General features: G+C 41.3%; 4 protein-coding genes across 4 annotated transcripts in view; 3 read left to right on the top strand and 1 right to left on the bottom strand.

The window, feature by feature from the left end:
- Window positions 1-11,373: 11,373 nt before the first annotated feature.
- On the top strand, window positions 11,374-19,981 carry RALA (RAS like proto-oncogene A). The gene is made up of 4 exons (XM_009992603.2): window positions 11,374-11,513; window positions 12,350-12,558; window positions 16,272-16,446; window positions 19,158-19,981. Exons 1-4 carry the CDS (start codon window positions 11,400-11,402, stop codon window positions 19,278-19,280), a joined length of 621 nt encoding a protein of 206 aa, XP_009990905.1. The 5' UTR covers window positions 11,374-11,399; the 3' UTR covers window positions 19,281-19,981.
- Window positions 19,982-36,243: 16,262 nt separating this feature from the next.
- On the top strand, window positions 36,244-86,029 carry CDK13 (cyclin dependent kinase 13). The gene is made up of 14 exons (XM_086615028.1): window positions 36,244-37,469; window positions 47,906-48,511; window positions 52,136-52,303; window positions 52,580-52,719; window positions 54,743-54,913; window positions 64,479-64,668; window positions 67,174-67,230; window positions 69,969-70,070; window positions 70,190-70,267; window positions 72,433-72,549; window positions 73,503-73,634; window positions 75,940-76,145; window positions 79,243-79,800; window positions 80,888-86,029. Exons 1-14 carry the CDS (start codon window positions 36,244-36,246, stop codon window positions 81,742-81,744), a joined length of 4,608 nt encoding a protein of 1,535 aa, XP_086471154.1. The 3' UTR covers window positions 81,745-86,029.
- A 20,516-nt stretch (window positions 86,030-106,545) lies between these two features.
- On the bottom strand, window positions 106,546-112,443 carry MPLKIP (M-phase specific PLK1 interacting protein). Its single transcript, XM_086614467.1, has 2 exons — window positions 112,090-112,443; window positions 106,546-107,585 (listed from the first exon to the last, which is right to left on the bottom strand). The coding sequence occupies exons 1-2, from the start codon at window positions 112,441-112,443 to the stop codon at window positions 107,382-107,384; spliced, it is 558 nt and encodes a 185-aa protein (XP_086470593.1). The 3' UTR covers window positions 106,546-107,381.
- A 2,593-nt stretch (window positions 112,444-115,036) lies between these two features.
- Window positions 115,037-132,089, top strand: part of SUGCT (succinyl-CoA:glutarate-CoA transferase) — a 375,641-nt gene continuing 358,588 nt past the window's right edge. Inside the window, exons 1-6 of the mRNA XM_086614740.1 lie at window positions 115,037-115,214; window positions 118,440-118,491; window positions 118,586-118,659; window positions 121,522-121,607; window positions 122,385-122,435; window positions 127,041-127,161. Of these exons, the coding sequence (XP_086470866.1) occupies window positions 115,037-115,214; window positions 118,440-118,491; window positions 118,586-118,659; window positions 121,522-121,607; window positions 122,385-122,435; window positions 127,041-127,161 (562 nt within the window). The remainder of the gene's footprint in view (window positions 115,215-118,439; window positions 118,492-118,585; window positions 118,660-121,521; window positions 121,608-122,384; window positions 122,436-127,040; window positions 127,162-132,089) is intronic.

The raw sequence follows: 132,089 nt of genomic DNA, 5'->3' as shown, positions 1-132,089 counted from the left end.
TCCCCCTGTGCTGCTGTGGGGAGGAGGTAGAGCCAGGAAGAAGGGAGGGATTGCGGAAAGTGTTTTGACTTTGTTTCTCATTATCCTCTCTGAGGTGATTGGTAATGAATTAAATTGTTTTGTTCCCAAATCGAGTCTGTTTTGCCTGTGACCAAAAGTGGTAAGTCATTCCTCCCTGTCCTTGTCTTGATCCTCAAGCCTTTTGTTATATTTTCTTCTTTTCATCCCACTGGTGGTGGGGAGTAGGCGAGTGGCTGCGTGGTGCTTAGTTGCCAGCTTAGGGTAGACCATGGCAGGATTTTAGGAGGACCAATTTGCACTGCATAGAATGTAAACAGGAGAAGTTACTGGAACAAAATATGGCTACAAAAGTAACGCTCTTACAATAATACCACAAAAGAGTACTTACACATTTGTAATTGGATGGTAAAACAGATGGCAAAGTCATAAAATGAATGAAGTAGCTTTGCCAAGTCAGATTTCACTAATGAAATTTATTTGCTACAGCTGAATGATTCCTTTAAGGAATAAAAGGAATTCTTGAGATGCAAAATCCAACATGCTCCTTTTTTATTAGGTTCCACTTGGCTGGTGTATGGATGCAGTCTGCCTGTGGGGAGAGAGAACACTTGCTTGTATTTGTGAAGAGGAGACGGAGAATTTGGTGGTACCTGCTTCTTGATGTCTCTCGCTAATGAACGGTGTTCAGTCCTGTGTGCTTGCACCATTTGTGCTGTGGCCTTTGATATAAATGTGCTTGCACCTCCTGGAGCACTCGTTCCCTGCGTCCTTCATTGCAAGAAGTCAATTAATAAAATGTAAAGGATAATGTATTTTGGTATTCCTACTCTGTTTTTGTTGAAACTTCATCCAGCTAGGCACCGATGACATGGAAGAAGGCAATGCCTGCCTCAAACACTTTATTTGAAAGCTTAAACTTTTTCTATGTCAGGAATTTCATAGGAGTGTTGTTCAAACAAGGCTTCTGTGTTCGTTTTGTCTGTGCTAATACCTTGAAAGAATTTAAGGGTGTTCATGTGAGTTTTCACCATAATACTACATGACTGGCTAATGAGGCAAAATAAGTTTTGAGCAGGATAAACTCCCTGAGCTACCAACATCTGAACTTGTCTCACTGTGGAGCGAGATGTCAGCAACACAGGGCTGCTTTTTCCAACCAGGATACGTGGATGGCGTCTCTGCTATAGATTCCTTAAGTGTTGAGTGCAGCCTGCTGTGAGCCTAGTGGGAACTTGCTTTTGCTTTGCAGATACCATTTCTCTGCTGTTCTCTGGATTTCTCTGTCACAAGTTAACTTTCCTGCCTATAGAGCAGTGAAAGTATTTGGGTAGAGTTTTGGGTTTAGTGAGTGTGGATCTTAAGTCATCCTTTCTGGCTGTAAAAATGACCATATGGATATTTTCTTTTTCTAAAAAATGCACATCTGACATTCTGAACTTCTAACTTAGAGCAAGAGTATAGGGTTGTTAACAATTACTGAAATACTTCAGTTAGAGGACAACCTGATTTATGGACTTGTTCTGGCAAACCTGTATTTTTCAAGTACGTCTTTTGGAAGCATTCTTCAGACTTTGTTTAAAGAATTTACTTCATCAAGCCAAGTCAAAATGCTTACATTTAAATCTTCCTTAAATTTCTTTAGTGAATGTTGAAGCGTAAGTGTACAGGGGCAGAAAGGACACAGTGATGTGGTGGTCATTTCTCTTGAAGTATGGCTGATAAAGAAAAGCTGGTTTTATGATACTGAATGTCCTGTGAGCGGCTTCTTGAGTGCAGAGCTCTTGGAAGTGCTTTTAAAAGTGAACTGCTGAGGCTCATGCTGCAAACTTTGGCATAGTGCCTTCGAGGGAACTCAATTTTTGTTGCTTTCCAGAATAGCTGGAAGCAGCAGCTCTGTGCAAGTGTGAGTGATGCCTGACTTATCAGTCAAAAGTGAGCTTCCAAATGTGTTTCTTACACATGAAATGCAGGGTGAAAATGGCTGTAGTTAGTATGTCTTAGGTGACACCAGCTTAAATGTGCCCTTGAAGTGCTTCCCTCAGTCCTTAGTGGAATACCAGTAACTTAAGACCCTGAGTTGTTGATCCTGTGCTAACTAAAATTCATCCTTGTAAGCTGTGCCTTGCCCCTTACATTTTTTTAAAGGGAGAAAAAGATGTCTTGTATATCAAATGCTGAATAAAATTCAGTAGTAGCAGCTGCTTTACATTGCCATGAATGTAACGTGACTTTTGTCAGGAGACTTGATTATGGATATTTGGTATGGCAGCCTCTTCTGCAGATGTGTCCCTCTTCTCTTTCAGCCTTTTATTCCTCTTTAGTTTTGCTTATGCTAGAAAAGTGGCTGTAGTACCGTAGTACCTGTTTGTCTGTCTGCCCTCTGCATCCATGGAAGTCTGTAGTGTGGATAGCGTTGACAAGCTAGTGACATGCAATTGTTCATTCTTCAACCATGACTGCTGTTACTGTTGATTCTCTCCTCGTGGTACGCAATGTTAATTCAATACAAAATGAATGCCTTCTGTTAATATTCTAGATTAGACCTCCATGTTTAGAAATTTTATGTAAGAGAAGACATGACTCTTACACTTTGTGTTAAAGCAATATTTCAACGCTGTCAGCCTCAGAAAGCTAAGTTCCCTCAGTGATTAGAATAGACTGAGATAGGGCAGCAGCCACGTAGCAAACTTGAGGAAGCAGAAGCAGTGTTCTAGACTCTCATGTAAATGAGTATATTACCAAAGTTACTTCACAGAGTAACTTTAGTCAATTCAACTATGAAAACAAGCTTGCTGCTGGTGTTAACCTAGATGCTGTGCTTGAGTTTGCTTCTTTTCCCACTCATCTCTGGATCAGTTCGGATAAACCATTGCAGTTATCTAGAATTTTTCCAAATGTTCCGTTACAGCCATCACATAACTTATAAAAAGTGAGGAATCTTCAACAGCTGCTAAATTGCTGTTGAAGAACCTTACAACGCTTGCGTTGTTTTTCCGCAGTGTTTATGGGCTGGAGGTGCTGCAGTTCAGCTTTCCCCATGCTCAGCTATATGTTTTTCTGGTCTGTCTTTTGTGCCAGCAGGTTTGCTTAGGTAGCTAATCTGTCTGAAAACCAGTATGGATAGGTTAGTTTTTGTCTAGAGCGACTTCTGAACTGCTTTGCTGCCTGGTTGTTGCAAACACCGGTGCTATCAGAAGGAAGGATTTGGGAGGATCGGTCAGACTGTGACAGGTTCGGTTTATATCAGCCTTGCAGACACATGGTTGGGCTCGAGTGTTGTGCGTTTTGTCAGCTCTTTTTGTGGAAATACTGTAGCTGCTTCGTTTTCTTTTCAGTACACCGCAAGGTTTAAAATCTCAAGACTTTGATTTTGTTCCAGATTATTTTTTGCTGTTAAGTTTGTCAGGGTTTTCTTGTGCTGTTCCATATGGGTTTCAAGACATTTCTGTATGGAAGTGCCTCCCCAGAAATTGTCTTGCAGGATGTCAAAGAGGCTTTTTCATTAACAAAATGGTGAAACGGTGACTTAAAAAATATGGAATAGGTATCTATTCTCACTTCAGAGGCTGGTGTGTAGTTCATGGCTGTGCCCAGAAACTGGCACCGAGGCCCTGTGGAGCCTCGGGGAGACTGCTGGAAGGCTGTGAACCTGTTTACTCTTCTAAAGGGATCTCAATTCCCGTGGTGATGTCTTAAGAGCACAGAGCTGTGGGAACCACTGTTCTTTAGAGCAGCATGATGTAGTTTATAGGATGGATGGGTCCTCAGTTACTTGGTGAAGAGTTCACTGGTTGACTCTTCCAGTTTTGGTGCCTGGATATGGCTACAATTCAAAGTACCTGTCTCAAGAAGCTGGGAAATGTAGGTCTTTTGCATTAGTAGATTTGTCGCTGCTGAGATAGAACTTAAGTCAGTTTCCCATCCTTTACTACTGTTAGTAGGTGTGTAGTCACTTCAGTAAATGTTTTGTGGGTGTGGGAGAGAGAAGCACCTTTTATGGTGTGCTCTAGAAAGCTTTGGAAAGAAGAGTTCTTGCCAAACCTTGAATGTGGCTTAACTGCTTGTTAAAGTCATGGGAAGCTATGAATCCTAATTCCCAGTTAAACAGGTTTATGTCACAGGATTATTTTCAGGAGAAAGGAATGGACTTAACTGTGAAAGCCTTTCTAATTTGTTCTAGGTTGAGGTTCAGGTGGCCTGTTTAGTTGTCTAGTGAGACTAGTCATTTCTAAGATAGGTTTGAATATTTGAGTTCGGTTTCCTCTTTCTTTAGACTACTACTTAGAATTTATAGTGATTATTTATTATTTGAAATATTTGTTCTACCTTAATAAAATACTGATGTTACTTTGTGCAGAGCTTGACAGATGTTGCGTGCTTTAAGTGTAATAAAAACACCAGTCGAACTCGAGGCTTGGAATGACAGTTATTACAATAATGCTGATCTAACATGAAAAAAACCTTCCTTACTCTCCAGTTCTTAAAACAGCTGGCATTACGTATCCTGCCCTATGTCCTCATGTATTCTATCTATTTCTGGGTCATGGGGTGTTTCTGCTGATTTAGTTTGAATATTGTAATTGGAAGCAGCTGTTGGGAGGGTTATGCTCTGCTTGCCTGGAGTTGCCTCCCTCCATTTCCAGGAACATTTTCGTTGCAGGGATATCTGAGTCATTCCTGAGGTGTCTTCCAGATATTTTGCATCTAGTATGCTAGTTGTTATCAAACAATACATTCTCAAGCATGATTTTGCTGTTGTTAACCAAACTGAAACTACTGGACTCAATAAACAGTGAAGTAACTGGATGAAATTGTGGTCTTTTAATGACAGAAGCTTATATTACTTGATGGTCCTTGGGGACATGAAATATGTTGATGCTTCTTAAAATTTGTGATCCTGTACTTTTTCTCAGAAAGCTGAACTTGTAGGTCATGCGAGGCAACAGAGTTGTGAATCACTTTGTGAGAATTAAGAAACTTTGGATAATACCCAAACTTGCTTTAGAAGAAGGAGTTACTGTGAAATCATGTTTCTTGAGTTGATAGGTTATACTAAGTGTAAAGTACAGAGTAGTGCAGGTATTAGTTTCTTCAATTAAGAAAGTGATTGAGTGAGTTATTTAAAAGAACATGAGTCTCTGACCAAATTTTCTTTTCTTGTTCAGTAAGTGATTGATACAGTATTTTGCCTTTCTGAAAGTATTCTGGTCAAGCATTCTAGCTTTAGCTCTTAATAGTGTGCAGGTAGGTCACATATTTCTATTGAACTATTCCTGTTTTTTCAAATGTATCAAATTCTAACGCAGTTAAATAGAATAAAAGCAGGTGCTGTGATGTATGAGCTACGGGTTGTAATAGATGCTCATTACATAAAATAGTCTTCAGGGAAGAAAGTTACTCATCATAAAAGTGAGTGGGTAATGAGGTTAATATGACAGTCTTGCAAATCTTTATGTAATCTTCTCTTAAAGAGAAGGAAACGAACTGGAGTTCAGTTTTGATGTCATAGTTTTATGAAGGCTATAGAAGTAACAGTATAAGAAATTGTTTTGTAATTGAAGAAAGGCACCACTATCTGCTTATTAACTAGAATCTACTGTACGAACTATACCAACTATCTTTAAATACAAAGCGATGTTTAACTAGTCCCCTTCAAACAAATGCCTGCAGCAAATCCAAGTCCTCCTGTGGAGGACAACTGCATTTTCACAAAGCCTGCATTCAGCTCTATGTACAGCACTGAGAAGCTGCCAGCTGAATTTGTGCCTGTAATGATGCAGCTTCAGTGTAATGTTTCTCCTTCCCTGCTCCGCTCTCATCAGCATTGCATTTACGAGACTCCATGGGATCCAAATGGACAGAGTAACTTCTTGACCTCTTCTTAGTCGCATTCTCTAGGAAAATGACTGATCGTACGTTCTGTTCTTCCTTATTTTTGGCCTACTGGACAGTTTTGGGTATGTTTTGACAGAGGTTTTAGGTGTCTTTGGTATGATTGTTCCTGTAAGTTTCCTGAATATGTGCTACTCGCTATAGAGGCTCCTGGTGAAGGAAAAGGAGCACTCTGAGCTGGATGTCTCTTGCCCTGTACGGACTGGTACGCAGCCACTCTTGTCGGCCACTTTTTTGCTCCTTTTTAGTGTGTGAACGTTGGGATTATTGTGTTGAGGAGGGATGTAGAGAACATGGCACAGATATATAAGGAAGCATGCTTTGATTAATTGCTTTGGAGCAAATTATTCTGTAAGAAAAAGTCATTTGAGAAATAGAACAGTTTACGAGGAGTCTTCTGAATTTGATCAGATAAGCAATATGAGTGAGGGGATAAAAAAGATACAAAGTTTTTTCATCCAAAAACATGTTTTTAGGTCTCAGTTTATTGGGCTGAAGAAGCAGATGGGAGGACAAAATGAAGACTAGTGTAGTAGGGAGACCAATGATATGTATTTGGGTGGGGTTATTATTTGTTTATTTTTCTTCCTACCTACTGTGCATTTGCAAAGGTATCTTCCCTGAAAACGCTGTCTCTGGACATGAAAACTTTTTTTTGCTGGCACCTGATCGTCTTACCTACTTTTGTGAATGTGGATAACCACTCTGTGCTCCAAAACTTGATGCAGAAGTTGTTGTGATGATTACCTTGTCCAAGTCCTGTTAGAGGAACACTCCCTTCCTCGCTCGTCTGCTGGGTGAAGCTGAATGTTGTGTTTGAATCCATTGGGGACTAGAGATAACACTGTATTTCTTGTGAAGACCTGCTATATAAGGTGTGACACTCTGGAGAAGTTAGTATTGATACAGGTAGAAGCCAGTGACTCAAGACATTCAATAGTTTTACAACTCCAGCTATGAGTTCCTGTTGCTACATGATCATAATCATGTAGGATGATCTTAAAAGTTAGTTAGCTACATACTCTTTTTTTCCATTGACCAGATTTCAGGACTGTTGGGTGAGATACCATTGCTGATGCTAACATAAACAATCATTCCTTTTCCTGCATTTTTTTCTGATTTCATCTAATCACTCCCTAACCTGGATTTACAGAAGTTGATCCTGGCTCCAACTGGAAGCCTGGCATAAAATGGAGCACAGAATTGTGGGGGTGGTTATCTGCAAGCAGGCAATGAACAGCTGTAGGAGCTTTGAGAACTGCTTACTTTGGCCGAGCGGCTACTGAGATTCATTTGCTTCTGCCCTTATCTGCTCGTGCGTGTTGGAAAAGGGCAGTTCCCCAGGAGTTTATCTGCAGCAGAGGTGAGGAGTGATCCATAGCATGGTGGTTAGACAATGCTCTCGCCCTTCTGAGTAAAGGTATGGCAGTATGTTGTTGAGCCAGTTAAGCTTTCACTTCCCTTCCAACCTGTTTAAACTTTCATATATGTCATCAGCTCTATTGCTGCCATGCGGATTACCAGTGGGTGTGGTGAAAAGCTGACCTGTACAAATGGATAATACAACTGTTGACAGCACCCTGCTTGGCTCTGTGTGAACCTCTGTGCTGTAGGATGACATAGGATTCTACTGCAGGAGAAGCCTGTGTTTATCTTCTGAGCCCCAAACAATTTTGCTCTGTGAAGATTGAAAAAATAATAATAAATAATAAAATAATACACATAATATGAAAATATAATTTTTTGAGCTTCATAGCACAGGGTTCTTGCCACAGTCTGTCAGTTTTATCATAATTATAAATTAGGACAATTCAGAAACTAGATAAGACCCAAATTAATGCTACTTACGAAAATAAGTCAGGCTACATAAATAAAGGGTGGAAAAACTTACTTTGTGTGAAACTTCATCTCAGGTGCTTTACTGTTAAAATTGGAATCTATGTTCCTCTTTGCTTTTGAAACAGGTAGAAGTATGCGGTAGTAGCTTAAAACTTATCACTTGCAAGGTCTTTCTCCTCTCTGGTGGAATACTTGCCCAGAAGCAGTCTGGATGGAGTGTCGTTTGCGCAGTATCTGACGGTACTTGCTTTTGCTCCTGACTTCTCTTTTCACATCATCTGTCATTCAGCAGGCCTGAATTTTGTCAGCATTACCTCTTTAGTGGATTGTGAAGAACTTGAGAGCAAACTGACCCTCCTCAGCCTCATCCCACTACAAAATGTGGCAGAGTATTTATGACAAGCTTATCTTTAAGATTTGAAGCCTGTGGTAGCATGAAGTTTGCCGTTTTCAGTATCTTACTGGAATGTTGTTTGCTGACAGTTATTGATGACTCGATGACTCAGGATACTGCTTTGACTGGTTGGGTCAGGTTTTTTTAATTCCAAGTTTCTTTCTTTGACTCGATCTCGTATGCTTTTTTGAAAAGGATGTTTTCATGGTGTCTGAGATAAAATGGCTGCCATAAAATCTTTCTGGTTAAAGAATTTCCAGTGAAAAGGAGCATAATCACTAACTCAATTATTCATAAGGATCTTGGTTAGACATTGTTGTTTCGACTTTTCAAGTATGTGTCAACTGTTGCACAAAGTACAAAAAGTGGCAGCTTTTCTTTGTCACACTGGGATGCTGCTTGTTGAATTGCAACTTCTAGCAAAATACGAATTTTCACATTGCTCAATCTACTTAAAGACTGAAGGTTAATTTACGACAAATATTACAGTGAGACATTACTATCATGTATTTGAATTTTTTCAGATTGTAGTATTGATTTTGCACAAACTCACCTGTCAGAGGTCCTGCTGAATTCACGTGGACTTGTTCCAGTATCGAAGTGCTTCTAGAAGAATAGTCTGGTTTGTTGCTTAGTAAGGTTAGTATAGGCCATATGTAGGTATACTAGTGCTTCAGTTTCTGTGCTTCTGAGAGTATGTATCATAATGTAAACTTGTCAAACGGAGCTGTTGTCAGTTGATACTGGAATTCAGAGGAATCTTCTTTATATTATTTGTCTGAAATACACACTAAAACCAAGCATGACTTTCAGGGTACGTTTTTTAAGAGAAAAGTGTAAAGACAAAACAATGTGAAGCAGTTCAAAATGCAGTGTAGCAGGTTGAAGATGTACACATAGCTTGGAGCTATTTTCACGTTCTTCTGCTCCCTCTTGAGTGAAAACAAAGCAATGGTTCTTTTTAAGCCGTGGTGGCCAAAATGAAAATTTTTTTGTTGTTGTTCTCATCCACTTCCTTTTTAAAAGAACTTTAACATAATGTTAGTTATATTTCTCTGCTGTATGTCTATAATATATGAGTAATACTCATGCTTGTTTCAGTTAGATAACCCTTCTGGGGAAAACAATTTAAGCTACTTAATTTTCAATTGCATTTTCAGAATTCTTTGATAGTGGAGTGTGTACTGTTACTGATGTGATGCAGAGAGTTTTGCACATAGGTTGTGTTGTGGGTTAACCTTGGTAGGCAGCTAAGCAGCACACAGCTGCTTGCTCGCTTTGTTTCTGCCAGTGAGATGGGGGAGAGAATTAGGAGGGTAAAAGTGGCAAAACTTGTGGGTTGAGATAATAACAATTTATAAGTTTAAAAACCAAACAAACCCCAAGTAAAACAAGTGATGAAAATAAAATAATTTTTCGCCACTAGCTGACCAATGTCCAGCTGGTCCCCTGAGCAAAACCAGCCCTGGCAAACTTCCCTGCCAGTTTTTATTGCTAAGCTATGGCACGGGATATCCCTTTGGTCAACTGTCCCAGCCGTGTCCTTCCCAACTACTTGCCCACCCACAGCCTACTCGCTGGCAGGGCAGCGTGAGAGCCAGCAAAGGCCTTGACACTCCGTAAGCACTGTTCAGTACTCGCTGAAACATCTGTGCGTTATCATCACCATGTTCACCACAAATCCAAAACATGGCACTAGACGAGCTGTTCTGAAGAAAATTAACTCTATCCCAGCCTAAACCAGTACACTTTTTTATTTTGTAATTGCAGGAAGGATTGGCTTGATCTCTAATGAAGCTTCACTCAGCACCCTTTTACACTGAACTGCCTCACTGCTAACAAAGCCTTAGTGCGTGTCCTCAACTAGAGGTTTTGACACAAGTTTTAAGGAAATTGTCATGCTTCACATTCTGATTGTTTCAGCTGCGCACGAGCGTGATTCATTACGCAGGAGGATGTAATTGTAGTGTGAGATTGTCAGATGATCACGATGGGTAAAGGTGGTGAGGTAATGGTGTGGTGGTACTACACTGTGTTATTATCTGGCAGTTCTATGTGTAACTAAGCTGTGCTGCCACCTGAATGTGCTCTTCTTGAGCTTTCCAAGTAACTAAATCTAAGTTATGTTTGGTTCTTAGTTTCTCCTATAGATGTCTCTTGTGTTTACATCTTCTGTAATGTAGACATGGTTGTGCCTTTGGACATCAGAGCTTGTTTTGGCCTTAAATCCCTGGAGGAGGGTACATTCTGTCACTGCGCAGTGACTTTCCCATGCCTTAGAACTGTGCAAGCAGACAAAATATTCTGCCTTCATATAACACAAATACTATTGTATTACCCTTGGGGTGAGGTAAGGAGTGAAACGAAAATGTGGGAAGATAGTAGTTGGAGATCTGCTAAAACTATAATGTGACTTTACAGAAAAGCTAATGAGATTGTTGCTGTTTTTACGTGTGCACGTGCACATTAGATTGTATGTGACTGAACTGTCATGGAGCCCTTTTGTATTGGTAAGGTCCAGAGATGTGTGTTTGAGCAAGCAGTTGTGAGACTGAGACAACTATTCCAGACATACAGAATAATGGCATTTGTAGCCTGGGAAGGCAAGTTGAATCTTTCCACTCGGTGTAAACTAGATTATTCTTTCAGTTCCTGATTGACTTACTGAAACTGGATATTTTTAGGTTTTAAGTGGCACATTTGCTTGCTTTTCTCTGAAAAAGTACGCTAGCTAATCCTTGGTGAGGCTGTTGTGCCTCAGTGCTTGCTATTTAAGCTGGAAATTCCTTCAAATGTCTGTGTTCTTTCCCCTGCAGCTGTCATATTTCATGTTTTCTTGTATGGTGTTGACTCACTGTGGCTTCCTTTTTTAATTCTTGCTTAGTAAACTAACAAGAATTCTTGACAAATACTGTGTCTCTAAAAGAAAACACTAGATACCTAATGTAAATCTTCCTTTAATTGTTCTTGGATGCTGTTAACTCATTAGTGCCCTTTCCAGATGTTGAAGGCTTTCTTTGCTCATGTTACAAAAAAGATGAGCTCTGTATAATTCCTGGAGTGGCTTCCAGTGAAAAAGCAGATTGCTTTCACTGAAGATAGCAGAACTGAAATTAAGTCCTTAAGTATGTAGGGATTTAAAACAAATCCACTTCAAACAGTGCATGCGGGAGAAGGAAAAGAAAACTAATGAAGCAATATTTTTCTTCTAGATTTTTTCACTTCATACCTGTGAATTTTCTTCAATCCAAAGATGGCAACAAATAAGCCTAAAGGACAGAATTCGTTGGCTTTACACAAAGTCATCATGGTGGGAAGCGGTGGTGTGGGAAAATCTGCTTTAACACTACAGTTTATGTATGATGAGGTAAGAATCTGCACTAGAAATTATCTCAGGAGATGTCTGCTACGTAGTGTTATTTAAGCATTCTTTAGTACAGTTATTTCTGAAAGGGTCTAAATGTATATGAGGTATTGTGAAAGTCAGCGATGAAATTGAACAAAAATGTTTCTTTTTTTTAGTTTAGTGATTTGCCCTCTAGAAATACTTGTAGAGGTATAATTCGGCATTTTTCAGACTTCTAAGCAATTGGATGTTCTGTCATGTTATTCAGTATTTTTTTTCGTTCTTCACTAGACCCTTTAGAACTTATTTAGATGTTATAGCTCAAAGCTTCTTCACTTAAGTGAGTTGTATGATGCCTGAAATGATGACCAATTTTTTCCTGTTTTTTTATGCTGCTGTTGAAGAGAGGAAAGAAATCTGTTTCTTGTTTCCTTACTTTTTTCCAGTGAAAGTAATTCTTTTTGATTAAAAGGCAGAAGTTACAGCTTCAATGTTCTTTAAAAGTGGATACTAAATATATTCCAAGTCAGGACTGCCTGATAGCATAATGGAACGCAGCCAGATGTTACGCTTGACCAGAAGCAGAGGTTTGGGTAGTGCACAGGCACTGATGTTTTGTGGTTACCTCTAAAATTTCTGTGCAATGGCTGAAGAAAGCAAAAACCTATAAACTATTTGGGCTGGTGGAGAGCCTGCTTTAACTGTGAATCTTTTGAGTACTTCACATAGCCTAAATACATATGTTTACTTATTAGTTACTGTAACCATACATGATTTTCGTTTCCTCTGTATATGCAAATAGAAACGTTTGCCTTGTACAGGCGTGATTTTATACCATGAAGTTTTTTTTTTTCTAGTTTGTTGAAGATTATGAGCCTACTAAAGCAGACAGCTATAGGAAAAAGGTGGTTCTGGATGGGGAAGAAGTCCAAATTGATATATTGGACACAGCAGGGCAGGAGGACTATGCTGCAATTAGAGACAACTACTTCCGAAGTGGAGAAGGCTTTCTTTGCGTCTTCTCTATTACAGAGCTGGAATCCTTTGCAGCGACTGCAGACTTCAGGTAAGTTACAAGGCAAGATAATTATTCTAATTACAGTAAGGTAATTACAAGTGAATTTTTTTGTTTGTTTGTTTTCTAATATCCTTATGATAGTCCAGATTGCATGACGGCTCTTACTGTAGTCACATAATGTTTTGAACAGATGCCCAGCCATGCCTTTATCTGTACCACTTCAGATAACTTCACTGCAGTGTTGCTGAATACCAAAAAGGCTATTGCCACGGAGTAGACACATAGCAATGTTCAGAAGGCTTCTGCCCTTTGTAAATCCATGTTGCTTGGCACTTGTGCTAAGAAGCAGTATCTGTGAGTAGGCATACTGCTATCCAAAGTAAGGAATCTGAGAAAAATTGCTTACAGACTGTATGGTTGCATGTAGTGTATGCAAAGTACTGCATACTCCCTAGAGTAGTCTTTTTTTAGTTCTTGCTTCATATAGAGGATTTTGTTGTGTTTCTCTTAACCTGTGAAGCACCGCCTGGACCAAAAGGGCAGCTGTAGCATGTCCAGCTGTTTTATGCCAGAATACTTCAAGGTTACAAAGATGATGTGACCAGATTCCAGTTGAAAACTGCACAGAAGAACCATGTCTGGTGATGTCTGTCTGCAAAGTCTTAGGTGATGTGAAGTATGTGTGTTGTATTCTGGGAGAGTGAAATGCATAGTATCAACACAAATCCTTTTTACGATGATTTTATGAACAACAGTGAGAAGAAGTATCTTTGACTATTCCATAGTAGCCATGCATTTTGTGTAAAGGCCTGCTGTAAATCTGTCCCTTCAGTTTTGCTTGGATGGAATTTTTCTCTGTGAAATATAATGATGTACATTTTTGAATTTACAAGACAAAACTTATGCATAGAGTTCTTAATAACCTAAGAATAAAATTCTTAACAATTTAAAAGATTTTAAAAAGATTTAACAATCTTAAATAACATTCACCCTTCCCATCAAAATCAGTATTTTACTTAATAGGGAGCAGTGTGGTAGAAACAAAATTTGGAACTGAATCTTTCTGGTTTAATAGAGATTTAACAGGAGATTTTTTTTTTAAGATGCTTTTTAGGCATGCAGCATATTAAAACTCTTATAATGGTAAAAGACTATTAAACAGGCAGCAGTATGTTACAGGAGTTTAATTTTGGCTGAGAGAGAAAGCCTGTTTAAAATACTCATCACTATATTAGAAAAAGGACAAAAGATACCGAAGTTCTTTTCTTATCATTATTTAGCAGTTCAAAGTGTAGTGAGATAGGAGAGGAGATAACCTTTGAGATAAAAGTAAGGAAACAAATATAAAAATAAAATATCTGCCTCCTGCAGAAATAAGGCTTCTCAGAGCTGTTGTCAACAGTTCAACTTAATTAGCACTAAGTATCAGAATATGTTTAGTCTCATCTCTAAGGGAGGAGGAAGACATCTGGAGAGGGGAGAAGGTGAGTTTTTCCTCTTCTGGTGTTTTTTTTTGTGTATGTCTCTATATGCATGTGTTCATAAATTTTGAGAGAGAGTGAGGGAGAAGCAGGCCTTGAGTGGTTTGCAGGTTTTTGCTAGGTATTGTTAATCCTGGAGACGATTTAGTGTAGTTGAGCTTCTTTAGGGTGCAAAATGACCTATTCAGATCTGTTTAAAATCCTGTTAATGCTTCGAAGAACATGATCTTCTGTGGCTCTAGAAAAAGTCCTACTTTTCCAGCAAGGTGAGTGTTGACAATATACACACTGGAACAGCAAAACTGGAAGGAAAAAAAAAACTTCAATGAAGATATCAGAACTCTCCCCAGCCCGAATCTGAAAGTGCCTTTCAAGTTACTATTGAAACTGTAGAAGCTTAAATGCTAAAATGCGACTTTAGCATTAAAAATTACATTCTTTCTGCTCTGTAAAAGTAACCTGCATCTCTTGAAGGTGCAGTTAAAATACCTTTGGCATTGCTGAGCAGCCTGAGGCAATGCTACTTAAGAGACAGATATGAAAGGAAGTGATGAGAAGAATTTGGATATTTGATTGTTTCCATGGAATTTTGCTCTGCCAGAATGGCAGACCTCCAACAGGGGAGCTGTTTACTGCTATTCAGCGTCTTCAGCGAGGCTCCTGGTGTGCTCTGAAATGCCATTGCTGCAAGTAATTTTTTTCAACAGAAAGCAGACATGCCATGACTAGAGTTTTACATATTTGAAAGGCAGTTTGATAAAATGTGGAATAGATAGAGTGGAATTAGTCTGTCTCTAATGATTTTTTTTTTTATGTTCTAGATTTCAAGCTGACATATCATTAATTAGATATTTTTTGTTTAGGAGATATCAGTCTTCAGAGAGGGCTCAAAGGAGAATATTGTCATCCGGATTGCTGTTAGATTAACTCTTTACAGGGTGAAATTGCTTGACATTGTGTGAACAGTTAGGGTTGCAAGCTGCTAGTTTGTAACAGAAGTCTTATTTGCACAGGTACCGAAGTGACGTCGTGAGTTTCCTTCTGGCCACTCTTCCTAATCCACTGACTGTTCAAACTACTTTTGCAGAGCTGCAGACCCGGTTAAAACACTTGCACTGACATTGGTGGAGGAGAGGAGGAATGCTGCTTTAGTTACATATCAGAGATGAATGTGGTGTTACAAGCTGCTTCAAATATGTACTTGTTTTTTAAAAAGATTATGGGCTGAGTGCAATTGAAGCCCTGTGGGTAAGACTTCCTCAACAAGACTACATGGTATCCAGAGCTTTCTGTAACAGCAGGATGATACTGCCCTACACCAAATAAGGACCTTTTAGGATATCAGTTAATTAATTCTCCTCAGTTTCTCCCCATTCAACTTTAAACCTGGCAATGGATTTCACCTCAACCAGCAAAAGGAATTTGTTTCTGTGTGCTTTTTGTCGATCTTTCAGAAATTGCTTCATGATAAACGGCTGCATTTCACTACTAACTAACTTCATACTCTTTTTCAAGACAAAATAGAGATATCTGTCTTCTGGGAAAACTGTTCTTCCTGGTACTTCTAATGCATTTCTAATTAGAAAATAATTTTCTTTTTTTTTTCAGTGTTGGAGACTTATGTACCATACCATTTGTAGTACTGAGTTTTATTTACAACTCTAAACCCTTTGTCCTCGCAGTTCGAACAGTAGAAGGGTCTGTCTTTAAAAATCTGATGCATGTGCAACTAAGATCTGTACGCTGGCTTATAACTGAATTAGATCTCTGCAGAGATTGAGTATAGTTGGCTACAGAAAGATTCCTGAAACGAAGAGATTTTTCTTTTGGTATATATAGACTATTTTATCAGCTTTAAAAATAGCACATGCGTTTTATTAGGAAAAAATCGAGCATGAAACTGAAGTTTGAGTAGCTTAAAAATGGCAATCACAAATAGTGAGATAAAGACAATGGTAAATGCTCTCAAGTGACACCTTTAGTAAAAAGAACGACTGATTAATATAAATTCTCATCTAAATCAATCCTGTTGTACTCTGTTTCGTGCTGACTCGCCTCCCTCCTTCCTGGAGGGGACTAGTTGTCTGTCTTTGTCTTCATTCTGTATAATGTCATAATGAGGTTTAAGATTTTACTGTTACGTAAGCTTCATAAAAGGAATAAGTGGGTTTTCACTGGGACATGGAAGACTATTTAGTCTGAGTTCTTTTTGTGTTCTAAGAATAGTACTCCATGCAAAGCTCAATTTTCTTTTCCTTTTTTTTTTTCCCCTCTCTCCAGGGAGCAGATATTAAGAGTAAAAGAAGATGAGAATGTTCCTTTTTTGCTAGTTGGTAACAAATCAGATTTGGAAGATAAAAGGCAAGTTTCCGTAGAGGAAGCGAAAACCAGAGCTGATCAGTGGAATGTTAACTATGTGGAAACTTCTGCAAAAACACGAGCTAATGTTGACAAGGTAATAATGGGCCTCTTTGCACAAAGAATCTCTCCATCAGTTTTTACTTTATACTTCTCTTCTGTCGATCATACTCTATATGTTCATTATTTTAGCAGTTATTTTTGCCAAATTTGGATCAAGCACTTTTCTCCCGTAGCTTGCGAGGAGTGCACGACTAGGCGACTTCATGTAGAACAGCGAAAACGTTAGGCATAACAAGTTTATCCCATCCTAAACTGTAAGGAGTCATACAAGACATTATACAAGACTTTATTTCATTAAACATATCTTGAGGCAGCGATTTTGGCCTAGGCTTCTTGCTGCATTTTCTATAACTAGAAGACAATCTGCTTCTGAACACTGAGGAATGCTGGCTGATCCTCAGCCAGAATAAAACTTCTTACAAAAGTAGGCAAGGGAGGGGATTGGAGCCCTTTCTACCCTCATCTAACCAGATGCTTGGTGGTATGTTGCTTCGATGAAGAATGGATGAACCATTTTAAGCTTTGAACAGCCTAGAAGTGCCTCATGAGTTTTCAGGGATAAAACCTGGTTCAGAAGGTCGTGAGATAAGAGACAGAATCTTTGTCTCCAAGGAGATAAATTATTGATTAGTTTTAAGTATTTCAGCTATAACTCTAAAAGACAGGATTTCTTGGAGTACAGAATTCAGAATAACTCTCAGCCTTGTAGACTGCAAGAGTAACACGTGTGGCAAAAGAAATAAGTAGTTTAGTTCAATGTGCCAACCTTTCAGAGCGATGGACAAACTTGATCACATGTTGAAAAATTCTCTAATGTAAAACCTTACTTAGGAGCTGTAAATTACAGCACAGCAGCTGTAATGCGAGTTCTCATTTGCAATAGCTTAAACCTGACTGTTGTCTTCCTGAAGAAACTGATTGTTCTGTGCTACAGTAAGAACTTCATGCTGTGCTGTAGAGAAAATAAAGTCAAATGCAGCAGAACTCATTGATGCAGCTGATTGTTGTTATCGTTATAAAAAATAGTACCTCTTTTAGTTTTAGTGCATGATTGCAGTTTAGCATGTCTATTAGTCATGTAGAAATTCCCAGCTCTTCAAAATCCACTTCTCTGTCATTTAGCAGTTTGGAAAAAGTGTGTGTGTATATATATGGGGTTTTTTTTAATAGCTCTCTAATCATTAGCTTCTGCACACACACATGGTAGGCTACTACAGAGCTCCAGGTTTCTTTTTGCAGCTGGTGGCATTATGGATCTAGATTAGCATGTATCAAACAGAATTAAAGTTTGACAGGCCATAAATGATGCTTTTTTGGCACTGGTAAGTACCAGGTATTCTCAGTTACTTGGAGCATTTGAAGTTAGAGGGTTTGTTATGCAGACTGAAGTTACTATTCTGTAAGAAATCTGGCTTTGCTGAACTCCAGAATAGTGGGTTTACTCAGGTGGGGAAAACAGTCGGCCTCCACTCACTTTGGTAAAGGTGACCCACTAAGCATCTTCTCAGCAGGGTACGTATCCCAGGCAGCTAAATACTATAGTACAGTATCAATGCTCAAGCGAGTTGACAGTTGCATCTTACTATTAGCACAGATTCAAGTACAAGCAGGTAACTTAGTGCACATTTAGAAATCTAAGGGCAATTTCATTTCTTGATGGAAATGTTTAGTTACATTGATTTTCTTTGGATCTCATGTAATGAAGGATGATACTCTTGCTGCAGTCAATATGAAATTAGTGTCATTGCAAATAAAAACATACTGAGCTCTGTAGAGGAGCTTTTCAGCCCTTGCGCTGTCCATGATTCCCAGAAATGGATCAAGTCCCCTGATCCAGGGATCTAGTGAACATCTCCCAAGAGAGAAAAGTCTTAGAATTGCTCAACTGATTTTCTACAACAAAATTACAAAGATTAAATTATTATTTGCTGTAGCCTTCTGCGAGTTGAGCCAAGATTTGCTTTTCTGATGAATAAAGTAGCTTTAAGCAGTCCAATCATAAAGCCTTAATTGACAGTATGTTCTCTTAAACAAGTCATTGGTGTTATCCCTGACTTTGTCATTCTTATTTCCTACTAAACCACTTGATGAAAATGAAGTTCATATGTACTTTGAGATTCTAATATGGCAGTTGAGATTACCTGATTGTTTATGTATGTTTGTCAGTCATACTTGTATGATTGATAACTTTGCTTTAAAGGAAGTGCTGATGTACATTTTTCTCCCCCAGTTACTTTGCATTTAGACTTGCATCATGGGACTTACTGACCATGAAACGCTCAGTGTATGCTACTGCTCCATTAATATGCTTCTAGAATTGAATGTTGCACTCTTTCAGCCTTTTCAGCTCATCGCTGAAAATAATGTAAACTGATGTTTACATTTTAAAATGTAAATTGATTTTCTCAAGTCTCCTCAGTAAGATGTGGCTAATATGTTTAAAAAATCTTGGCTGGTGATGAGACTCTTCTTTGAATGCTTGTGGAAAATTGTCTGACAAGAATTATAAGCAGGTATCAGAAGACAGGGGAACATTATGGTACCATGAAAGGGGGAGGATTGCATCATATCAACTTGACCTTCAAAACCAGTGAAAGATTTGTTGGATTAATATTTGTTTGCTTCAACTGGTTGCATGTAATTGACTTTATTCTATACAGCTGAAATGGGTATAGTCAGTGATAGCTTAATTTGACTCGTATGTCTGTGATTGTTTTTGCATTTATGTTCTTACGTCTTTTTTAGGTGTTTTTTGATTTAATGAGAGAAATTAGAGCCAGAAAAATGGAAGACAGCAAAGAAAAGAATGGGAAGAAGAAAAGAAAAAGCCTAGCTAAGAGGATCAGAGAAAGATGTTGCATTTTATAATCAAACCCCTGAATTCCTTTCCTACCCTGACCATACTAATAAAAACCATAATTTATAAGCATGCCATTGAAGGCTCAAGTGACTGAAATTACTCTAACATGTTGGAAATTGTAATGTACCACTAAAAGCATGAATTGGAGCTGCACTGAAAGTCAAATTCACTGAAAAAAAATGATGTGGCTTCAAGAGAAGCAAAGTTCAGTCCATTTCATAATTGCCTACCTTCTCACATTTCTTCTGAATGTAGTGTTTCATAAGCAGTCTTTTCTTTTATAGTGAACAGAAAGGGGAAGTATTGTGGGTTCTTGTAAAGCATACTTTTTTTTATCACTGGTAACTGTCAATTCATCTTGTCTTTTGTTGCCTTGAAAATTACAATTGTGAACGTGATACCTAACAAAGCGGTATGCAGTTGTTTTGCCATGGAGTTATGCAAATTAGAAAAGAATAATGTATCTGCGAACAGTTACGTTGGGGAAAATTATATGTGGTTCTGCATTACCTGATTAACCTAGAAGTGATGTAATCTTTCACATGGAAACATTTGACTATGCCTTAATTTTAAAACCTAAACATAGCAGGTTGCTTAATCAAGGGTGTATTTTCAACTTTGTTGCATGGAGACTGCCCTCTCTGTGGAGTGCAGTTACGTGAATGATTTTGCTAACTAGCTGTCTGCTAGCAGTGTCTGTTCTTCAAATGTGTGCCATACTCTGGTATTGGGAATAATACAGAGCAGATTCTGTCATCTGTGACTCGGTAAACGACATGGTGTCTTCAAACTAAAAGGTCAGAATACATGTAAGACTGAAATCATAAGCCTGTGGCACATCTAAGCCTGGAATGGTTGTTTAAAACTCTATGTGCTGATACCTTGAAACTTCCCTTTCACAGGTAGATTTTTTTTTTTTTTTTGGTCTAGATGTTCCTTGGGTTTTAACTCCCTAGACTTGGGTGGAGTGGAGCTGATGCAGTAGTGCTAATGTGTTTTGAGTTAAGATGTTGTCTGGGAAATTCTGGTGTCATCAGTTAATTTCTTTTGTGTTCCTAATAGTCATTATGCTGAAGCTCTTTGCAGGTTTTGTACCGTTTAGTCTAGTTTATGTTGATTTTCAAATGGGGAACATTGTAGCTACTTTTTCTAGCTAATGTTGATATTAAACAATCAAACATGCTTTGCGATACAGAAGCATTTACCATGTGCATCCAACATCCCCAAGCAAAACATACTGCCTCAGTTGCTTCAGAACAGCAAGAATACTAGCACACGGTTAGTATGCTGCATCTTAACTAAAAATATACCAGAATGTCTGAGAGTCTTGGACTCCCCTGGGCTGGGACAGGCTAGATCAATTCCACAAACTGTTATACTTTTTATACATGTGTAAGCCTATAACTGACAGTTTAAAATGTGCTCAAGCAAACTAGGTAACAAATATTTAACTTTCCTGCTAACAGACATTTTAGGGACTCGAGTCTTAGAAGTTATATTTGTCATGTTAAATATTTATCAGTTTACCAATAGGAATTTTGTATGTGTGTTTAGTAGACTGCCAAGTGCAGAATTGAAGTTACTCACGTAACTGTGGCAATTAAGCCAGTGTTCATCTTACTGTGTACTCATTTGGGTCTATTTAGCCAGGGAGTCTAACCACTAACATTGTGACTTTGCTTTGGAACCTGTATACTGGGAACTGAGGTGTTATGAAGCCACCAGACACATGAAATTTGTCTTGGCTGATGCCTTATCCTGTCCTTTTATTTGCTATTTGAGCCATTGAAAGATGAATAAACTTCCATTTTTTTAAAATACTTGTGCGGTGTTAATTGATAATTGTATGATTGATAAACTTTGTTTTAGTTGATGTCAGTTGTCAAGCAGTTAAACCTGAATATTCCAGAGGCCTTTTTTTTGTGTGAAGAAAATTGTAGATTATACCTAATGGGTTTGATAAAAAGCCACTTTGTAAAAGCTGAGGCTATGCATGTGCTACCTTTTATCCAGAGTTAATTCGTCCCTACTTGCCGTAACAGGAAAAACAGGAAAACAAACTGCGGTAAGCTTGTTCCAGAAGTATTTTTCTGTAAGAATTAAAAGTGAGATGTAAAAAAAAAAAACCCCAAACCAACAAAAAAAAACACCAACCAAACAATCCCTACATACGTTTTCAATAAAATAAAAATGTATTCTAAGTCATTTCTTTGAACACACTTGGTGACAAGTGAAGTGTACTTCCTCAACCTGTAGGGAACATAGCTTGAGTTCTGTACATCTTGAGGATCTTGGTACATCTTGAGAGAGTCATCCAAATTGAGTGATACATTTGCATGAGAGGAGTGTTTGCCGTAGCCTGATTCTGTGTCTGAAACTCCTCGGTCTGTCTGCTCAGAGTGCCTCTGTGCCCTAGAGCCTTCCAAGAGGCTGCAGATACTTTCTTACGTTGGCAAGATCAAAGCCTTCTGTGATATTTCCCTCCAGGTTAGCCTAACGCTGGCAGTACTGTTGCTACCTTTTGTGAAATGCATTGTATTGTAAAACTGCAGACCAGAGGGAGACGCCTTAATTTGTAACAAGCTATAAAGTTCAGTCTTGCATTACAGAGAAGTTGTAGATGCCCCTTCCCTGGAAGTGTTCAAGGCCAGGTTGGATGAGGCTTTGGGCAACCTGGTGTAGCGGAGGGTTTTCCTGCCCATGGCAGGGGGGATGGAACTAGATGATCTTTGAGGTCCTTTCCAACCCAAACCATTCTATGATTCTATGTATCAAACTAATACTGAATTCTTATGCTAACTCCATTTGTTTTCCTGCAGCTTTTCCTAGCTTTATAAATTGACTTTCAAAAATGCTGGCTAAGAGATCTGTGGTCTATTTGGTAGTTTCTGTAGCCTCCTGATGAGCATACAATAGCTTCACAATAGTAGTGTCCAGCAGTTTTCTTTGACTGTTCTGAAACAGCATCGCGGTGTGCAGGAAGAGCTTTCCCTTTCATAGAGACCTCATTAACATCCGAGCAGCATACGGAACGACCCCTCTGGCAGTTCCAGTGGTGATCATAATGCAACAAAACACACTCCATAGCCAAGCCTTACGCTCACTATATTCATCTGCAGGAACCAAATATTGTATCTATTACGATGTGAAAATAGGCTTACTGAAAATCTCGGGTTCCTTTTTGGGACACCAAGCTTTGCAAGAGTTCTCCGGTTCCAGAGTCGGAGAGGGTAGGTGTTCTCTACATGATTACAGTCCTGCAAAATGCAGAGCAGCAGAGACACAGCTGGTATTGCATTGATGCATATCATACGTTTAGCTCTAGCAGAGCTGGATCAGAAGGTCAGACTTGAGCCTACAACACTTGAAAATTGAGTAAGGAGAGCTAATAGCGCTCCCTAATTTCTAAACTTTCTCCCATTACTGTCAGACATGTTGGCTCTTCAGCCACGTGGATGCATAGTCAGTCATGTGCGTAAACTATATTTTGTTCCAGACTTGCTCTTGCCAATTTTTGACTGTGATTTTTAACTTAAATAAATGACTGGGTATGTTTTTAAGAGATGACTCATGAAGGAAACCTCTCCTTGCATATTTTTGTGGGAGCTTCAGCTTGTAACTAAAATTGAATGGTAGGAAAGGTGCCAATGTTGGTGACACTGGAGTGTAAGCTAATCTTTGATCTAAATACATTGACCAGATTGGAATATTTTGGTTGAAGCCTCATTGCCAAAGAATGCTGAAATGCATACCACTTGAGATCTGCCCAGAATCAGACAGATGCCAAGAATCTTTGCATTTTCAGAGAGGTCCTGGCTGGATCTAACCTGCTGTCTAACTGGTAGAATCTGTTTTGGGAAAATATTCAGAAGATATAATTTGCTTTGTGTGTGCTGGAGTGTATTTTCCACCTTTTTTCTTCTGTGCAGAATGGAAAAAGACCAAAGTTCACCTTGTTGGAAAAGTTGATTAATATTGCACTCTAGTATTTACCCTGATGCCTCGTTCTGCCTCGCGCGAGGCAACTGCGGACGCTCTTCACCGATCCGGTAAGACCGCGTATGAAACTACATGTACCATAAAGCAGTCGAGATGGGAGTATCCAAAAACCTGAGTGATTAGGTTCCAGACCATGGCATCCGATGCCATTTTCAGCGTTCGCAAGGACATCGCCTGCCAACGGACTCTGTTGTCGAAGTGTTAAAAACTGAGGTCCTGTCTGCACCCCAATAGCGCGGAAACACATGGCTCTCAGAGTGCATAACTGTGTTACCCTGTATATGCAGACATAATTCCTGCATGTGAAACAAAGATGATTTCTGGAACGATTTACACTTGCGAGGGGTTGTGAAAGCTCCTGAGAGTTGAATAACATCATAACGAATCTGAGAAGAAGGAAAGAAGTGGTGTTGGTGGCATCTCAGACCCGCAACGGTGAACTATGGTTCTGCAGCACTAGTGCTTGTTTGGGTCTGTGCTCCACTTTGTTTTGGAGAATATTCTGGTGTTTGCCCATTTTCTGCTTTATTAATATGATATGGTGGTGTGTAGTAAGGAATGGGGGAAAGAATATTTTCCAGCCTAAAACTACGTGCTAAAGAGAGGCAGACTTCAGGATGCTCTTAAAAGTGTCTAAATACTGGGAAATATCAGTCTGTTGTTTCCTTTGCACTTAGCTAAACAGAGGTAAAGAGAAGGATACATGCTTAACAACGTTCCACTAAAGTTCTTTCTATAGGAACCACTTTGGTAATTTTCTTGGGAAAAGCCAAGTGTGTAGCAGATAGTCTGTTATGATGATAGTTTCGGTCATTTTTGTATGTCTCATGGTGGAAATGGTAGTTTCAGAAATCTCAGTTCTTAAGTGGTTTGGCGTTAATTGCAGATTTAATTTTCCTCAATCCTTGACATCTGAAAAACCCCTTTGGTGGTTTATCATACCTGACAATACAGCACTCATTTCACAGCATGCTCAGAGGATGGCCACCCATCTCAACGTCTGCAAATGGAGGTAAGTGAGCCAGGGCAACAGCAAGGGACTTGCCAGGTCTGGGGGAAAAAAAAAAAATAAAAATCTATCGCTTGCTAATAAAGCGAGGTGGTGAGGCCACCTCTGCATCATCAGGTCTGTTAGAAAGATGGATGCAGCTGCATCAGGGTAGGCAGAATTGCATCCATCTACTGAGACAGTCACAGATGGCATGCTGAGGTGTCTGTGTGGATATGTGACTTGGAGCAGCGTTTGGAGGTTAAGTACAGATTCTTTAGGAATCAATTTGTTACGTTGGAAATGGAGGAGAGGGGAAAAGACATGCTAGAATATGGATTTAGAAATACATGTCTGTTTGCTTATTGAGCTTGGTGGCAATTAAGCTGTTTCTCCTTGTCCATTTCTGTTTGGATTTGACTATGGCAAGAGAGCAAGGACATGATGGGGGAAGCTGATTTCTGCTGATCCCCAGCTTATGGGAAGCAGCCAGCAGCCATCACCCATGGGCAGCTGAGGAAGCACATGGTGGGCAAATGGAGAAATCAGGAAGTGGCCAGAACCCAGGCGAAAGCTCAGGGGGTCTTTGGGACACTTTGGGAGTTAAGACAAAGGGTGGGAACCAGAACTGCACACACCAGGGATGGGAACAAAGCACTGGCACGCTCCTGCCACCAAAAGCAAGGTGGGACAAAGAGCCAGCGAGGCTCCCTGGGCTGCTAACCAGATACACACCCTCTCTTTTTTTTTCCCTCTTCCTGGTGACATCAGTACTGATTTTCAGGTATTTCCTTACTAAGTAACAGGTGAGGTAGCACCTGCAGTAGTGTTGGACCCAACATTTTTTCCACTCTGCCTTCCTCTGGGCAGAGCTCCCTCTTGTTCCTCCCTGAAAGGGGGTGGGCAATAAATGATTACAGCCTGGGAGCCACTGATGTTGCTAATGTTGCCTGCTGTGCTTGTGCTGTGAGCATAGAGTAAGAAGGGTTGGAGGCAGGTTGGGAGAAGCCTCCTTTGCAGAACACGGCAGCTCGGAGAGAGGTCTGGCACTCTTTTTCTGCTGCAGCGCTGGAGGAGGATCTGGGATCTCAAGGTAGTGTACAGTTATTCTTCTCCCCATGCTTCTTGTGAGTGGAGAAGGCTGGAAGTTGGTTGTTTTTCATCTTCTTCTTGTTCTTGATTGATACTATGACAGCTTGTTGGTTGTCAGTATCCCGGGCACAAAGGAGGGGATCTCCTCGTAAGATAGAACTTGTGCCTCGTGGATGTTCTGGCTAAGACTGGAGACATGATGATAACCAGCAGTTTGAGTGTTATGTTTTACACACTGATTGCTGTCCTGAAAGTAATGAATCGGTGTTTGCCTTCAGCTGAGCTCAGCATGCCTGGTATGCTTCTGCTCTAGTTATTTTTGCTTTTCACTTCATTTGTGAAGAAAAAATTAGGAGATAGGGGTGGGTTTTTTTCAGTACTACGAAATAGGAGACCTGCTGGCTGAAATGCAGCCAGACTAACGTCTTAAATATTAGTAATCTCTAAAGAACGAGCCTGAAAGAGTAATCCTTCTGTTTTGTCTGATAACTGCCAAAAAAGCCTACTGAAATAGCTTGGGAAAGTGTCAAAAGGGCAGTTAAAAATAATGTGCTGTGCCTATGGATGGCAGCTTGCTGTGGGCGGTTTTAACTCCTGTGAGTATCAGGAGTGACTTGAGGAGGTAGGTGCTGGATGCCCTTAGCTGCTTGTGACAGACTTACCCTGGACCTAACGTGAAGGAAGCTTAGAGAATTTGGCTGGCCCTGTGCTCTTAGGTGAGAACTTTTGTTTTGGCCTTCGTGAGACACTGTAGATAACAATAAGAGCGTGCCACTGCTTCTGGTTTTGCAGTGTTATTTAGATCTGCAATGCAACACAGGTATTTTTCATTGACTTCCCAAAAAATTAGTCAATGATAAATATCTGTTTTCATAGATAAGGTGCCAGAGTATGGGTGATAATGAGCAAGCCCACATGGCCCTACATGAAGGGCAGCAGTCCAGAGAGACCACTTGAGAGCTGCTCTTCTGATACTGGTTCCCTTACTAGCCTCAAAAAGAGACTGGGGCATATTGGATCCTACTTCAAGAATGGCTGTGGTTGTCCTTAGGGCATACACAAGCCTAAATGGGACCATGCAGTTCCTCCATTAAATGCTTCTGTTTGCTGCAGTATCAGCAGGTAGAAGAAACCGTGGCTTAGAGTAAGCTCCTTGCTATAAGGTTTCTTTTATAATTTATGATGCTTTAATCACACGAGTACCCTGATGACTATGGAGTGCAGAAGAAAATGTTGGGAATATTTTTTGTTTACCTTATATTTCATTCTGATGTTAAGATCTTGATCTTTTTGCGTGGAAAGGGAAAAGAAAACCACAAGTATTTATACCTAGATTATCCCTGTTGCACTCAGAAATGCTTAAAATGGTGGGTCGTTATTATTTTTTGAGTAAAATCAGGAAAGAAGCAGCAAAATGAAATCAAAAGGTTAGCTGTTTCTGCCAATGACCTTTGCTTTTTATTTCCTTGACCATCTCAACAAATTTGCAAAAAGCAAATATGATACGGAAACGGGATGTGGGCAAACGCATTCTGGCACGTCAGGCGAGGAAGGCAAGCACTGTGCAAAGCCCTGGTGAGAGCTCACCTCTACCACTATGGCCATTTCTCATTCCTTGGGTTCCAGAAAGAGAAATTCCACCTGGGATGAAGGCAGACAGACTGAGCAGTTGATTAGGGGCACAGAGGGCCTACAGAAGAAGAGGATGACAACTGGCAGGAGCAAGACAAAGGCTGAGAGGGCTGCCATCACTTTCAAGACAGGTATTGAGGATGAAGGCCAAAGGAGGAGAAGAGCTCTTGAAGCGCAAGGGAAAACATGGTCAAGAACACAAAAGGATTTGTTTGGAAGAGTCATCGTTTGCCTGGCCGTGCTTTGGGCATGGATCCAAATGCTCAAGGGCTGAGAACAACCAACCTTTCCACCACACCCGTGTCGCCTCCGCTCCCTTGTTTGTCAAAGCCTGGGCTATTTCCATGGCGGCTTGTTGGCACCGTCCATGCCAGCCTCTGGCTGTGGTTACACTCGGGCTTTCCCGCGGGCTGCGGCTGCTGAAATCACCCCGTGTGCCCGGGAGAGGGCTCTGTGTCGGCCAGAGGGAATGCCCTGTGCCCTGCGGGGGGCGGGGCCTGTGCCCGGGGGGGGCGGGGCCTGTGCCCGGGGGGGGGCGGGGCCTGTGCCCGGGGGGGGCGGGGCCTGTGCCCGGGGGGGGCGGGGCCTGTGCCCGGGGGGGGCGGGGCCTGTGCCCGGGGGGGGGGCGGGCGGGGCCTGTGCCCGGGGGGGGGGCGGGGCCTGTGCCCGGGGGGGGGCGGGGCCTGTGCCCGGGGGGGGGGGCGGGGCCTGTGCCCGGGGGGGGGGCGGGGCCTGTGCCCGGGGGGGCGGGGCCTGTGCCCGGGGGGCGGGGCCTGCCCCCCCATGTCACAATGCCAGCACCCGGCAACGCCCACCCCCGGGCACTATAAAAGGGAGCGTCCCCTGTGCCCGCAGCCAGAGCTGGCCAGAGGGCAGAGAGGAAGGACGGGAGGAGCCGCTGGGATATTACTTGGCGGGGCCTGAGGGAGGAAGAGCAGAGGCTGGACGAGGCTGCTGGAGGTTCTCCGCTGCAAGGCCAGCTCCTGGCCAGGCCACCTGCAAAGCCCATCTGATGGATGGAAATCCCGCTTCAGCCTTGGGGAACAGATGCAAGTGCCTCAGGAGATGAGGAGAACCACCAAGCCCTGGAGGTGCCTGAGGCTATGAGGCCTTTTCAGCTGGGCAGCAGCGGCAAGACCAAGGGAATGGCTTCTTGAGGAGCACTGCAGAGCTCACCATCCTCATCCCCTGCAGAGCCAGGGGCAGCAGCCGTAAGAAATGGGATGCGGAGATGTTGCCAGAGGTCCCAGGGCTTTGGAGCAGCCACTGGTGCCCTGCCAGCCATGGGAAGGATTTTTGCCCCCAAGGTGGATCAGGCCAGGGGTCTTTGGACACTCTTGGAAGCCCCTGAGATGGCTCCAGGTTGAGGGAGAACAGGGCTTGGGCACCTCCTGGGAGGCGTGAGCAGGCTGTGGGAGGAGGAGGCAGGTCTTGCTGCCATGCTCAGGGAACAGCCGATCGCCAGTGTTGGGGTCAGGAAGGAATTTTCCCCCGGGGCAGATTGGCCCTGGTCCCCGGGGGTTTTTTGCCTTCCTCTGCAGCATCGAGCACGACCACTTGTCAGGGCTCCTCCGGTCCCTGTTGGCTGGGTCACCGCCTGCTGCTCACGCGCCACCAGGGTGGCCTCTCGTGCCCCACATCCGGGGGGAGGAAGGCTTTTTTTCCCCCACGCTGGGCCAACAAGTGTCCCCGGGGGTTTTTTGCCTTCCTCTGCAGCATTGAGCACGGCCCCTCGCCAGGGTTCCTTTGGCCAATTTTGGCCAGGGTCTGCTGCTCCTGCTCCACGGAGGTGGCCCTTGTGCCCTGCATCCAGGGGGAGGAAGCTTCTTAGACTCCCAGGGTAGGCCCAGGGTGGCCCGGGGGGCTATTTCTGGTCCTCTGTCGCATCAAGCACTGTTGTTGTCAGGCTCTTCTGTTTCAGCATGTTTTTCCAAAGGAAATCGATCAGGCATTTCTAAGAAGGAATACAAGGAGCCAAAAAAATTCCACTGGGAAATGAAGAAGTATTGCTCACCTCCAAAAGACTTGCAACTATCTAGTTGAGGAGCATGTCCTGCTTCAGACCGACGACTTGATCATTGAGCCTTGCTAGTTTCAGGGTTTTGCCCTCCTGTGGAAATCCAGCAAAACTGGATGAACACAGTAGACTTCCAAACGGCACTGCACGCTTGCTTTTTCGATCTGGTGCAGATGGTCCACTTCTCTGGAGATGATCCACAGCTCTGCCGCCTCATCACAAAGGACGTGCCTCCTTCCCACGATGTGACAGATCCACTGCTTCAGCTGGGATGTGGTTGTGGGTATTCAGTGCCTTCTGTTGGTGCAGGGCTGTGCAGAAATGTCATGAGAGGTTTCCTCAGCATGTGCTGTGTAGGGCAAGGAGGAGGTCAGAAGAGGAGGAAGAGGAGGAGAGGAGGAGGACGACAAGGAGGAGGAAGAGGACGACGAGGAGGAGGAGGACGACGAGGAGGAGGAGGAGGACAACGAGGAGGATGACAACGTCCTTCTTGTTGTCATCCTCCTTGTCGTCCTCATCGTCATCCTCCTCCTCCTTGTCATTGTCTTCCTCCTCATCGTCCTCATCCTCGTTGTCCTCCTGCTCCTCATCATCATCCTCCTCCTCCTTGTCATCCTTGTCCTCGGAGGATGAGGATGAGGACGAGGAGGAGGAGGAGAAGGAAGAAGAGAAGTGTTTGTTTTTTAAAAAACTTGCTTAGCTCATGTGAACAAGTCGGCTGTTACCACATTTAGTACTGGAAGAGCTGAGACGGAGCAGGGACAGCGCGTCGCACAGCACACAGGACGTCTGCTGCAAAACTGGAAATACTTTTAGGGCCCTCTGCACCTTCGGTTATAGAGGTAAATATTTGGCACCTCCAAAATGCGAACCCCATCCCTAAACTTGTGCAGAATTCTCCACTTCAGGTGTAGGATCATCCTTTCACCTTCCTGGGCAGGATCAAGCTGTTGAAAACATGAGCTTTCATCCCTGAGTTTGGCAGGGAACGGCACGAACGGTTGTGGTTCACTTTTGGAAGCAGGAGCTGTGGCAAGAGCTCCAACTCGGTGGCAATGCCTACAAGGGCACTTGGGGTAGCCACAGCTGTCCTAAGGGCAGCCTGAACACATCCCAGAGGAAGGCCTTGAGGAGCTCGTGGAATTACTTGGAGAGGTCTGTGAGAAGACCGGAAGCTGTACCACTTGTGGAATTACTTGGAGAGTTCTGACCATGGCCTGCTCATCTCATCTGCTTTAGACATTGATGGTTGGCCACTTAGGAGACAGGGAATTGGGCCACATGGATCTTCTCTCTGATGGAGCACTGTTGCTGTCAGGCTCTTCTGTTTCAGCATGTTTTTCCAAAGGAAATCGATCAGGCATTTCTAAGAAGGAATATAAGGAGCCAAAAAAATTCCACTGGGAAATGAAGAAGTATTGCTCACCTCCAAAAGACTTGCAACTATCTAGTTGAGGAGCATGTCCTGCTTCAGACTGACAACTTGATCATTGAGCCTTGCTAGTGTCAGGATTTTGCCCTCCTGTGGAAATCCAGCAAAACTGGACGAACAGAGCAGACTTCCAAACTGCACTGCACACTTGCTTTTTCGATCTGGTGCAGATGGTCCAGTTCTCTGGAGATGATCCACAGCTCTGCCACCTCATCACAAAGGACATGCCTCCTTCCCACGATGTGACAGATCCACTGCTTCAGCTGGGACGTGGCTGTGGGTATTCAGTGCCTTCTGTTAGTGCAGGGCTGTGCAGAAATGTCATGAGAGGTTTCCTCAGCATGTGCTGTGTAGGGCAAGGAGGAGGTCAGAAGAGGAGGAGGAGGATGATGAGGAGGATGACAAGGAGGAGGACGAGGAAGAGGAGGATGAGGAGGACGATGAGGAGGAGGACGAGGAGGAGGACGAGGAAGAGGAGGAGGAGGAGGAGGACGATGAGGAGGAGGACGAGGAGGAGGACGAGGAAGAGGAGGAGGACGACGACGACGACGATGAGGATGACAACGTCCTTCTTGTTGTCATCCTCCTTGTCGTCCTCGTCGTCATCCTCCTCCTCGTTGTCCTCCTGCTCCTCCTCATCATCCTCCTCCTCCTTGTCATCCTTGTCCTCGGAGGAGGATGAGGATGAGGACGAGGAGGAGAAGGAAGAAGGAAGAAGAGAAGGGTTTGGTTTTTTAAAAACATGCTTTGCTCATGTGAACAAGTCGGGTGTTACCACATTTAGTACTGGAAGAGCTGAGACGGAGCAGGGACAGCGCGTCGCACCGCACACAGGACGTCTGCTGCAAAACTGGAAATACTTTTAGGGCTCTCTGCACCTTCGGTTATAGAGGTAAATATTTGTCACCTCCAAAATGTGAACCCCATCCCTAAACTTGTGCAGAATTCTCCACTTCAGGTGTAGGATCATCCTTTCACCTTCCTGGGCAGGATCAAGCTGTTGAAAACATGAGCTTTCATCCCTGAGTTTGAGCAGGGAATGGCACGAACGGTTGTGGTTCACTTTTGGAAGCAGGAGCTCTGCCAAGAGCAGCAACTCGGTGGCAATGCCTACAATGGCACTTGGGGTAGCCAGAGCTGTCCTAAGGGCAGCCTAAAGACATCCGAGAGGAAGGCCTTGAGGAGCCGGTGGAATTACTTGGAGAGGTCTGTGAGAAGAAGACCAGAAGCTGCACAGGGCTGTTGGAGTACAGAAGCACCAACTACTCCTGGAGGTGCCTGAGGCTATCAGGCTTTTTCAGCTGGAAAGCAACAAAGACTGAGTGAATGCCTTCTTGAGGAGCACTGCAGAGCTCACCATCCTCTTTGCCTACAGAGCCACGGGCAAGAGCTGCAAGAAGGGGGATGTGGAGATGTTGCCATAGGTCCCAGGGCTTTGAAGCAGCCACTGGTGCCCTGCCAGCCATGGGAAGGATTTTTGCCTGCAAGGTTGATCAGGCCAGGGGCCTTTGGCCACTCTTGGAAGCCCCTGAGATGGTTCAAGGTTGAGGGAGAGGAGGTATTGGGCACCTCCTGGGAGGTGTGAGCAGGCTGTGGGAGGAGGAGGCAGGTCTTGCTCCCATGCTCAGGGAACAGCCGATCACCAGTGTTGGGGTCAGGAAGGAATTTTCCCCTGGGGCAGATTGGCCCTGGTCCCCGGGGGTTTTTTGCCTTCCTCTGCAGCATCGAGCAGAACCACTTGTCAGGGCTCCTCCGGTCCCTTTTGGCTGGGTCACTACCTGCTGCTCATGCACCACCAGGGTGGCCTCTCGTGCCCCACATCCGGGGGGAGGAAGGCTTTTTTTCCCCCACGCTGGGCCAGCAAGTGTCCCCGGGGGTTTTTTGCCTTCCTCTGCAGCACTGAGCACAGCCCCTTGCCGGGGCTCCTTTGGCCAATTTTGGCCAGGGTCTGCTGCTCCTGCTCCATGGAGGTGGCCCTTGTGCCCTGCATCCAGGGGGAGGAAGCTTCTTAGACTCCCAGGGTGGCCCCGGGGGCTGTTTCTTGTCCTCTGCAGCATCGAGCACGGCCCTGTGCTAGGGCTCCTCTAGGCCCTTTCAGCTGCTTCTTGCTGCTGCTGACGAGCTCTGACCATGGCCTGCTCATCTCATCTGCTTTAGACATTGATGGTTGGCCACTTAGGAGACAAGGGATTGGGCCAGATGGATCTTCTCTCTGATGGAGCACCGTTGTCATCAGGCTCTTTTGTTTCAGCCTGTTTTTCCGAAGGAAATCGATCAGGCATTTCTAAGAAGGAATACAAGGAGCCAAAAAAATTCCACTGGGAAATGAAGAGGTATTGCTCACCTTCAAAAGATTGGCAACTATCTAGTTGAGGAGCACGTCCTGCTACAGAAAGAGCGCTTGATCTTTGAGCCTTGCTAGTGTCAAGGTTTTGCTCTCCTGTGGAAACCCGGCAAAACTGGACGAACACAGCAGACTTCCAAACGGCACTGCACACTTGCTTTTTCGATCTGGTGCAGATGGTCCAGTTCTCTGGAGATGATCCACAGCTCTCCCCTCTCATCAGAAAGTACATGTCTCCTTCCCGTGAGGTGACAGAGCCACTACTTCAGCTGGGACGTGGCTGTGAGTATTCAGTGCCTTCTGTTAGTGCAGGGCTGTGCAGAAATGTCATGAGGGGTTTCCTCAGCATGTGCTGTGTAGGGCAAGGAGGAGGAAGGAACAGGAGGAGGAGGAGGAATAAGAGGAAGGAAGAGGAGGAGGAGGAGGAAGAATAGGAGGAGGAGAAGGATGAAGAAGAGGAGGAGGAAGAGGACGAGGAGAAGGAGGATGAGAAGGAGGAAGAGGAGAAGGAGGAGAGGAGGAGTTTATTGTTCAAAAACGTGCTTTGCTCATGTGCACAAGTCGGGTGTTACCACATTTAGTACTGGAAGAGCTGAGATGGAGCAGGGACAGCGCGTCGCACAGCACACAGGACGTCTGCTGCAAAACTGGAAATACTTTTAGGGCTCTCTGCACCTTCGGTTATAGAGGTAAATGTTTGGCACCTCCAAAATGTGAACCCCATCCCAAAACTTGTGCAGAATTCTCCGCTTCAGGTGTAGGATCATCCTTTCACCTTGCCGGGCAGGATCAAGCTGTTGAAAACAGGAGCTTTCATCCCTGAGTTTGAGCAGGGAATGACACAAATGGTTCTGGTTCACTTTTGGAAGCAGGAGCTGTGCCAAGAGCTCCAACTCGGTGGCAATGCCTACAGGGACACTTGGGGTAGGACTGAAGACTTCTTGCAGCAGAAATACTTGTGGGAATTCAGGCTCTGGTTTCGTGTTCTTTGCTGTGCTGACCTCTGGGGAAACTTGTCCAAGGAAAATCCCCACTTGCCAGAGCATCTGTATAGGGAGTTATTGCGGCTTCAGACCTGTCACTGCCCTTCTCATTTCGAGGACCAGGTGTTTGGTGTCAAATCCAAAGTCAGCCTTCCCCTGAAGCTGCAAGCTGTTTGCTGCTGCACCAGCTGGTTCCAGCATTCTGGAGTGAGTCAAGGTCTTGGTCCATCTGAGCAGGGCTCAGCCAGCAGAGGAAATGTATCCTGAGTTAAGAAATGGGGAGATTGTTCTGAATCTTTGTGACCTGGGAAGTTAAAAATTTGAAAAGGACTGAGTTTGTGGAGGACAGCATACACCTTTTCATCCATTGCTAAGGCTGCTTCAGCCCCTGGCATCCCACCAGGCATTCCTGCTGCCTCTGCAGCATCGAGCATGGCCCCGTGCCAGGGCTCCTCTGGGCCCTTTCGGCCGCTTCTCGCTGCTGCTCCAGCCCCTCTCTCCCAGGCGCTTTCGTGCCCGGGCTCTCTTGGCCTCTCTTGCCCATGGGAAGGTTGGAGCGGGAGCTCTGCTCTTCCCTGGGCTGCGTTTTTCTGGGGGGTTGGTGCCTGTGCAGAACAGCCCGTGCTGGGAAGGGCCCCAGGCTCGCTGCCCCATCTGGAGCTGCCGCTTCGCAGCTCTCCCAGCATGCCAGACAAGCGCAGGGCAGCACCAGAGCGCTTTTCCTGCAGCCCTGGCCAAAGAGCACAGCAGTGGACCAAGTTCTAGAAGGCCAAAATGGTGCTTGTCATCACTGTGTGTCCTACTTTGGAAAATACTGAAATACTGCAGGGTACCACACACCTCTTCTTTTGTGTGTGGTCAGTCCTGATCCTGCTTCTTCACGTTCTCCCTCTTCAGGAAACAGGGGCTGCTTGGCTCTGTTCCTGCTGCTCCTTTCCGTAGCTCTGTGCCTTGCCTTTGCCACACTCAAGCCATGTCTTTTCCAGCTCAGCAGGCATCAGCTTGCTCCTGGCTAACATGGGCATTGTGTTCATGCTTGTGAGCATCGGCTGTGAAACAGCCAGAAAAATCAAAATAAAAAGAATCGCCTGTTTCCACTTGTAACCTTCGAGTTGTGTGTCCGTGAAAGTGTTTTTGGAGCTGAACCCCCCCTGGAATTACAGGCAAATAAGAGTCTCACGGAGGGGAGGAATAGTTCAGCGTTTTTAATCAAAAGCCACTGGGAAAACACCAACACCCTTTGCACGGTGAAGCCAGACCGCGCTTTCTGCTGCACTGCTCCTGCACGGGGCAGGCGGGAGGTTACAGCCGTGCTTCCCGGCTGTATCCCGGTGGCTACACTTGTAAGGAGAAGTGAGATGGATACGGGTAACGACAAACAAAATCCACACGGCCGGAGCTTTACGAGGTTTTTACGGAGCTGTTCCGCGCCCCCGCCCCAGCAGCGCTCCCCGCCCCGGGGGAGCTGTGGCCGTCCCTCCGCCGCGATCCCCGGTCCCTCGGCGGAGAAAGGCCACCTCGCCCCCCGTCCCCTTTTCCCTTCCCCATCGCGTCCGGCCCCCGCCTCCGCCGGAAGCGATCCTTGACCGCGCGCCCGCACGCGGCCCCTCCCTCCGCCCGCGGAGCGAGCGCGCCGCCGCTCCCGCGAGAGCGGCGATCTCGCGAGAGCGCGCGGGACGGGGGCGGAGGGGGGGGCCGGTCTCGCGAGAGCGGGGCCGCGGTCCCGGCTCGGGGCGTGCGGGTGAGGGCGGCAGCGCCGCGCGCGATTGGCGGCGCGCGGCCCCCCCCGCTCCGCCGGCGGCCGTGCGCATGCGCTGCGCGCCGCCGGGCCGTGTCCCCGGTGCGTGTGTATGCGTGTGTCACCCGCGCCGAGCGCGGAGGCCGCGCCAGCCTTCCCGGCTGCCGGTGACTCGGGACGGGGCCCCTGCGACACGCCGGGCAGGGTAAGCGGTCTCGGGGCCAGCGCGGAGCCGCCTGCCGCCTCGGACAGCCCGCCCGGAGGCGGCCCGGCACGGCCTGACCCCGCCGCCCGGCCGGGGAGCGGGTGAGGGAGGAGGCGGCGGCCCCGCGGCTCGCGACTGGCGCCCGCACCCCCGCGCGGAGCCGCCCGGCGCCCTACTCGGCAGCCGCGGCCCGGGATGGAGTGAGGAGGCCGCCAGCGGCAGACACTTCCGCGTTGCGGGAGGCCGCGCCGGGCCCGCGGGAGGCTCCCGCCGCTGCACCGCGCCCGCCCCCCGCCTCAGCCCCGGCCCGAGCGCGGGCGGCGCGGCCCCATGTGAGGCGGCGCGGCCGGGCGGGCTGCGAGGCGGGCCGGGCCGCGGCGGCCGGCCGCGGAGCGAGCGAGGCCCCGGTGCCGGCCGGCCGGCGGGTGTCCCCGTGTGTCTGCGCGGCGCCGGGTCTCCATGGCGCCGGCAGCGCCCTGAGGGCGGCAGCGGCGGCGGATTCCCTAGGCCGCGTCCTTGTCCTCGGCCGTGAGTGAGCTCGATGCCGAGCACCTCGGACGCGGCGGCCGGCGGGAGCGGGGGAAGCCGGGGCTGGGGGAGCGGCGGCGGCGGCGGCAGCAGCTCAGCGGTGGAGGCGGCGGCCGACAAGAAGCGGCTGCATCACCGGAGACGGAAGCGCTTCGCGGCCCAGCCGCAGCCTCCCCCCCCGCCGCCGGCCCCTCACCCGCTGCTCTTCCCGCTCCTGCAGCCGCCCCTCCTGCAGCCCCCGCTCCTGCAGCCGCCGCTGCCGCCGCAGTCCCTGCTCTTCCTGGCGGCCACCGGCGCCTCCTCCTGCTGTGGGGACGGGGGGGAGCGGAAGCGGCCGCGGGGCAAGCGGCGCTCGGGCTCCCGGCACAAGCGGCGGCGGGGCCGCGGTGGCGGCGGTGGCGGCGGCGGGACCCAGGAGGCGGAGAAGCGGCGCGGTAGCGGGGGGCTGAGCACGCTGGTGGAGGAATACGACGACGTGAGCTCCCAGTCCGAAGGGCTGGTGGGCGGCGGCGCGGCCGGCGGCGGCGCGGGCAGCGGCGGGGGGAGCCCTGCCTCCTCCTCGGGCGGTGGCGGCGGGACCCAGCGTCAGAGGGGCGAGGCGGAGCGGAGCGGACGGTCCCGCCGGGAGCACCGCGGCAGCAGCGGCCGCTCCAAGGAGCGGCACCGGGAGCACCGCCGGCGTGGGGAGGAGAAGGCGCAGCAGGAGGGGGCGTCGACGGGCCGCGGGGGAGCCGAGGCCTCCTCGTCGTCCTCCAAGTCCCGCAGCCGCCATAATCACACCGGAGGCCAGGACCGGGAGGGACTCAAGAGCAGCAGCGGCGGCGGCAGCAGCGACGGCCGCAGGAAGGGCTCCCTCTCCTCGCCCGGCAGCGGCAGGAAAGAGCGGGAGAGCAAAGCGCACCGGAGCCGGACTAAAGCGGCCAAGGAGCCGCCGTCGGCTTACAAGGACCCGCCGAAGGCCTATCGAGACGACAAGCCCGAGCCCAAGGCTTACCGGCGGCAGCGCTCGTCCCCCAGCCCGGGCCGGGATGACAGCCCGCCGCTGCATCGCTCCTCGCAGAGCCAGCGGAGCCGCAAGTCGCTCAGCCCGGTGGGCGGCCGCTCCCCCCTCAGCCCCTACAGCCGCCGCCGCTCCCCCAGCTACAGCCGGCACAGCTCCTACGAGCGCGGCGGGGATGTGTCGCCCAGTCCCTACAGCAGTTGGCGTCGGTCGCGGAGCCCCTACAGTCCCGTTATCCGGTGAGTCCGGGCCCGGGGGGGAGGAGGGACGGGCGAGGGTCTCAGCATGCGGAGGAGGGGAGTCACGGCTGGGCTGGAGGGCAGGCTGGAGAGGCTTGCTTCTAGCAATAAAAGCCCTCCCTTCCTCTTGCTGTCAGAAAGCTGGGGTGGGGGGAAGGGGAGTAGGAAAATACAAAGATCTTCCTGTCTTGTCTCGTGGAGAAAGGGAGATGCGGGTGCCTGTAACACTGAGGCAGCTAGTGTTTCTCCGTGGGAGACCACCTAGCTGGAAAAAGGCTTTTTAAATATTAAAGGACATGAGAACGTGTTCAGCTGAGAGTGAGTGAATGAAAATGCTTCTCAGAGGACAGGTTTTCTGAAGGATCAATTTTGATTTTTAAATTTTTGCTTACAAAGTGTGGAGATTCTTAGGTACGTTTTAGTGTATTGTGTTCCTCGTATAAGAGGATGCGTGTTAAATATATTTGTGTTCCGTTTAATTCATGCTAACCTAAAGAGCAAACAAGCTGACAGCCAATTTGTGTTGCAAGTGTTTCTTGTTCTTTTTAGAAACTTAGACTGTGTTTTGGTAGGAAAAGGAGCCAATGTCAAGTTTTGTTAAATTGTCTTTTGTGCTTTTACATGACCTATGAAAACGTATGTAAGCTCTTTTCCCGGTAAGGTTGTATTTGATGTGTATATGGTTGATGTGTGCTTGCAAATAATTTTCTTACTGTTAGTAGGAACTCAGAATGTAAAGGTCAGTAGATTTTACGTGGGGAGGAAATGTGAGCTGTATCTCTCTAATCAGATAGAAACCGTGCTGCAGAATTAAAGCTCTTCAAAATATTTTAACTTGCAGCAAAACCACTGAGAATGTAAAGTATTTGCTTAGTATGTATTTATAACTGAAGATTTTTATTTCCCCTGTTGGAATCTTACCATTGCCTCGTTGTTCATAGGCTTGCTTAAATTCACACCTGGACTTCAGTTTTCGATGTATCAGGTGATTTGCCGTTCCACTAGCAAGAACTTTGTTTATAAGGAAGGCATTACCTACTGGTTGTCTGAGAACTGTTCCCTAGTGTTTCTAATGAGTGCTCTGCATCGGTTACCATGTGGTGTGTCCCGCAGTGTATCCACTGAGGATGCTGCAGCCATTCCGGTGTTTCTCTGGCTGTTGGTAGAGTCTGCTGTCCAGGCTGTGCATCGAATGCTGTTCAAAGAGCGCAGTAACAGAACTGTCTCCTACATTGTTCAGAAGGATAGAACAAAGGTGCCTGTGAGAAAAAAAAATAGTGATTGTTTTAAGGTGTGGTTGTATGGAACAATTTTGTAAACAATAGGGTGTTTCAAGCAGAAAACACCGTGAGTGCTCTGAAAAACAGCATGTCTGTTGTTCCCGTTGTTCTGTGAGATTCTGTTACAAGTGGTTAAGGATGTTCTTTCAAGATTATTTGAATAATAGAATAGCATGAGTATCATGTGCATAGTTTGGCCTAAACACTATAGGAATCAGGTTGTTTTCTGTAGGTGTGTATATCCTGCAATAAGAAAGCTAATAATGATGAGCAGAGTCACGTATGTTAGGTTTGCAGTTAAGAATAGCTGTATTAGTGAGATTGGTAGTCCAGTCAGTTTAGGATCCTGTCTTGTGCACTGGCTCATAGGACTGTAGTAGAAGGTAGAGGAAGTTCACAAGGGGACAGTTACAGAACAAAGTTTGCCAGAGCGTTTTGTTTCTTTTGTCTGTTGTTAGTGTGCCTGTTATTTGAAGCAAGAGAGTTTAAATCTCCTGATTTTTGTATTGTCTCTGTGGTAAGTGTGTGAATCTTCCTCGAGCTGCAGATCTGTTTCCAGGAGTTAGCTTTGCGACTTCATGCTTTCCTTCCTTCCTCCAGTTAAAATGTAATTTGCATCCCATCTTTAACTGCATACAAATGAATTACTTTGTTAACAAATGCAGATTGTCAGGTTTACTGGAGAGGGACTGGAATGGCCGAGTGAAAAGAAGAGGTTGCTATATGTAGAAAGCAAGGTCGGTCTGTCCTAATCTGACATTGCTTGTAAAAATGTCATTTTCACAGAACACAAAAGGAAACCAGAAGTGTGAAGATAAGCTCAGTTGTTCATAATGTTTGCACGGTGAAGCTCAGTTGTTTATAATGTTTGCCTGGTGTGGAGAAATGCAAGCTAGTGTTTCCTTGCTCCCGTACGGCTATTATGCATTACATGTGTTGTGGTAGGGAAATAAAGATGGGAGCTATTTATATGATTGTTTTAGCCATTCAATACCGTGTCTTAATTGTGTTTTTTGCTTGATTGTGTGGTACTGTGCCCAAAATGCTCAATTTTTTTTTTCTGTGCTGTTTAGATAATGGTATAGTGGCCTTAGACTTGATAGAATGTTACGGTTTTATGAAGGCAACAGCTTCTTACAGCACCTGTCTTCTTCATCTTGACGATTTAAAAGCTTAATTCTGGGCTTGTATCCAGCTGTAATGGTGTCAAGACAGTAAGAACTTTGTGTGTGACTGAGCGTTCCAGGCTGCAAGTCTTTTTGCTCTTTTCATTATCTCATATATGTGTCTTCTGTTATGTTGCATACATTATCTACTTATTTTGTTATGTAGAAAATGAGAATGAAGTGGTTCTAGCACGCGTGGAAAACTCATGATTTTGTCATCTACATCTCTGAGCTGCTTTGGGGGAAACTTGTAGTAAACAGTTGCAGAGAACAACTGAAGTCAGCTTCGCGCGTTTGAATGCCTGGATTTCTCAAGCGGCAGCAACAGTGCAGTTGCTGTGAGTATGAATTGCAGCAGTGACTCCGACTGGTGTCTTTTGGTGATGCTGCCTAGACGTGGGTTCTGAAGAGAAGCAAAGACACTAGATATGCGTTCCATGCTGGGAAAATTCTCTTTGAATGGTAGACTAGTTGCCTTTTCCATTATAATAGCAGTAAACGTCTGTGTTTTGGGCAAACTGATTGTTTGAGCTCTTCCTGCTGGTTGGACAAAGCTTTACTTGCTGCTGGCAGATTGGTATTACTGTATTTTCTTGTGGCTAGTAACACAGCTGTTCTAAAGTAGCACATGCACATTTTCAAAATGGAAATTCTTCCATAATACCAAAAGTATGAGGTATTTATTTCTCTACTAATAAACTGACTGGATTTAAAAAAAAAATCACAAGAAAAAAGGAGAAGGAGTTGGAAAGAAGAAAACCCGTGGTTGACAAAATAAGCAGACACAGTCTCTCTTTGGAAGCTAGTTTAGGATGAAATTGTGGGAAGAGAAGAACTATTTTTCGTAACATCGGTCAGGTCATATGCTATGTGATCACACATTTAATTCAGTTAGCTGTATAGATGAGTAATCACATTTTTCCGAATTTGGATACACCTACCCATCTGCCTAGATAAAAGTAAGTGGGTGGGGCACTACTAGCCTAGTACTACTGTGTGTGTGGATGTTGCTTGCAGGAAAAGTACAAGATTTCTTTTATTGGTACTCTAGAGCCATCTCATTCTCTAGCTGTAGCTAGGCTGTGCAAAATATGGATCATTTATGTGCAAAACAAGCATAGGGAAAATGGTAAAATACATATTCAGCTAGTAAATGCCTATTTCATGGAGAACACATGGTTTCATACATTGATATAAAAATAACTTTGAATCCAGTAATTCTGCTACTTTTGGACTTAAAGGAGTAGGTGAGATTTTCAGATGTTTTTTCCTTGTGTTGGTGAATTTTTTTTTTTTTTTTTACATAACGCTCTCTAATCTTGTCTAGTAAAACTTGCATAATATAAAATGCGAATTTGTAGGTGTTTACTGTTTGGAATAGCTGATTTTTCTAGTACGTATTGAGGCTCTCACTCTAGTGCATATTCTGAGTTTATTAAGATATATTTTGTTACTTGACAGTCGATTTTGCATTTGCCCAACCACGTTGAGGTGCCTTTCCTTTTCCTCATTGTGCTGCTTCTTTCCTTATTGTGGGAAGAGACTTTATTTGAAAAAATTGACTGCGTTTAGAACATAGCGTTTGAATTGACATGACTTTTTGCTGGTTGATTTCTTTGTAGGTAGAGCTCTCATCTGAGAACATAGGGTTATAAAACAGATTTAAGAAAGAAATAAAATTCACGTTCAGAATTTTTCAGTGTTCCTGTGCTCTATGTATTGGAGACTCTTAAAGATTTACGGTTTGAATCGGTAAGGCAAGTTATGTAGTCGTCATGCACAAAGCAGCTGAGTAGGTGCTTGGCTGCAGAGCTGCTTAGAATATAACCTTGAACTAGGAGCTAGAGAAAATAAAATTAATTAAAAAGGCATCAAGTGAGAGAGCACTATTACTGTTACAGCTTAAAGAAATGAATTACACATCTGCCTGCTAGTGCAACATGGCAAAGCTGTACTGTGAACTAGAATGTTTTGTCAGGGTCGTTCATGTTGCTAAGTGATTATAAATGTCTTGGAAGATCTGGGGTGAAGCCAGTTGATGAATTTTAGGTATCCCTTTTCAAATACGCTATGACCTGACCATGCAGGGGGAGACCACAGTGCTTAGTCAGTAGTGCGGCAGTCACTGGTAGTTAACGGAAGAGCTGGGCTACAGGGAGTATTTTAACCTCCTTTGGTCTGTTCAGTTTCTTGTTTTTCCGCTGTTATTCTCATGAATCCCTTTGTTTTATGTCTTCTCAAAAAGTCCCTAACAGAATCAGCTCCCTTGTTCAGTTCTGTAGGTCCTCATGTATTCTGAGTATAATATTGTTTGCACTTAGGTAACATGCGTAGCTGGCTACTAACATGTTGGATTTGGCTTGCTCTTAAAGCGGTTAAGAAGAAAAGAGGTTTTCAAGTTTACAAACATGAGAAGATAACACATGACTGTTCTGATTTGTCAATAAAATGTAAGCTTTTTTTTGTATTAAAATAAAGGGATGATTAGAACGGGAAAGAAAGAAGCACCTAGAAAAGTAGCACGGCAAGAAAAACATGTAAGCTGAGGGAGACCTGTGTTCCTGGATATCTGACATGTGTAATGCTTATTTTTCTTTCCTCTCTGCTTTCAAAAGTCAAGACAGTAAAATATAGCACTTTAAGTTTTACATTACTATTTGAAATTCTTTCATTCCGTGCTTGAGAATATAAGTGATACAACATCAGTAGACTGGTTTTGTTAAATTCATTAATAAATCTGCTGTTTGGTAATTGGTAAGTTAACCAGTGAAGTATAATAGAATGTTGCCTTGCAAGAAGGAGGAGCGTTTTAACAATTTTGAAACCTGTATGTAACACTTTGATATCTTAAGTAGGTTTGTACATTGTATTAATTAAGCAGAGAAAAAATGAATACTGGTTAGTTTTATGAAATACAGGGTGGTAGGAAAAAAAAAAAAAGAAAAAATGTGATACCTAAACCAACTTTATTTATTTATTTGTTTCTTGAGGGGGAAGAAATCAGCATTCCTTTTGTTCTGAAAAATGAAGGAAAGCAGTGCTGAGTTTTGGTTTCGGGGTGACTTCCTTACTAATGCTTTCTTCCCCTCTCAGTTTCTTTAAATATGCCTCTTCGCATATGTGTTTTGTAGATAATGTCTTGAAATTTTTTATCTGATTTCATTTTATAGCTAGACATAATATTATGTAATTACTTCAATTTCCCTTTGCAGCTAATCTAGTTGTGCTCCTAGTCTCTTTTGTTCCTGTCTCTGGGGAAGGAAAAAAGCAGCTTTATGTAAAGAACCTCTTAGTTCTGATACAGGCTAGTGCTTCTGATACTTATGGGTTTTAGGCAAATCAATTTTTTGTTCCCCACCCCCCAGATGAAAACCTACTGAAATCTATGTATGGTTCAGAAGTGATTTTATGAACGTCATGAAGTCTGGCAGTTTTGCTTTCTGTAGGGGTATAGACCTGTATGAAATGAATTCGAGGTGCTCGTAGAAGACCACTAATGGCCAAGCGTGGCAAAGGTACTAAATGAGACAGAACTTCTGGGTGCAAATATGAAGAACCATTGGAAGAATCTTACCTGAAACAGAGACTTCTTAGTAGTGTCTCCCCATGTGTGTTATGAGCAGGTGCTGGTGCTTTTGGTTTGGGAGGTTTGGATGTGGTCCTTGGGTTTAATACGCTTTCTGATGTCCCTCGGCTTGGGGAAAAAAGGTCTGGATTGTTTTGTTGGATTTGTGTGCTGTTTGCAATGCAGTTCTGTGCAGTTGTAGCCACTGTTCTTTTTTCCTGTTTACCATGTTAAAAACAAACTCCTAACAAAAGACAAAACAGTTGGTGGCAAACGAATGTCAGATAAAGCATCTGTTGGAAAATATAGAGAGTACTGCCTATTTCAGATGTATCTCTTGGTGTTTTTTCAGGGTCCCAGTAAAGTGTTGGTGTCCTGTTAAATGGCAGACACTGGCTATTGTGTGAGCCCATTTCTGTGCTACTGTGACTTCATCTTTTATGTCAAACAAGTGTTAGCTCTGAAGAGAGTGAGTTGGCTGGTTTTATTGTGTATAAGGCAATATTTCTCCTCTCTGAGCTCTGCGTACGCTTCTTGAGGAAGGCTTGTAAATGTCTATAGCTTTGATTTTATGCCATTTTTATAGATGGAAACTTGCACATAAGTTTTGTCTAGCTTGGAAGATTCTCTTGGGACTTTTGAACTAATGCTGATGAAAGAAAGTGCTAGTTGAGTATTTGAAAAGATCATAAAGCTGATGAAAACACCAGATTTTATCATTGTTACTTCAATAACTAGGACTTTGACAAAGCTGCCTTTTACTTAAGATTCACCACTTGTTTAGTTGAAAGTGTTAATGTTTTTGTGTAACTCTCTTGGGTCTGGCCTATTAGACCAGGTACAGTAAGGGATTCTTGCAAAGGTCTTTGGGATGCCAAAGGAAGTTTTAGTTTATTATTAGCATAGACATGCGTTATGTAATGCAACATTTTTTTTTTTTCTGACATAAAATGAAATAATGAAAAACTCTTGGAAAAACTAAACCAATGCAGAGATTATACTTAGTCAATATCATAGTCAATATACTTAGTCAATTTCATAAATAGACTACTATCATTTTGATCTGCCCTTAAGGGCTGTAGTGTGTACTGGAACTGAAACTTGAATATTTGTGTGCATATGTATTTACTGTCTCCTACATGGATGCAATTCTGACAAGAGAAGGTTATGCTATTGTCATTTGGGGTGTGAAACCTGGGATTGGAGAATAGTGGTTTTTTGCTGAGCTTGCATAAATCCGTGTTCACATCCCAGACTCTCTTGACTAACATTGGTAAAATACGTACATCAAACCACTGTCGACGTTTGGCTTCCTTACATGTTTGTTTGCGAAGAAGGTATAAAGATTTAGGTTATTTTTGCCCCAGCTTTTCAAAACTGCCCCTACCTCACCAAGTTCTGGTAGCTGCTCAGGTGAGCATTTGCAGTCCCTAATTTGAACAGATTTTCTCATTTCATCTTTGGTAGTGATTTAAATGAACCTGTTCTATTTTGAACCAAAGTGGAACTGAAACAAGCTTACCATCAGGCATGGTGTCTCAGCAGCTGTAGTGTTCTAAGCTGCTACTGCTCTTGGCTAGTGCATGTGGAATTACGTCCATGTTTCTTTTTGTGAATTAGATCACTTTATCGGCACCTTTCAAAAAAAAGGCACCAAAAAACCAGAAATTGTAGTTACGAAAGAAATATAATTGATTTTGAGGCCCTCAGGGCATGTTTTAAGTTCAAAAAAAACGAAAACAGGTAAGGCAGGTTGCAGTGAGGTTGTTGGGATGGAGGCTGTGTTCTACAGGTGCTTGGAGCGAGTGTCAGTTTAAAATGGCAGATTTGGGAACAAGATGTGCGAGCAAATGTGTTCCAAGACGGGTCAGTGGCATCCTTGCAAACACGTCATTTATAGTATTCAGTTTAGGACTAATGGGGCTTGTTAGCTTGTGCTTGATGCTGGAGAAATGCAATTATACTGATTCTGCAGCACTGTACCTCTGCCGGAGATAATAATTCCTCCCAGAAAGTGAGATAACAGTGTGAAGAGAGCTCTGGCCTAGAATTTGAAATGGACGTATTGTTTGGATAGTCTCAGCCTCCTCTCTCTTCCTGCTACCCCATCGTAACTCTGTATTATGGAACTTTGTAATTTTTTGCTTTTACTGCAGTTTGGCCAAGCCTCTGAAAATTTTCTGTGGGATTTAGTACTTAGATTTCCGAAGTAATAGTGAGAAAGGTAACTTGCTGCTTCTCCATTATGAAACTTGTTGCTAAAGTTTTCAAGGGAATTTCTCTGACCAATATTTTGTTTTTATTTGATTTTTAGTAGACGTTAATATCTTTTTAGCAAAGTGAACTAAAACCTTGGATTTTGGTTGAAAATTCAGAGAACAGAATTGTGCAGCTTTTTTAAAATTAAAGTGTAGAAACCATTATTACCATTATTATTTTATTTATTTATTTATATGTCTTTGTTGTCTTGCTGTGCCAGAAAATTCTAAAAAATCCGCTTCCTGGCATAGAATTGAACTGTGTTAGTTTCCAGGACTTCTCCTCATTTAGGGTTTGATTTTTTTTTTCGTTTGATTCTTTTTTTCTTTAGAAGCTGTCTATCCATTTGGATCAATTTCACTTCTACCTACAGAATTTTGAAGCTTATGCTATAGTGTACAGTGTGCGCACTTACATGTTGTTTTGAGTCACTCCTAGATAATCTTGATTTATCTCAATCTCGTGTTGCTTTAGAAATAAGACTTTTTTTAATGCAGGAAAGCAGTGTAAATTTGGAAATCAGTCAATATTGCACACAAAATAGAAACATTGTACTATATTAAATATTTGTTCAGTAGAAGCATTGAAATGTAATTTCTTGTGTTGATAATTAAAACTGAATTAATTTAATTATTACTAAAATTAAATTTAGACATAGAGGTAGGTAGTCCTAACCATAATGATTGTAGCTGGCTACTTTTTTCTTTTTGTTCTTTAAAGTTTTGGCAGCCTCCATACACTACTGCTATCTTTTGAACTCTGAAGTTCTTGTATCTCCAAGAAGTCGTATTTTTGCTGTTGCTTTAAACTTGTCCAGTTGATGAATGAATTTTTTTTTCATCCTCATTGTACTTTTTCTTCCCCTTCAAGTGATATACTCAAGGAAAATAGGTTTCCATCAAACTTTAATCGAGAGAATACTTGTAAATCTGGTGAATACCCTTGCTATTCTTAGTAAGGTAAAATGAATTCAAACTCCCACACATTTATTTCATGTTTCTTTATGGTAGCAGTGGATTAGGCTACTTTACTTGTTCTCATGCCCTTCACTTCAATTACATTTTTTTCCCCTTTGTGGTTTTTTTTTTTCAGTGAAGAACTGAATCAAAACTACTAGGCAAATTAACATATCCCTTTGAAAAATTGAATGAAAAATAATTCATATTAAAAAGTTTGCTTTTCTAACTGTTAAGATTTCCCTCCTGCCCTTGTTCTAGGTTGTTTTCCTGCTGTTGTTTTGTAGATGGCTTACTTTCCCCCCCCCCTTTCTGTTAGTCTCTTTATTCTGATGCAGGCATAGCATAGGCCTACTTGTGGATTATGTTTGCTTATCAGTAGCTACAAGAAATATTGTGTACTTTTGAGGTTTTTTTTTTTGTGGAAAAAGTATACAGTTACATTTCAAAAAAGGAAAGCTAAAAGTTTATTACTCTTTCAGTTGGTTACATTGCAGCCTTTAGCATTCAGTATTTTTTTCAACTAGCTTGTTGTAATGACTATTGTGAAAGTGAAACTTAAGTTGCTACAGTTACTGTCTCAGTGTTGTGTTTAGATTTTTTTTTTTTACGTTGTAACATTAAGTTCATTCTGTTGAGTTCTGGTTATGTAGCCAGTTGAATTTTTCTCGAATACTGCATATACTGAAGATGTTTGCATGGGTTGCGTAGAATCAGATTTTCTTTAAAGGAGAAAAATATCTCTGATAAGTAGCAAGGAGAAAGGAACATGTCTGTTCTGCACATTGCCCAGAGAGGTTGTGGAGTCATCTTCTCTGGAGATGTTCAAAACCTGCCTGGACGTGTTCTTGTGTGATCTGATCTGGGTGGTCCCGCTCCGGCAGGGGGATTGGACTAGATGATCCTTTGAGGTCCCTTCCAATCCCCAACATTCTGTGATTTGTATTTTGCATTTCTTTAATGGAAGAAACTAATTCTAAGAAAGTTCTCACATTTTCTAATGACCTGTTTAGGTGCAGAATCTTGATTTATTAACTCTGTAGATTTTTTTTTTGATGCACGATCTTTCCTATTTCATAGACTTTTGTTTATTCTATAAGCATGGTGATAATGGTTGGTTTAAAAAAAGTAGTTTGTCAAATAAGCAGATACACTGAGAAAGCAGCTAGACTAAATTTTAACTGGGTAAACCTTCACTTTTTTGAAACAGGAGATCAGCAAAATCTCGAAGCAGAAGTCCGTATTCATCAAGGCACTCGAGGTCTCGTAGCAGGCACAGATTGTCTAGATCTAGAAGTCGTCATTCAAGTATTTCTCCTAGTACATTGACTCTGAAGAGTAGCCTGGCTGCCGAGCTGAACAAAAACAAGAAAGCAAGAGCTGCTGAAGCAGCCAAAGCCAGTGCGAAAGCTTCCAATACTTCAACACCTACTAAGGGAAACACTGACGCTGCTGTAAGCGTGCCTCAAGTGAACAATGTAAAGGACCTGAAGAAAGTAAAAACTGAGCACACGCCTTCTCCTACAAGCAGCGCAAATTTGAAAAATGACAAGGCAAAAGCAAAAGTCCCGCTTCCTGAAGCAAAAGGGGAAAACAATTTAATTGCAGACAAAATTACTAAACAGAAACCTGCAGCAGTAAAAGAGAATAAAGCAACTGTTGTAAAACAGCCACCGGTCACTGTAAAAGAGAAAAGCAAACCGAGTACACCAAGTGTAGTAACCAAGGAGAAGGATCGAATCGTTGCACTACCAACCTCCACACTGCCACCCTTGCCTTTGCCTCCCACGCTGCCTGAAGATAAAGAAACTGATAGGTGAGTCGTGACATGCGTTGGCTTTTTGAGGTTGTCTATTCCTTGTTGTTGTTCTTTTTTCTTTATTGTTAGTATTTCCTTTGGAAAAGAAATATAATCCTGTTTGCTAGATCAGGCTGATGCATAAGATAGTTTGTTCTTGCTCTTCACTTGTTTAACATGGCTGATTATTAGTGAACTGAAAGCATTTGATCTTAAAAAAAAAAGTTATTTAGCTGGTTCTTGAGAAGGATTTAGTCTAGGAGCAATCTTTCAATAAGAAGTACACTAAAGAGATGATTTAAAATTGCTGGTACATAATAGCTTTGGGACTGATGCAAGGATGCATTCAAGGATTCAAGATTTCAAGTTCAGTGAGAACATGTACATACTTCTGGGGAGAAGTTGAATTCAGTAGCAATATGTGAAAATTATTTAATTAGCTGGAGCTTGTGGTAAAGATTCTCTTCCCTTTGGAAGGCAATTGTTTCTATAGCTGTGAATTTTTTTTTAGTGTAATTTATCTCGGAGATCAGTATTATTTTGACTATCTATAACGGAAGGGAAGTTTGTGGCTTGTCATTTGTGTTAACTTTTGAAGCATAAAAATTGGTCTGTAGTGAAGAGATTAATGTCTGTATTTCAAGCATCATCTGAATTTAGACTACATTAAGTCTGCTCACAGTCCAAACAGAGAATATATGCTGTGCTTTGTATTGGAAAATTATGCTGTTGAGCTATAATTGACTATATATGTTTTGATTTGGTGATGGAAGTTGAGAAAAGTTACTTTTGTTTTTACTTATGTTATTACATGCCTCTCATGTATATGAGAAATCAGCTTCTCACAATAAGTAAAACAAAATTTCTTAGCATTGAAGTAATAGCTAATTTAGATGTGATATATCTTTGTAAAAAATCAAACTGTAAAAGAAAAACTCAAAACCTTATGAAATACTTTATTTGTATTCCATATCTGCGAAACTAGCCTGTTGTCTCTTGTTCTTTGAGAAGTGCATAGTGTTTGTTTGAGTAGTAAAAGTAGTTGTAACTAGAGGTGTAAATGTTTCTCTTGTGTTTGCTAGTAATTTAATGCTATGTTAAACATTAGGATGCACAGGAAGTCTTGGCAAATAAATACAACCTAACAAGGTATTAGACAGATTTTTTTTTTTTCGGTTTTTAGTAGTGAAAGAGTAATCTTGTTTCCTGCCCCTCAGCACTCTAGCAAATGTATTTCCAGTTGTTGAGAGTGACATCTGTGTGGCGAATGTATAGTTGCATTTAAGTTTATGACAAAGGTGTCTTCTCTAGGTAAATGGGGTTTCTGACACTGTTACTTGAGAGCAAGATTTACTATTTTAACTAAAAACTAGGCTAACTAGTTTAACTAAAATATATGACTGGCTTTGCAGTGTTAATTGCAGTAATAGGAAATGAGATTTCATCTTGAAGCTGGCTGATTGCGTCTCATTATTAATATTTTTTAATGTAAAGCCTGTTTCAAGTATAACTAAACTGCACAGAGGAGTTAATCTGCAATCAAATGGTTCTGTCAGCACTGGGCTTGTGCTCCTTTTGAAACAAGAAAGACACCTAATGCTTGCAAACAGCTGCATTAGAAAGATTAATGACAAGTGATAAAATGTCATTTTATGCTCTGCTTAGTTTTGCCTGTAGGATGTTATAAACTTCAGATCAGAATGGTTGTGATTACAAGTCATGATAAAGCGTAAGCTATCAAAGAGAAACAATCTATGTTTTTTAGAGGGAAGGAGGGCAGAGGTATTTACCTTGGTCTCAGAGTTGCTGTGGGGAAATTGTGCCAATAAAGCAAGCTTGATGCTTTGCAGAACTGGCTGGTTCCTAATGTCGTGTCAGTTGTGAAGTTCAGTAAGAATCTGATAAACCCACAAATTATTTAAAGGAACAGCAGTGTTGCAGAATCACTGTGTAGGGTAGCTGAATGTGAAACTGTTCTGGTGGTCAGTGATGTGTGATTTAACAGACCTGAGAAGAAGGCTGCTCTTGGCTGCCTCAGTTTTCATGTACCCTTTTAAAAATCTGTTTCAGAACCTCTTATATATTGTACTTTCATTAATATTTAGGGGCAAAATTGTGAGAGAACTACAAATGTATGAACTTCAAAATTAAGAATATTTCTTGACTGTGACAATTACATATGCTCTCCCAAGATGCTTTATTCTTTATCGCATGCCAACCACTGTATTTGTGATGAGGGCAGAATATAATTTCTTGAGGTGGTGCTTTAAATTCAGGCAGTGGCAGCTTGAGAAGTAGCAGAACACATTCAAGTGTTCTGTTTTCCTGGGGAAGCATAGACGTATTCGAAACACGGGAATGCTTTATTTAAGTATATAAAGATTGCTAATTGCAATTAGCATAAGAAAGAATATGTGCATTCTCCCATGATGGAAGATAGCAAGATCTTCCCATTTACAGAAGTTCCTGCTTTACCTATGACACTAAGTAGGTAAGAAGTTGTAGAAAAACCTCCAGAAAAAGGTTCTCAGAGAAGGATGCTGACAGTAGAATAATGCGATTTGGAAAACGTCCCCTCAAAGCAGGTTTTCTTGATGCAAAGACAAAGTTTGAAATTTAAAGAGAGAATGCTGTATGAGAGTCCTGTGGGGGAGAAACAGGTAATCATCTAAAGTTTAGAGATGGTTGTGGGTTTAAAACTGCTGGATATGCAGTAGCCACACAAATCTAGCTAAACTAAAGGAAATTCTAGTAAAATGGAATCATGTGTTGAGAAGAAAAATCCTGCAGCAAGTATGGTGTTTTCAGAGTTTCCCCATTAGAATGGGAAGAGCATCTCTAGAATTATTGTGTATGGTAATTATTAAAGGAATGCATTGCTATGTGTGTGTTTAGGGGATTTTTCTCAAGACAGATTGCCTGTTGATATCTGTAACCTAATTATGGTTGATGATTAAAAAATAGTCAGATATCAGTAACCCGTGGCAGAAAAACATTTAGTCATTTTTCCATCCTTTTTTTTTTTTTCCCCTTGATTTGCATCCTGATCACTAGAAACATGTTTAATCTGGAGTGTTTCAGCAAACATAGGAGATGGGAATCTGTATACGAGGTGGTGTGGACTGCCTCGTAATGCCCTGCAGTGTTACTGTAACTACGAAGCTCATTATCTCTGGAGACCAACTTTATAGAGAACTGGATTAAGATAATCATCTCTTTTATATGAGAAGTCAGTCAGAGTACAGATTTTACCAGTACACTTCTTGATGTCTGACAGCACCTGAACTCTAAATATTCCTAATAGTCTAGGCCATAAGCTTCAGAAGAAGCTTGTATGACAGAAGAAGTCTGGCCTGTAACGCCTGCTGTGTCATCTAACCTTGGCTTTCACCAGAAAGACGTGATTTCACAGTTTCTGTAGAATTTTGGTAGTTAGCTGTGCATCTTCGAGAGCTATTTGTGGGTCATTTGTAAAGCATAAATCAAAGCCCTGCAACTTCTAAGAGCAAATACTTCAAATGTTGATGCATTGGCAGCCTAGAATGTATTTTAAAAAAATAATTCCAATAGGTTTTCCTTTATGTATGGCAATATCATTGTACTTTGTTCAACTTATTAGCAAAATGGTGTCTTTTTTAATAGTTTGCGAGAGAATCTTTCAGTGAAGTCAGTTAAAGAAGCAGAGAAGAAACTCCGGCATCTGCTTGCAGACTTGCCGCTTCCACCTGAGTTGCCTGGAGGAGCTGACTTATCCAAAAGTCCTGAAGAAAAGAAACCAGCAGTTCAGTTACACAGCAAGAGAAGACCAAAGTATGTTCTTTAGCCTTTTTTATAAAGCCTATCAAGCAAGTAGAAGTTACAATAGTTTCTTTAAAATACATTATTTTCAGAAGAATTCTACTTTTTCAATTACTGTTTTTAATATTAATGAAGCTTGAATCAAACTGTGTGGTTTATTGCCGCTTAACGGTAGTAAGCCGGTTATCTAATAATGCTCATAAATATTTAGTGTTGAGGGTTTTTTTCAAAGTTAGACAATCCTTAGATAGATTAGCTGTGTTCTTAGAAATGTTTGTTTTTTTCTAGAATATGTGGACCACGACACGGTGAAACGAAAGAAAAAGAAATAGACTGGGGAAAGCGCTGTGTGGATAAATTTGATATCATTGGTATTATTGGTGAAGGCACTTATGGGCAGGTTTACAAAGCCAGAGATAAAGACACAGGTAAGTTCAAAAAAAGTAATTGTAATCTTGTAATTCTAAAGTGAACAGGATATTTTGACTTTTTTTTTTTCATATGGAATAAAGTTTGTGGTATTCTGCCCTCTAATGTTGGGAAAGTTTTTAGTTGTTGGTTTGTTTAGTTTTAAATCTAGCATTTCTCTTAATCAGAAATTATCTTTTGCTGCCTTGGAAGAATCATTTATCTGTGAAATTGTGGCCAAAAGCAAGCTGAGTAGTCTTAATTTCTAATTCTTATTTCTTGAATTTTGATGCTCTGTACACAATTGAGCTATGGAAGAAGAGGGTAGATACTCTGGGGAAACAAAATGGCAGCCTAGACAGTTTGACAAAGGATAACGAAGTTTCTGAAGGGATGTAAGAGTGAATGAAGCTATGCATGAGATTTAGCCATTTTTCTTCTTTGCGTTCCGATAGTCGCTAGCTGATATTAGGAAGAGGTTCTGCCTCTGTGCAACACAGCCCTGAGGTGTTGCGTGTTGACTATTTTTCTTGCAGTATAACTGACTTTACAACAGTGACATAATTTTTAAATTTCATGTTAAACTGTTGCTCAAATGAGCAAGCAGTCACCACTATGGTAAGTAAGAATGTTGTAATGTAGCTTCTAAATAGATAACGCATTGACATTGATCCTTCGTACGTGCTGTATGTTGCTTGACAGTTTGGTGTTCAATTAGTAGTTCTTTCTGTGACTGCTTGCCCTTCTGGCTTACTTGTGCATGCTTTGAATGCTGGATATTTTTCTGCCTCAACAGTAACTGAATCCCATAGGATCATATACCAGCCTCAGTTCCTTCTTTCTGATCTTCAGAAGAATCAGCAGTGTAATTAAAATTCCTTCTTCATTCTTCACCTGTGCTTGCCTCAGTGTGCAAACTTCAGTTCTGAAGTTGAACTGTCACAGATTTTATTTTTTACCTCTACCATTGCCAAGCATTGTTAGGTGCTTCTTCCTGGTCTCCTGGGATTCTGTTCTTCACACATTTAACTTTATAATCCTGTCATAACTGTATCGCCTCTTTGACAAGCTTCAGGTTATTTGTGTGTGACAGTCGTAACCTCCAGTAGAAGTTGCTGTTCTCTGTATTGAATGGGTCCGTACAGTTACAGCAAACCTTCCGTTAGCTTTGGATCCAAATCTTGTGCGAAGAATGGCATTGTGGCCTTTGAGATACCTTATAACTAGCTGTACAGTGGGCTTTCAAAGCAAGTGGGTGTTGTGTCCTATTGGAATGTGATCTATTGTGTATGTATTGTATGCACTGGCATAGGGTAAGGCCTTTTTAGAGCTAACAAAGCTATCTGTGCTGTCAATAAACTTCCCAGATACAGCAATAAACTTCCAAGAACAAAATGGTTGAGCTGGCGTACAGTCTTTGTAATATTTTCCATCAGGAGTAGATCCTGATCCTGCCATTTTGCAGAATCCAGCTTCATCCAGCCCAGCCTGTAGTAAAATAATAAGGAAAATTTCTCCTCACTGTAAACATGACGGTGACACTTCTGCTTGTAGAAAGCATACTGATGAATTTGAGAACTCTTTAGTCATCTGCCTCATCTTGAGTTATGTAGTATTTCTGGCTAAATATATGCATTCTGACCTGTGGTGATATAATAATAAGAAATCTAGAGCAGACACAGGCCTCTGTCTCTAGAGCTGCCCTCGATAATCACTCTTATATGGGGGCTTATTGATAGACCTGGTGGTATATCAGGGCACGGGTGAGTGAGGTATGCAGGAGGAAGAAGACAAGCCTTACAGGGGGTAGCTGAAGATTCTCAGTTGTAGTTTGGATTCTCCATGTTGTAGTTTCTCAATAATAGTTAATTCTGTTTCCATTCAGTATCATGTTTGATGTAAGCATCAAAATGTAACTCTTTAGGCTGTTCAGAAATAATAACAAATGGGAAGAGTTTTAAAAACGAGTGAACAGACTCGGCGAACTAAATGGCATGGTTTGGTTGCTAATCTTAATGGTTTTTTATTTAAATTTTCTCTTAGGGGAAATGGTGGCACTAAAGAAAGTACGCTTGGATAATGAAAAGGAAGGGTTTCCAATTACAGCTATTCGGGAGATTAAGATTCTTCGACAGCTTAATCACCAAAGCATTATCAACATGAAAGAAATAGTGACAGATAAGGAAGATGCTTTGGACTTCAAGAAGGACAAAGGTATGTATGCTAACACAGGGCTAGCTCTTTCTGGTCCTGTGCTTATTATGGTACTCTGCTATGCTGGATTTGAAATTAAGCTTTATTGAAAAATAGGTTTGCAAATAGTGATGCTTGACAAGGGATTTTAATTTTGATTTAATTTTATTTAACTTGGCTGTGCCTTTTGTTCTTAGAAACATTTTTGAAAATATTTTGTGGGATAGAAAAATGTGTTGCTTGATTCCAGTTTTGCTAGAGAGGAACAGCTGTTTGACTCCTTGATACTCAACAAATTACAGAGGCCAGCAACAATAGGAGGCTTTTAATTGTGAGCTTCTTTAGCCTTTTATTTTCCTCGAAGTATTTTCTCATATAATTTAGAGTATTGCAGACTCAGTGCTGAAGAGATGTTTTTCATTGTAGGCCTTGGTTTTATTTGAATTGCGCTTCAGTTAGTTTTTTCATAATTGGACGTGTGTGTCTTGAAGCCTAGGAGAAGGATAAACGAGAAGAATGAAAAGCAAGACTTGTGTGGTGGTAGTAGTAGTGTTTTTCCCCAAATAGAAGGCATGCAGACTTTTAGTCTTTTGGTTCCTTCAGTGTTAAGTCTGGCTTGTTTGTGTTACTGCAACCTCCTTAGCCTAGAGAATGAAGTAAACAGAGTTGAAATCTTCCTGTGTTGGTGCTTGGTACTTTTGATATTGGAGTGGCCAATTTGTATTTGGAGGCCAAGTCTTAACAAACTTGTCATTTTGGGGTATTTTGGTGTCCTGTGGGCAATTTGATACATGGTTTAACTGGGGACGGTGTTTGGATCGTGGTACCTTGTGCTTCTTCCCTACTCTCTCAGGATCCCTGAGTTTCTGTACAGCATGCCCAGCACCAGTGCGGGTAGAAAATGCCATGTGTGCTTCAAGGCCAGCAGACACACCAGATGACATTGTGATGAGTCAGAAGATGGCTGTCAAAATTAAGCAGGAATTAGTTTGGCTTTTTTTCCTAGCATCTTCAGAAAGTATAATACCTTGAAGGGTATACAACACTGACATGTGACATGTTTTTGTGGCTAAAAGCAGGAAGCATCTAGGAAAAGAGTTTCTCTAGATGTGTGCGGGTTCAGTGGTCAGCACACAATCTGAATCCTGAGAGCCTGCAACAGCCAGTTCAGGCTTCTCATGTGAATCTTGTACTGAGTTTTAATTAGGTCTAACCTCCTTGGCTAATGAGACCACACTGAGCATTGACTTAGTACTCAATGACTTATTAATTAATTTTCTCCTTTTCTATTTGGTGCCATGTTTAGGATTGAATTGTACATTTTTTTGATGTGCTTCAAACTGTGTGTCTCATTAATTTCAAATGTTATTTTTTTGTCCAACTCTGTATTTGTGCTTTTGATACTGTTTTCAATTTAATTTCTCATTCTTATTTAACAGCTTATTAAAACAATTGCATTTTCAGAAAATTTGCAAGCAAAGAGGCTTCTCTGGAGGTGCTAGAATAAAATTAGTTTCTGATAGTCTCTTGAAACATTAGCACGATAATGCGATTGTGCTGTTACAATTTGTCTGTGAAAAGATGGAAGGTTTGTTTTTTTGGGGGGCACTGTATTCTGTATTTCTCTAATAAATAGTTCATTGTGAGGTGAGGATTTATAGCTGAGACATGGCCAAATTGTGTAGTCTGTTCAGGGAACAAATGCAAGTGGGAGGAAGTTTGGTCATTGTCACACAAACCATTGCAAACACAAAAGTAGGGCGCTTGGCTTTAGAAGGAACCATTATGAAAGTGGTAGTAATGTTCTTACTCAGGCAGACCTTACAGTAGAATCAAAGTGTTTTGCCCTCTGGTGAACATGCTTAAATGTGTTACATGCTTAGCTGTAGAATATAACTCTTGCAAAACCCTGCTGATAACCCATTTGTAAAAGCAGGCAATGAGAACATTTCTGCCAACACGTGTTCCTCTAGCTAGTATGAGTCATGTTAATTTTGTGTCTAAGACTGACTGTCATATCCTGGTCTATTACTTGTCTGCTTATTCACTTAAGGTGGTGGTGTTTGTTTGAATTTGGTTGGATCTCAGTAGTTTAAAATGCAGCAAATTTAGTTTTCTGACTCTAACATAAATGTTGGGCGTACTTTTTACAGTACTTATTTTAAGGATGCTTTTTAAGATGGTAACATTGGCCTGCAAACCAGCAATGGCTTGGCTTGTACAACCTCATCCTGATACTTTGAGCTGTTATATGTTTTTAAGTGACATAATCCCGTGTCTTCCAAGTTTTTGAGTATCTGACTTGTCTCAATATTTTTGACAGCATTTTACTTATAAAGAAAATGGAAGAAAAGTATATCTGTGTTTCATCCTGGCCAGCCTGAGGTCTAAGTTTAACGATAGGAGCAACTTTAATAGATAGAATTGGTTTTATTCTTTCTAAATGAACCATTAGAAAAAGAAATGTGACACATTGGAACAGTGTGTTACAAGTGTTTTAAGTGTATATCCATCAGTGGGAATACAGCATATCAGACAGCACATTTGTTTGTATAGGTTGGACGCATACAGAGCTGAGTGGATGATACATGAGGCTGCTGTACTGAAGATCTCAAGTCTTTAACTTTGCAGTCTTCAGTATGGATGAGATATGCTTGATAATAAAGGGGGAGAATAGCATTGCTGATTACTAATTGGTAATGTAACATCTTGATTCTGAGGCAGGATCCTGCCAGGTAAAGTGTATGTGTATCCATTTTGTGTGTTTCTCATGTAGGCTTTTCTCCTCTACTTACTGTTCAGAGGGAGACAGGTGAACACACAAGCTTAGGGGTGGGAACACATAGTTTCTATTCTGTCATGTGTTTATATCTGCGTAACAGCTGACTTAACAGCATGTTCAGCCTATTTTTATTTTTTTTTTAAACCTCCTCTGCTTCTCTCAGGGCATAAAGCTTTATTTGGCTTGATAACACCGATGAGCTATAGTTTCCGTTCAATATTTCCCTAAAATCTCAGAGCTCTGGTTATTTTTGTTGAAAACATTTTCTTCTAGTGAGCTAGTGCAGGAGAAATTGTGTCAGTCTTTGACAGTAGTAGAAGCAGCCTGACACTGTTGGTGCTTATAACCAAGTCTTCTGGCAACTAAACTTTCCTTTGCTTTTCTTTTTGTTTGCTTGATGGTGGTTCAAATTAATTGGAGTTCACTGTAATGAACTTCATGTCCTTTTGGAGCAGAGCTTGGAGCAGGAGGATTGTACTTTGCAGAATCTCTTCTGTCAGTGTTTTTTTAATTGAGAAAGTTTGTGTGACATTCCCTGTGCAACAGTAATTGAAGAAAACAGGATTTAAAACAGAAGTTGAAAACAAAGAGCTATTTCCTAGGTATTTTTGAAATCTATACACCTCATAAGCTAAGTTAGTTGAGCCACTTCATCAGTCGCGAAGTGAATCATTGGAAAAAGGACCTTTCTTGGAGCTTTCGTCAGCTCTGGTTTGTTTTCTCAGTCTGTCATTTATATGATTCAGGTGTGTCTCTCTTTGGGCACCTGAGATGGTCCTTCAGTTCTCAGTTGCCTCTTCGTCAGCTAGAAGCTGTTTGCCAGTGCTCAGCACTCTAGCTGTGGGACTGCCGTGTTCTCTTTTTACCAAACACGTGGAAAGTGCCTGACTTAGCTTTTGTTGAGGTGAATGTAAAACCAGTAGGTGTACTGACTGACATCTCTTCCTCCTTTTGACTAGAAGAAGCATTTTGAGTTGCTAACCTGAGGGAGGATGTAAAACTTTGCATGGGAGACTAATAAAAAAAGATCTGGCTAACATCGCGGCTTGGGTTTTTTTGTATGTATGGATTATCTGTTTGGATCGTGTGCATGTTTTTCTATAATTAATTTTAAGATCTAAGCTTCCTTTAGGTTACATTTTGAATTGATTTGCAGTACAAATTAACAAACCTTTTTAGGCACGAAGTTGGTATTTATCTCAAGAGTAGAGTAGTGCGTGTGTCAAAAAGACGCTGACTCTGCGGTACGTTGTCGTATGACCAGCAGATTACTTTCTCACAGCCTTCAAGGAGTACTTTATCTGAAAGCTTGTGGCTTGGAAGGAGTCTGTGACAGCAGTCATGCAGTCATCAGAGAGTACTTCATTACAGAGTTCTTTCTCTACTTGTATTATAGCTAGCTTTATGTGGATTTCCTGGGAAGTTGACTAAAACCAAACCAATCTGATTTTCAGAAACCTCTAATGATCTACAGCTTGCCATGCTGCTCCTGAAATAGCTGATAGAAACTTCTTGCTCAGATAGTTTTCATGCTACAGCTAAGTTGTTGGGAGTAGCGTGACTGCTTGAGTGGTGCTTCCCATTCGTGTGTGCTGTACTGGACTCTGGTCTGGAATGAGTGCAGACTGAATTGTGTGGCTTTTCAACTTGATCCATGTTGTGGCAAAATGAGAAAAATCCCTGATTATTAGTTAAAGACTTCCAATATGTTTGGTTTGCTTTTCCTCCACTTTAAGATTTTAGTTCAGTTTCTTATTTCCCTGTAGTATGTGATGAAAGAAGGATGGTCTTCATGCCCAGGGCTTCAGTATGCCCTTGGCTCATACATGAATTTCAGAACATGTTTCCATGTACGTGCAGTTTGGGTTGGATTTGTTTCAAGAGGAGACTGCAATTGAATTTGCAATGGGAGAATAACACTGTCATCAAGTAAAAACTTAATATTAGGTGAAAATGAAAAAAAAAAAGGAAAAGTTCTGGTTTTCTTAGACTAAATTTGTCTTAAACAGAAAGTTTTGTGATGTCTAAATGGGAAAATGAGTACAGCAGTGATCCTTTCTTTAATCTTTAAGGTGTTTAATTCAGTGGCTATGCCTTTATTTGGTGTTTCTCAAATTAGAAAATAGATTTGTAAAATATGAGCAGAAAGAAAAGGTGAGTGTTTGTTTAAGGGACTTTAAATGTAAGGAACTTTAAGGAAGTTTTATCTTTTAGTTTTCAAGCTCTGTTTGATAGAACTATGTTTAAAATTATCTTGGAATACAGTGTATCGTGAGTACCAGAAGAGAAATGTTAAGGAAACGAAAGAGTAAATATAATCCAATTATCTCTAATCAATCAAGGGGAAAAAAATAATCTATGTATTGCATAGAAGACGCTGAGGAATCTTATTAGCAAAATTAAAATCTGATGGAGTCTCATTCTGAACAGTGAGTACAGAACAAAATTTTGAAAACCTGTTCAACAACTCGGCATTGTACGTACCATGAACTGAATGAGGCAGGGATCCTGTTTTTTTAAGCCTTTTTATATTTCAAGATACTATTGTAATGCAGATACACAAGAATTGAATTAAAATTTGCATATAATAAGGATCCTCTGGTCTCCCAGTTCCTCTGATCTGGATCTAATCAGATATTTTGAGAAACTCTGAACACTTTCCTTATGAAATTACATTTGAAAAATATTTGCTTAAAAGCTGTCATCTACATAGGCCCTTAGATCATTCTCCCATCCCACTCTGCCCGACCCACTTGTATCTTACTTTGGGAGCAAATGCATAACTGGATGTCCTGCTTTGTTGGATCTGTGCGATTTGGTGACAGTCCAAAAAAGTCCAGAGCCTGCCCGTGTCACAGAAATGCAAAGTATGTTTTGTCGTTTTTTTTGGCCCCTCAGAGCATCCTTTGCAGGTTACAGATCATCAGTGCCATGTTCTGTTGACTTAGCCGTTTTGTCTGCATAGCTTTACAGCATTATACCCCAGCTCGTTTTGTGTTTGAATTAAGAAAACTGCTACTGTTAGAGCTCCATGATTTGAAATATATGAAGAGGAGGAGATGTATTAATCCTTTCATAATTCTAAATTGATATCTCCCTTTCTGACTCTTTCCAATACTAACTGAGAAAATGGTCAAAAACATGATTTTTTTTTCCTAAGTGCAAACAAAAGGAGTAGGGTGAGGACTGTTTCAGTCTGTGTGAGTCTCTCTTATTTACTGTGTACCTCCCTAGTAGATCCATGTTATCTTTTCCTCATAATCAGAAGTAGGCAATTTTACTACTGTTGAGCTGTTCCAGCTGCTGCTCCGTCAACATGCAGTAACATTAAGGTTTCTTGTTACCTCAGTAGATGAGGGAATGGAGATGAGCTGTGTGATATTACTAAAGGAAATGGGGCACCCAAAACATAAACCCCCTGTTAGTGCTCTGTCTTAGCATGTGGAAATGGACTGTAGGCTGCTTCCCACCCCACAGGTACTTACTTGTTGGGAAGTGCAGGTCTCTAACCTAACAGCGGTAAGGTGAGTAACACTTCAGTCAAATAAGTAATTCTGGGTTTGTTTGAATTGGGTGCACTTTACAGTAACAGAGCTTTAGGTGTTTTTATGACACTGCTTCCAGAAATGTGGATATTGGACAAAGCTAGCATGAAACAAGGAGTCGTTTTAAAACATAACCTGACCTCATAAAGGAAAGAATGATTATTTTGTCTGTTATGTTTTCCTTTTTGAGAAATGGATATTCGTATGGCATTGGTTTCGATTAAACTAACAGATGCTATAAGCTCGAACTCAGACTATGCTGTAATAAGCAGACTTCTACCTATGCATAGTTCGCTTGTGAATTCTTCCATGACTTTTTTCTTCTTCCTGGATATCTATAGCTTCTTTGCCTGTTATTATCCCCTGATCCGATGAAAACCAATGGAGATTTGAAATGACTGAGTGGAGTAATGTTAATTGTTTTGTTGACAAACTGTAGACCTCTATCAGAAAAGAGCACCGTGTTTGTCTAGAAATAAACTAACAGAAGTTTCACTTCAGTTTGCTTGATACCTTTTTTGCAGCTACAGTCACTTCCAAATATAGCTTGCGTGGTACCGAAAATGGGGTTGTAACGGTTAGACCGCTGAGGCTAGTAGACTAGTTTTAGTAGTTTCCTGTAACCAATGAATAAGATTCAGCTTTGACAGTTTTTGTTTTTAAAACAAATTCTAACATTGTATAATATGTAGTAGTACACGAAGTGAAATGGATCCGTACATTCTCTTGTTCTGATTTGGAAGGAACATGTGGTGTTTATACTGTTCTAGTGTATCAAGCTCATCTCCATTTAACTGACATTGGAGTTACCAGGGTAAATCTAGTAATGGTGTTTGCCCAGTATTTATGTACTGCTTAAATTGACTTCTGATTAAAGCAGAGGAAAAAATGCTTCTCGTGGGATAAACTCTGTCTCTTAATGAGAGTTGTAGAGAATAAAAATAATTGGGTGTCATCTCCTAGGTACTATTGTGTTTTATTTATGAATTGTCTCCATTGTTGTCAGCTTTCCTTCTTGCATGAGGGTACCGGTTTTGATTGCTGGTTATAAATAATGGTGAAAAATCCCAGGAGCTAGTAGGCAGAGCAGGAAATTGCTCAAGGCATGGAGCCTACTTTGCGTATGAACAAGAAGACTAGGTTCAGCTGTTCTCACTAAACAGGTCTGCAGTCCCGCTGACCCTTCGAGTCTTTCTCCTTATCAACGTACAGACAAAAGTTAACTTTCCTTGGTATTCCAGAGCAAGAAGATACCAAGATCTTTAGTGTTCAGTTTTGTTGAGCTGACATCCTCTGCAGGTCGTATGTAGATTATTCTGGCACTGCAGCATTAATATCAGGTGTTTTGTTTCAAGGTATTTTAAAATATGTGGTGGTTCATACTTCAGCAGTTGTCAGTGCAGCAGACTTAACACCAGGTTGCCAGCTGTCTTGTTTTAAAAGATCAAAATTAGGAGCCTCTGTGCTTTTACCATGCTGAAGCGGTGAACTGCATTGGTGAACTCAGCTATGCAAATATTAACACAGCAGACTTTTGTTTCTTTATGGCTCTTAACTTTTTCCTTCTTTCCTTTTGAAGCGGTAGGATCTGGTTGTACCTGCTTGATTTACCTCCTGCCCTGCCTCCTCTGGGCACACCAACAGAGGTGTTTTACGATCAGTATTTTGCTTCTGCCATACAACAACAGCAGGACAAAAGGACCTAAATTAAAAACGATGAACCCCGAGTGTCTTATGCAATGGCCTGTGGTTTCCCTGCTCTGCGCTGATCTTTGTCCCGAGTTTAACACTTACCGTATGAGTAATCTGTTTTCTGTTTGTTAAATAGCAGATGGATTTAGCACTCTTTCTTCCCTTTTCAGCTACTGTGCAAGAAAACAAGTCAGTTCTTTAGAATTTGGCTGCCTGTGTGTACGTTCTGGCAAGCTGACTTCTTGTTTATTGCTCCAAGACTTTCACTAGCTTCTGAATTGCAATTTCTTTTTTAGGAACTAGAGCCTGTAATGAGTTCTTGTTGGGCAGAAGCTATTTGTACTTTTTGTGTTGGCTTTGAAATCTCTTTGGGGGAGGCTTTTGGAAATGGAAGGTAGACAGACTCACGTGAATGTGGTTTCTGTGTTGCCATCAGTGCTCCGCAGGGACCGCCCTGCCTTCTCTGCCCCAAAGTTGAGTACAAAAAAGTGGATCGTTCTGGGGATGGTCGTGCTGGAGATTGATATAAATAAGTATTCTTGAAAAGTGTCGAGTGCTTCAGAATCAGCAATAGCCAAAGATCCTTGGCTTTAATAACTTTATGTGTGGAATTACACAGGCTAAAGTGAGATAAGACCAGATTCTCTTATGCTTAATGTATATATGTAGCAACTTGGCATATGAACTTTGTCTTTGCGGAGCTGCTGTTGCAAGTACGTTAGTTCTGTTTTCTTGTTTTGTCTTGTCTTACAGGTACTTTTAGTCTGAGAAGGGCAGACTTATTTCTGACTCAATTCCACACATGAAAGCTTAAAAAAAATCAGTCACCGAATCATGACAGAGGAAGTAATGCTGTACATATTTTGTTTCTAGACAGCCTACAGGAAAGCTGGAGAGGGACTTTTTACAAGGGTGTGTAGTGATAGGACAAGGGGCAATGGATTTAAACTGAAAGAGGGCAGATTTAGGTTAGATATAAGAAAGAAATTTTTCACTCAGAGTGGTGAGGCAGTGGAACAGGTTGCCCAGAGAAGTTGTGGATGCCCCATCCCTCGAAGTGTTCAAGGTCAGGTTGGACGAGGCTTTGGGCAACCTGGTGTAGTGGAGGATTTCCCTGCCCGTGGCAGGGGGGTTGGAACTAGATGATCTTTGAGGTCCCTTCCAACCCTAACCATTCTATGATTCTATGATTTTTTCCAAACTTTACATAGGGAGTACTAATGCAGTTAATTTTTCTATAAACAAAATGAATGGAGATCGAGAGCCACAGGGAGAGTACATGGCCATCTAGATGAAAGCCTGGTGTGGTAGAATTATGTTTTTCACAAACATTTGACTAGTATACTTATTTGCATGGAAAATAGATTTTATGAAAACATTTTACTGCACTGTATTTTGTTGCTGTTATTGGACATGGGGTACGCTTATAAATATCACAGAAAATGTAAACAGTTGTGTGAAAAATACTTCCAACTGTCCAAAGCAAGGAACAGCAATGCTTTGGACTGCTGTTGAATCAATTTCTCTCTCTCTCTGTTTTTCCTACCCTTTCCCTTTCTTTTCCTAGGTGCATTTTACCTGGTATTTGAGTATATGGACCATGACTTGATGGGACTGCTGGAATCTGGTTTGGTTCATTTTAATGAAAATCATATTAAATCATTTATGAGACAGCTGATGGAGGGCTTGGCCTATTGCCATAAGAAGAACTTTTTGCACAGAGATATCAAATGTTCAAATATTCTGCTAAATAATAGGTATGGATATTACTTCAAGTATGTAAAAAAAATTTGTATGTTAATGACATCTTTAAATCTTTCTTTTAATCTTCACAGTTCACCTGCTTTGTTAGCAAAACTTTTTTTTAGATTGCCTAGTTTCTTTAAAATCAATTGTGAAATAATAGTCTGGTAGTGTTACTGCTTAACACTGGGCCCTGCAATCGTTTGTTAACCTTACCTGTGTTAAAACAACAGGATTAAAACTTGAATCTTTTAGGTCAGAGTATGGGGGAAAAATACCTGAGTTCAAACATTATTAAAACAAAATTTTAGGAAATAAGTGTTTGACGTGTATTCCTTTTGTAATCTCATTGCAAAACTAAGTGTGGCTAGGCTGGATCTTCATGACATAATTTGGACATCCTTGTTTTCATCAGTCAGGGATAATGCTTTAAAAAGAATATTCCATCAGGCATGTTCAAACATGCTTTGACTTGCATTTATAGCTATAATCAAATGGGGAGAAGAATTTTTCTTACTTTAAGTGTTTGTAATTACAAGTCAAATTAGTGAACATGCTTTTGTTCAGTGTGCAACAGCAGCAGGTAAAAAGCCTACGTGAAGGTAGTGGATACCTTCAGCACAGAACTGTTGTTCGTGAAATCCAGCAGTACTAAAACCAGGGAGCAACTGTAAGAGCAAGGCTTATAACAGCAAAAAGGAGTGTCTTTACAGAGCAGGTAGTCAGCTGGGATTTGTTGTCACAGGAGGTTTTCAGGGTAGTGTCAGGAGATTCAAAAAGGGATGAGACACATTAATGGATGGAATCATTAAAACCCGCTGAAGGAAGTACACAGGAATCCCTGTTTGAGCATCCTTAACAAAATGATTGTGGGTGGTGGTTAAGTACAAGAAAGATGAGCCCCAAAGTGAGCAGGTTCACACGTTCTCCCTGAAAATCTACTTAGCTGCTGTTGGAGACAAAACACTGGGCAAAATGGTTCAAGGGTCTCTTTTGGTAGGAGTCTAGTTTTGTCCCAGCTTTCTCCAAATTAAATTTTCATTTTTTTCCTCCTTTTTTTTTTTTAATAATGAGCTAACATTAGATTATTTTGAGCTCTGAATCCCACCACAGTCTTGCCAGATTATGATAAAGACTCTTAAACAGATGTACACACATGCCTCCACATCACTCACTGTGCCTGCTCACCTAATGTTGCTTGCCTGCTCATCTCCGGTGGTGCTGTGCACCTTTGGGAACTCAGAAGCTGAGGTGTAACCCAACAGTGGAGAAGAGTGCATTATGGTGGAGGTGGACCTTTCTGTTATACTGCATTCTCTCCTATCCAGGTTACAGAGGTTTTTTTTCCCCTAGGATATGTTTTTGAGCGTCCTTAGATGTTTCCACTGGGATAAAAAAAAGTTCATAGTTGATCTGAATAATTTTAAGCCAATGTTTCTAAAATCCCATTACCAGTTACAGCCTGAAGCCAAACACATGGATTATATGTCTTTTGGATACACAACTTAAATATCTTTACTCAAAAATTCATTGATCTTCCACAAATACACTCTCTGAGGGATAACGATGTAAATTTGAGTGGAACGTTTCTTTGTTTATGGGAGTTCTCCAAGTGTTACAGCAATTCTAGGCACATATCGGAGGGGGGAAATGGAATGAAAACTGTAACCTGTGTATTTTATTGTCACAAAATGGTCATTCTTACGCACATCAGCAAGCCTTGCCCTAATTTGCTAAAACAAAGTTTATTTGAAAGTAACACTCACATGTATTTGAAAGTGGCGAGAGTTTTGAAAGCTCGTAAGTACAGAAGAAGAAAACCCCATGTAACATTCCAACATTCATTTCATGTATTAGAGAAGCTTGCAGATAGCTTTCTGTTCAAATCGTCCAGCCTTTACAGATGATGGGGGCTTCTGGTCACTGCGCAGTGCCTTTCAACTGTGGAAACTGCCAGGCAGAAAGCTCTGTATCTTCGACGCCTCCCCTTGTCTATGGGGAAACTCAAGAAGGGGTTAGGGGTTGTGGCATTCAGCAGGTTGGCTGCTGACAAAAATAGAAGGCTTTATCTGGTCAGTCACTCGGATTTCGAAGCTGTATTTAAACTGCACAAGAGCAGAAGAGTGCTTTGACGGCTTCCGAGAAGGAAGTGTGACTGCTGATAGCTGGTTGTTGTACAATGCTTATGCTAGCAGTAATGCATGAGAAACAGCAGTTTCCTCCCTAGTTTTTTCCTGCAGTTACTGATTTGAATACTTTACACCTGAATTTTGACTAACAGCTGGTGATGTAATGCCATTTGATGAACACACCTCATTTTGCTTACTTGTCTTTGCTATTCAGTAAGTTTTGGTATTTATTGACTGAAGAGATATGTGGATCGTAAGCCATTGCTGCCTTGTTAATGTGGGTTGGTGAAGTTCACCTGCAGCTGTCTCAATAGGTCAAACTTCACCTGATTTTGGGGGAGGAAATCTAACAGGATTAACCACTAAATAATTCTTTGTTTTTTCCACCAGAGGGCAGATAAAGCTTGCAGATTTTGGGCTTGCTCGGCTGTACAACTCAGAAGAAAGGTAAGATATAATTATACTATGAAAAAGCATTCAGAAGTTTAATCTTTTTGCATAACTCTCAGTATTAGAGGGCCAGAAGACTATTTTGTTTAGAGGAGATGCTATTGTACTGTGATACAAGTAATTGCTTAGGAAATGGAAAGAAGTGCATGCTGTCTTACCCTGCATAGAAACATAGTGCTCTCTCTGTGCAAGTGCATTGCTTTTCCAAGTGTTCTGGATAAATAACTGTAGAGAGCGGCCATATATATTGATTGAAAATATAGAGTTGCAATCCTAAGTAGGTTGCATCAATATGTAGGTTTTTACTAATGTTAGTTTCTGGTCCTGTGAACCTAATGCATACTCTTTCTGTTGGTATACCTCGGAAAAGTTTATTTAAGGAAAGCAAATTTTTTTTTCTCACACAAATTAGTACACAGTTTCTTTTCAAAAAGCATTACTGTTGTGTAAGATTTCACCTTACTTTTGAAGAGGGTCACTGTATTCTTTAGGCAGTCAGTGCTGTTCAATCTACTGGAAACAGAGATACAAGTTTTATTTTAAATAAAAGTTTTTCTGAAACTTCTTTCGACTTGTGCTTCTGTTGTTCTTGGCTTTGTTATGCTTGTACTCCAGGAAACAGGTGCACAGTTTTTATGATTAAGAACTTCAATATTTATATTGTCATGTCATGTGTTTGTCATGTGGAACTGGATTTTCAAAATCCAGGCTGAATGTCGTTACACTAGTATATACGTTGGATACAGAGAACATTAGCTACCTGAGCTCCGTTGACTTCTGCATGCCTAATTTGGGAAATAATATCCGTAATGTCAGCTTTATGAGTTTATTATTTTCTCTCAGAGCTCTGAGCTTGTTGTTGAACCTGATAGCATTAGTTTCACTGTCTTCTGAGCTGTTATTTCAGGAACACATGCTTCAATACAGTTATGAAAACTGTTGAGTATAGTAGCATGGTAAAATAATCTTAAACAGCTGCTGGGTAATGAATTTTTGTTTTGAATGTACTTACAATAAAAGGGATTGATGCTGTCCTACCGTGCACCAAACTGACCTAATTTTTTCTTCGCTGGTTTACCATGGTGGTTTTTTTTTAATACCTGTTTTCAAATTAATTTAAACTTTGCTTGTAAAACTAACTGTTCAGTAAGAATTAAACAATTGAAAGTTCAGTGTCTTTATAGTGCAAATAACAGATTTTACTGTACATCAAACAGCAACATTCTTATGCCATTATACATAAATGAAACCAAGATGATGTAATTATGCTAGCTAGTAGAATTACCAGTTGAACTTGGGAGGATAGTTAGAATCTCTTTAGTACGTTTTTGACAATTCTTTTGTCATTCATTTTCCTTCTGAGTAGCTTCTGACCTGCAGTTACAGGCATAATTAATGTATACTAACAAGTGTATAATAGCTGCTGCTTTAAATTCATGTATTTTACATTTGTTTTACTGTTGTTTAGAATTCTGTACTTTTCCAAAGGCTACAGAATTTAGTAGGAGCATAATGGGGAGGCAATAAAAAATTAATTTAAGTGAATTCCCATCGGTTGTTGTAGTTGTGCTCCTTTAAATGTTATTCTGGTGGTTTTAATATGTTTGGAGTAGGAGATATGACAGATTTGTCTAAGAAAACATCTGTTCAAATAAAAGCACCGTATACTAATATATATGATATGAGTGGTGTATTTGTAGAGAAAGTCCATACCATGTAAACATTTCATAGAGGAATGCGTGCTTCAGAGATAAGTATGATAAATGATGGGATTGTTTCCAAAAACATACTATATTTTTAAAATGAATTGGAGAGTTTCTTAATGAAAGAAAGACTTGAGCGATTGTGCAGAAATGATACCTGTACCACTGAGCATGTCGTAAGAGTTTGTTAGACTTTGTACTACGTTTGTTCAAACTGTGCTTAATGTTACTCTGCTTTCTATTTGGAGTTACTTAGTGCTGGTAAGAGTGAATTATTAAAACAAATAATTTTGGGATCACTTTTAAGACACCCTGGTTGAAACAGAACCAAAACCTAACATCTGTTTTCTGCCTTCCATTCTGAACTGTTGATGCTGTATCTTGGCCTGTCCACAAAAAAAAATGTGTGTCTAAGATAGTGGAAATCCTTGCCTTAGCGTGAGGGTGGAAAGGATTATTCGCAGTGACCCAAATTTCTGCTTAGAACTGTAGAGAATTAAAGATGTTGTGAAATATAGGAAGATACTGGAAGCGTTCCAGGCTTTGGAATCAGAATTGTTGAGGGATGTAGTTCAAGAAGAAGAGTTTGTCTCATTTGCTCCTACTTAGAGAGGAGAAAGTGACTTTTTTTCTTCTTTTCACAGTGCTTGTAGAGATCCTATATTCAGTATTCTAACAGTCAATAGTTGCCCAGAAGTTACTGGTTTTATCCAAGCAGGTCTGTCACCTGAAATGACTAGCAATGTAATAAATGTACAGTATTGCTATCTGAATCATAATTGATACAGGATTCCCAGAGCATCAAAATGGCTATGTGATTATATCTTCAGTCTGTCCTTTGATAGCTTTGGTCAGATGGTTGCCTTTGCTTTTGTGCAAGTTGCAGCTTTGCAGGACTAAAATTGGGAAATGGAAGTGGAAGATTGTGCTGGTCTTAAACAGCACCAGAGAAGTCAAGTCTTCAAACTATCACTTTTGCAGAAATGAGATCGTAGTAAAATGATAGTCCTCTCTTTTTCCTCCCCCCAACAGCCGACCATATACCAACAAAGTTATTACGTTATGGTATCGGCCTCCTGAACTTCTGCTTGGAGAAGAAAGATACACACCAGCTATCGATGTCTGGAGCTGTGGGTAAGAGCTTGGTGCAGAAGCGTAGCGAGCATAGAAACAAGCTGAAAATAAATCTCAAATGTTTCTATCAATCTCTGTTGAAAGCCGTAATGATGGAATTGTGCAAAACTGTTTTACAGCTGCATTCTGGGTGAACTTTTTACAAAAAAGCCAATATTTCAAGCAAATCAAGAACTTGCTCAGCTGGAACTTATAAGGTAACTTGCAAGCACTACCACATAGTAGGCACCTCATAAACTGTCAGGTTTCTTGTGTTTAACGTTAAAATCGGAGATAACGCACTGTGAACGTTTACAAGTACTGGGTTATCGCCCTCGGTGAGAGGTTAGTGGTTTTGAGGGGTGTGTAAAGCAAGTGACTTTTCTTGGACATGCAGAAGGGTTTTTTTTGTGAGGGCCCTAGCAATGTACAGTTGAATTATAAGAGAGTTTTTTGGAGAGCAGTTGGAGTTGCCTGTTACTGAAGTTGTAAAGGGAGAGTAGTCAAAATGCCTGTTATTTTTAAGATTACGTTACAACTTCCTTTCAGCAAATCAAAACGAAAATATGGACAATAATAAGGACAAGTGGCGTTTGGGAGGAGTAGATACTTTGCATGCTACTCGCCTCAAGTTCTTGTTTCAAGCCTTCCCCATACACAGCTGGGCTTTATTATTTTTGTGGGAATATTTCTGTTCCCTTACAAACTGCCAGGCACTTTATGGAGGTAAAATTCTGTTTCTGTCCATGTCAATATATCACAGAACGATATATATGTAAGTGAGTAGAACCAGAGCATCTTTTTTTTTTCTCCTTTTTTCAGCAAGCAAAAATTACTCTTGATTCTGATACGATAATTGACCTCGTAAGTGAGAAGTCCGCTCCCTAGATACAAGGGGAAAAGAGAGTGAGTCCTACAGAACTTGCAGAACCTGGGTCAACATAATTTAAAAAATTAAATTAATAAAAATACAAAGTTCTATATTTAGATGTTTTTCAAAACAGATTAAACAGTAGCATGTGTCTGTGTAATGTGTTACTAGCTGGCCTGGAAATATGAAGTTTTTAGGAGGTGTAAATCGTATCGTTGGTCATTCTCAGTGTAAGAATTAAAACTCATGAGGTGGAAAATTTTTGCTTTTGAGCACTAGATGGCATTGAAGCACATCACAGTGCAGTCATTTGAAGTTTTCTCTCTTTGCATTTATACCTCTGGTATGGCAAACTAAAATTTTGCAATTTCCTTCTGCTGGAAGGAGGCTGGCAGCTAGCCCTTTGTAGCTCGTTTTTCCTCTTCACTGATACTATGTATTTTTGGCTGTTTAAACGTAATATACCGATTCTTTCAGCATCTCTACCACCATTATGTTACAGTCAACAATTCTACATTTATCCTTTCTAACTTTAATGTTAAAAGATAAAGCTGAAGTAAATTCCGATAGGAAAAGATAGAATTTTTCTGTTTTCCTTTTTTTTTTTCTTGTCTCACTGAAAGTTACATTTCCCAACCAACTTAGTCAGATTGGTTTGCATAGCATTGAGGGCATAACTCATAGACTATTAGGTCGCTTACACTAACCATTAAAATCAAATAAATGGGAGGAGTTAACTAGGGAAATGTATTTGCGAGACGTCCTTTTATGACTGCGTGCATCAGAGTTGTAAACCTTGCACGTATGGTGAATTGCCTCTGCAGTTCTGCTCAGGAGTGTGGTGGTGGTCGACCTGTGCTTAGCCATCCTTAGTTGAACAAAATGGTTAGGATGGAGAGGGAGGAATGAGACTGTGCACGGCTCCATTTGTGGAGATAGATTAGGCTTCAGATATAAAACTCATAACGAAAGTAAAAAATCTACAGGTGGTCCTAGTGGTCAGATCTTCTGCCCTTAGGCTTTACTGAGATTTCCTCTCCTTGTCTTCTGTGTCAACTCAATTCTCTTCAGTCTTAAATTTGTCGGTGAAAAGTGCTTTTTCAGCCATTTGGTGTATCTTTCTTCACTGGCATTGGAAGCTAAGGGCATAAAAGTTAATCGGCACTCTAAACCTGACGTGTCCAGTTCTTCAGTCAAATACTTGGAGTACTGTGCAGACTAGGTTACTACGTTTTTCAGAACATTTGTGTGGAGGGTGCCTAGGGTGGGATGAGGCATAAACAGTGGATTTCTTTAAGGTTAGTCTGTGGAGGGTGATTACCTTTCATAAGCAATTCACCATTATTTAATGGTGTTGGGCATTGGACAGTAGAGAAATTTTAGCTAAAACAACGTGAATGTTAAAGTTAAAAATTACTTTTGTATTCAGTGTACATGCAAGAATAAAATGACAGCTGTGCTCACTTGTAGTTTTGGATCTCATTCCCTTTTTTTCCCTTCTTTTTGGTACAGCCGAATTTGTGGGAGTCCTTGTCCAGCAGTGTGGCCTGATGTTATAAAATTAGCTTATTTCAACACAATGAAACCAAAGAAGCAGTATCGTCGAAAACTGAGAGAAGAGTTTGCTTTGTAAGGATGAAGAATTAGTTTAGTCAACTGTAATAGCATTACGTTTTCCTGGAGACTTTATGAACTTCACGATTTTCTGGAGAATGAACATAGATTAAGTGTAAAGAAAAATGACCTTGGGTTCTTACCCTTCCCATGATACCCACAGAGCTTGTATTAACCCTTCTTTAATAGAAGCTTCAAGAAGGAAGCCACCTTCACCTTAAAATTTCAGCCACCTGTCAGCTTTCACCTAAGGAAACATTTGCTTTCCATGATTGGTACACCTGCTTGTTGTCCCTGTCCAAAAACCAGCTCAGAGTACTTAATTGTTTTTTATTAGGACAACTGGGTACAGCTAAATACGCAGTCTGGTTAACATTGCAGCCTTTTGGGTCGTAAATTCATTCAACACAGAGGAGTTATCTGAGCCGTGTATTCTAAAGTACTGCCATTGGACTAGTTTTGTGCAAATATCACATGTGAAAGTTATGGAAAACAGCTGTAAGCTTATTTTAAAGGGTTCATTCCCCTCCTTCAGTCACTCTGGGGTTTAGGAGAAATGTGTCATCCTGTTCATACTAATGAGACTTGTATCTTTAAAGCAATAGAATTATTGTCCATGGACCAATCAAAACTGCAACTCCCTGGATGCTAAATTCCAAAGTGTAAAGTAACAATATAGTCTTGGATTTAAAAGGTGGGGAGATTTTTTTGTAGGGACAATGTTTCAAGCAATTAAACCACACAAAGCAAAGAAAACTTGGGTTATATGCTTGTACAGGTAATAAAAGGTGAAGTTTATCTCTGCCTCTTACTACCAAGCTCAAGTTGTGCGTGGATTTTGTTAGGATGTAAGTTACCTGAGGACTTAGTGACCAGTTACTTTGGAAGGGATGTGTTTATTAAAATTTTGCACAGAAATGTGTGATTCAAAATAAATGATGCTTTTCTCCATTTTGCTCTTTTTGTAGCATCCCGCCGGCTGCATTGGATTTATTCGATTATATGCTTGCTCTGGATCCCAGCAAGCGCTGCACAGCTGAACAAGCTCTTCAGTGCGAGTTTCTGCGAGATGTGGAACCATCTAAAATGCCTCCTCCAGAGTAAGTAATTTGGTAGTGGTCCTTACCTCTACGAAATGTGTAGATGCATTGATTTCATTGAGCTTATTGTGTTTCATTTGAAGTAGGTGGTGGCAGAACAAAAATGTCGAAACACGCAGCTGTTTAATGGTGACTGCGCTAAAGCAGTTGTGCAGCTGAGTGACTCTTACAGCATGATAGCAGTGGTTGTGAGGGCTGTTTAATTTGTTATTCCTAGAACTAGTTAGTGAGTTAGTACCTTAAAAAAAAAAAACTTTTATATTAATGTTTCTAATATTGAAAAAAACATCATTTCCCTTTTATCTCTGTTTATCAGTGTCTACTTTTTCCAAGGGTTTAGAGGTCCTCCCTGAATCTGAATTGCCTTCTTTGATGGTAGAATGACACTGGGTATAGAATTCTGCAAAGGTACCTGAGAGTTAAAGTGAAATACTGTCAATCGTTTCCTGTGCCAGATGAGATGCTTGATTTTACAGGCAGGAGAGGTGAAATACTTTGTGCAGGGTTTTTCCTGTCAGTTTCTCTGAGAGGAAATGTATTGCCATGTCCTGTAGGGTTTTTGCAGTGACTTAATTGTCATTTTAATCAGTACAAATTCTATTGGAGCAGGCCCTGAGGACAACAATGAAAAGGTATTACAGAATCTGCAGGTTTCATTCTTCCCTCAAGACAGCTGTCAGAATATAAGACATTTAATATTGCTTGAGTAAATGGTACCTTCAAGGCAGGCTGTACTCACTTCTTCTTAATTAGTCACCAACTGGGAAAAATGTTTGAGTTTTATCTAAGATCTTTATTAAAAATCTTTCAAGACTTACCTGTTAGATACGCACGGTTGTTACTGATGCTCCTCATACATGAGGCTAAGAGATTTCATTGCCTGACTATGACTATATATATATGTGTGTGTGTATATGTATCACTGTCTGAACATCAGTAATCAGCAGTCTTAGGCTATTCACTAAAATATCATTACTGCTTGTACAGCATGTTGCTCATTTGCGTTTTAAAGTAAATGAATGAGAAGAAATCTGGATTTTTTCAGGAGCTTGGTAGTGCATCCATTCTAGAAGCTGACATATGGAAATTCAAAACAAAGTAGTTGCTGTCCTTTTAAAAACGAAGAGGAGCTACACTCACTTCTGACAGTGTGCACAGGAAAGCATTGACTGTTCTCTTGAAAGACTAAAGTTCTGCTTTGGGAAGAAACAGCTGTTGACTTGAAGAAAGTAACAGTGCTGTTTGCAAGGACTGTAGGATACTTCTCACAATGAGTTCTTGCTTGCTTGCTTCCAGTTGTTTTTGACTAAATACCTGGCAGGTCTTTGGCCTCATATGTAGAGGGAGAGAATAATGGAAGCAGTTGTCATAATTGCCTTTCCAGTGGCTCTTGTCATCTGTCACCTAATTTTTCCATGTTCCTGGGTGAGCGAACTGCTTAGACAGTTATTAACATGTCATAGGAAAACAGAAGGCACTATTTTTACTGCCTATCTCGTTATTTCCATTGAGTCTCTGTGTTCCTCAGGAAATCAGAATTGGGATGCCTGCAGGGAACAGTAATGGAAGGACCAAACTGGTGGCATATGACTTCTGTAGGAGACTTGCCTGTGCTTTTATCTGTCTTAAAGGACTGGGATATCTCAGTTTCCTAACTTTGCTAGTGTCAAGTGCTATTTATTGCTGCAACTTATTCTTGCAACTTCTTTTTCTCTTCTACATCCCCCTCCACACACATACTTTCTTGATTGACTGTGCTGTACAACTATAAATACTAGATGGCCATGTCTGTCACTGTGAACAAATATTTAAACTCCTGAGGCAGTAATACTTTTTGCAAGCAGACAAAAGGAATTGGTCACCTGGGCCCTGAAAAAACCCACTTTTATATTGTTAACTCTGTTACCTGTTACTCTGCAAATTCTGTTTTATAGCAAGTGTGCAGCATTGATTTTGAAGTCTTGAATTACACAAATAATTAGGCTTTTCAGAAGTATGAATGCAAGAAAGTAAAATTGATTCTCATTTTAAGATAGACGCTCCCCTTTTCTGCCAGAGGGACCTGTGCTTCTGAAATAGGCTATCAGTGAAGAGATTTCAGCCAGAAAAAGCAGATGTGCGGTTTTGCTGGCTTTGGGTGGTTTCTGATGTATTTCTGAGTTCCAGTAGGTTCATCTTTCCAAAGTTACGTTATGTATAAGTTGAGCATTTATTTTACCAACATGGTTAAAAAAAAAAGTGTGTTTTTTTTTAAATAACAACAAATTCTGGGATAAAACTGATTATCTCTAATCATTCTTTGCAGCCTTCCTTTGTGGCAGGATTGCCATGAGCTGTGGAGTAAGAAACGCAGAAGACAGAAGCAGATGGGCATGACTGATGACTCGACAGCAACTAAAGTCCCTAGGAAGGATCTATCTCTAGGCATGGATGAGAGCAGAACCAGCACCCCACAAGGCATGCAAACTTCTTCCCAACTCAAAACTCAGGGCAACTCTAGTGTAGCACTTGGTCAGTAATATTTTTGGTTCTTATAATTACCTCCTACTTGGATTGCACCTCTAGAATTTTAGATGGTATTTTCAGAGTACTGACATCTCCTGGATTCTTGAGGGAGGAACACTATTGTAAGTTAAATCTTTGCTACAAAAGATCTGCCTTTGCTTTTGGAAACTTGGTGTTTCTTTTCAGTTTTACCTAATTCATCAATCTGGTCAGAGCAACTACCTTGCTCTGAATTCTGAGGGGATTTTGTCTCTTGCTGATCTATAATTCTGTAATCTCACAAGCCAGCTGCTGCTCTAAATTCCTCACAGTCTCTATAGATTGGAGGAGCTTTATTGGTATCCATAAACTGATCAGAGGGCAGATTTTAGAACAATTGTAATTTCAAATGAAATAGATTCCCTCTGCATGTTAGTCTTCAGCTTTCCAAGTTGTTGGGGATGAAACAACTCGTAAAAAAACCAAACAAAACACCAAAAAAAAACCCTAAAACCTGGTTTAACAAGAAGTAGCTACTTCTGTACTTTGCGCAGCCATTAATTCTGAAACTTAACTGGAGTATCTTGGAGACCAATTTTGAGTTTAATATAAAGAGTAAAGTAATGGTATCCCGTGTGGACACCATTTGAGATGCTCAGCAGTTTGGTGATAGTTCTCTCGTAATACGTAGAAATATACAGAGTAACAATCCCAAATGGATACCTGATAAATTTAATTTAGACTATTTTTGATAGTGTAAAGTGACCATAAATCCTATGGTGCTGATACAGGAGTTCAGCTGAAGAGAAATACTAAATGCATTCACAGGGCCTGAAAATTCGTTAATACTAACCATCTTGAATCAACTCTTAATTTAACAGTAGAGCAGAACTCCAAATACTCTGTGCAAAGATATATAGAAAAGAATTCTTCCAATCATAGAATCACAGAATGGTTTGGGTTGGAAGGGACCTCATAGATCATCTAGTTCCAACCCCCCTGCCATGGGCAGGGAAACCCTCCACTACACCAGGTTGCCCAAAGCCTCATCCAACCTGGCCTTGAACATCATGTTTTACTGCAATTTATTACCTCTTGCTCCTGTTCATCCTGTTTCTCACTTCAAGCCAACTGTGAGCTCCTGCCACTCCGTATGTTTAGGATGAATTTTTGGCAGTGTTTTCAAGCATGGCTTTCTGTAGCCCATAACATTTTTTTTCCTCTGTGAATGAAAACTGTATAGAAGTTTAAAGAGTCCAAAAAATAGCAATTATTTCCTTTGTGCTTTTATAACAGGTAGCCCAATGAGAGACTGTTTATTAGTCGTTAAACACCATGCAAAATAAACTAAACAAATAGAGAAGGAATCATTCAGACCTGTACTGCTGCTTATCTGTATGTACATATGAAACTATAACTAGATAGAAAAAAAGATAATTTAATTCTCGGTGGAGCTTGGACAGCTCAGCACAGAGGTGTTTTCTGTATTAAGCAAAACACTTCTGGAAGCCATAATGCACCTTAGATAATATCATCAATAAGACACACTGAAAAAATCTACGTACAAACGCATGCTTTAAACAAAACTGTTGCATTTGTTTCTGAGCACCCCAAAAGAAGAGGTTAAAAAAGAGCTTGGATCAATTGCTAATGTTCCGATTCATAAACGAGACCCCTAGTTCTTGCATCATAAAATTTAACAGGAGCTCATTGATTCTGTTCTGATAAAAACTGCCAGATTTCCCAGAGTACAGTTCGCTCTTGGAATGGACTTGAAACTACCCAGAGTACAGAACAGGAAGATTAGTTTCCCTGTTTGGCATTTTTCTGCCTTTTTTTTTTTTTTTTTCTGCTGAGAGTATGAGAGAAGTGTGAATGTTGAGTATACCATCCTCAGATGTTACAAAATCAACTGTTAAGCATGATATCTGAGGGAGGGCCAGCAGTACAAGGCATTAGAAATGATGTCTTTTTCTATATTGCCAAATAAAAGGTGATTTTAAAAAAAATTATTATTTATATAAATATATAAAATTGTTGAAGTCCCTGGATCCTGCCTGAGTAGGTTCCAAGTGCTTGTATCCTGGTGCACATCCACAAGTGTAGGGTGGTATGTTGTGGATTTTGCAGCGCTTTCCAGCTGTGCTGCTCTTAGTCTTGCAAGGCAAATACTTAATAGTATGTGTGACCATTTTTTTAAGGCATGGCTTTGAATCTGCTATGAATTAATATATTGCTGAATTAGCAGAATGGCAGGGATAGAAGAGGACAGAATGTGTTTGTGTTGGTCTGGGTTAAAAAAAAAAATCTCTGCCAGCAGTCACACACACTCATTTTTTAAAAATTTTTAACTGCTTCTCTAAGTCATCTGCTCATAGGGCATGTTGAAACCCATGCTGCTTCACTACTACTTTCAAAATAAACTTCCACAGTGGATGTTTGAAACTAAGAAATTACTTTGATATTCTGACTTCCTTACTCATATTCCCCTGCATCATCTTAATGTCCTCTTCACTTGTGGCAAACTCCATTTCATTGAAGAAATGAAATGGAGTTTCATCATAAACTTGCATTTTCCTGCTACTCAGTGTTTGACTTCTTGTCCTTGAAACTCAGCACTTGCTTTTGCATTTATACCACTAGCTTCTGGGTCACCTAGAGCCTGGTTACTTGAGCAGGTGTTAGAATCCAGATGCTGAATTAGAATGGGCTGGAATATGACTGGAAATGCTTTTTGCAGATGGCCACTTTTTAACAGAGGGATGTGATATGTCAAAGATAGGAAGTTTTGCAGGGATTGGAAATCTTACAGCTGCTTAAAGCAGGTGGCCTTAAGCCCCAGCTTAGCTGTATTGTGGAAAATTGAGCTCCAGCTTGATGTTTCTCATCTGTCCAAGTGTGTGTGCGCACCCCTTGGAAGTCACTTTCTTTATGTTGGATCTTACTGTTCCATTTCCTATAGATACTCCCCCAAAGGCTGCTAATATGTAAAAGCATTCCATTTCTATGTTGTCCAAACCCATGCTTTGCCAGTTGTGTCAGCCATGCTAGATTAGTCGTAATTTTGAGTTTCTGAAATATGCCAGTTCTAAATAACACTTAAAACCACCTTTTTTGTCTTTAGCAAAAACAAGCACTGGACAGCAGTTAAACCAGAATGAAGTGGCAATCCTGCTAAACCTTCTACAGTCTAAAACAAGCGTTAGTTTGGCACAGTTTGCCCAAGTGTTGAATATTAAGGTAAACCCAGAGACTCAGCAGCAACTAAATAAAATAAATCTTCCTGCTGGAATTTTGTCAGCAGGTGAAAAACAGTCAGAACAGCAGCAGCAGCCACCGCCGCCGCCACCACCGCCTGAACAGGAGCCTCTAAAACAGCCAACGGTCACGCAGCCTCCTGTGCCACCTGCTCAGCTGAGCCAGCCTAAGGTCGAGACCGATGCTGCCCAGGCAGCTGTGCAGAGTGCGTTTGCTGTTCTCTTGTCTCAGTTAATAAAGGCTCAGCAAACAAAACAAAAAGATTCCGTGGTGGAGGAGAAGGAAAACGGATCAGGAAGTGAAATGTCATTACAACTCAGGCAGCCTCCAGAGCCCACCACTCCTGTGTCCGTCAGCCGGGACGACGTGGAGTCTCCGGCACCCGGCTACCCGCATCTGATCAAGTCATTATATACGTCTGCAGGTACTGAAGGTCTTGATTGCTAACGGGCAGATAATACCTTGAGCAGTGGAGACGTAATAGTTTGGGGGTAGAGTTAACATGTGGGTCTGTGTGAGTACAGGAGAGGTGATTAAACTGGTTTTGTTACGTTTTATGTCTGCATCATAGAATTTGTGTCTTACCATAGGTGCCAGGCAGGCAGAGCAAAAGGTGATCCCCACTTTAAGAGGTGTACAAGTGCCGATAGTATTTCTGCTCAGACAGTGACACTGGCCATTATTTTGGGGGGTTGGGCTTTTCTTAGTGGTGTTAGTGGTGGAGAAGAGAGTCTTCTCTAGCAAATGCATAGATGGAATTTGCCAGTTTTGACTGTGTGTTCAGGTAAAGCCTGTTCTGGGGAGACGGTGTTTTGTTTTTAATGCTGACGAGAGGAATTTCTTAGTGTCAAATTCTGTAAGTGGTTACCTGTAACTCACTAGCACGCATGGTTGAAGGTTTCTGTTGCGGTATGGTGGCGGCTTCCTTAGTCTTCTCAAAGCTTAGAGCTCTGTTGTTGATCTTTTTGGATTGCTGTTTCAATTCTGTGGTTTATGTATTGCTCTGTGGTGTTTGCAGCTGTTGAAAGAAATATTCTGAAGTGGTTTGGGGGTGGGTTTTGAGGGTTTTCTTGGGTGGTGTTTTTTTATGGTTTTTTTTTTTAACTTTAAGTTTTGCTGTTCCTTGATAGGGTGTCCTTTAGTCCCTCAAGACTTTTATCCCTATTTGCAAATCTTTTCTGATCCCTCTTTGAATTTTCTGGTTTTCATGTGTTGCTTGACTCTTGTTTTGGTTTTGGGTTGTTTTTTTTTTTTTTTAAGGAACTTGTACTATTTTTTTTTAACTGCTTGCCTAGTAATCTTACTTTGAGGAGAAACCTGCATCACCCTTCTGAGGCAAATGAGCTGTTGCCTTCTCCAAAATAATCTGTCCAACTACCAATAAATTCAACTAATAAGTTAATGAGAACTGAAGTAACAAACCTCTGTATTGTTCCAGGAAAGAGTCCTTTCCTTTCTGGTACTGTTATTGTATATCTTTATTCCAAAGCTTTTCTTTTTCATCTGCTCAGGTCAAGAGGATATGGTTAGGCAGTCCGAGATGAGGCTTCTAAACCGAACACCTGAACAAGAACGCCCTCGGATCTTGCCTCCAGACCAGCGTCCCCCAGAGCCGCCGGAGCCTCCGCCTCTCACTGATGAAGACCTTGATTATCGGACAGAGAACCAGCATTTGCCTGTAACTAACTCTTCAGGAACAGATCCTCACGCAGGAGTGAAAGCGGCTCTTCTGCAGCTGCTTGCTCAGCATCAAGCTCAGGCGACAACGGAGGAGCCAGTACAAATGAGTGTGGATTATCAGGCCAGAGACTCCTATGTAACAGGCCCAGACTACAAGGATAACTTTGCATCATCTTCCTTTTCATCTGCCCGTTACGGCAGTAGCGACGGAATAGGAAGTGGATCATCAGGAGCATTAGAAAGGAGGAGCTTCCTTGGAAGCTCGGATATTCAGTCTTTGGATAACTACAGTACTGCTTCATCTCACTCTGGTGGTGCCCCTCCTCCATCGGCCTTTTCAGAATCCTTTTCCAGCTCAGTGAGTAGTTATGGAGACATTTACCTCAACACTGGCCCCATGCTATTCAGTGGAGATAAAGACCATAGGTTTGAATACAGCCACGGCCCGATTCCGGTTCTGGGGAGCAGCGGTGACGCTTCCGCAGGACCAGAGAGTACGCACTCTTTGCCCGCAAAGATGCACAACTATAGCTACGGAAGTAACTTACAGGAAAATCCCAGTGGCATCAGCCACATGCATGGACAGACTTGGACTTCTCCTGCCCAAGGACCTGGCTATTCCCAGGGATACAGGGGACACATTAGCACATCTGCGGTGAGAGGGCGAGGCAGAGGATTACCATATTGAGTATCTGTTTTTCCTCAGGCACATCGTTTTTATCTGGAAAAACTTTTTTTTTTCCCCCTAGCTGCAGTTTAAAGCAGCAGTTCAACAGACTTGAATAATGTTAATTGAACAGCTTTATTTTTATGTGGAAAAGGGTCTTGCATACAGTAGGAAAAATTAAAAATGCTTAAAACCCATGCTGTCTGAAAACTAGTTAAATTGATTGTACATGTTCACAAACTCTAGTTCTGAATTTTATTTTGTATTTTGGCAGTTTTAAGTGGATGCTAAATTTAGGGACATCAGCTTTTTATGGCACTCTTTCAGATGTTCTGAACTATGCACATTTGTGCTTTTTTTGTAAGTTTGGACCAACTTTTATGTAAAAAAAAATTTTACAACAATCAAAGCAGGGCACTGATTTATTTGGTATTTTTCTTTTTACAGAACTACCTTTAGTCAAAGGTCACTGTCAGTCTTTGCACTGCTTTCAGTGTTATTGTGGAAGGTGTACTTTGTGCTCATTTCAGATAATAAAACACAACCTTTCTCTTGATGCAAAATTTTATAAATATTTGGTCAATGTTATTTTTTTTTCTTTCAAGAAAAAAAAAAAAAAAAGGATGTTCTGGTAAAATGTTCTCTCCATCTCCCAGGCTTGTTTATATAAAAACTGTTTTACTTGAATGGTAAGTGCCTTAACATGTAAGCTTAAGGTCTGCAAAAATTTGGAAGTACTTCATAGATTGATATGAAAATAATACCTAAACTTAAGTAGCTAACAGAAAAATTCAGAAAATAATAGGCAACTCAAATAGGTCATAACCTTGTGCTGTTTACTTCAAGCGGGCCAGTTATTTAGAGACCCAATCTTATCTTGATGAAACCGTAATTTCCAAATTGAACTTCATGAGTAACGATGAAAGTGAGGAGAAGAACGAAAAGTATAGTTTTTCCTCAGCTCCCTCTTGGAGTTGTACTAAGTGTTTTCGTTCCTCTGCCAAATAAACTATACTTTATATGTCCTTACCAAGTGATGAAATAGTTTTCTCTCGTAAATGTCATCAGCAGTAATTACTTTACTTTGTGTGAAAAGCTGACACTGTCTTCTTTTTACCACAAGTACGGCATTATAGGAAGTAACCAAAGGAAAAACGACCAGTGTTTAAAGCAACAGCAAAACGTTTGACACTAGTTCTAATTCTCTGTAAACTTTTGGTTGTGCCAATTAATTGATTTTACATCTGCTGTTCCACAGAACATTTTAATATTGGAATCGAGTCTCTCTGAACAACGGATAAAATGACTGTAGTTAAAACTCTTACCAAGAGCCATTCCTCATATTAATTACAACTTCCAGCATGTTTTTTTTTCCTTTGACAACGAGTGGTCTCTCTCCTGCAGAGAGGAGGTATGGTTATATTTTGCATGTACGTAAAAGAATGTTTTAAAAGCCCATATTGGAAACAATTTTCCAACTGATTATCCAGTTGACAAATCGGTACCTTATGTAACTGAGTGTTTAATTATTACTTTTTAAAAAGTAAAATTTCTACTTACACTATTACAAACGTAGTCTTGTCAGTGACTTTTTGGATTTTCAGAATAGAAGCCAAAGTTGTTGGTGTTTTGTTTTGTTTTAGTTGAAAATCCTGGTTCGTATATGGCTAACTACCACATTGTAGAACATGGAGAGTCTCACTTCGCTAACTACGTAGTGTTTGAGGATCTGGCAAATGAGAAATGGAGACAGAGTCACGCTGCTTACCATGTCCCTGTAAGTCTGGCAGTTGCCTTCAGTAGACTCAGTAAAAAAAATCCTGTGATCGGAAAATAGAAGCGACCCTGGTCAGAAACAGATCCTTATGACCCGAATAGCCTGTGTTTAAGAAAAAGAAAAGCTTCACGTGTAAATGACAGTGCATGGGATAGTTTTCCTTGAGTAAGGACACCCCCGTAGCATTTTTCTGCTAGTAAAATTTTAAAGGCAAAAGTCACTGGTGTCAGTTAGATATGGACAGTGTCAGCTAAGGCTTTTTGCTTACTAATCTCAAAAAAAAGAAAAAAAAGAAAATCCCACAGTGATATGCACAGATTGGGTTTTTTTTCCACATTTGAGCAAAAGACTTACAAAGCTCTTAGGCAGTTGTTTCACTGCAAACGTGCAGCCTGGGGTACTCTGCTGCACTTCCCGTGTAACTGCAGGTGATAGTTCGCTAAAAAAGCAGGTAAGTTCAAGTGGAAGGTAGCTCTCAGAGGACTAAATGATTTGACTTCCAATACAAAAATCCAAGGAAGACGTCTCCTACTGCTTCCCTTTTGGAGGTAAAATTTTCAGGTCATTTAGTTCCCCTCATTTAATGCAGAGAAGTCAGTCCCCTCTGCATGTGTAAGTGACAGTGCAGTTTCCTTACGGGCTGGCAGTAGGCTGATGTTGCATCGTGCCACCGAAACGGGTTTTGGTTCTCAGCCATGAAATAACACCCAGCACGAGTAATCCTGACTGTGAGGGAAGAGAAGGAGATGCAACAGACAGTTGACTTCCAGGTGAATCACAATTAAAACTCTGGCACGCTGTGGCGGATGCGCACTGCAGGATGACTTTTCCCCAAATTCAGTTCAAGGATTACAAAGCCTGTGACTTTGAACACTTATTTGCCTGGGACAGCAGTGTTGCTTGGGGTAATTCTGGAGGGAAAGTTGCCATATTTCCATATATGATAACTGAAGAGATTACCTTCTCCGCAACTCCGGGATCTTCTCGCCTCTTACGCCGGCAGCCTTTCCTTCCTGGGCTGGTCGAAGCTGTGTGTGGGTACGGAGCTCTGCCCTCCCTCTGCAGCGCAGCCCTCGGGATGCGTGGCAGGAGGATTTCTCCCCGCAGCCACATTCCCCTGGCCCTGGAGTTGCCTCTGGGCAGGTTAGCAGCCAGGGAACTGGCCAGGTCTAAGGACTGTAGGTCCACGTAGTACACCGGACCTGTGTGTTACCTAGCAAAGTTTCTTTTGAATTAAATCACATGACCAGGTGCTTATGTCAGTTGAGAATTTTGTGCTGTCGAACAAATTTCACTCAGCAGAGTGAGTCTGTACTAGTTTGGCGTTTTACATCATGTGGCCGTTCCATTTTTGATGCAGTCGCAGGCGTTCTGGAAACCACGTTATTTTTCTGTGGAACTGTGGCTTTTGTTACTTCCCCCCCCCACCATTCCGTTGGGTTTACATTTTCTGTGCTGCAATTCCAAAGTGTGCTACAGAGACCCGGACACTACATCGAAAAGTAAGTGTTGTGTGTTTGTATTTCTAAATAAACATAGGAAAATACTGTAATCATGGACTGTCAAGTAGCAAGTACTTCATTATTTATATTCAGTGGTCTTTAGCCATACGAAGAGGAAGAAAGCGAGCACGACTGGACTGCTGTGACCGTGACCTAAAATGCTTGGACTATTACAATACTTAAAATCAACCAAAGGAACAGGAAGCAGCTTTTATCATGCATCAGTAGTTGTTATCTTGAACAGAAGAAGCAGTGTTAGGGAAGAGGTGTAAAAATGCGTGTATCCTTAAATGTTAATATAATTTCTTGGAAAAATAATTTTAAAATGGTGGATTTCTGTTTTTTTTCTTATGTTTCCATAAAACATGGTCTAGGTTAAATTTTCTCCATCCCACAATAGTGTAAGGTGATTTCTAGAAAGAGGCGATAAGCGCTGTAACGTGAGTTCTTGCGGTTTGAGTGCTCTTCTCCTTTCGCGTGGTGCAGGAGGCAGTTTCAGTTCTGGTGAGGTTTACAGTTGGATGAGTTGAGTAGATAATTGTGCGGTAAAAACTGAAGTAACATAGGATGCCTCTTGCCTGCAGGCCAATTAGATCTCAGACCATGAATTCTGTTTCCGAGAGAAAAATATCTCCGATGTAGTTCTTGCATCCTTCTTTTCACTAATAAAACACGCAAGTGTTTTACATGCAACATTTCTCCAGTCTATTCTGTTACACTGTTGGTTTTTTTTTTTTTAAATGGGGGAGATTTTGGCTATTTCCCTTCTTGATAGTTTTGGGATGTTCTATATATGCAGAAGTGTGTCATGAAATTAAGGAATCACCGGAAAACTGATTAGAATTCTGTATTTAAAAATGAAACGACCTTGGGTTGACTTAAAATCGAACTAACTTTTGCTTATCAGGGTGAAGAATACTTTATCGCAGGAGTTATTTCAAGACAACCTAATTTAAAATAATCAAATTGTTACGCTTCAGCTTGCTTACTCTTTGTTACTTTAAGCCATTTGTATATAAAATGTATTGTGCGGCCTGTAAATAAAATACATTGAAAACTTAGAAATCTTTCGTTGTTTTCCCTCTCTGGTTTTCAAACAGTCTTTCAAAAGAACATTGTGTTAAACCAAGTTATTTTTATCCGTATCCAAATGAAGATAATTTTCAATGTGTTAAAACTCTGCAAGTTACTAAAAAAAATATTTACTGCTCCGGTACTTTTTCAAAGGAAAACAGCAGCGACTGGCAGCAGGGGTGGCTGTTGGGAGCACGGGGCTTCCGGTGGATGCAGTGGTGAGCACTGATGGTGCAGGAAATGCAGGCAGCGTCCTGGGACGGGTTCAGGGAACCAGGTCCCTCCCGTGCTGAGAAGATGCTGGTGTTTCCAGCGCCTGTTGCCTGAGCTTTCCAGGACGATGGGCTATATGTAACGTGACATTTTTTCCTTAGCGCTGTCCCAGCAGAGGTGCAGTTAACACTTCCCACCTCTGTCGCTTGGAAGAGGATGGGGTGCGTGCGTGTTAGGAGCGGTGGGAAGTCAAACCCAAACCCAGGGAAGCAGCAGGTGTTCTGGGTGCCTGGCTGCGTGCGCACGCTGCTGGGTGAAGCGCTGTAAATCCAGCGTGGCTGCAGCAACTGTGCTGTGAATGCCTGAGGCTTCTCTGCTTTTTTCCCTACTGTATCAGCTCATCCAATGAAAACATTTGCATCTTTCAATTCATGCTGTATTTCCATCCAAAAATAAGCCACTTCCCGTATCTTCGGTACTTTTAAACTCCAGGTCGGGCAGACAGCTGCTGTCATCGCTCCAATAACTGTCATTGATGAAGTCAGAAGGTGGGTGGTGAAGGGGCAACGGGAAGGCGTGTGGGCCAGCACCAGTTACGTGGGTGTCCTCGATGCTGGCAAAGTGTGTAGCTGTAGCCCAAAGCATCTCCTCACTTTGGAGACAGTTCTTGGGCAGCAGCTACAACGAAAGCCTGGATTTTCCTTCCGCTGACCAGCGCCCTATTAAGTAGGATGGTGACTTGCACATAGCAGGTCAGCCAGATGGGTGAAACAGTTTCTAGTTGCCTGCTCCGTTTTTTCTCATGAAAGCTGCTATTGCGACCAGGGTGTGAAGCTGTAACGGTTTGAGAAGGCTGCTGCGTCCCATTCATTCAGCTGTTGGTGCTATGTGGCCACTGGGCTGTGCGAAAGGGCACCAGTCATAATTCCAGTGGGATCTGCATGTGAATCGGTGTCCTCAGCGGCAAATAAAATAGCATCAAGTGAAAGAGGAGAGACGTAAATAACTGCGGAACAGCGGCCTGTATTGACACAGAGCAAGGAATCCATCTGTGAAATGGGTGGCAAGAGAAGAGGGAGCAAACAGTTGCATGTCACAGCCATGAATTATTGCCTGTTAGCTTTGAAAGAACCACACAATTTTGCAGAAACTTCTGTTAAATTAGCTGAACCGGGATTAGGTTGCTTCTATTTTTAAGGAATGCCTGTAAGCTCTGACAGGCTATCCGGATGAAGGGGATTAGAGCCACCAAACTCCCCCCTCACATGGAAGAAAATGCAAGTCAGAGCTCTTGGCAGCAACAACAAACAAAGGGAGACAGACCTTTGTTTGACAAATGGGGGGAACTGTTTCTTTTCCCAGTCAAATGTGTTCGCTCCCATGGTGTTTGAGGGTTTTGCTTTCAAAGCCACTAGCTAGTTAGGGCGGCTTGTTTTGGGTGGGTTTTTTTTATTGCCTGTGGGGAAAACTCAGAGTCAGTGTGATTTAACTCAGGAGGAGCTTTGAGTCTGAACCTATGGTAATGTTTTCTTTTTCTTCAGGTATAGCGGCCCTTGCTAATAGGCGATTCTCCGATGGCTTTTCTCAGCGTGGCTTCGGTTCCGCTTCAACAACTCCTCGGTGGGTACTTTGGACATACCATTGATAGAGCAAGTTCTCATAACGTGACGAATGCGTCTCTAAGAGGACTTCTTGCAGAGAGGCTTCGTGAAGATTTTTTTTTTTTTTTTCAGGATTAGAAAAATCCAGTGCGGAAGAGACGTAACTGGGTAGAACAGGGAATACCTGAGGGCGTGCTTTACAGAAACCAGTCTGGGAGCTTCTGGTCCTCACGAGCAGATCCGACAGCTGTGTGCTGCCCTTAAGGTAATTTGGGGGGATTAATTGGATTCTGAGGTTGGTGTATGGCTTGTGCAGATGTGTGTCTCTGCCGTAGTCCCTCCTACGTGCTGAGGTACCGTGATAATTGCTGGAGGACGTAGCTGGAAGCAAGTGCTTAATGTGCAGGTCTGGCACAGAAAGGTGCCTTTTTTCTTTCCTCCTGCGAGTTCTTTTCAGGACTGTTTTACAAATGCGTAAAAAATGTTAGCAGGTTCTGACATGGGGGAAAAACACCTTCTCCTGTCTTTCAAATATTTTCTGAGGATCTTGGTTTTACACAGATGGCAGTGGTAGGAAGTACTACTGTCTGCTTGAAGGAGAGCAGCACCCTGGCATGAGGGCCTCTCAGAGCATCAGTGCCACAAGAGCCGCTGTTTTTCCTCATTGCTCCGTGTTGGAGTTGCCCAGAGCAAGGAATGAGCTTTACAGAGACTTGGACAGAAACCTGACTTAGGAGAGAATTTTCCCTGAATGAGGAGCAAGGGAGAGATGTGTGTCCAGCAAGGGTGCTTTTACCTTCATTATCCTCCATCCTTACCGATGACAAAAAGGCTCTACAGGAGTGGCTTCAAAGCAGGACCTGGTTTGGTTTTATTTGTTTGTTTTGTTTTTCCTTAGGGATATTATCCTTCAGGGACCTTTGGAATGTTAGAAATCACCACGAGACTTCCCCATTTCTGCTGAAGTACTGAGTCTTGCTCCTCCTGGACTCTGTGGCACAACCCATCTGCTTTCTTCACTAGCTCTCTCTTATGTGGGCAGCTTTCAGGGCCCGGGATGAGATGTTTTGCTCAGCTCTTCTCTCAAAGCTGAACTTCAGTAGCTCATGTTACAACTTCCAACCTCAAAGACTAGTAGCAGGAAAATGCCTCTTACACAGGTCTTGCTTTTTTATTAGAGGAGGAGACAAGACTCCACGTGCTCCAGACTTCACTGACACAGCCATCTCCTGGGCTGCTTCTCGAGACTGAGAACAATAATACCTCAGCCAAAAAATGCCACCACTTTGAATAAATCACCAGAATTTCAATCACTGGAATGGCCTAGCCCTGTGATAAGGTCTCCTGCTGTGCTACAGCTGCTTGTCCAAGCCTGGTTCCCTTCAGTTTCACTGAGATACCTGAGTAGCTATGTTGATACTCCAGAAATACTCCAGGCTTTTTTTCCCTAGCCATTGTTTCAAATTCTTTGATGTACAAGAATATGGAGAAGAAATATACAACAGGTCATAGAGCCATACGCAAGCTCTGTCCTTTGATCCATTCCCTTATGAAGATCTCATGGAGCAAGAATGGGAGAAGGAAACAACCTCACCTGTCCATCTGAACTCGGCTTTGCAGGGCAATGCGCTCGCTGGTGTGATCCACTTTTATTTCAAGATTGGGGAATGTAAGTTGTACTTAACACTGAAAAGCTCAGAGTATCTTTCAGGTAAAGTGAGAGGGAAGCATCTTTCTCCCACACTTGTGAAGCTAAAGATTCCCCATGCTCATACCTGAAGAAGGCCAGAACTGTTTACCAGAATTTTTTCTACACATTTTTCACTGTAACCTACTTCAGCCTCTACACAGACAAAGCACCATGTCTGGGACTTCATCCAACAACAATCTCTCTCATATATATATATATAATTTTTTTAACTTTTCTTACCAAACTAAGCCCTAACCTGCTTTAAAAGTCCCACTTTGTAAGGAGAATAAATATTGTATTTCAATGTAAGAAAATCAGTGTATGAGAACTCGAAACAAACTGGAAATGGGGTTTTCCTGGGCTACAAAATGTTGTCTTCTTGTTTCCGTTAGCAGTGCTGCTTCTACCTTTCTACAGGAAGGGCAAGCTGAGGGTACAGAGACCCCCTATGCTCCCCGCCATCCCCAGCAACTCACCCTCTCCAGGTGGTGCCTGCTGTGGGCTGTGACCTCGCAGGGCATGTTAAGGGGTGCAGAAACACCATTGAGTCTCTCCAGCGGGTTTTTTGGGGGATGGACACCCAACCAGAAAATGACAAAACCCAACCAGAGCACGCTGGGTTTGTTCATCTCCCCCACTTTGATCTGGTGGCTGCGCGTGGCAGCGCTGCTCCCAGCAGGACAACGCTGTGGCCACCGCCTCCTCTGTGCCCTTCTGGCTAATGGAGGGGAGTTCGCACGGGGCTGATGCCGTTGGTGCTCCGAGGAGGAGGAGGTTGGAGGGGCAGAGTCCTGGAAGTGCCCTGAGACGCAGTGGTACTGCGGTGTCCTGCTGCCTTGCAAAGAGGTTGGTTTTGATCCAAATTTCCTTTGTAGAGTCGCAGCATCTGGAGCGTTTGGACCCGAGCCTCGGTTGTGCATCCATTCGTTCCCAGTCAGAAGCATCGTTTGGCTCCTGGAACAGTTGAAGTAGTGCCGCTGGTTCGACAATGAGATCATTTTCAGTCACTTGCTGGTCATCCGGAGTGTGCAACCATGCAGCATCCACCGGAGTGTATCGCTCTTCGCCTGCTCCGTCAGAAGGGAATACCTGCCTCTCATCAGCACAGCTGGTAAGCACACCATGACCCTTCTTTTCACATTACTTTGGGAGGGGAGGGGGTTTAGAAAAAGTTATTTTTTCATATGGGAATCTGGGAGAAACAGGCTCGTCTGAGGTCACACAGGATGTCTGCAGCGAAGAGAGTTGCTGAACATGGGTGTCTCGTGTCTTGTTTTGCCTGCGTTACAGCAGCGAGAGCAGAGACGAGCACGCAGATGGTCCAGGTTTTGTCATGTGATTTGTCTCTAAATTGTAAACTCCAAGACAAAGTAAATTGGAGGTCCTCTGCTCGGAAAAATCAAAATGCTTTTCTGATGGTAGTGCTGTTCTCACAGAATGATGTTGAGATTTTAATGTAAAAACCACAGATATTGCTGTGTAGCATCTTTAAAGCCAGCATTATCGATGCTGCCTTTTGCATGTTGCTTTCATTATTCTGTCTGGAAAAATGGTTTTTGGATGCTTCAGATTTGCTATTCCCTGGTTCCCTCCACTAGGCCAATGGACGTTGATTGTTTCCAAAATGCAAGAGAGAGCACCAAGGCTTAAGTTAGATGAGGTTGTTTGTTGTCCTGTCCTGGACAGCCTCTTTGTACCTTTTTGTTTGTCCATAAAATACAAAAAAATCATTGTGCCCTGTCCCTCAGGCCCAACGTCAGAAGGAAAGCATTGTCCGAGTTTCCCAAAAATGCTAGTAAGTGCTAAGGACTGTTAGAAAAATGCTGAACTTCTCCCTTCACGTAACGGCTTTCCCATCTACACCCCCTGCCAAGCAACGTATGACTCGACGGCAAAAAATACGGGGAAGTTGCAGAAGAGGAGCAGGTCGTCCCCTGCCTGCCTGCGCTGGAGTTTAAGACGAAAAGACATCCCCATACTGGGAAACAAAGGATGCTGTGCGTGGTGCACAAAACCAGCAGCCAAAGTTACCCGTGTGTGGTCCTCTGACCCTCCCCACCCCACAAATACTCTTGAAAACTCGTGTCATCTCCAGGCTGGAGTCCCTGCCCTCAAGACAAGGCAGTTGGGCTCTCTGACTGTGCAGGCACCTTCCTGCCTTCTAACCTGCTACTGCAGGACAAAGATTAATTGTGACCGTTTATTTCAATACCTTTTTAGTGAAAATCGGTCATTTGGGGGGGGAATAGACTAAGAACTACAGAAGACAAGGGAAATGCAGAGAAAGCTATTGACGATGTATATGAGAAGGCAGGTAGTAAATGATAATTAAAAACTTATCTACAGATAGTCTGGTGATTCCACATCAGGAAAGTATTACTGTAAACCTGGCAGGCTTTATTAGAACCTCTGTATGTTTTTCTCCCCAGATTGCTTCTCGTTACGGATTGCAGATCCTGCTCCGAGACTTCCAAGCAAGCACATACAATTACGCAAGACAGTGAAAGAAGACATGCAGGTAGTAGTAATAATTTTTATTTGCAAACTGTACTTGCAATTACAAGATTGCCTTTTGGGAACAATGACAAAAAACCCAAATCCCACAGAATTTTGCAGACCTGTCCTAGCAGAAATTCAACCCTGTTTCAGCTTCTAGCATCAGATAAACCGGAGATGCCTTCTCTTTCAACTGATCTCCTGGGAGGCTCCAGTTTGATTTTGGTTTGGTTTTGTTTGGTGTCTTGTGTTGTTTTTTGTGTGTGTGTGTTTTTTTTTTTCTTTAAGTACAATATTTAAGTTGTAACTCTAAGAATGCAAATTCTTTACTGACATCCAGGGAAGACTTCTGCACGTTTTATTGAAGTGCCTGCCATTTGCTGCTCCCTTGCAGCCTCTCGACTCTGGTTTCTCAACTCCTATATTAAGGTTTCAGCCTTATGGACATCTTGTACGCTAAAAACTGTTACATTGCACCCTTTGTTATGGGAAGCGGTAAATCCACGCATCACTTTGCATCTGAAATCCCGTGCTTTTTGGGTTTATTTAAAATGTAGACATATGGCTAGATACAGTGTGATGCAAATAAGGTGCTCTTGACTTTGCAGAAAGCAAAAATGTGAAAAGCAGAAAGGATATGCCAATATGAAGTCTGTGACAGGAAATTAATTTTAGCCTATCTCGTTATTTTAGTATGCTCAGAGTATGGGCACCCAGGTATGCAATTTCTATGAAATCATAATTTCATACAATTCATTTAAACATGGATTCGTATGCATGAAAATTATACGTAAAAATAAAAAGGAGCCATACCTTGTCAACAGTATGTAGTTCATAGGCTGGTAAGTAAACAAGTTATTCTTTTCAATTACTTTTTTGAAGCAACATTTGTCTAAGAGCATCTGTTATTCTCTTTGAAGCGATGTATGAAAAAAATGTTTGATTGAGAAAATGTCAACATTTTAAAGAAAACATAATTTTCACCAAAATCTTTTGGTGAAACTTGCATAACTACCCAGTCTTTTTTTTTTTCTTGAATATGTATTTCCATCAAGTTCTAAAAATACCTGATTACTTGAGATTCAGTTCCAACACGAGGCATTCTCCTGTCTTAGTTAAAATATGTTTCTGTCTAAATATTTCATCTGTATGACATGTTTGTGGTGGCAAGAGCAGAAGGGGAGAAGCCAGCATCCAACAGAATTAAATATAGTCACTGCAGTCTGTAACAAAATAAGGAAGTTGGTAGCTTAAACGTTAGGTGAGATCATCAATTGCCTCTACAGAATTGGGAATAAAAATGTAGTAAGAAGGGGAGGGATCAGTTATATTGACTAATGAAAAATAGAAAATTTCTAAAACCTTCTCCTGACAACAAAAGAGCCTGGGGATAACAGGAAAAGGTCAGGATTTCATACGCAGACTAGAAAGCAGCGTCAAACACAGATGCTTCACTGACACTTGGTTTGAGGGCATCTATTTCTAGTTGTCTTTTAAGTGTGATGGATATTCAAAACAGCTTCTGCTGTAGGAGAAGGGGACAGCTGACCAACTTTCTGGAGAGTGCAGAGACAACCATTTGAAAAGACAAAATCCATGTGAACAACATACAAGTGCGTGCTCTGCTGCGCAGAGACTCTTTAATGGGACACCGGCTCGACCTCTCTTCCAGTAGAGTACCATTTGGTCGCACAACACTCGGACAAGTTGTGTAACTCCACAGGAAGATTTCACAGGACAGGAGAGAAAACACATCAACAGCAGCATTATTAAATTTGTAAGCCCCTAAACCAGACCTAACAAATTGGATTAGATTTCTTATCGGTAGGATTTTTGTAAAGGGGGCGCTACAAAGCCTTCCGGGGACACCGGCAGCTCCTCCTGTTCTTTACAGCAGTTCTAAAACTGTTCGTAAGTGGGAATGAAAAAGCTGCTCAAGTTGACATTAAACACTCTGTAGTTAGTCAGAAAAAGCAAGGAATCAGGTTTGTAACACTTGTACTACACACCTGGTGTTCTGTGCAACATCATCTACATCATGCAATATATTGCATGTTGTTGGAATATTACGTTCAGCACTTCCACAGCTTGACCATTGCTAGTGATGCAATAACATTTTTAGGCTTGATTTTCTGTTTCTTTTCAAAAATAAGACCCATAAAACAACTTGTAATTATTATGGTGACAGTTTTATGCTCCAGAAAGAGATTCTGCCACTTAAAGCTACTGTCCAAAAAATAATCCCTAACCAAAAGATCCTGAAGACCCGAAACCTAAACTCTGGAAGTGAATTTATGGATAATTTTTCTGTTTTGAAGCATAGGAAGTTTATTCCACTATGTTTCAGAATACTGTCGTGTTTTGCTTTCTGCCTCATTAATCCGAAAAGCTGAACCACGTTTGTCTCCAGGAGACGGGTGAGCAGGTGCTTTGCCAGATTAGGCAGCTATTGGTTGTGAAGACACTGGTCATTAAAAAAAAAACCTCATTAAATTAATGGCTAGTAGAGCTAAAGAATGGTTTACTCCGTGGTAATTGCTTGAAAATCTTCCCCTGGAAGGGGCTGCACTTTTGATTACAGCATAAATCATTTCCGTATGCAGTGAAATTCAATAGTACGAGTATCCCTCTCTATTCCTGAGGAGACTGTGACCTCCACTGCTATGGCGTTGTGAAAAACACAGTGTTAGGAAAACTTAGACTGTTATCTTAGTTTGAAATTGTTCCTGCTGTCATGGCAGATTTTAGCTCAGATAAAGGATGAAATCCAAACCCTCTCTTACTTCAGCAGGGATTTTCATTTAATTCTCCAGTGACAGAATTTGCGTTTTGAATGGAATTTTCCTTTTTTTTTTTTTTTGATAAAACTACTACCTTCAATTCAAAAAATTATGTATAATTTGGCATACTTATTTTGGCCGCAGAACACTTGAAATGCAGCTCTCCTTGAGAGCTGTGAACCACACAAATGTGTGGATTATTGAAGAAATCACGGAGATTCTCCATTTTTCCAAGTCCTTGCACGCTAACAACGTAAGAAGTGGATTTCTTTTGTTAAAAGCAACGTTTCCGAGTCTATTTGTATTCTTTATAGCAAATTTGAACAGTGCTCAGGAAAATGAAAGTGGTTTTGCAGACTTGTATCAGAATCTGGAATGTTTCATGGCGAGCTGTAGCACAGAGAGAGAAGTTCACAGAATTAAACAGCAGAGGGAGGCAGAAAACACTGGGTTCTCCTCTGTCATTAATTGTACTAAGGCTTAACCAAGACACCTTCCCTTGCTATTCCTTAATTTTCCCATTTGTAAAATGACGGAATAATAGTGTTATCCTCTCTAAAGGCTGATGTGATGCTTAACTAAACGTAATTAATGTGTTAGTTTAACTTCATATCAAAAGTAACGTTCACATTCGTAAGGAGAATTTCTGTTCAGAGGAGTCCCCATAGGATTACCGCTGGTTTTACAACTGTGCATTATTGTTCTCCTGTTTGCTCAGATCCTTCACATTGGCCTGTCTGGAGCAACAGGGAGGCAAAATACTTGAGTTGTGTTTTCTAAATCTTGTAAAAAGGGATTGTTTTAACCTCCTAACAGAAACACAAGAGATGGAGAGTTGTAGGCTTCCACCAAAATATCACACTTGGTCTTGCAATAGGTGTGATTTTTTTTTTTTTTTTTTTTTTCCAGGCAGTAACCCTAGTTGACTGGTCTTTGTATCATAAATGTTTATTGTGCTTCACAATTTCCCGGACATTCTTAGCTGATTTAAGTATAGAAAACGTGGATAATTTCGGTAATTTTGTGTAAGAGAAGTAAGTTTGGTTTGGTACTATATTCTAAAAGAACGAGTTGTATCATTAGCTTCAAAGGAGGATTATACAAACTCATAGTCAACAGGTCCATGAAAGAGTATTAACAAAGACTACACGGACCTGTATGCCCCAGCATCCCTCACCTCCTGGTGGATGCTTGGCAGCATGAAGGGCCAGCAGAAAGTGGCCTGGGAGATGCTCTCCATCAGCAGCATCTGCTGCTGCCACCGGGCTGGGGTAGCGGGGAGGTGGGCACTGGACTAGATGATGACTGGGCTGACCCCGCTGTGGGATGCTTTTTATTCTTGTGAATTTAAAACAAGGATGGACAACGTGACAGCAAGCAGATGCCTGTATTTACATGACTCCAGGACAGTCCTGGTCAGGCTCTGCCTCGGTCTGGAGAGGAGAGGGAAATTTCAAGAAAAAGTTGTGAATTGTTTTAACTCTTTCTGCTCATGAGATACCGAATGCGAATGCAAGGCCTAAATGTAACGAAGGAGCTAATGATTAAAATTTAGGAGGGTTATTATGTGGAGCATTATGATGGTTGTGTTTGAGGTATTTGAGGAGTCTTTATGTTAGGTGCTATTTTAACTGTTGCACTAAGAGATGAAGGAATGGAGAGGAACATGGAGCACATACCTTACTATTTTAATGCAGTGAAATGTAAGATCACACGTAAAAGATCAACAAACTTGGTCACATTTATAAGACACAAAAAGCTGCAATGAGATGATAGTGAGAAGTATGATGCTGAACATGAGTTAATACGATACATAAGCAGAGGAATATTAATCAGTAGGATTTTAGTATATAATTTTAACATTTTTTCAAGTAAAATAGTACTTTAAAACGTACTAGAAAAGCTTCAGAAAACAGATAAACAATCCAGTCCTAGAAAAAATGTCCTAACATGACTTTACTGGCTGTATTTAATTGTTGCAGAGAATGTTCAAATGTTATTTGATCACCTCCCTTAAATAGAAATTTGATACATGACTCTTTAATACAATACAAAAATGTAAAATGTAATCCGTGGAGGCAAGCTAACGTTAGACAAAGCCAGCCCAGACAGAGAGCAGCTTTTTAAGTGACAGCAGTTAGCTTTGGTATCAATTTCAATGGACAGATGTTGACATGTCTGCCATCTGAAATCTGTAAATATTGGATATCTCTGTTCTGGCCTAAAGAAAGTTGTTGGTTTGATGAGGAAGTTGCCAGGTGAGATTTAGACTTAACATTGTGCAGGATATCAGGATAAATACTAGCACTAACTGAGGGACACTGAGATTTGGGATTTGACAAAATCTATGTGTAGTTCATTAGGGAAAAAAAAAATTCAAATGGTGCTTTAGTTTACGGAATCCCTATTTTACCAAAAAGGTCTGTATTCCATGCCTCTAAACAAACTAGCATCATTGAACCCACTCTTTGGGACTCAATATGTATAGATTTTGCTCAGAACTTTAAAAAATATTTTTCTTTACCTCTTTGAAAAATGCTTAAAGTTTGGAATTGGGAAAAAGAAATAATAAAATAAAATAAAAAAAAATCCAACAGGACAAAGATAATTAAGCAAGAATCTGAAAAAGAATTTACAGAGAGAAAAAAGAAGGAAGATGCAGACAGGTTACAGATGCAGGTACCTTTGCAGATCACTTTGCAATTGATGTTGCAAGGGCAATAGCTTTACTGCTCGGGGGTTACTGACAGCTTCTGTCCTCAGATTCATTGTTGGGAAAGCTCATGTGAGTGAACGTTCTTGTTTCAGGCATCAGCAAGTTTAGTTTGAAACTCATTTTAAACTATCCAAGCTCTAAGCTTAATTAAGCACTTGCAATATCTGCTTTGTCAGGAGAACTAGGGGAATAGCGGTAGTCAGTTCAGGATGGAGAAATCTTGTGACACAGATACCTCTGAAGAAGGTAACTTATGGATGGCTTAAGTCACAAAAGAGTGGAAGCATTGTAAGAGAGAAGTATCTGGTTCAGATGGAGTGTCAGCCAAAGAAAGAATATGTGACAGCCAGTGGAAAGGGAAAACAGAGCAAAGCAAAGACCTGGCCACAAAGAATGTTGTGCAGCCTGCGAAGAAACAGAATAAAGCAACAAATGCAGGTCTTGGTATCCTTCTTGAACTTCCTACTCTTTCATGTCACTTATGGACACGTAGCATGTTCTGCACTCCTGCCCAGGCTCTGTGCCACTGCAAACAACTGACAAAGGCTCATGCAGAACTTCAAGGGAAACGCTGTGCTTTTGAAGGTGCAGACCCTTTCTCTAGAGTCTCCTTGCCAGGAGGTGCCAGAGGTGGAAGTCTGCTGTACTGATGATCCTCCCCAGGCCCTTAAGTTACCAGGAATTGAATTATTGTTATGGGATGCTTACATAGCAACAGATGACTCGCTGGTAAAGGCGTACACTTTGGTTAGATGTGTTTCTGCTGTTTGATACATCAATACAGTTAGAATGACACCAGACTGCTTTTTACTTCTGCTCATGGGAAAGGTTACAAGACTGAGAACAGTTGCTCCATAGCAGATCTTCTGGCTGTTTAAGAGTCTGAAATAGAGTTTAGCACTTAAGTAGCTGGGGCTGGACTGAAGCTGCATTATCTTTTAAAACTGACAGTAAATGATTAAATATGCTGAATAGGGAAGGTCCCTATGCATAGAGACTTTATTTTTGCTGCTCATAAAACTCAGTTCTCCGAAACGCCCATCTGCTTTCTTGTCATTTATGGATTGAAAAACAGTATGTTCTGTGGCTGCTGAAAGGGGAGTACCTGATTTTATGCTTTCACGAGGTAGTTTTCCTCCCTTCAACTTGGTGTGCTATCAACAAGTATATGCTGAGTGGAAATACAAGTATTCAAGAGATGGTTGTGTTGGGAAGCTACCACGAAGAACCAGGGTCAAGATGACACTGGTTTCCCATGCCCTTGCCTTACACGCTTTTTCTGTCGTCTTCTCAGAGTGACTTTGCCTCCATCTTTGCAATGTTTAGCACAGATCTGAGCACCGCTTGTCTGCATGTTCAGAAGAGAACGTCTCAATCTAGAGAGAAAAGGGTGGCCCCTACAGTAGGGGCTTGCCTGCCTTGTACAGTTCTCACTCCACATCTGACAACCAACTCCACCACTCAACCAATGCAGGCTCAGTCACATGAGTCAGGAAGATCATTAATTCCCCATCCCTGGAAGTGTTCAAGGCCAGACTGGATGAGGCTTTGAGCAACCTCCCTGGTGGAAGGTGTCCATGCCCGTGGCAGGGGAGTTGGAACAAGATGAACTTTTAAGGTCCCTTCCAACCTAAACCATTGTATGATTCTATTATTTGTGTGCACTTTACTTGTTGACATAGTTCCATCATCTCCAGGAATGTAAACCAACAGGCCCTTTAGTGGACTGGGTATGTTGGGTGGTTGAGTGGCATCAATTCCACCAAACCCTCCAGCAGACGATCATTGGTAGCAGAGCCCTGAAGGGTGGACCAAGCCTGTTCCAATGGAAGGGGCAGGAAAGGCAGGCTTATTTCCATTTAAAAAAAACCACAAACCTATGCAGAAAATCCTTAACATGCAGCTGGTGTCCAGACAGTTCTGAGATAAAAAGAGGGGAAAAAAAGAGACAACAGAAGACTCGCTGGAGAGGAAAAATTATGGTAAGGCTACCTAAGATACTGTCTCTGAATGGAGTTAAGGGTGGGATGGGGGGGTGCGCATGTGTGTAAAAACAACCAACCAACCCACCTGCTTTTGATAGGTCTCTTTAAACTGTTTGCCTGAAATTTAAAGTACGCAAAGTTTCGTGAATGTGTTTACTAATGTATTAGAGTCTACTATTTTCAAGCTGTAGGAGGTGATAGAGGTTTGGTTAATGCAAAGAGAGTTCTTCACATGCCTACAGCGGCAATCTTACCGCAGAGAGAAATTAAACTGGGCTATTACCAGTTGTGTGTTCAAAGTACAGACGGTAACTATTTCTTCCTCACCTCACAGCAGTGAGGACGATAGGCTACAGGAGAGTCAATGTATAAAACATCCAGCAATTATTCCAAGAGGAAATGAAAGTGTCAGAAGAATGCAACCAGATGCAACAGGTACCTTGAAAACGGGGATTTTAAAGGTTCTTTGCGCAAGCTTTCTACATACTTGGAACTTTATCTTAAAAGCTGTTCTAAGCACAGGAACACTGTGGTAGTGTTAAGCTGTCTTTGCTTTCAACAGGGATACCATGTGGCAGTTCATTCATTTGAAAGTAGTTATACCCATTTCTCAACCCGTTGTCCGTGGTGCACATACTGCTTTCTTAACATCTGGAAATGAACAACTAAATAATTTTCCTTGGTGTAATTTAATTGCCATGGCAACCAGGAGGCTATTAAAAATTTGCAGACAAGGGAAATAGCTCTGGGAAAGTGGAATGGCAAGAAATCAATAGATGTACCCTTGGTGCCTTCTTACAGTTGCTGACCCAAGTCATACACTTGGACCATTTGCAGGTGTTAATTCTCCATTTCATCTTTTTGATGATGCCCGAGGTTTTCAAATGCACAGTTTTATCTTAAAATATTGATAAAATGAGACTTGTGCAAAGATGGTAGACTTCACAGACAAGTGGTGAAGGTGCTTATTCTCTTCTGCAAAATCAACTGTAGGAATAGCAACATGTTAATTCCCAACATCTGTTAAGGGAACACAGCTCAAAGCCTTATTTCACATTAACCTAAAAATCATCATTAAGCCACGGGAGGTAGTGGTTTGATTTTCAAAGTGCTGTGCAACTACTACTTACAATCCAATTACTGTTGGTACTACTCCCCAGTTGGCAATCAGTGTTTTTTAAAGCTTATGTTTGCTCTGTTATTTGTGGTTTATGCTGTGCAGTCATCCACAGAAGTTGTCAATTAGCTTGATTCCTCTTCCCTTGTTTCAGCATTAGCTTGTGTGAATGCTTGAATAGGGAATGATTTGCATCAGGGGTGAAAGAGGTTTGGTTCTTCCATTTATTAGTGTTTATACTAACACTTGCATCAACATCATGCTCAGCAGTCTGAACTCTTAGGAAAATTTCCTCATGCAAACTACAAAGATTTAAACCCAAAGCAAACACTGTTTACACTAACAGCTTTTAACTATCTTGACTACATAGCAACTAGATTGTGGCAACATACATGTGGATACCAGAAGGTTTAAGTATATTTTAATGTAGCATCAAGCAGCACGATTACTGCTGCCCATAAAAGCAGGGTGATACACGCAGCTTTTTGGTGCAGTCCATTCTAAAATAAGGTTGTTAAAAATTTCAGCTTGACACGATGTCAAATTCTTTGCCTCCTAAGATGCTGTCACTAACGAATAAATGAAATAACAATTTAAATTCTCTTATCCTTGATCCCAATAACATAGTGGCTCACTGTAGGCTGAGAAAATGAAAAATCCTTCAAGGTGTGTTTATGTGTGTGAGAAGGAAGGGCTCTTACTTGTTTTGTCCTTGTCAAAATCCCCTTCTATCTGCAGTCTGGAAATGGGCTAACAGAGGTTGCACTGAATTGTAGTGATGTCCCGACTCATGCAGTCTGTCTGGCGCTGTGCAGACCACAATTTCCACCCCAACATCTCAACTGCAAACCCTCTGATCCAGCATGCCTGGGTGAACTGTGCTGGCCAGTTCTGGAAGATGTAAACTCCTTCAGGTAAGAAAGGAAGAAGCCTCAGACTCTTTTGAACTATACTATGTAACTGCCATCACTACTTGAATTAAGATTGACATTTGAATGAAATTAATTAAGCTTATTTTCTTACTTTTGTAGGGGGGGAAAAAAAAGCATAAATTTAATACATCCTCCGTACTCCTGATGCTGTTACCAAGAAAAAACTATTACTAAGAACTAAGCAATTTTGAGAATTAATTTTAATATTTGAAAATTACTTCCCTGGTAGAATTTGAAGATAAAACTTTTTTACTGCCAAAAAATACTGACATTCAAAATCAAAATACAGGAATACTTTATTCTAAAATTAATTTATGTCAAAAGTTTTCCACATCCAGTGAACAGTACAGTTTTGTAAAATTGAGTATGGCCCATATTCTATGTAAAATAGATTTTTCACTTCTGTCAGAGAACAGGTCAAATGGCGATTTGATGGCTTTGACTGAAGCTCATGTCGTGGGAAGCCTTGAAGTTATCGGTAACAAGTCAGTGCTTCTCCAGAAGAAAAATAAGAACAAGACAGGTCTGATAGTTTGTGAGGCTGCGTAAGAATGCGTGTGTAAGGTAATTTTTGAGAAATACCTTTTTCTGTTTTATTAGGGAGTAGGATGGTATTTTTTCAGCTCTTTGTTAAAAACTCCCTACTCATGTGGTCTGTCTTGCCCTGTGTGGATCATAGTTTCCAGCTCAGCATCTCAACTGTTTAATTTTTTGTTCCATTTTTATCCCATTAAAGGGGGACAGAGCAGGTCTTACTTTAAGCACAGTAGTGTCAGCAATATTAAAAATTTCACTCTGAAACCGTACTGGTATGACTACTTTTAGCCACAGAAATTATTTTCTTGTATACAAATGTTTACATTTATAGTTCAGAAAAGGAACGTGCAACAGCCACAAATCAGTGAACAAAGGGCAGTGGAATTCACTTGTGACTTTACTGCAGGAGAACGTGTGACAGTTTTAGGAGTTAAACTACATTTTAGATTTTATAATACTGGTAAAATTTACAATCCAGGAGGTGCACTAAGCAAACCACGGACATGGTTTGAAATGCTGCAACCCACATACAGCTGGTGAAGCAACATGGATGATGACTGTTTAGCTCAAATCATCTCCTGGGCCTCACTGCACTGGAACGACAAGAAACCAGGGGTAACTTCTGGGAGAGGAAGGGTAGGTTGATGACTCTGTTGTGGCACCGAGCATCTGCCCAACTGTTTCTAGATCAGTAGTCAAAGCTTTCCTAAAGTCATGGAGGAAGTAATGCGCATGAGACAAAGCTCTTTCAGCCAGATCTAAAACACTTTAAAGGGAAAGCCTAGATTTAAAGATCTAACACTCAAGAGCAAGTCATTTTGCAAAGGTAAATTCAGAAGTCCAGGTTGAGAAAGTATTCTTAAACTCGAAGTCAGCAAAGCACGTATTTTAGTGAAAATGGCAGAAAAGGAAACTGATTAAATTTGTGCCTAGTGAGACACTCAGATGAAAATTTACTGTAGGCAAAAGATTTGATTGCAAACTAACGGCTGAATGCTGGAACTATACTACTGTTAAGTGTTAACATAACTTGATTTCTTTCCTTTGCTGGGGTGTAAGAAGTTGTTTGAGCCAACTCAAATGGTAAAAATGTTTATCTAGTTATCTATGTCAACTGGTACACAGGCTTCTGAGAGTCCAAGACATGAAAATGATTCCATGATTCTTCACCAATCCGTGCAGGCAATCCTCCCTGTCCTCTCCTAGTACATCTTCCTAGACGAGAGGAAGGTAAGTGCCAAGATTTGGGGAAAGGAGAACAAAGTCTTTTCAGAATTTAGGAAAATGTTGTAAACACAAGTTCAATTCATTGCAAGAGTGTCTTGGCTCATCTGTAAAAGTACGTGTATGAATGTGAATTCAGAGCAATTGCTAACCAGAGCAGTTTTTGTAGAGTTGGCAAAAAGCACTGACGGACAAACGGACATGACAATTTTCAAACTGTAATGTGAGGTACTTACATATATCTTGGTTGTACGAGTAAATCCTCTGACAACAGTGAGATTACTCACAAACAAAACTTGAAATCCAAACAGACTTTTATAAAAACATTTTTCTTTGGAAGGGAGCTGAATAGCTACTTGTAGATTTTCCATATAATGCATGTTTCAAATGCTCCTCATCAGACATCTAATTAACACACTTATATAAAATGAAGAGCACGAAGATATCCTTAACAGGAATTCTGTTGACCAGAAGCATTCCCCTTGCAGCATGTTCCCAGTTTTGACATTAGAAAAATGCTACATCCCAATACCTTATTGCTAATTCTGAGAGAAGTAGCTTGATATGAATTTTTAAAATCCTGTTTTAATTTAAATTTTAACCTTCTAACTTGTTTTACAATTTCAGTGTAAAACAGTGTGTCCAAAGTGCCAGAGAAGAATCAATATTCCGTATTATAAAGTTGCAGCAAAACCCCAAACTATCTTTGAAGTATTACAGTTCACACCTTGGGGTAAGGCCCCACACGGTGTGTTGCCATGTTACACAGAATTGTACTTGGCTGATTTAAGTTATCTTACTACGATATTAGCACAATGTAGTAGCAATGCAGTTTGGAGTAGTTACAGTAGCTGTTAAACACAGCAGAAGCTGTTAAACACAGCAGCAAACAGCAACAAATTAAATTAAATTTTTGCTAGAAGAGAGTTAGTCATGAGTTATACAACTCCTTTACAATAACCAAATGGACAGTCAGATGGACTTGATGCACAAACACAACGTCAACAAAACAGAATGGAAGAAAAGAAGTACCTCAATCCAAACTTGTGAAAAGGAGCTAAGTGACTTACCTTAAAGTCTAAGAAGTCTGTTGAAGAAAGAACAATGCTCGTGTTCTTAGTGTGTTCATTACAGAAGATTCCCTTTGTTAATAAGACACAGGCACTGTTTTGTTTCACGGGTTCAAGAAGAAAGGATGTGTTTGTGCTGTACTTTTCATCATCAAATGCTATTTCCAGAGCCATGCTGTTACTATGAAGTGACTTCATTAACAAATGAGGAAGCGATATTTCCTACCTCCATTAGAAACATGTGGGGAAAAAGAATGTTTGCCATATGGGAAAAAGGAGAAAAATGGGTGAGGAAGTAAGTGCTTAAGCTTCCTAGATATCACAGCAAAAAAGGCAAAGCTTAAATTGGCTTTACGTACATTATATTTATAGTTCTGAACATGTGTTCATGCATTTTACAGCTATTCAACAACGACATTTTGAAATTTTACTGTAATTGCAGAATTTCTCCTAGAAGCCAGAAAGGAAAATAATGTTTAAGTTTTTGGTGCAGTATGATACGGTTAGTTAAGTTTATTACATCTACATCTTAATTCCTTGCTGATTCTTGACCAATTATTGGAGTCTTTAGCAGTATGATGTACTTATAATTGTTGGGTCATATCCTGAAGTGCACTGGAGCAGCAGCTTAACAGATGGCATTGTGGAAGGCCTGTATTGATTAAACAACACTTCCAGAGTATTTCCAAAATTCTCTTTCTGGAACATTAACCTTCGTTGATGTCTGACACCCGGTTCCAGGAGTTAATGGGTTATTACCAGAAGAGGCTGGCTTTGATCTCTGGGTCAACTGCAAAGCCAAAGTGGAAAAATGCATCTTTGCAACGTGCAAGGGCAGCTGATATGGCTACTGTGTAAGCAGTCCCACCTCTAATAGTCTCTCTTCTGTCGTGAATCCTTCTCCTTTCCTTTCTCCTTTCCAAACCCAGTTTCTTCTTGTGACTGACTGGGAACATGTCATAACTTTAGTCTCTTAAATAACATCGAGTCTGTTTTCCTCAAGATAACCAAACATTGCAAAAAGTAAACTGCATTGAATTACAAAGGAAATACTAACAAAAAAGATGACTTGTAACTTTTTTTCTGAGCCTTACAGCACCTGACAAGGTTAAAAAAAAGGGAAAAAACCTTTATACTTCACTTTTCAATATTACATTAATTGATTTATAAATTCTAAGGACTACCTACAGTTTGTCAAGTCATCTCAGTTTTGCTGGCACACGTTACAGATAATGATACTGACAGCTGCCATTTAAGGCACGGTTTTGATTCTCAGAGGAAGATTTAACCATTCTTGACATCAAGCAGGCATTATGTTCTCAGGTCACTGAGCAGCCTTTTTGGATATAGTAATAAAATAATAAGGTAAATTCGGGGCAGACACAAGACACAAACTTTAGATTATGGTCATAAAAGTGCAAGAGACTCAGCCAGAAAGTTTCAACATGTTAACCCCCCTTCCAGTTTGAAGTTGTTCCTGAAGGTGGTGTTAAGCCAGACATTTCTTGCTGAAACAGATGAAGTAGTATATAGGACTGTTCTACCTCAGCAAAAGACAAGTTACTAGGAACAGTCTAATGGGATTCTCTGTGCTTTTCTACCTAACCATGGTTCAGGACTACAAAAATCTTTTCTGTGAAGTATTTCAGAAGCTTAAAACAAAACATAGGTTTCAAAAACAGAGCTAATGCTTTTACTTATTTTTAACTAAGTTTTCACCCTCTACCTACTACTTAAAAGCCACAATCAACAAACAAATAATGGTAGCTTCAACAAAAATTTATGTATCTACTGCAGGCTTAATGTGGCATGTTAAGAGCCTGCCTGCAGCTGGAACTATTTCTTATTTATTCTAGGTTACAATATTCACTACTGGATTTAAGAATGCATCTTCCATGTATAGAGAAGCTCTAAAAAAACTTGATTGTTTTCCTCTTCAGTATAAAAATATAGCTTGCAGGCACCCAAACAAGACTCTCTGGGCCTGCCATAGGTAAAAATAAAAAAAACACCACTCTTGTACAGATAAAAAGAAAAGATGCTATGCATGTATTCAAGTCAATTGTTTAACAAACTTTCATTCATTCTGCACTATTCTAACAGGTGGATCCAGAAAGTACATTTGCATTTATTTAATCTTGATGTTTTATATGCTCCTTAGACTTAAATTGCCATGGAACAGACTTTTTACTATCATCTAGGTATGTCTAATTTTGTTCCAAATAAGATTTTTTTTTTTAAATACAAAAGCAAATGATTACAGAATTATGTTTACGACTCAAGAGCTGGTTCAACAAATTAAACTTTCCAAAGACAATACATTTGTTTCCTGAGATGGCTAAAAGTCATGTTTCAACTTCGTGTTACACTACAATTAACAAAAAATACTATGCACAAAATCAGAGGTCAACAACAGCATACAAACACATTTACAGAAGTCACCTAACTTCACTAGTGCTATTTGTGTTAATGTGCACACCTTAACAGAAGTCCTAAAATAATTTTTATACATTACAAAACAAGAATTTACAAAACTTTATTTTATTTCCAAGTTACTTCATTCTAAAAATGTTGAAACATAAAAAAATACCATTTCCTAAAGGAGTTTACAATAAAAGGCTAACAATCTGGCATGGAAGAGGTAAATATATGGAAATCTTTTTTTAACAGTCACAAATCAGTCGCTGGTGATTAAAGAACACTTTGTTCTTCAAAGCTGGTAGGCACTTCCACGTAGCCAGAAATGTAAGTTTTCCTATCACTCCTTTTCCCTCCCATACATAAAAATACCCAATGCAATAAAAAGAAAGTAGGATAAAAGGGTGGACACGTGATCAAATAAAAGCATTATCTAAGGTCTTGGTTATTGTTCATCTTGTGTAAGTGTAAAGATTTTGTCCCACAGTTTTCCTGACAAGATGGCATTATTTGGCCTTTAAAAGTGTTAGCTGAAATACCTCCCTTTTTTACCAGTATATGTTGTTTGCTCACTGCTGTATTGTTGGTTTATGTCTGTAACAGAAACTGGCTCTAGGCCAGCCCATGGGTCCTCAAGCATTGAAGGTCTGTAATAGTTTTCCACATCATTAGACACTCTTTTCTCTCTGCCATGCGCTGTACCAAATGGAGTAGATGTCCTGGGTGATCCCTTTGGAAGAAAACCATCAGGTAAAGAAACATTTAATAGACTAATTCAAACTGAAATAGTAAAAAGTTTCCTTCTAATGTAGTAGAGCTTTGAAGCAATTATTAATGATAATTACTCCTCCTCACCTGCATCTTCCTCAGAAAATATTAACTTTATTATACTTTTAATTACAAGTGATGATTTACCTGGATAAGAAAAAAATTCAACCAGTCTTCTCCAAAATACCTGTTTGTGTCACTCTGGCACATAACTACAGAAAAGTTCCTCATGCTATTTTCCATAAGATGCCTAAGTCAATGATGTGTCTAACCCAAAAGCTGAACAACAAAATAGGGATTTAGAGGCTGTGGAAGAGCTGATAATGTTTACAAGAGAAGTCAGATATTAAGTACTTACAGATTGAACACAGCATTGTATAAAGCAAATGGCTAAAAATGACCCAAAGAATGTACTGGGAAAAACACATTTTTACCTAAACTAACGTTCTGTGAAATTTGAGAACAGATGACTTTATTTGATATACAATCTGGATGGTAATCAGTGATTAAACAGATATTACATAAAAGGAAAAACTTTTGCAGGGAGCTTTTGATATTTGTTTTTGGTTTTTTTTTAAATATCAAGGATCTCCACAATCGCTTCTGCAAACCCACTACAAGTCTGCGACTTAAATTGAGCTACAACATAAAGCAAATTGCTATGACCATCTTCTCCTGTTAGCATCATCTGTTGTTCTTTTCCTCAGATTCACTTCCCTATAAAGTAAGGTTTTGTCTAAAGCTATCTTAATTTAAATTTATTTGTTTTAACCAAAGTTAAACAACCTCTACTACAGACAGACAATAGTTTGTCTCCAAACATGCCTGTTGCATTCTGTATGATTAGAAGGACAGGACTCCTTGAGGCTGATTATCAGCCTCTGACTTTGTAAGGGAGATTAATGTACTGATTAAGGGCTGCCTTCTCCACTCCTCCCAACCTTCTGGACCAGCAGTGATGGTATTTGAATTTGACTAATAAGCCCTACAGAATCTATGCAAATACATCATATGAAACAATTTCTGGGTAAAACTGAAAAATGGTGCCACATAGTGAAGGCCTCTATGCTTAGCCAGAAGAAGAGATTCCACGGAAAACTGCTGAGTCTTGAACCTATTTCTGAAAGCGTGCCGCAGCAGGAGCCTGCTTGTGTGGTCCCAGTAAGTACTTTTCTATAACTTCTAAAGCTTGATAATAATGGATACAGAAACAAACATGGGAACACCCATGTCTTATTTACAGGGCATTTATTTCTAATGATTTGTCATAGGTTATGCAGCTAAGATGATCATCTCAAAACAGAAAAAATACTATAAGGTAGAGAATTACTTTACGAAGTATTGTATCAAAACCATGAAGGAAAGGTCAGAGAATCACCTCAGAATACAGCTAAAAACTTTCTAAGGGACAAGGAGTCTCCTAGAGCAAGTCAACATGCACTAGCAAGACTGACATTTATGTTCTTGAAGCACTCAGGTTTAGTAGTGAAGCAGTATTACTCAGTGTGTCCCATCTTCAAAATAATAAAAAAATTAACTCTTTAAAGCACTGTGTTTAATGGAGACCCTGTAACTCTGACATTGTAAAACAGTTGGAGCATGGACTTTATTTAATGCTTTGTCTAATCTGCAGCACTCAGAAGAAAGCGGAACTGACATAATGATCTGCAGTATCCAGTGACAGAACAAAATAATTCAATGGTAAGACTCTTTCGGATGGATTTATTTTGTAATATTATATTTCACTGTGATATTAAGGCAGGCCATCAGTAACACCAATGTTTTTGCACATTTGAAACCTAGGAAATGTGTTCTTATGTAATACAAGATTGACTGCCTTCAATAAGTGTTAAAAAAACATCCTCGAAATGTTATTATTCATCTTATAGGCCTGTGGAAAAGGAAAATAGTCCTTCCTGTGCAAGTGAAACCATTCTGTGCAAGAGAAACTGTTTGGTGCCAAAAATACCTTAAAAAAACATTTATATTTTACTGTCACTGGTGCCAACAGCATTTTCTCAATGAACTTTCCTTAAAGAAACAGTCAATCTGTTGTCAATACTTTTTTCCCAGATAACAAATATCTCTCTACAATAGAAAAAAAAAAAATCTTTCTGTGCTATCAACATGTTACTGAACATGGCAATACTGCCTTGAAAATGAGGACAATCACTCCCTGTATCAGCTTTCCTAACCTGGTGTAATTTTAGCTGCTGTGGCAGATGCACAGAAACAAGGAAATCATCATTATACCATTTCACAAGATATTTTTTTACTTTCTGTAGTAATTTTCAACCCATCACCACTAACTAGCTACTGCTACTAGCTAGTTCACTAACTTCTGTTGAGTGTAGAAAGGGAAACACTACTGCTAAGTGAATTCCACGAGGAGATATTCCAGAGATACAAACGTCTTCATAAAACTTTAGATGCATCTCTGGAAAAAATGGAAAGCTCTGTAAAGTATTGGCTGCATAAAGTTTAAGTCAGCCACTTTGGAAAAATCAAGCTCACTATGTTTATGTTTTCTGTTCATTTCAAAAAATGAAAGTCTGCAAGCACTGAATACTAGTAACATGTCATTATTAGAACACTAAAGTAAATATAAACTGTGTTTTGGATTTCCTGATGAGATTTTAAAGGGTCACTTAAGATTTTCATCTCAAAGGTGACAGTAGCATCATAAATTTCCAATGTACTGTCTTAAACAACAGCATGTACAGAAGAGAAGGCTAAAATCCACACACCTCAGAAGAAATTTGATGTTTAGAGCATGCAAAAAAATCTCTCTACCTGAATCTACTCATGGCCTCACGGACTGAGATTCTTGTTGCCCATGTCAAAGAAAATGGGGACTCTCGGTTTATAAGACTTCCCCATGATTGTCTCTACTGCCCTCCCAGGCAAAGCAATCCATGTGTACAACGTAAAAGTATACACATACGCATTACCTTAGTCCTAGGCAAAGCTACAGACATATGATGTCTAATTTTAGAGAGCATCACCATCAGGTCAGTGCTCCTGAACTACTCACCAGGTCTACAGATGGAAAGGAGAGGAGGGAAAAAGTTGTGACAATCTGTGACTGGATTCAAACTTGTACCTGCTTTATGTCAGGCTTGTTTCTTAACACCAAGGATGAAGCCTATGAGACTGCTCCTGCCCACAGGTCCTGACATGAAAGAGTGACTAAAACTAGAGGCAAAAGGATTTCTGCATCTTTTTCTGCTCAGTTAATTTCAGGCAGGCTTTTAAAAACCACTTAATTGAAAATCCAAAGAGTGATTTTCTGAAGGGGAATGTCTAGACATCGGTGGCATTAACCACCCCTCTAGAATCTGCAGCAGAAACCCCACATCCTTTGCCTTTTCAGCAGGTACAGAAGTTGAGCAATCTAATCTGTAGGCTTCCACAGTGGGAGAGCCTTTGCTGTTGCCTTGAAGAAAATGTGCAAAGTTCATAATGATCCGCTTCTATCAGCTACGAGATACCTGCAAGACAGTTAGCTGCAGTGTAAGAAAGGAATCAAAGATGATTTTTGAATCAAAATGCAGCTATGCAGTGCGGGCACATGAAGTTTTTACTAATCTCTATTAAGATTTGACTTCATTATTACGCTTTAATTCTCAAAGTGTCAGTAAGAGCACCTGAAACTTTTATCATTGTCTGTACTGCGTGTGTCATGTTACACTTTTAAGGTTTCCCTAATATTTTGCATAAAGCCAGCTATGTGCATAAGGTTGGTAACACCTCAAGAACTGTTGTCCCCATCTGCACTGTCAACCACATACTCCATCTAAACCACTTGAGAAAAGCACAACTCACAGGACCTGTTGTTGACAGCTCTGGGGAAAACGACTTTATGTCAATTAAAGTTTTTGGTGCAATGCAAAGACTTTAAAATGATACTCTGTTATACCAAGAGATGCTCTAATTTCTGCTTAAAGAAGCCTCAGTTTAATTCTCTCTAGCAGAGCGCTCCTCTTCTCCACTCGTGTCCCAGAAAGCTCTGTGCGTGGATGGGGCAGCTTCCATGATGTAAGGCAACGCAGGCGAAGGAAAAACACGCAGCACTTCACCATTACGTCAAAGAGAACTGATCGAAGGGCGGTACTTAAAGGGCAAGCGGTGTTTGCTGCAGTTTGGGGGATGCTTGCCTCTCCCTCTCCCTTCACACCCCAAAGTACGAAAAGGAAGCAGAGCTGCACCCTCCTGTGTCCCTGTGCCTTCCCGACGGGCCTCAGCAGGGCCCCCCTCCGCCTCCCTGACACACCGCTGCCTCGGCCGGGGTCCCGCCACCCTCCCTACCGGGGGAAAGACACGTGCATGTCTCACTCTTCCCCGGAAAATCGTGGTGGAGGAAATGGACGCTGCGGCTGCCAGCAGCCCTCCCGCGCTCTGCCCGCCCGCCGCCGCCCCGCTGCTCCGAGGCGCAGGCCTGCCTCCCTCGCCGCCCTGCCCCATACCTGGAAGTGCCTCTGGAAACCCCCGGGCGAGCGCTGGTGCTGCTGCGGGTGAGCTCCGGCCGGGGATTTGCCGCCGTAGGGAGCCGGGTACCGGGGGCTGACGCTCGGCGGCCTGCGCGGGGTCTGCCCCCCCGGCGAGGGGCTCCCGAACCGCCCGCCGCCGCCGTGGAAACCGTGGCCTCGGGGCGAGTGGCCGCTGCCGTAAGGCCCGGGCCGGTGGCCGTAGGGCGGCGTGTGGTGGGGGCTCCCGTAGCCCCGCGGGGAGGGCGGCACGGGGCCTCCGCCGGAGGGAGGGCTGCGGAAGCCGCCGCCAGCGTACGGAGGCGTCGGGGGGCGGAAGCCCTGCCGGTACATGGTCGGTACCGGCGGAGCGATGGCGGAGAGGAATAAAACCTGCGCAACGGCGTCCCCCAGCAGGCGCTTCGGCGCGGCGACGGCGCTTCTGGCTTTTCCTCTTCCCCCCTTTTCCCCGCCAGGCGCCGGGAACGTTCCGGGCTCTAAAGGTTCCGGGCCGGGGAAGGCGAGGCCGGGCACCGGCCGCGGCGCCCCGCCCCAGCCGCCTCCAGCCCGCCCGGCGGGGAGGGCGCCCGGGGCCGGCGGGCCCTGGCGGGGGTGGGCTCGGCCGCCGCGGGAGCGGGACGGTCCGTCCATCCCGCTCGGAACGACGGGCGGCTCGCCAGGGTTGAACAGCGGTTCGGCACGCGGACTGGCAGGAGTTCTGTGCGTTTCCAAGGTCAAGAGGGATAACGTGAAGTCGGAGGGTCTTAGAAGATGTGTAGTGGCTTTGCCTGTTCAGTGAAAGGCGCGCTGGTAAAACCCGCGACTCGCCAACTCCGTCTAGCTGGGTGAATGCCCAAGGCAATGCAGTTGGGAAAAATCAACGAAATCAACAAAATCGACTGTTGTAAAGCAAAGCGAGAATTTGCCTCCCGCTTCATGGCACTTACCTGTACTCCTTTCCTGTGCAGTCTTTTAATACATGAGCCTGCAAATACTACCTACGTTATAGCAGTCCCAATGGAAAACATATACAATGACATATTTAAGGAGTATTTTAATGGAAAGTTTTTTTTTTTTTTTTTTTTAAATCAGTTTGAACTGTCAGCAATTCTTCAGTAGAGTGGTAGCTCAGGCAAGGAGACCTACCCATACAAACTCATGGGAAAACGCTCTCCTGGAGAACCTCGTATTTAGTGACATGAACTCAATTTAGCAATGTTATTTATTAGCATTCCCGCTCTGGTCTCGGCTATGTTAATGCAAATCCTCAACAGCTCGGGGAAAAATAGTAAAGAGGTTTTGTTGGATTTCCATCGGCGTAACAAAGCACTGCTCGGTTTTAGGACATTGCAACATAGGAAAGTTAAATAGGGCTTTCGGAACAGCAGCCAACAAAAGTTAGCCAATAAAATAAGCAGGATGTTTCTATGCTTTCTAAGTCTCACTTTTCTTTGGCTTTAAACAGGTTTGGGGTTTTTTTTTGTTGTTTTGTTTGGGTTTTGTTTTTTTTTTTTTGGGGAAAATGGAAATGATTCACTTTCTGTTCTCAGTGAACTCAGCTCTCCACCGTTTTACAACTCCCCTGTGAAAGCATGGAGCAATATCCTTGCGATTCGAAAATGGAGAGAGACCAAATGCGCTCTCTTAAATTATTTTGTTAATCGTTTACTGTTTTATCGTCTCTAGTAGGAAAATTTTCTATCTATTATTATTATTATGCACACAAGGAATGCCATGTCTGCACAAGGCAGTTTATCAACGCATCAGTTTCGCTGTCTGATCAGTCTTATGCCAGAAGAGGACAGCTTCTTTTAATTTAAACCTTTTTCCCACAGAACAAATTAGAAATATTGTTACATGCATGTTGAGTTATTTTGGGATAATTTTGCTGATGAATTTCTTCTTGTTGACAAATCCTAATTGCTTCTAGGATCCTAAGCATCCACGTCAGACTTTTTATTACACGTAGCGTGTCCCGCAAACCTGTCGTGTAGACGGTTTTCCCTATGTTCTTCCTCAGCATTCAGGACCTCTGTCGTGCAACCCCAGTTGCACAGTTTTTAACAAACTGTGCCAGTTGCAATGCTCATTTTCAAGCAGTAGGAAGTTTTATCTACTCCTGAGATGCAGCTGTCGTCTTATCCTCACAGCATATTTCTCATCGATAAATGCTGAGCCTCTGTGCAGGCTCTTTTATCCTATTACAGAGCAAGAAGACACCACAGCTTTCCTAAAAATAGTCTGAAAGCACTTAGCTCTGGAAAGAATCGTTTAAAGGTCAATTCAAGTTAACCTTTCCCTGGTTTTAAGCAGCTGAAAATACAGCTTACGCTCTAAGAAATACTGCACCACCAATGAAGCAAAATTGGGATAATACATTGAGATAAAGGATCTACCTCGTGCTAGTGAGAGGATTTAATGGCATCCAGTGCAACTGCCTACTTTGTAAGCGCGGAAAGTTGTTGTGGGGGTATTTTATTTTTATTCCACCCGTGTTGTATGTCGCAGTCCGTACACCGAACTGGATGCACAGGTTTCTAGCCATCAAAAATCGGTCTGTCCAGGAACTAGATGTTGCAGAAAAAAACCCCAACACCTTAAGTCTATTTTGTATAAATACTGAGGTTTTCCCACAGCAGCTGGAATTACTGCCGCAACATCTGCACGACACTTCCCCGTTTATTAAAGCCCAGCCACCTGCGTCCCGCACGCCACGAGAAACAGAGGAGTCACCCTTCCCACCGGGGCTGCTTTACAGCCGAGACGAACCGTCCCGCCGCCGAGGAAGAGGAGGCAGGACCGCGACCACCGGCGGGAAGGCCGCGCGCCGCGCCTGCGCGCCGCCCCCTCGCGGGCCGAGGTAACGCTCCGCGCGGGGCGGGAGGGGCTTGCGCGGGGCGCGCGCCCTTTCGCGCCGCTGGCGGAGGCGTTGCGCGGAGCGGCGGAGATGCTGCGCGGCGGGCTGGGGAGAAGGAGTTGCGGCGGCGGCGGCGGGCTGTGGAGGAGCCTGTGCGCTGCAGCTGCCGGCGGCAGCGCCTCGCCGCGCTTCCCCAGAGCCCCGAGCGCCGCCGCCGCCTCGCCTAGCAACGGCGTCGGGGCGCGGAGCGGAGGCGGTCCCCCGGCAGGTAGCCGTGCAGGTAGCCTCCTCTTCCTCCTCCCGCTGCTGCTCAGCCTCCCCTTCCCTTCCTCGCCCCGTTGGGCCCCTGAAGTCCCGCCGGGGCTCCGAGGCGGTGCCACGCGCGCGCGCGCGAGCGGCTCCGACCCGTTTCGCTGCGCGCGGGCGGGCGGGCGGGAAGCTCGACGCCTGAGGGAGGTTTGTGCGGCCGCAGCGCCGCGCGCCGGCCCCGTGCCGCCCTGAGCAGGACGGGGCTGCACCGTGCCGGCAGCCCGGTGCCGAGCGCGCTGCCAGCCCAGCCCGGTGCCGCGGGGCCTGTGGTGCCGGGGCGAGCCCGCCGCGCTTAGGGCAATTAGTCTTGGTCCGCCGCGCCGCTCCCGGCGGGGCTTCGCCGAGCGGAGCTGCCGCGGACTTTGCACAGCGGCCGGTCGGCTCCGCTCTGCGTGTGGCGGGCGGCGGGTCCGCTCCCCGGGCGGCTGCGGCTGGTGGCGGGAGGGCAGGCGGGGGAAGCGCCCGCTGACCAGTTCACGGCCTGTTTTTTCAGAGGGTGCAGAACTCGTAACTTCGTACGGTTGTTGTCTGTTTGTTTACTAAAAACAAAAAAACACAAGCTGCAACATAGTCGGTTTCCTCTGGCTTCCAGGTTTCTCTGTTATTTAATAACAGAGAAACATACTAACGGGTTTTTTGATTGCATTAGGATCGGGAAGTTTGGAGTTTTGTTTCCCGAGACGAACGTACCAAGTGGAGCACACTGGTTGGAGTGTATCTGTTGGTAGTGAATTAATCCACGGTAGTGATGGACTTGATCATAACTTGCTGCACGTATAAATTAAAAAATATTGATTGTGCTGTCAAACAGTAGACTTCAGGAGTGATCTCTGGAGCTGGATGTAATTGGAATGGAATCTGTTTATTTACTGTTAGTATAGAGTTTAAGACATATTAAGAGTGAGTTAATCTATTTATTCTTCATCAAAGTTATTTGTAAAAGGAACACGTGGCTGCCTAATTTACAGTGAATTCAAGCATCATGGGAATAAAGAGTTTACAAACAGGCTATAGTTAGAGCTGGGAGAGCGGATTTTTCTTTCAGTCATCAAGTTACTGGAATAATTAAAAGCAAAAATAAAGGGAAAATCTGAATTTGTATTTTCGAAGTTTTAGACTATTAAGCCAGAATTCCAACTCAAATCACTCTGTGGGGAGAAGTTTAAGGTTCGTTATGTGCCTGATGATAGGCTATCGAGGAGGAAGGGGTGGTGGAAGGAGATGTTTCTGGTCAATACTGATCAATTCTGATCTCTTCTGCTTGTTTGTGGTGTGTTTTTGTTTGGTTTTGTTCCTGCAACAAGGGGTTGATACTCAGGGTCAATGTGCCAGAACTGCTCCTTCTCCGATAGTCAAAGGCCTTCTATTGTAATTGTTTCAGCAAATTAGTGTCTTGCTGGAATGCAAATCTGGGTCCTGCAAGTTTTCTTTTGTGATTGTACCCGTGCTTTTCTAGTTTGAAGAGCCTAACAGGTCTTTTTTTTTTTTTTATCACAGATTTTCAAAAGCAAGCTTTTGATACCTCTTCTTTCTTTCTTTGTCATTGTGGACATTAGCGTTGTTGATCAGCATTAAAAAAAAATTCACAATGGACTGTTTGTCTCTGAAACAACAATCGTACTCTCCTGTTCTGTTCCAACTACAGAAGAGTCCTAATCACTGAATGGAGATGTTAGGTAGTGTGTGTGTGATACGATACTTAGCAAGGATTCATCAGTTTTAGTTAGGCATAAATGCGTATTTATAGGCTAATCTTAGCACTTCATAGGCTTCTTCGAGAAATATCTTTATGAATTCCTGCAACTCAGCCACAGGGAGAGAACCTGTTGGCTCTGAAAAGTTGCTGTTGTTTTGGTAGTGTGTCTACAGTTAAGTAACACTAAATGCTGGCTCAAGAGGAGGGTAAGTGAGCCCGTTGGGTAAGAGAGTGCACACCTTCAAAAAGCGTGGAAAGAACAGAGGAAGATGAACCCTTTTTGTTAATTAAAATAATTATTATTTTTTTTTTTTTTTTAGAGAGCTGGGCTCTCCAGTAAAACTATGTACCTGTTTTCTGTAAACATGGAGTAATGCCATTGTGAAGCACATGGTGCACTCGGTTCCTTAACAGACAAGGGGCATGCTTAAGTGTTTGCTCAGCTAGAGCCAACTTGATAAAATTGAGGTGAACCTAGGGGATCTGTGGTGTTTACCTGGCACTAGCACAAGTATTTTCTAACACCTGGAGCTTTCACTCAGGTATGCAGCGTTGAAGAGAGGTGGCAGCCTGAGTTTTCCTAAAGGCTTTGAAATGTGTAAAATACATGGCCACTCCTAGATAAGCACGTTTTCAGCATGCTGCTTGGTCTGCGTATTGTATTAAACTCCCAAACCTGCTAAACTCAAATTCCTCTGGAATAATTGTAATAATTGAGGAAAAGTCTTGAAGATGAAGAATGAGATGCAAGTGTTCTCATTGAGAGCAGTACAGGGAATGAAAACGTTTTGGCAGAAGCCTTGAATTCCCAGTGCTGCTTCGCTTCTCTTTAGCTTTTTAATTATCTATGTCTCTCTGTATCCATCTCCTTCTTACCATATATACAGTAAGGTAGGAGTGAGAGTTATGAGGGCGACTGAAGGGTGGCCATTGAAAGTTAAAGATAGAACAGGTGTTTCCTTGATTCATACCTTGTCTTCAGTTTTGTAACCTCTTTTTTTTAAAATGCAGATATTATTTTTTTGTGTGATGCAAGTGTGTGGGTCTCCACGGGTCAAAACACTTTGTGAGGATACTGTGCATCACATTGGTCTGCTACCCATTAGTTTTAGTTTATGTCATTCTGATGTTGCTTGCTATGCTTTTATTGGATTTTTTTTTTTTTAGATTAGTCTTTAAAAGCTATCTTAAGTGTTTGTGGAAGGCACATATTAAACTGTCTCTAACAAGGAGCTTTATTGTAGAATTGCTAGGTGTTTAGAAGAGGTTCTGTAATGTTAACCTTAAGGTTTTCCAACTTTGAAAGCCTTTACTAAGGTAGTATACTCCTAATAACCTACTTGTGCAGAAAGCTTTGTTATCCTTTATTTGGGAGGAAGATGAGGGAGGATGATGGGAGTGTCATAAAGTGTTTCAGACTGCCAATGAGAAACATGTCTTACATAAAAAATATTCAAGAGTAAGTTGCTGTTTTCTGTTTCTTGTCAGGTGCTAGTAGTGTAAAGCCATTGGACGGTGTGAAAATTCTTGATTTAACAAGGTTTGTGTTTTGTCTGTAATTTTGAACAGTCTGTCTATATGCAAATATTCTGATGGGAAAAACTAAGAAAATAATCTTTTTTCAAATATTACAGAGTGCTTGCAGGGCCCTTTGCCACAATGAATTTAGGAGATCTAGGGGCTGAAGTTATCAAAGTGGAAAGACCAGGTAAGATGGTTATTTATCTATTTTAGTTATAGTAAGAATGTGGAGTAGTTTAACAGATAGTTGTTTATTTTAAGTAATACCTGACTGAGAATGCAAGATTGAAAACCTTTGGAAACATTTAGGAAGACAATACTGTGTTTACTTTGTGATGGTGTGTTTTGGTGCCAGTGTGTATGGTATTGTGCTAAGAAATATTTAATTTTTTAGCTGTTTCTGTATTTTTTTTTTTTTGAGCCAGCATTTTTCAAGTTTTGGGAGCGTTTTACATCCTCGTACTATTTCTGGCATGGTAGAGAAGCAGTTATTAGTGGGTTTGCTTATACATGTGTGATCTGTTTGTTGAAGTTTGTCACTGTACTCCATGTATGTGTGTTTTGATAAGAAGTAATCTGTGTCTCTACATAGAGAAGAAACAAGTGTGAGAAGCTTGAAGTTGTAAAGTCAGGTAGGTTTTTCAGATATTAATGTACAAACCAGTACTGACTCATCACTTACTGAAGTGCCTTATTCCATCACTGAAAACTAAATTGATTTGGTTTGAATTTTTTGGACTTTGCGTAGATTTTAAATTGGGCTTGCAAATGCTTGAATGTATGGGGTTTTTTTTGCAATGTAGTGAGAGGGCTAAACAGACTTTGAAGTGTAGTATTTGACAAACACACAAATCCTTCCAGCAATTATGGAAAAGGTATTTTTCCCATTTGGGAATTCAGAATCTTCAGTGCAGTTCCCTCCGAGCCAAAATGTCTTAGATAATTTTAAATAGGAATACATCTTACTACTCAGGATTAGAGTACTGATAAAATGACATGCACTTTAATTTTGGAAACAGGAACTTGTACCTTCTATTTTAATTTTTATTATTACAAAGGAGAAAGGTAATATGAGCATTTTAAATATATATATGTTGGTTATTAGCACTGCTTTTGTGTAATATTATACAGATCTAATAGGGATGGCAAGCGTTTTGGCCGGTATAAGATGGCTTGGCATACTGTATCAACTTTCTCCTGAGAATGATTTTAATATTTCAGTACAGTTACAGGTTGTTAATTAAAAATTACCTTGTCAGAGAAACCTTTCTTTGGAATTGTGCAAAGTGAATAAAAGTTATTTTCTGCATGAGGTAGTTGTATCTTTGAAATCCAGGATCTGATATTCCTGTATAGGTGAAGATGGGAGTTCATTGGAAAAGGGAGATTTCTGAATTTGCATGAAAATCTTCATGCTAGTGCTGAAAATGTCTGAGGTTAACGACCTTCAAGTGTGTGTTTTCACATGCAGAAACTTGGGTAGCTCCTTTTGAGTCTGCTTGAACTCTGAGTAATTAGCTTCATCAGTAGAATGTATTTTATTTTTGTGCATTTTTAGCTTAACACAATGGTTTTCTTTTTCCACTCAGCACATGCATGTCTTATACAAAGAGTTGTTGAGGATTGGGTAATGGTAAAAAATGCTTCCATATTCTTATGGAATAGCTACACTTTTTAGTTTGTAAGACCATACAAGAAAAAACAAAATGCATGGCATTCAGTTTTTTTTTTTAAGAAGTATTCCCTGCATTTGGCTTTCAGTTTTATGCATCACTATGCATTTGAGGCATGTAATTATGCCATAACAGCTGCACATTATGTCATGAATTTTTTCCTTCTTTTAAGTTTCCATATTTAAACTTTTTTCTTTTGGTATTATTAGTTTTGAAAAGAGGTGTTGAAGATAATTACACGCTTGAGATACTAAGTCGTATTGCACTCCTTATATTTTATTTTAAATAGGAAATATTGACTATTTGAATGTCTAACACAAGTTGTCACATCGACCTATGGGTCATTCTTAATCACTCACTGTTGATTCAAACGTTTTCACTTTGGTGACAGGGCAGAAGCTGGAGCAATTTTGTGCTCTCAGATGAGACTGACGGTGGTCGTATTCCAGTTTTCACTCACATGAAGTTAACAAGTAGATAAAGTCTAGATATTGAAATAGATATAGGAATGTGCATGCTTGCTAGCACTCAGGTTGATGATTATATCTGAATTTAAATTCAGCTTTAATTGTAATTAAAATAGATTGTCAGTCTTTAGTTTTAATTCTAATTAAAATAGATTGCTAGTCTTCGTGGCATTTAAAAAAGGTTTAAAATTGGAAATTAAACATGAATGATACAGTGACGTCAGTGTCTGCAGCAGCTTTAATGCCATCTTGCCTTTCTGTAAGGCAGGAACATTTCTGAAAGGACTGGAGGTGGGAGATTGCACCAGCTATAGCAAGTGCTTCTTTTTGTTGGTATTCCTGCAGCATGCAGCTTAACAAGTTGTTGCTGGTCAAGGATATCTTGACATTATGTCCACGGTGTTTCAGGAAAATCTTATTTGACCATGTGCACTATGTGACTCTGTGCAGGGCAAGACCTTCAACTGAATTCTTCAGGATTGCCTAAAAGAATGGCATTGCAGCTCTGCTTCCAGTTTTAAAAAACAACAAACAAAACAACACCCCCCCGAGAAACACTATATCCTCCCCCCCCAAAAAAAAAAAATCCAAAAAACAACCTACAAACAAAACAAAACAAAAAATCACAAATACATTGGTAGTGTGTGGCTGTATAGTAATATTTTAAAGCCTAAAAGTAACCCCAGCAGTAGGAAACACTATGTTTACTTTGCTTAAACATGTTCAATTTTAGGTGTTTTTTGATGTAAATATCCTAAAATATATATATTTAAATCTATAGTTTTGTCCTGCCTGCTAGATAAAGCTTAGGCGGTTTAAATATAATGTTGGAGGAAAACTTTTTATTCTTTTTATTTGTTGGCAGTGTGATATTGGGTAGCTACAAAAATGTGATGGTATTTCTTTCAGGAGCTGGTGATGATACAAGAGCCTGGGGCCCACCTTTTGCTGGAACAGAAAGTGTTTATTTTCTCAGCGTGAATAGAAACAAAAAGGTAAATGGAGTGCAGTATTGAACATTAGCCTGTGTTTTTTGTAGTTACAACTGAAGACATAACACTTCTCCTTTGTTTGATTCTTAACGTGCAACAGAGCAATAGTTATACTGGCCTTAAGTTATGATGAATAAATTTCAGGAGGGGAAAAAAAGAGATCTTTTGAACAAAAAAGCCTGCAAACTTCTGGTATGGTGCTGTGGTCAGCTGAGGCAAATTTAAAAAGCAGGAGTGGTCCTGCCAGTCCTCAGTGGCTGCTGCAGATCGACTGAAAACAGACCCTGCTGAGAGCAAGGGTTATTTTATTTGAATGGTCATTTTTTTCAGGTGTGTCAGCTGGAGCTGGAGGAGAGCTGGCATGGTAGGTACCTCAGTTAGGGTAGCTAAAGGTAGCTTGTGAAACTTCAGGATTAAGATGAAGTTTCAAGATATGCCTGAGCTGTTAAATGGCTTGTTGCCTTTGGAACAAATGTTTCTGGTGTCCCCATGTGTACTTGCAGTAGTAGGTGCTGTGCAAACATACAGTGAACAGACTGCAGTGCAACTCCCAGCTGCAAGTGTCAGACCATCCATTGTTGAGGTAGTTCAGCTTGCTCTACCAACAGATCTTTTTGGTTTTTTTTTTTTTTCAGGGAGAGGTGAGGTGTGTGTTAAAACTTACTTCTTTGATTTAGCTGGAGTGTGAAACTTGACTGTTGGTTATGTTTAGAAGAAGCTGATATTCATCAGAAGGGCTTTCGCTTAAGTTACTGTTGTATTTTTTTTTTTAATCCCCAGAGTATAGCTGTCAACATGAAGGATTCAAAAGGAGCAAAACTAATCAGAGAGGTAGGTTTGATAGCATGCAAACTGTGCCTATTTTGTATCGTTTTGATCCCGAGTAATAAAGAAAAAACTCTATTTCAAGTATTAATTTGATATCTGATAATTAAAAATATATCTAAGTGCAGTAAACTTGTTAAATTATAGTATATAGCCTCTGTATGTTGTGCGTTTGGACTCAGTGTTCAGTGTAATTTCTAATTATTTTAGAGATAAAATTTATATGAAAATGTCAGAAACCTGAAATGAAATATTGTGAGAAAAAGGTCTAACAGCCTAGTGCTTTCCCCTGACTGCTGGTGTATTTGATCTTGCTGTACTGTTCATTAGAAACATTCAGTCTGCACTGATCTGATGAAGTCGGTGAGCAGTTTGCAAAGAGGAGATACTGGGTTCCAGTATTTGCAGGTTTTGGAATGTTACAGTGTATTCATGACGTCAGTTGCTGTGCATCTTTCTGAGAAATACTGTCCTGTAGGCCAAACTTAGTATTTGTTTCTTTTTTCAGTATTTGATTTCAGAATGTAAGGATCTTTTAAGAGTGATCCATTTTTCCATGGAAGAATTAATAAAAGCATGATATTTCACATTCTGTGAAACTTGTGCTTTGTCATCCCTTTTTTATTTATTGAGAAACGTAAGACCTTTTCCTTGCTAGTGCCGTGTTTTTAGCTCTGCAGTACTAACGCATCTAAGAGGGTGAGCTGGCTTCTGTTACTGTTTGTTTCAATGTCAATTCCAGTTACTTTTTCCCAGGGAGTCCATATGTGTCCTGCAATAAGTGGAATTTGTCTGGTAGTATTTTTTTGTTGGGAATATTGCATGAAATGGAAATAGATCAAGTTGGCTGATACTTTTGACTTGTTTTCTTTCCTGCCAGCTACGTAAAAGATACTTTATGTGGAAATCTTTGGAGTTTATAAGCCAAGGATTCTGCAGGGCCTTTTCTCTTTGCAAAATGGAACCGTTTATTGTTGGTTTGTTATGAAGCTGTATATTTGTCTTCTAAAGGTTTTAGAAACGGACACTGTCATTTGGAGTAATTTTGCATGGTGTAATGCAGATGTGTTTCTGGATAAACTAGTCACATTCTAAATAAGGGCTATAAAAATGGTTCCTCTTGCATAAGAAGACTAGCTTGGTATTTAACCTTTAAAAATTGTTAAAGAAAAACTACGCAAAACGTGCGCTGATTGCACATGTGTGGGCTGGACCTGTTTGAAGAATTAAAGGCAGCTGCACCTCTGAGTCAGGATGAGCTGGAGAAAAGATGGCTTCAGCATAAGCTTCTTAGGTGACTTAGGCCAGGTTGGATGAGGCTTTGGACAACCTGGTGTAGTGGAGGGTGTCCCTGCCCGTGGCAGGGGGGTTGGAACTAGATGATCTTTGAGGTCCCTTCCAACTCAAACCATTCTATGACTGCCACTGTTTGTGGTTAGAAAGTTCCCTTTTTCTCATCTTGACGTCGGTGCAGGAAGATGACTGCGTGATTCTGGTTTAAAATGTATAACTTTCCACCTGCCATATGGAGAACCTTTTTGTGGTCTGCGGAGTTGAATGGCTGGTGACTTAAGAATTTGCAGTCTAACCTTTGTGCTTGAGACCCAGGTGCCTGGTTGAGTTCAAATCCCAGATAGTTGTAAAATCAAAGCAGCAATCTTCTCCCTCCCTTGTGTCATGCAAGAGCAGCATCCTCTCTGTCAGCTCAGTGCTGAGCTTCCCACCCTTTTTCTACTGGCAAGATCTCTTGTACTACTGTAATGTAGAGTTGTCGTGATGCTCAAGATAGAATAGGTGGCAGTGAGAGAACTTAAAGCTAGAGACAAATGGTTCCTGCCAGCAGCAATATTATTTTTTCCTTTAGCTTGATGTCACTGAAATAATTAAGCATGTGTGAGTATTATTTCCAAAGATGTGAGATTATGGAATTTCCAGGGGGAGAACTAACTCTGTGAAATATTTACCATATTAGCTGTGGAAATGAAGGGATCTTGTGTGACAAAGTTCTTTGCCTTGTGAAGATAAACCTATGATGAGAAGCCTAACTACTGGAAAAACTAGAAAGCAACTGCAAGATTTGCAGAACTGACCTAAAAATGAGGACAGTCAGTCTTGTTCCCAAGTAACTTCTTACAGTTTCTATCCATTATTAAAGTTGCTTTCATAACCACTGTAGCTTTCTGTTCCTTAAATCAATGGCATCCCCATCTGTGATACAGCAACATTGTGAACTGAAGTGATGAGGCATTATTGAAACTTAACTCTACTTGTGGAACTGTTGGTCATTCTGCTTGATTTAGAGTGATAGTTTTGGGAAGTGTTTGGTGCAGAGGTCGTAACAATCCATTATTGCATCTCAAGTGGAACCAGAATATAACTTATACCGTTTGGAGTTTTGTGAAAAAGCATATGTAAAAGAAAGTTATCTGTATCTTTGTCAATTGTCTCCTGGTAACATCAGGACAGATGTGTATAGAATAGAGCATTGTTCAGCGATGTTTTTGTTACTGTAAAAAGTAGTGTTTGTGTCTGTAAAGTAACTGATGGCAAGATGAAGTTCAAGTTTGTGACACTGGTTACTCATTCATGAGTATGAATTGTGTCCTGACCCTAAGGGCTACAAAGAAAAGTAATAAGGCTATAATTTTTTTTTTGATTAAGAAAGGTAGCATGGTTAGAATAAATTTTGTTTCCCCTAACTCATAAATTCCGTATAGGCAGAAGAGAGCAAATCTCAGAATCTAGAATCATGTTAAAAACCAAGGAATAGAGAGTCTTCAGGTATATGACAAAAGCACAGCCTTGGTAATTCAATCAGTAGTGTCAAGTGAACTGAGGAAATCTGTTAATGAGGAATCCTGGCTGCTCTTCTTCCTTTGGCACAGGAGTACAAAATACTTGTCCAGGGGTCTGGCTCTTTAATAATAGAATGATTACATGATTCCCATAAAATTATTCATCGGGCTTCTCTTCTGTGTTTCTTTATTCTGTGTCACTTGTATCTCTCTTCCTTCCTGATGCCTTTGGCTCACTGTTAACTACCTTCCAAGTATTTGTACGTCTTCCCAAATGAAAATTATTTTTTCTCTTCAGTGACAAAATGTGCACCAGTCCCATGCTCTGACATCCGTTTGTTGTAATATGACTCAGCATCTCTTTAGAGCATTATTCAGCAGTTATTATCAGAAGCTCATCTTAAGAACCTTGAGGCTGTCTTTCTCCTGACTATGTAGCTTTAACTAATTAACTTTTCTATTTATTCATGGAGAACTTGAGAGATTCAGTTGGATGGGAGCTGATGGCGCCCCTTCCCTTCCATTAGCTTTAGCTGATAGGTCAGCATGTCTCACACATGCTCTCTTGCTTGCCAGAGCAAACTATTCACACACACGTGTGTATGTACATACATATACACACACACATATACTGATTTGTATGTATATGTGAGAGTATACACACTCTCCCCTTGTGTGGAGTTTTATGAAAAACAAAACCCTTCAAAACCCCCCAAACAAAACTTCCAAAAGGTGCAAATGGTTTGCTTTATCAAGTTAGTATCATCATTATTTGTTATTTTTATTCAATTTAATGATTGCTTTGGTGTGCATGATGCCTTTTTTCTTTCCTGAGGCAGAGGTGTTGAGTGTATCAGTGTCCTATCTGGAGCATGTAGTATTCCAGCTCAGGCCTGTGTTGTATTACTCTGTTAGTCGAGGATAAAAATACACGTGATATGTTCAGAGGACTTCTAGGACATGAAGTGTGAAATTTCAGTTGACAGTGGACTTAAAACCCGACTGAGATTGAAAATCCCTTTGAGTTTTAAGAACATACAGTTTGTTTGGAACAGAGTCTGAATCCGGTTCTCCACAGTGGCAGAAGCCTGGGTACCTGTGCATCGAGAAAAGCACTATACGCAGACTGCTGCCATTGTGCATTCCAGACTATTTCCAAGTGTCATGAAAATTTTAGCGGCAGAGCTGACACAGCAGTTCTAGGATGTCATGAAATTTCATGTTCACTTCTGTCTGCGAACATCTACACTACAGAGCTTGACAGCTCTTTTCTAATTGAGGTGACTCTAAGATGTTCGTTTTAACCCAATAAAGTTTTTGGGCTCCCTGTTCTGCTTCTACGTACAGGAAGTGAGATGGATGGCCTCTGTCACAGCAGTTGTAATCAATGATTTTAAAATGAAAAACAATTTATAAAATTATTTCCAAGTTAGAGAAAGCATGGAGGATAAAGATGAATTATTTCTCCCCCCCTTTTTCTCAAGCTAAGTGCATATATAAAGGTAATGATTGTTCTGTAAACTGTCGCCAAGTCCTGGAAAATTCATGTGATACTGATAATATATTATATTTTTGTCTAATCACTTCAGGATTTTGACAGTTATCTTTCTAGATAGGCAGCATCTCTACTATGCAGTTTGCAGAGATGCACAATCTAACAGGCCAAAAAATATCTCTCTAGGTTTGTAAGTTTTCTCTTGCCACAAAAACTGGAGCCATTTTGATTAGTGAGATTTTTAAAGTAACTTACATGAAGAATTGATTGAACTTTTGGAAGCTCATTAACAAATCTTACTTATCCTTTTCTTTTCTAAAGCTTGCAGCAGTGTCTGATGTTTTTGTGGAAAACTACGTCCCTGGGAAACTGGCTGAAATGGGTCTAGGTTATGAAGACATTAAAAAGATTGCTCCTCACATAGTGTACTGTTCAATATCAGGTATTTTAATTTCTATTACTTGTGTTCATTATTTCCTTTATTCCAGTCAACTTGTTATACTTCTCTATAACCACATGACTTTTGTATTATTTTGATGTTAGTTAAGATAAATCGAAAGAGTGAGTTTGACTGTTCAATTAAAAAACAGTTACAGGAAAATTATCGGACATCAACCATGTCAACAGTTTATAAATTGTTCAACAGTGGTGTTACCTTGCCAGCCTGGCATGCTCCTGTTGACTTCAAAGGAGCCAGGATGGGCTGGTCTCCTTGCATTTTGCTTTGAATTGGTCAATAACTCAGACTTTTTTCTTGTTTTTTTTTTTTTTTTTTTTTTTCCCCCCAATAGTTTTCCCGTACTGGTTTACATATTGTAGGTTTCCAATCTGGTAATCTCAGTGTTTTTTACTGCCCTGAAGCATCTCTCTCCAGAATTATGCAGTTATGTGTTCATTGAAGTTTTACATTGCTTTGCTACAGTCTATTGCCTGATAACTGAAATGGTAGCAGAGTTGTAGGTACTTTGTAAATGCTGGGAAGAAGGAAAAGAAATGAGACTTAGTATCAGGTACTGCATACGTGTAAAAATAATTTTAAGTCTGAAAAATCATTTATTAAAAAAAAAGCCCAACAAAAAACACTCCAAAAAATCTTGATTAAGCACTAAAATTAAAGAATATGTGCATGTAAAGTCTACTCTTCAAATACAAATAAATTAAAACACAAAAGTTACAGATTTTTTAGACTAGTTTAAAGCCTTAGTTACAAACCTGTTACGCTTCAGAATTTCTGCAGAATAAATGGCTTTGGCTTTTTAGTTACGGGATATTGATGTCATTTAATAGGAACCAAATAGCTTTTTAGCCTGTCGTGATGTATTTATAACGTTTATGTGGCAAATGTCTGAAGAACACGAGCAGAAAGACAATTATATTCAGGGCTTGCTGAGAATCTCTTTGTCTAAATACGTTTTTTGGTTGGTCAGTGGCTAGTTACCACAATGTTTTTCACACTTGCTTGTGCATGTAATCTTACAACTGGAATTTGTCAAGTGGTTTGTTTTTTGCCTTTTATTTTGTTTAGTTGCTGTACCCATAACCGATGAGCAAGAACAAAAAATTATAACTAAGCTGCCATTTATGTGAGGCAGCTTGACCTTTTATTTGGTAAATCTGTTTTTCCATTCATACTACATGTCAACTTCTGAGTGCTTTTGTATTTTACTGATAATAGACAAAAAACTTATTTGAAGTGAGGGCCTAAGGAAAAATACTAATTTCACAGTATCACTGAATTGTTTAGGTAGAAAGGACTTCTTGAGACCATCTAATCCAGCCTCCTTTGTCAGGCAGGGCCAGCTACAGCAGGTTTCCCAGGACAATGCCTGGCTGGGTTTTAAGTATTTCCATAGCTGCTGTGGACAACCTGTTCCAGTGTCTGACCACCCTCACAGTAACAAAATGTTTTGCCTTCTTCAGGCAAATATGCCCACTACCTCTTGTCCTGTCAGTGGGCACTGCCGAGGAGGGTCTGGCTCCCTCTTGCTCACTCCTTCCCACTAAGTATTTATAACCACTGCAAAGATCCCTTTGAGCTTTCTCTTGTTTAGGCTGAAGTCTCATCTCTCTTACCCTCTCATGTGCCAAATGCTCCAGTCTCTTAATCATCTTTGTGGCTCTGTGCTAGACTTGTTCCAGTAAGTCCATCTCTCTTTTGTACTGGGGAGCCCAGAACTGGATTCAGTACTCAGATGTGATCTCACCAGTGTGACTAGAGGGGAAGGGTCCCCTTCCTCGGCCTTCTGGCAACACTCTTCATAATGCATCGCCAAATGCTGTTGGCCTCCTTTGCTACGAGGATTGCGTACTTTTGTATGTCCTGTTGAAGTGCTCTCTGACTTCCTTGACTGAGGGTAAATCTTCCTTGCTGCAGACTTTCCCTTTAGTCTCAGGGACCTAGGACTCCCGAGGGCTGTCTTTCCTCATAAATACCGGGGTAAAGAAGGCATTAAATACCTCTGCTTTCTCCATGTCCTTTGTCACTAGTTTTCCTGCCCCATTCAGTAGTAGGCCCATGTCTTCCCTAGTCTTCTTTCTGCTTCTGGTTTGCTTGCAGAATCCTTTCTTGTTGCTCTTCATATTTTTTGCCAAATTCAGCTCCAGGTCAGCCTTGGCTTTCCTAACCATATACTTGCATGTTCAAATGGCAGCTCTATACTCTTAGGTTACCTGCCTCTGCTTCCATCTCTTGTGTACTTCATTTTGCTGTCAAAACGAGTTGGACGAAAATCATGCAATTTTGCTGTTTAAAGCTCTGTGTAATACATAGTTTACAGTTACATTACACATAGTGGAAAACATAAACATTAAAAAATACATAACTAACTAATGGTTCTTTTTCATTCATGCACTATGATCTTTTGAGGTAGAAGGTGTTTGGGAGGCTAAGAGCTAAGTCAGGCACCCATAAACCAGCTTGAGATCTTAAATTATGGTTGGTTAAGTCTTGGACATCTAACAGGTGACAAGGAACATCTATTTAAGGACCATGCATCTTCTAGGCATAAAGACATAAAATCTCCAGTGCCTTTAAAAAAAAGCAACCAACAACCAAACCAAAAAAAAACCCGCTCAGAAATCAAGTTAAGTCAAGGTAGAAAATTGCAAAGCCTCAATCTAAGCATGTTAAAAGAAACAACTAGACTAGGATCAAATGTGCATCTGCCACAGAGGGCATGATGGTTATGCTTAACCAGTAAGGTTTTTTTTTTGGCACAATCAGGCAGGAAACTGATTTAGGAAGAAAGAATTCCTGATTGATTTCTAAAAGCTCTATGGCCTAATTCTAGCTGTTACAATTCGAAACCATTTTGTGTTGTGGTTGACTCTACTACATTCAAGTATACTTTTTTCTTTTATTTTTTTGTGTGAGAGAGGATGGGAAGAAACTAGAAGAGGTTTGATATAGTAATGTTTAGCTTTAAAAAAAAAAAAACCCAAACCACCAAACAGAAAAAACCCTTCCAAAATCAGTGAAAAAGAAAATCAAGTTGTTAAAGTTAAAATCCTTGATGATAAAAATTGCTTAGGTTAGCAGCTCAGATGAAAACATGAATGCCTGTGGAAAGAGATGAAGAGAACTTTTTGTTTGTTTTTCCGTCATAAAGAAGGCTAGACAAACAGCAAAGGAGGCTGGTAAAGCATTAAAGCACCTTTATGGCAGCTAAGTTATGTATGCTACTGCTTATTATGGGTAAGATTAGGGAGTTTCTATACTTCAGCCATTTTCTGCAAGCGATCAATTTGAGAAACTGTTAATCTCAATATCCAATATAAAAGGCTTTTAGAACCATTTGGTAAATGAATCTTTATAGATCACCTGTGGCAGTAAACCTGAGCAAGGTGAACTTTTAGTCTGATCCCGTGTTGTTATTGAGACATGTCATAACTTTGCTAGTGAAAACACACATGCAAGAAAGCAACTGAAGATGTCGAGCTGTTTCATCTAAACATAGGAATTGGTTTACTTTCGTTTTCTGAAGCAAATAGTGGACCTAATTGGCAATCCTTTGCTTTTGCAAGGCGCCTCTCACCCACGTTGCTTGCTATTCATGGTGTTCCAAGTGCTTTTCTTTTTCTTCTGGGTTCTTGAATATGGAGACCTATTAAATAAAAGTAGTGGTACTTGGCACAGAAACTTGGAAGCAGTGTCTTGGATGTTTTAACACTGGACATTGCACTGTTTGACCCAAAAAATAGGTTTGTGTAAATTGAGGCATCCAAGTTGGATAACTAGTTTTGTGAGAGATTGGTGCAGAAAGCAGGTAACTGCATTCTGAAAAGCTGTCAAGAAGTGCTCAGTTTCAACAACTCGGGGCTGGAGCTATGGTTATGACAACGTTAGGGGATAAGGATTGATATTAAAGTGGAATGAGCTGAGACATGCTGAATCTAGTAGGTTCCTGAGAGCTCAAAAGTAATAGTTCAGATACGAAGAGAGAGTGAGAACACAATCTAAGGTGTCATGGTAATACCATAGAAAGTTATGTGTGTATAAAATGCCTAGCTAGGGATATGGAAAATGTGAGGTAAGGAAGATCTAGAGAGAAGTGGTGTTTGTCAGGTGGAAGAGATGTGCTGGCCTAGAATGTTGAATTAAATGGACTAGTTGTCTTCCCAAGTGTTGGAAATTGTTGAGACAAATTATCTTGGTTACAGCAACCCCTTTTACATCTAAACAGTGGGATTTCATCCATCATCTGGCATCTCACGGGCTGTACAAGAGATCATAGAAATATGTTGGTTCTCCAGCCCTTTCTGGTTTGTGAGTACTGTGAAGGATAACGGATACACAATATAACACGGATTATGTTCTGAGGCCTTTGAACAGAGGATCAGAATGGTTTGTGCTGTTCAACTCAGCCAGTTTTGAATATGCTTTTTCAAGGGCGTATTTTGTGTATCATAACGATTGTTAACAGACAAAATTGTGTTGATCGTTGTTAATGACTAGCATTAGCAACGATCACATTGCTACATTTTAGATGTGAGAATATGTAGAAACAGACATCTTGGCATAACATTTGATAATAAATAAGTAACCAAGAAACAAACACAATCCAGTATGTCAGAATCGGAGTGTTTTTCCGACATTTTTTTTTTTTTTTCTTGTTAGTCAGTATATGTACATGCTGAAGACATTATAGCTGATTCATTTAATAAATTACAAATAATTACTGGACACTACTTCCCTTATCCATTTAGTTAACTCATTAATGAGACTGATTATCATCTGGAATGTTTTGGCTTCTTATTTTTAGAAGCATATTACCTTTCAAGTTTAAACTTCATAGGTATGGAATGCAATCAATAAAGAAGTAATTTGAAGGAACAGTTTCACCCTGCAGCGTAACTTGTATAGCAGCTGTG

Source organism: Tauraco erythrolophus, chromosome 7 (genome assembly GCF_009769465.1).
Source record: "Tauraco erythrolophus isolate bTauEry1 chromosome 7, bTauEry1.pri, whole genome shotgun sequence".
In the NCBI taxonomy this organism is placed as follows: domain Eukaryota; kingdom Metazoa; phylum Chordata; class Aves; order Musophagiformes; family Musophagidae; genus Tauraco; species Tauraco erythrolophus.
The sequence above is the reverse complement of the archived record's forward strand: the minus strand, read 5'-3'. Positions and strand labels throughout refer to the sequence as shown.

Excerpts from the sequence above, each read along its gene's own strand:
- RALA (XM_009992603.2), top strand. The coding sequence starts at position 11,400 with ATGGCAACAAATAAGCCTAAAGGACAGAATTCGTTGGCTTTACACAAA. Across the intron at positions 11,514-12,349 it reads TACAGTTTATGTATGATGAG|TTTGTTGAAGATTATGAGCC; the intron begins GTAAGAATCTGC and ends TTTTTTTTCTAG. Across the intron at positions 12,559-16,271 it reads GCAGCGACTGCAGACTTCAG|GGAGCAGATATTAAGAGTAA; the intron begins GTAAGTTACAAG and ends CCCTCTCTCCAG.
- CDK13 (XM_086615028.1), top strand. The coding sequence starts at position 36,244 with ATGCCGAGCACCTCGGACGCGGCGGCCGGCGGGAGCGGGGGAAGCCGG. Across the intron at positions 37,470-47,905 it reads CCCTACAGTCCCGTTATCCG|GAGATCAGCAAAATCTCGAA; the intron begins GTGAGTCCGGGC and ends TTTTTGAAACAG. Across the intron at positions 76,146-79,242 it reads CAACTCTAGTGTAGCACTTG|CAAAAACAAGCACTGGACAG; the intron begins GTCAGTAATATT and ends TTTTGTCTTTAG.
- MPLKIP (XM_086614467.1), bottom strand. The coding sequence starts at position 112,443 with ATGTACCGGCAGGGCTTCCGCCCCCCGACGCCTCCGTACGCTGGCGGC. Across the intron at positions 107,586-112,089 it reads GTTTCCAGAGGCACTTCCAG|GGATCACCCAGGACATCTAC; the intron begins GTATGGGGCAGG and ends TTTCTTCCAAAG.